The following is a 144,179-nucleotide window of genomic DNA, read 5'->3' as shown; positions in this document are numbered from 1 at the left end:
GATGCTCCTTTCCTTTGGACTTAGCATACACAAGAAATCACACAATTTAGATTCAAGCTCCTAGGATCTCCACTTGGCTTGTCTCTCTTAACTTGGTTACCCATGACAATGGTCCTCTTTTCACTATCTCCAGATGGAACCCCTATCACACAAGAACAAACATCAAAAAGTTCACAACATGATAAGGGGGAATGTGCAAAGAATAGGTTTAGATGAGAAGTCCTTTAGAGTCAACTTAAAATTTTAGCATTCTAAAGGCATGAGGCCTAGTTGCTATTCAACAAGTTTAACATTCTAAAGGCATGAGGCCTAGTTGCTCTTGAACTCCTTTAAGCATATGTATGTCCTAATTCTAAGTCCTTTCTCCTTTTGCATTTGGTTTACACAAAAACAAAGACAAAACAAACACAAGATAACCATATATTTATATACAATAATGAGTTCAAATGAGTAAAAGAAAAAATGGCATAAACATAAAATATGTGCTCAAGTGAGCAAAGTGAAAAATTAATATGAATAAATGAGCAAGAAATAAATGGTATTAAAAGTAAAAGGCAAGAAATTAAATGCTCAAATTAAAGTTAGTAATTAATGAAGTTATATTAGTTCGTCATAAGACAATGTAGCGCTATGTTAAGCAATCGTAAGTGGACTAATGTAGTACTCACACCTATCTGAGGTCGGTCAATAAAACTATAGGCAAATAAAATTCTCATAGGTCTAACATGGTCAAATAAACTTCGACAAATTTTCTCAACTATTTTTGAAATCAGAAACTATTTTAAAACAATTAAAAACAATAAAAAATAACACAATATGAATTAAAATCTCAAATAAATCCCAAATCAAATAAGAAATTGATGAGACTATTTTTCATTGAATTATCATGATCCATAGGTGTTAGGAAAATATTTTTGGATTTTTCAAATATCAGAAAGTATTTTAAAATGAATTAAAACTATTAAAAACCAAATAATTCACAAAAAACATTAAATGAAATCACAAAAATATTTAAAAATCAAAATATGAAACTAGATTTTTCAAGAAAATTTTTGGCATTGGTCTCATATTTTTGTGACTTCAAATAAAAATTTTATGAATTTTTGAAAATAAAAGGAATTAACTGAAATTAAAAGAAAATAGAAATAATAGAAAAAAGCGCAGCCATCAGATCACACTCATTAATTAACGTGGCAAGGAGAAACGGCTCAGATGTGAAGGCACATGGTGGACATAAGTCAAGCGCGCGACATGTTGAATTAAAATAAGTAAACATAAGGAGTGGTCCAGATTATAACATGCATGGCAATCGAAGGGCTGGGAAGGCAACCATGTGGTGATGGTGGTGGAAACCACCATCTTCTCCGGTGAGATACCAAATTCCGACCACCACTTGCCGAGAAAATTTTTGTAACAAAAATGAAAAACAAGGACATCAAAATGAAGCTCAGGTGATGTACATCACCACTGTATCCATGGATCTTCCTCACTCTTCCTATTTTGAGAGAAAGGTGAGATGGAAGATCATGGTGTCTCAACTATAAATGCATGAAATGAAGAATTGAGACCGCCACTGGCCTGCCTCAAGTGTGAGGACTTCAGAAAACCACACAAACCAAAGAAAACTGCATTGAATTGCAAGATCTAGATCCAAAAAGTTTGAAATTCTACCTCTAAAATGGAGCTCTTAAGGCCATAAATTCTCCGAGGTATTGATCTCTTTCTACTCTGGAGATGTAATGGAGATGAGAGGCTAAGAAATTGAGCTTTGAAAATCAACTAATGATGTTGAATTTCAAGCTTGAAAAAGAGAGAAAAATCTAAAAATTCCTTTGGTAATGGTTGGGATTTCAATGCTGCAACATTTCAGGTCTCCACAAGGTTTCGAAATGAATGAGATTGAGCTCTTATTTATAGCTGGAGAGGGTTGAGATCATGATTCCCTCGTGTGCATGGCAAATTTGAACTTTGGTGCATGGGCCTGTACAGGCGCATGTGAGGCCCAATGATGGGTGCTAATCCATGATGAGATCAATTGAAATGGAATTGGACGTGCAATTTTCATGGAAATAGATTGCACATGAAGTTTCAACATGAAATGCAAAACTGAACATAGAGAAAGAACTCTTCGAAACTCACACATGAGAAGTCAAAAAAAGTAATGTGAGTAATGGTTGGAAAGCCCTTGAAATAAGGAACAAAACATGTTGGGCAAAAATTCATTTGGCATTTGGAAATTAATGAAAACTGGCTGTGAAAGTTTGGGCACAAAACATGTCTAAGTCACCCTTTGAAAATTTTCACCAAAAGTAAGTCAATTCAAGCCCCTCGGTTTGCATGATGCAAGCTTAAAATGAAAACACCTCCAAAATAAAAGTTGGAGATATTTTCAAGACGGTCAATTTAGACTCAAATTTTGCATCATTTGGATTTTTCATGAAAACGTTATGGGCATTTGAAGTTGGGCACTTTTTCAAATTCAATGACTTAGGTCCAAGGTGACCTATAATGTTTTGTATTATCACATGTATTTATTTTAGGATTATGAAATTTTGTCCAACATAACATTTTAATTTGACATCATAAGATTTTCACTGAATTTGGTCTCACCTCAAAGTCATAAAAAATAAGGATGTTAGGTCCTTGGGAATTTGACCTAAAATTAGGGTTTCAGTCAAAATGACCTATAATGTTTTGAAATGATTAATGAGCTTCCAAGTTTCAAATGGATTACTGATGAACATGAAAGTTGTTCATATGGTTTGTAAGAACATGTTTTTTCTTGGGGTCATCTTCATTTGACAAACACATCAAAAGTTATATCTCAGTACTACTCAATTTAGTTAGATGACTTGACTAGTCAACTTTTCAAGGCCAAACTTCCAATCTTGATGAACAAATGATTGAGGGGCCTCACATAGGCTTATATATGCATAAAATAATGAATGAAAGAACTTACCTTGATTAAATTTGACCATAGGTTGAGGTTGTTTCATGAGCAGAGCACGGTCAAGGCACAGTTGAATTAAGGTTTCCTTGGGAAACAATCCTCAAGCCCTTTGGGTTATCTTGATCAAATTGACAATTTGAGATACTTGGGGGGCATATATGATGATTAGGAGCTTTGTGGACCATTGTCATGCTTTTCCTCATCTTCATTTGGCCATTTCATCGGGCTTAGGAGCCTCCTATGAGCATGGGAGCACATGATCACTTAAGCTTCAAAACAAAGAGTTAGTGACATATTTTTGTGCTTTTGGTTAGTAATCAAAATAAGTAACGTAATAATATACAATACAAGCATGCTTGGTGGTTTCAAACCACTCACACAAGTCCCACCCTAGGGTTAAGGAGCCAAACATGCTAGGATCCTTGAGGCAAGTGCATTGAGAAATGATATGATGCCATGAGGGATCTTAGGGTCAAAATTAGGGTCTTACAGATGCCCCTATTTAAGGTCATTCTAGCCGGAGATATGAAGGTTAAAGTCTTTGTCTCGACGAGGTAGAATGGGCTTAAATAATGACAAAGAGACGACTTTTGGTCCCTAAGAGACCTCATGATGCGAATGTATGTATGCAAAATAAAATCTTCATGGTGAATACTTGCCACGAAGGAAAAGAAATCAGGAGAAACTGACAAATTCATAGGAGTAACGCACTCACTAAGGAGACATAGACTTTGGGGAAAATAAGGTAAAAATGGGTGAGCAGGTCACGGCTTGAAGAATTGCTGGGAGACACGAAGGGATTCCACGAAAACAAATCGATGGAAAGACTCGAGCTAACGCAAGGATGCATGTATTAGGGAATGTGTCAATACAGCAAAACTATCCACAAAGGATACCTCAGATAAAAATCCGGACTCCGATGGGGAGATCCACAAAGGACTCAGCAGGGGAAGAAAAACGAGATATTACCTGCTACTGGGTAATAAACTCAAAGCGATACAAAAAGTCTGACTCCACAGGGGACAAAAAGTCATAATAGGGAGCAGAAGGAAGGAACACCAAGGATACCGGTTACTGGGCATATAATAGGTGACCAACCAGGCGTGAATTGGGAACATATCCAAGACACTCATCATCCGAAAGGAGGGATAAAAAGAAAACTCGACTTACAGGATGGACATTCTATTCCACGAGGAAATACGAATCTTACTCGACTGAGGAAGAAAAAAGACTTCAACTGAAGAGCGCATGAGATATATTATCTATTACCGTCATGACATAGATAACATACTCGCATGGAAGATTATCCACAACCGGTTACTGTGTTAATAAAGGATAAATCAACCGAAAAGAAAGGACATCGGGATACCGGTTACTAGGTATAAAATGATGACCAATCAAAAGGAGAAACAATCATCACCAAACAATGGTAAATGAAAGATGACTCGCTAGGGATACATTGCCTGACAAAAGCTATGATCCAAGATATATATCACCGGTTACTGGGTGGTATACTCAAATGCAAAAGGAATATCAATACCGGCTACTGGGCAAAGATAACCAACAAAGAGGGGATTACATCTACCGATTACTGGTTACCGAGCAATCGAACAACTAAACCAGAGGGGAAAGCAATGGATAACAAGAAAGGAAAGTCCATCCAGGAAGACACAATCAAACAAGACTCAACCTGATGAGGATATAACTCAGGGGAGTAATTCCATCCCAATACATACTTGGGGAGGAAACTGAAACAATAACCATCCACGAGGACATAACTCAGTGGGGAATAAAGAAGGAAAGATAAACACTTTATGCTTATGGGGATGACTCTATATGGAGATATCAGACACGACCATCTGCTTGGGGAAGAATATTTCACCAATAGCAGGAGATAACAAGCAAAGACAAAAGACAAAGAATGCAATCATGAATATCTGAATGCTATGATTATGTATGTATATACATGATTTGTGTATGACTAATGCTGACAGACAGACATATTTAACACAAACAGGTCCAAAAATTATGAACGAATATCCGGCATAACACCCCAACAAGAAAGGGCAAATCCTACAGGAGAACTCAGCTCTAGTGGGGATGAACAAACACAGGAAGACATCAATCACAACTGGAGACAGGAAGAGTCACAGCTTCCAATTTCAAGAAACAAAATTCTACACAAGAGTAATCTTCCAATGGGCCAACAATCCTGACAAAAGGAAGGTGCATAAGAAACTATCGGGGACCTTCCATCAGTTCTCGGGAACAGTTGGCTAAAAATCAATAAGATCCATCGTAGATGAAACTCTACTGGGGAACTTATCGAGGAATGATGTGAAATTCGGTAGGGAACAAACACCAACGAGATACACATCAATCAAAACAACTCCCTTCTAACTACTGGAGAGGAAAACTCTGCCAAGGGAAGAAAGAACAATTACTCCCCTGGGAATAAACTGCAAGCATTCTCCAAGGACCTGCCTTGGCTAAGGGAATCGGAAATGAATCCTTTATCAACACGTGACATGCTGGGGATGAAAAGGGAAACAGACCCATCATCGATCGCCTTAGGCAACTTCCTGCTGAGGAGACAACTATCTGGAAATATAGCCCTGCAGGGAACACGTGTTTACTCCGCTGAGAGCTTCTACTCATGTCGGGGAAAGACAAAGTCTTCGTGAGTAGAATAGCATATCAACTTTTATCAATCTATAAGGGATTTTAAGTCAGTCCACATAAGGGGTGATAACCATATAATTGATAAAACACAAATGCTAGTGCCTGATATAAACGGATACATGTCTCTAACAGATCAAGGCTGTAAGACCCCAATTTTGACCCTAAGATCCCTCATGGCATCATAACATTGCATTTGCATTGCCTCAAGGATCTTTAGCATCTTGGTTCCCTTTGCCTTTGAGTGGGACTCCTTGTGATTGGTTTGAGATCACCAAGCATGCTTGAATTATACATCATTGTTTCTCTTACTTTTGTTTACTAACCAAAAGCACAAAAATGTGTCACTAACATCTTTTGTTTGAAGCTTGAGTATCATCCACTTTGTGGGTTCTATTTAGATGATCAGTCAACACAAGGGAATGGCTTGAGATACTTCCAACAGGTTCAAATGGGGTCTATTCGTCAGTCAAAACGTTAATCTTGAAGGAGCAAAAATTTGTTCATGAGCTGTCATGCTCGTTAGGCGAGCATAATGGGTCGCCTAGCGAGTCCCAAGAAAAGCCACCAGAATCACCTACGCTCAGAGGAATTTCTTGAACTGTCATGCTCGCTAGGCGAAGCCCACGTGTTTAAAAAAAAAATGAAAAACGAAAAAAAAAAAACAAAAAACAAAAACAAAAAACAAAAAAAAATAAATAAATAAATAAATAAAATATAACAGAAAATTTTTGGACTTGGGCCTTTCTCATTTGAGCCCACAGATCCACAAAAATCAAGTTATAAATTCAGAATTTCAGTGAAACAAAAGGTGATTCTATTCCTATTACCCTGGCAGGGAAAAAGATAGTGAGAGAAGAGCTAACAGAGTTCAGAGCAACCTCCAGAGACTGAAGGGAACTCATCTGCAAAGAACCAGTTCCATCTAATATAAACCCTCAGATTGCTTTGCAAACCCAACCGGGCAATTCAATTTCATTCGATCTCTCTAGTCAGGTTTGCCTTATTCCCATTACTTTATGCTTTTAATTTGAATGCTCTGAATGTATGAGGTATTATGGGTGAATTTGATACCCTTTTGATGCATGTGTTTGACAAGATGTTTAGGCCTCCTACCCTTGGTTGCTTTTTGTGAGATTTTTATGAATTTTAATGGCATGATTCATGTGGTTACATTTTGATTTGGGGGTAACTCTTGATTACCCTATCTTGTGTCTCTAACCTGTTTGTTGAGTTTTGTTTTGTGAGGGCTCATATGACTCTTGCAGAGATGGCTTGCCTGGTGTTCCACTTTATTTGTGGGGTACCACCAGGAGGTCTATTCCGATTACTTGTACTGACTCGCTTTCTTTGATGGTGTTTAGCTTGGAAGAGTCTTTGGGTTTCTTATTTATCTAATTGTTGTTACTTCGGATCTTTATCTGTACGGTAGATCTCTCGATCCCTTTACTTTTCCCGCATGTTACCAATTTCTTAGGTTTCGTATAGCCTCTCGTGGCATGTCATTTAAGGTAGCGCGGTTCCTTCATCTAGGACTGCCTTTTTGCATGAGCATCCCTAAACACCCCAAACTCATTGATTTTTCTTCTCCTAAGAACACGTTATCTCCTTCTACTACAGGCGAGTAAGTCTCCAAAGGTCGAGCATCCGGTAGATTGCGTAGTAACGTCGTTCACCCCAAAACACAACCCTTACCCCATAGGTGGTCGAACTACGTTTTGCTCTGATTTTCATCCCAGATGAGATACGTAGGCATAAGACGCGAGGTCTTAGCGAGCACACTCCTCTTTAACCCATAGGTAGCCGAGCTACAGAGACTCTGATTCTCAGATTCAGATGAGATACGTATGCAGTGGATGCGACGTCCGTGCGAGTCATTTTCTTTTGACCCTTCTTTTAGTAAGTAGTACATTAGATAAACATACACGCTTTTCTCATCCCTTCAATCATGTTTGCACAAATAAATTTTCACAAAAAATAACAACCTTTGCAACAAATGTGAAAAGGGCTCCCTAGGAGTACCTAGGATGCTTTGGGTGCCTAATACCTTCCCATTGCATAACCAACCCCCTTACCCAGATCTCTGACATTTTTACTAGTTTTTTATTCGATAAAACTTTTAGGTTTTTGTTCGCTTTCTAACCATTCCTTTGGATAAATAGAAGTGCGGTGGCGACTCGACTTGTATGATTTACCTTGGATTTAGTCAATATCTCTAATGGTAACGAATACCCCGCTACAGAAAAGTGGCGACTCTGCTGGGGAAGATGATTTTGCCTAGTGGGTTTTGCCTACTTTTCATATTTGTTGTATTGTATTGTATATTTTGTTGTAAAATATTTTTGTGCAATTTGGGATTACTGTATTGTATGTAATGATTGAATTGTTTGAATATTAATTCCTTGTATGCTTGGTGATCTTTGTGAGATGAGTTCTATACCCGAACTCGAGTGCACTTAGGATAGGAGAATGGCATAGTCTTGTCGACTTGTGTGGAGTTATTCCTTAGCAAGTTGACTTGCAAGCCCATTCACTTGGGGGAGGTTATGTTGGGATCAATAATGTCACACAAGTAAGTTGTGGTTAGACATTACTCTTTCCAATATAGACCTTAGAAGCCAAGAACCTTAGTTTACCAAACTCATCTTGGCCTATTCTTAGGATGTAGTGCGAAAGTCGTTCAAGTGTAAGATTTGATACGATTTTTACGCGATACTACACTCATAAGAGTCTCTCTTGAGAATATTTTTGGAATGCGAGTAGTCGTTTCTCCGATAATATCCAAAAGATGGGATGATGACTATGGGAACCTTTTGTAGAACATGTTTGGCAGGTTTAAACCTTAGTACACTTCCTTTGGGTGGTTCTTAACCGAGACTCCATGCTCGTGACTTACAACAAACCCTTGATTCATGGTTGATCCGTTCATGTATCCTTAATATCAATGGAACTGGGATGTTGATAAGGTGTAAACCATAATCCACCAAAATGGATGGTTGACATTAAGGATAACATGATCCATCCCATGACCTTTGTTTGGTGTGCTTTGCTTGATCCTTGAGTGTGATTGTTGCATTCATGCATTCATGCACCCATTTGCATTCATATCATCTAAATAATAAGAAAATTTTCAAGGAACTTAAGAGGTCTATTTGCAAAATTTTCAGACATGGAAAGACAAAGAAGGAATACAAAGAAGTACAGCTTCAGACAACCAGACTTGAAAGAGCTAAGGAATTTGACATCTTATGTATTAGATCCCTTGGGTTTCAAGGCTCGTTTCGGGAAGCTTCTTCCCCTTCTGACCACTCAAGTGGATGAAGGGTTGATGAGTGTACTGGTGCAGTTTTATGATCCTTTGTACTGTTGCTTCACGTTTCCGGATTTTCAGCTTTTGCCTACACTTGAGGAGTATGCTTATCTTGTGGGTATACCTGTTCTGGATCAGTTGCCATTCAGTGGCTTGGAAAGGGTTCCTACTTCTCAAGAGATAGCAGACATGTTACACATAGATGAATCTCTGGTTAGTGCTCATATGACTACCAAAGGTGGAATTCAAGGTCTCCCTTCTGAGTTCCTCACTGCTCAAGCTACTATATATGGGAAGGCCATGAGTGAGGACGCCTTTGAGGCCATATTTGTACTTCTCATCTATGGATTGGTATTGTTCCCCAACATCCACAAGTTTGTGGATGTGAACTCTATTAGCATCTTCTCTACTCTTAATCCCGTTCCGACTCTGTTGGGCGATACCTACTTCTCTTTGCATATGAGGAATGCAAAGGGTGGTGGCGCCATTGTGTGTTGTTTGCCTCTGTTGTATAAGTGGTTTATTTCTCACTTACCTCAGACAATCGCTTTCAAGGAGAATAAGGAATGTCTACGGTGGTCCACGAGACTTATGTCTCTCGCTAATGATGATATCTCTTGGTATAACCGTGTGTATGATGGTGTGCAGATTATTGACTCTTGTGGCGAATTCTCCAATGTACCTCTTCTTGGTACATGTGGTGGGATTAACTACAATCCTGTTTTGGCACGTCGGCAGCTTGGGTTCCCCTTAAAGGATAAACCCAATAACATTCTGTTAGAGGGTGTATTCTTTCAGGATGGTAAAGATCCCCAAGGCTTGAAAGCTAGGATGGTCCGCGCTTGGCGCAAGATTCATAGGAAAGGAAAGAAAGAGTTGGGTCCTAAGAATTGCATCGCTTTGGAGCCTTACACTATTTGGGTTAGGAAGAGAGCGTCTGAGTATCTCATGCCTTACGAGTATCCGAGACCTACACCTATGATTATGGCTGGGCCTTCAACCCTCGCTAATCAAGGAGCAGAGGAGTTGAGAGACGAAGACCGTTCACGTGCCTGGATCCGTGAACGTGAAGAGTTGCTTCAGCAGATTAAGGAGAAGGATGCGTTGATTGAGTTTCTTGAGCATCAGGTTATTGATGACCCTGATGATTTATGGACTTCTCTACTTCCTCAGTCTTCTATGTTCTGGAAGAGGAGGTATGATTGACTCGCCAAAGAGAAGGTCGATATGGAGGCAGCCTACGAGAGGGAGGTGAAGAGGCTTCGCGCATCTTATCTTCCTGTGTCCCGAGCTTTGGATGATTGTTTCTAGGGATCCATAGGATGATTATTTTCCTTTTCTCTTGTATATGATTGACGATGCTGCACTTCTTTTCCCTGATATTATTTGATGAGATATTTCCATATGTGATAAAATGCTTAATATTTCCCGAATTTGCAAATAAAACTCTAAAGTTCCTTTGAAATAAAAAAAAACAAAACATATGCACAAGCATTGCATGCATCATATGCATAAGCAGGTTTTGTTTTCGGTCCCTTGCCCTGTGGTCTAACTCTGTGTCCTTCATTTATTTTGAAGACAAGCTGACTCACCGGTACTACACTAGAGCCAACATTTCAAGACTGATGGATCACTTAGAGCAAGAGAACCGCGAGCTGAAAGAGGAAGTGGCCAGATTGACTTCCCTAATGGAGTGATTCATGGCTGCCCAGAGCCAGTCTTCTCCGACACCTTCAACTCCTCCCCAGAGGACAGTTATCTCCGAGATTGTCTCCTCTACTGTGCCCGCTGCCAGTGCACACTTTGTTCCAACAGCCATGCCAATCGGGTTCCCGTGGGGGATGCCTCCTAATTTCATGCCCGAGGGTCCAGTTCCTACCTTTGCTTCTCTGCCGGCATCTATCCCGGTCCTTGCCGTTCCTCCTCCTGTCGTGCATACTTTGCCCAGGGTAGACGACACCATCTATCATTCTGAGCCGTCTGAGGGTCCAGATGTTTATGAGAAGATGGATGCTATGAACGATCAATTTCTTGAGCTTCGCAAGGAATTGAAAACTCTCAGAGGGAAGGATCTTTTCGGCAAGTCTGCTGCCGAACTCTGCTTGGTTCCAAATGTGAAGATCCCTGTGAAATTCAAGGTCCCTGATTTTGAAAAGTACAAAGGAAATACTTGTCCTCTCAACCACCTGGTCATGTATTCCAGGAAGATGTCGACTCAAACCGATAATGACCAACTACTCATCCACTACTTTCAGGACAGTCTGTCCGGTGCCGCTTTGCGTTGGTACATGGGTTTAGACAGTGCGAACATTCGATCCTTCAATGGTCTCGGCGAAGCCTTCGTCAAGCAGTACAAGTACAACATGGATATGGCTCCCGATAGAGATCAATTGAGAGCCATGTCCCAGAAGGATAAAGAAACATTTAAGGAGTACGCCCTGAGGTGGCGAGAGGTGGCAGCACAGATCGTGCCTCCGCTAGAAGAGAAAGAGATGACTAAGATCTTTTTGAAGACTTTAAGTTCTTTTTATTATAAGCGGATGATTGCTAGCGCTCCTTCTGACTTCACCGAGATGGTGAATATGGGGATGCGTCTAGAAGAAGGGGTCCGTGAAGGATGGTTAACCAGAGAAGAAGGCTCTTCTGCCAAACGTTATGGGGCATTTGCAAAGAAGAAAGATGGAGAGGCACATGCTGTGACCTCCCATGAGAAACCAAGAAGACCCTCTGTGAGGAGGAAGACTGTGCGTCCCGCCAATAACCAGCACCAGGTGGCTCATATAGCACCTGTTTTAAGAGACAATCAACAGTATCAGCAACATAGTAACAATCAGCAACCACATCCGCAATATCAGCAACAATAGCACCGACCGCAGCAGCAGGCCTACCAGCCTCGAAACAGTAATCAAACCAGCACGAGTTACGAGAGGAAAAGGGTCACCTTCGATCCTATTCCTATGACGTATGCAGAGTTATATCCTCTTTGATAGAAAGGAAGCTGATTACTCCGAGAGACCCACCGGCTATACCTTCTAACCCCCAGTGGTGGTATAAGCCTGAGTTACATTGTGTTTACCATTCTGGTGCTCCCGGCCACAACGTGGAGAATTGTTACCCTTTGAAGACCAAGGTTCAAGACCTTGTGAGGTGTGGTATTTTATGTTTTGAGGACGTAGGCCCTAATGTGAAGAAGAACCCATTGCCCAAACATGGGAAATCTGTCAACATGGTCCAGGGTTGCCCTGGAAAATACAAGGTCAAATATGTCAGTCATATTCAACAGTCTCTGGTCCAGATGCATCGTTTGATGGGTGACTACAGTCATTATGAGCATGACCATGATAGATGCCGAGTCTGCTCTGTTAACCGATTGGGTTGTTGCCAGGTGCGCAAGGATGTTCAGGAAATGTTGGACGAAGGAGTCATTGAGATCCTTCAAAACAAGAATGTTGATGAAAATGAGCCTGAGGTCAATATGATCTCCCTAGTGTTCCGGATACCCGAGCCTGTTATCATCAAGTACAATGGTAGCAAGCAGAAGGCTTCTCCCGCTCTGATCATTAAGCCTGCTGGTCCTGTGCCTTACTCTTCTGAAAAGGCAGTTCCCTATCGCTACAACGCCGTAGCAGTAGAGAATGGGAAAGAGGTGTCCTTGCCCTCTTCTTCTGTTGTGAATATTGCCGATGTTAGCAGTTTGACCCGTAGTGGCCGTGTATTTTCAGCACCGCCGAAGCCTCAAATTAATGCTGATTTTGTTGAACGCCCGATCGGGAACGCTGTGAATTCTCCGAATCCGGCACTTGCTGTTAAGCCCTCCTCCGTACTGAAAACTCCGACTTCTGCTGGCCCGAGTGGAAATGTGAAAGAAGACTATGATGAGATGCTGAGACTCATCAAAAGGAGCGAGTACAATGTTGTAGACCAACTTTTACAAACGCCATCCAAAATATCTGTGTTATCCTTACTCTTAAATTCAGAACCACACCGAGAGGCTCTGCAGAAGGTGTTGGATGTGGCATATGTGGATCACGATGTCATTTTGGAGCAATTCGATAACATTGTTGCAAACATTACTGCTTGCAACAACCTGAGCTTTTGTGACTCTGATCTCCCTGAGGAGGGAAGAGACCACAACTTGGCTTTACACATATCTATGAATTGCAAAGACGACGCCATGTCCAATGTGCTGGTGGAAACCGGATCATCATTGAACATATTGCCAAAGTCCACTCTCTTAAAGCTATCATATCAAGGGCCTCCCATGAGGCTGAGTGGAGTAGTTGTGAAGGCTTTCGATGGGTCTCGTAAGACCGTGATTGGGGAAGTTGATCTCCCAGTCAAGATCGGACCAAGTGATTTCCAAATTACCTTCCAGGTTATGGACATTCACCCATCGTACAACTGTCTCTTAGGTAGACCATGGATTCACGAGGTAGGCGCCGTGACGTCCACCCTACACCAGAAATTGAAATTCGTGAAAAACAAGAAGCTGGTGGTGGTAGGGGGAGAAAGGGCTCTCCTGGTTAGCCATTTGTCTTCCTTCTCTTATATAGATGCTGAGGTTGAAATTGGAACTCCTTTCCAAGCTTTATCTATAGCTGAGCCTATTGAGAAGAGAACTCCTTCATTTGCTTCCTACAAAGATGCAAAGTTGGCCATTGAGCGTGGTGCAACCACTGGTTTGGGAAAAATGATTGAGTTAGAAGACAACGAGTCCTGGGCTGGCATAGGTTTTTCTTCTGGTACTTTCAACAAGCAAGGGTTATTCAAGAGTGGAGGTTTCATCCACACTGGCCTAGATGAGGAGGCTGCTGCCGTTTTAGAAGAAGATACAAAGGATTCTGGCAATTTCATCATCCCTGGAGGGGTCTGCAACAATTGGGTCGCTGTGGATATTCCAACAGTTGTCCATAAGTCAACGTAATAATCACTTTGTTTGAAAACCCTTCTCCCATGCCAAAAGGAGGAGTGATGACATTGTTGGCACTAATACAATGATATTTTCATTCAATAGATTCATGTTAAATGTTTGTTTTTCCATTCATTTTCCCTTTTCGCTTTTTGCATGAAATTGGTGATCACATAAAACCCTAAAAAAATAGAATAAAATCGATCTTTTTCATATGCATAATGATTTGCCTTGTTTGAATTCTAAAGCTTTTCATATCCAAAATCATTATGCAGATTGATTTCTAGACCCATTGAGCATAATGACCCAACACCATCTCCCAATTTTGAATTCCCTGTATTTGAGGCAGAGGAAGATAAGGTTGAAGAGATTCTTGATGAGATCACCCGGCTACTTGAGCATGAAGAGAAGATCATTCAGTCGCATCTTGAGAATCTGGAAACAGTCAACTTGGGGTCTGAAGATTGTGTGCGAGAGGTAATGATTGGGGAACTTCTGGAAGAATCTGTTAAGAAGGGGTTGATTGAATTGCTACGAGAATATGTGGACGTCTTTGCCTGGTCATATGAAGACATGCCTGGTCTAGATACTGATATTGTGCAACATTTCCTACCTTTAAAACCTGAGTGCGTGCCTGTAAAGCAGAAGCTCAGAAGAACTCATCCTGATATGGCAGTGAAGATCAAAGAGGAAGTTCAGAAGCAAATTGATGCGGGATTCCTGGTGACTTCTATATATCCTCAATGGGTGTAGACTATAGAGACTTGAATAAAGCTAGTCCGAAAGATGATTTCCCTCTACCACATATTGATATGTTGGTAGACAATACAGCTAAATTCAAAGTCTTCTCGTTTATGGATGGATTTTCCGGATATAATCAGATTAAGATGGCACCCGAGGATATGGAGAAGACAACATTCATCACACCTTGGGGAACATTCTGTTATCGAGTGATGCCCTTCGATTTGAAGAACGCCGGAGCCATGTATCAAAGAGCTATGACCACCTTGTTTCATGATATGATGCACAAGGAGATCGAGGTATATGTGGATGATATGATTGCTAAGTCAAAAACGGAAGTTGAACATGTAGAGCACTCGTTGAAGCTTTTTCAGCGTTTGAGGAAGTACAAGCTTCGTCTGAATCCCAACAAATGTACATTTGGAGTCCGTTCTGGCAAGTTATTGGGTTTCATTGTTAGTGAAAGAGGTATTGAGGTTGATCCTGCAAAGGTCAAAGCAATACAAGAGATGCCTGCGCCCAAAACTGAGAAGCAAGTCCGAGGTTTTCTTGGCCGCTTGAATTATATCTCCAGATTTATATCCCACATGACTGCCACATGTGCGCCTATATTCAAGCTCCTCCGGAAAGATCAGTCCCATGATTGGACCGAGGATTGCCAAAAAGCTTTCGACAGTATTAAAGAATATCTGTCTGAGCCTCTGATTCTGTCTCCGCCTGTAGAGGGAAGACCTTTGATCATGTATCTGACTGTTCTTGAAGACTCGATGGGTTGTGTCCTTGGTCAGCAAGACGAATCAGGGAAGAAGGAGTATGCTATTTACTACCTGAGTAAGAAGTTCACTGATTGTGAGTCTCGATACTCAATGCTTGAAAAGACATGATGTGCTTTGGCTTGGGCTGCTAAGCGCCTACGCCAGTATATGATAAATCATACGACTTGGTTGATATCCAGAATGGATCCAATCAAGTACATCTTCGAGAAGCCTGCTTTAACAGGGAGAATTTCCCGTTGGCAGATGTTGTTATCTGAGTATGATATTGAGTATCGAGCTCAGAAGGCTATTAAAGGTAGTATCTTGGCTGACCATTTGGCACATCAGCCTATTGAAGATTATCAGTCAGTTCAGTATGACTTCCCGGATGAGGAAATTCTGTATTTGAAAGTGAAAGATTGTGATGAGCCTACACTTGATGAAGGGCCAAAGCCTGGTTCCAGATGGAATATGGTGTTTGATGGCGTTGTAAATCAGTATGGAAATGGTATTGGGGTCGTGATTATCATCCTCAGGGCGCGCATATTCCTTTTACAGAAAGGCTAACTTTCAAATGCACGAATAATATGGCTGAGTATGAGGCCTGTATTATGGGATTGGAGGAATGTATTGATCTAAGGATCAAGCATCTTGATGTATATGGTGATTCGGCCCTCATTGTTAATCAGATTAAGGGTGAGTGGGGAAACAAATCAGCCTGGCCTCATTCCATACAGAGATTATGCGAGGAGGATTTCAACGTTCTTTACTGAGGTTGACTTCTATCATATTTCTCGAGATGAGAATCGGATGGCAGATGCCCTTGCTACACTTGCTTCAATGATTATGGTCAGACTTTGGAATGAAGTCCCCAATATCACCGTGATGCGCTTGGACAGACCAGCTCATGTATTTGTAGTAGAAGAAGTAAAAGATGATAAGCCGTGGTATTATGATATCAAGTGTTTCCTTCAGAGCCAGATTTACCCGCCTAGGGCATCTGTAAAAGATAGGAAGACTTTGAGGAGATTGTCAGGCAATTTCTACCTCAATGGCGAAGTGTTTTACAAAAGAAACTTTGACATGGTTCTGCTCAGATGCGTGGATAGACACGACGCAGACCTGTTGATGACTGAGGTCCATGAGGGTTCATTTGGTACTCATTCCAATGGACATGCCATGGCTAGAAAGATGTTGAGAGCAGGCTACTATTGGCTGACAATGGAGTCTGACTGCTGCAAATTTGTGAAGAAATGCCACAAGTGTTAGATTTATGCTGATAAGATTCATATTCCCCCGACACTTTTGAATGTGATCTCATCACCATGGCCTTTCTCCATGTGGAGAATTGACATGATTGGCATGATAGAGCCGAAAGCGTCCAATGGACACAGATTTATTCTCGTAGCAATTGATTACTTCACCAAGTGGGTTGAAGCGGCGTCGTATGCAAATGTGATCAGGCAGGTGGTCGTGAAGTTTATCAAGAATCAACTCATATGCTAATATGGTGTGCCAGATAAGATCATCACTGATAATGGATCTAACTTGAATAACAAGATGATGAAAGAGCTGTGTAGTGAATGCAAGATTGCACATCATAATTCTTCTCCGTACAGACCCAAGATGAATGGGGTTGTTGAAGCTGCTAACAAGAATATCAAGAAAATTATCCAGAAGATGGTTGTTACGTACAAAGATTGGCATGAGATGCTACCATTCGCTTTGCATGGCTATCGTACATCTGACCGCACTTCAATAGGGGCAACCCCTTTCTCTCTTGTTTATGGCATGGAGGTTGTACTCCTAGTAGAGGTGGAGATCCCATCAATGAGAGTCTTGATGGAGGCCAAGTTGACTGATGCCGAATGGGTTCAAGGTCGTTATGACCAACTGAATTTGATAGAAGAAAAAAGATTGACTGCCATGTGCCATGGTCAGTTATATCAGCAGAGGATGAAGAAAGCTTTTGATAAGAAGGTCAAGCCTCGTGTGTTCCGAGAAGGTGACCTTGTGCTCAAGAAAGTTTTGTCTTTCGCGCCCGATTCCAAGGGCAAGTGGACTCCGAACTATGAGGGTCCGTATGTTGTTAAGAGAGCCTTTTCAGGCGGTGCTTTGATGCTTACAACTATTGATAGGGAGGATTTCACTCAGATGCAGTCAAGAAATACTTCGCCTAAAAAATAAAAACTAAATAGCTCGCTAAGTTGAAAACCCGAAAGGGCGGCTTAGGCAAAAATGAGCGTCTCGGTGGATTGAAAACCCGCAAGGGCGATCCAGGAAAAAGTTAGAGACACAAAAAATATATATAATAATGATATATGTATCCCGCTAGATTGAGTACCTCATCCTGGGGCAATCTAGGCAAAAATTAGGGATTTGGCAAGTAACTGCATCCTGACAAGACCTTGTTCTACGACTGTCGTCCGTGAGAGATCCTTGCTCATTATCAGCCAAAGCTTCAAATACATCGGATTCAGAATTGGTGGAGAAATGGTCATTATGTTCAATGTAGCCTTTTTCCAATATATATCACCAATTTCAAATTTGTAAAGATCTATGGAGTCTTGTCATTCGCAGACTACCATTCTATCAAATAAATTTGAGTCTTTTATCCAATTATTGGCACTCTTATCTGTTTCTATTCAACAAATGTTTTGCATGTTTTAATTAAGAAAATATCATTGTTTTAAACGATCAAATTTTTTATAATTTGTTTTTAAACAAAGTGAACATTCACAATGACGAAAGGATACTTAGGAGATCCTCAGTGCTCTCCCAAGGGTGGTACGATCCCCAACAGGGTAAGATTTTTGTCCATATTCCTGGCATGACTGTATCTCCTCTCTCCGGAACCTTTTGTGGTTTATCCTACCAAGTGGATTGCTTGTTGAGAGTCACCTCTCTTCCCTTCAGTAGAGTAGCAATCTTTCTTCCTCAACAGCTTGGATCTCTTTGGGCAAGAGCGGTATTTGGTGGTCGATCCCGATAAATCCTTTATCTCATCGGATAAATTCCCCAGTAGAGTTGTTGGTGTGGTGGACCTTGTCTGTGATAACTCTCGTCCCCAGCTGGAATGATTGATGATTCATCCCTTGCAGAGTTCTTTGCTTCCTGGTATCTCTGATCCCCAGCAGATTGGATACTCCCCGGTGAACTTGGCTTTCTCTCTTGAGATGTAGTACCGGGTGGTTGATTCCTGGACCTGGTTGTGTTACATATGTCTGTCTGTCAGCATACATCATACATAAACCACGCATATTCATGCATAATTATAACATTCAGATACTCATGTTGCATTCTTTGCCATATATCGTTGTTTTCCGTCTCCTTCTATTTGGTGATATACTTCCCCGAGCAGATGTGTGTGTCTGATCTCTCCATATAGAGTCAGCTCCATAAGCAGAAAGCGTTTATCCTTTCTTCCATATTCCCCACCGGGTTATATCCTCGTGGATGTTGATTGTTTTTGTTCCTTCCCAACACATATACTGGGATGGTTTTCCCCATTGAGTTATATTCTCACAGGGACAAGTCTTGATTTGGTGTGCCTGTCTAGTTTGATCCTAGATCGGTCTCTTGAGACTCTTTTCCTGTTTCCCCGTGGTAAATAAATAATTGCTCAATAATTAGTAATTATTATCCTCGGCGGAGTCTGTGGTTCTCTACCCTCATACCGGTAGTTGTAAACCCTATTTCTTCCCTTTTTGCAGAGTAACTATTTTTGCTCATCTTTAATTGGTGATAGTTATCTTCATCCAATATTCGGTGATGATATCCCCTCATCTGCTTGGATAATTGCCCTGATTACGCAATTTATCCCCAGCGGGTCATCTCTCGTCTACCTTGTTGTTGTTGGTAACGATTATTCCTCCCCTGAATTGGTCATCATTATATACCTAGTTTCGGTATCTCAATGCCTTTTCTTTTCGGTCGATTTATCCTTTATTAACCCAGTAACCGGTTGTGGATAATCGTCCATGCGAGTATATTATCTACGTTCTGACGGTAATAGATAGTATATCTCATGCACTCTCGGGTCTGAAGCCTTTTGTTCTTCCCCAGTTGAGTAAGATTCGTATCCCCTTTGTGGAGTCGAATATCCATCCTGTAATCAAGTTTGCTTTTAGCCCTCTTTTGAATGATGAGTGTTTTAGGAATATTCCCCAATTCACGCCTTGTTTCGTCACCTATTATATGCCCAGTAACCGGTATCCCTGGTGTTCCTTCCTCTCTGCTCCCTATTATGACTTTTTATCCCCTGTGTGTAGCACCTCAAATTCGCACCTATCATTGTACATACATTTTCATATTAGGTCATAGCATATCATGGTCCACTGCATAGCATTGCATTGTCTTTTGCCTCAAGTGCAAGCCAATCAGAAGAATTAGGTCAAACTGATCAGGAGATCAGTCAGTCAAGCAAGCAAGCACAATTCTCATTGAGCCAAGGCCCTAGGGTTGGTCCAACATGTTCACATGACTTGGGGATCCATTTGAAGTGTTAAAGTCAAGGGTTGAAGACTCAGAGGTCATCAGTCAATGCACAATCAGGCAGAAACCCTAAAAGTCAACTGTTGGTCAACTGTCCATTTAATCAGTGATTTGATGATTGGATTTGGTTTGAGAGAGAGCTCATTCATGTCCAAATAGGCCTCATACATCATGTCAAACACCATCATGGAAGAATTTGAAGCCAGATCAAAAATTTCCAAAAATGGAAACTGGGCCTGTAACTGAAACCTGCCATAAATGGAAAGTCTTGATCCTCAAACTTACATCATGATACAAGCTTCAAATGAATTTTTGCCCAACATGAAAGTTGAAGATCTTGTTCTCCCATTTCCAAAAAGTCCAAGAACTCTTAATTCCCATGTGTGGTTGGCAAGTTATGATCGAATCGATTTCAGAAAATCTTGAACTTCAAAGGGCCATATCTCTCAAACCGTTTGGCCAATTTTGGTGGGGTTTTTTCCTACAAGTCACATTTAATCCCCTCTTTCCAAAAATATAAATTTCATGAGCCAAAACTTCACCAATCAAAATGGCATTTTTTGACCTATCTCATTTAAATGCAAGTTTGACCAATGTTTGACTTTTTGAAATACACATTTTTCTAACATTTGGCCAATTGGAACAGCTCAGAAAAGTCATTTAAAACATGTTTGCAAGCTCAATTATGCAGTACATGAAGCCATTCTTTAACTTGCTTGAAATTTGGATAAAAGTACAAGTTTCACTATGCTACTCCATACTCCCATGAACCTTGCCATGCTTGGTACTTCTAGCAGCATTCTTAATCATTTTTCTGTCAATTTGAAGCCTCAATTTGCGGCCAAAAAACCAGCAAACAGAAGCCATGCCTTAGTTGCTTGAATTTTGGAAAGAAGGTACATTGTCACCATGCTACCATATCCCACAATCATGCCTTGTACTGTCCAAGAACAGACTTAAGCACCATTCTCTGTCATATTGCAAACATTAGGAGCAACAACCAAGGACATTGCAGCAAAAAAATCACTTATCCACCTTGCTTTGGCATTGGAGGAAGGTCTGTCAAAATTCAAAACCATGCCATGCCTTATACCAAGCAGCAGACTTATGATGGATTTTTCTGTCAATGAAGGACAGTAGCAGCAACTGCAACCAAAACCACCCAAAATCCTAACTCACCTTACTTGGCACTTTAGAATTTTCTTCTGGTCAAAAGCTTCCAAATAACAAAAACCCTGCCTTGCCAATCAACAGCAGTCTTGTTCATCAATTGTTCATCATTTGGATAACCTGCACACAACCAACAAACACAAAAACCAACATAACAAAAATGGACATTCTCTCAAGCATCACAGTGGCCAGGCCTTGTACTGTCACATGAAACAGCCACAAACCAACTCACTCATGCTGAATCTCTCTTACTTGCATCTCAAGAGAGCTGTCAAAAACTCCAAACCACAAGGCAACTTCTAACAGCAGATTTTTGTACCTCATTTTTCTGTCATAAGAAACATATAGCAGTCACCAAGCCTAGCCTTGCTTTGCTTTTCCTCCATCATTCATCATTTTGAACCCTAATGGCAAAAGGCAGTTCAAAAACAACATAGCAAAACCTCAAGACCATTTTCTGTCAAAAGCTTCAAAAGAAAAAGAACCTAGCCTTGCATTGTGTTTTCAACATCCATTCTATCATTTTCTGTCATTTAACAAGCCTTGCTAGCAACCATCCAACTGCAGCAAGAAGACCCTTGGCTACCATTCTCTCAAAAACACATCTTGCACTGTTCTTGCAGCCACCATTCCATGACAGTCAAGCATTGAACTCCATTCCAAGCATCCACAAGTCAAAGGACCTTCACCATTCGTCATCAGGAGGGCTCTAGGACAACTGTTTCACTTCAAAACCATCAAAAAGCATCTGTACACAACTGTCCTTCAATTTTTGGTATGGATTCGACCTCCCTGTTTTGTCAAATTGATACATGATTTTAAAATGTCTTTCAATACTGAGTTTAGTGATGTCCTTATTTTTGAAAATGGTTAAGTATGTGTGGAGTTATGCTGTTTGGAAGTTTGATGATGCTTATTTACTTTGCTCGATTCTTGGCTTGTATGTTGTTTTAATGGAAATCAATAGTGGATTCATGTTTGTCATTGCTTGCTGGTCATTTGGGTATAATCGATTTTGATTTTTGGGAAAGTTTGTAAAATTCGATTTGGAAGAGGGATGAATGTGGGAACTGTTCATGAAAACCCTAACTTGTATTTTCCCAGAATTTTCTTCACGTGAGCTGCTTGCTTTTACACTATTGCATGGCCAACAACCAATCAATTCATTTCCTCTGTATCCCCTAAACGCGGCGTTTCATTTATTTTTCCAGGGAATTACAAATTTGCCACAGCGTGCCCACATGACTCATTAAAACATATTATTTTTTCCATTTGTGATCCTCACCTTTCAAAAATCATAACTTGTTCATTTTGGATCCAAATTTAATGGGATTTTTTGTGTTGTGTTCATCATGGTCTCTACTTTTTTATCATTATTTTTCCAGAATTTTGTGATCAATGGATTTTAATTTATATGAGGGTTTGTGACATGTGACCAAATTTTGTACACTTTGCCAAATCAATTGTGAAATGATGAGAATGTATCCAATGGCTCCCAAATTTTTTGTGCTTAAACTAGACACATTCATGGTGATTTTGGTGTAGAGTTTGTGAATTTATCATTTGTGGTTTGTGAGTTATGATTTTTTGAATTAGGGTGTGACAATTTGTGTCACACCATTGATGTCCAACTTCATGATTTTCATAGCCATGTTTCTTGACCTCCAATAGACTTGATTTTTTAAATGAACCTACTCTTGTATGTCTAGTTTACATGTTAATTTTCTTGGAATTATTTGTGGCATTTCCTAATTGTTTGAGATTTTCTCCCCTGCCTAGTCAATTGTTGACTTTGTGTGACACATGTTCCCATTTCATTTGTGAAATTCTCATACTTTATTAGATGGACATGATATTTGACATGAGATAACTAGACATCCTCATCTTTGCCATGGTTTTAGTCCCATTCATTTATCATACACCATCTCTGATTTATGATTTTTCTAAGTTGATGCATGTTTGGTTGACTTTCTGATTTTCATTGACTGCCTTCCACTTGTCCAAATGAGATGAAATTTGACATGCTTACCATGCTATGGGTTGTGATTGATCATGATTTATTTGGTGATTTTTGGAAATGTTTAAGATTGCTTTTGAGTTAAGTCTTGCTGTTGACTTCTATGAGCTTCTAAATGCCATGCTCTGACCTAATTTGTTCATGAAATGATGATGATGATTGATATGAACATGAACCCAATTGGTTGTGTTTCTTGAATGTTTAAATTTGACTTTGATTGGATATCCTTTGCTGTTTTGACTTTCTCATTCACTTTTGACCCTAGGCTTGCCCTAGTGGTCCTGTTACTCACCTTTGAGCTTGTGTTTTCAGGTTGACCATCAAGTGGCCATTAAGACCAATTCCTTTTGATTGAGCTCACTCAAATATCATTGACTAACTTGTGTGTTTTGTAGGTGGCTTGGCTCACATGCCTTAAGCCTTGTGCCTTGCACATCCATGTGCCTCTAATTGACTGTTGGTGTCTGTTTCTGTTTATGTTGTTTGAAGTTGCATACTAACATCTGCTTGACTGTTTCAGGTGCTTTAGTTGCTTAGTTCCTTGTGAACTTTTTGCTTTGCTTTGCTTGTATAAGCAATTTGCATTGAGGTATGTCTCTTTTACTTCATGTAGTCTGGAAGACCTGGCCTGTTACTTGGCCAGGCAACTGTCTGAAGTCCTCCTTAAGAGGCAATGTTTGTGATTGTTTACTTTTGTCCTTGCATAGAGTCAAAGTCCTCCTAAGTGAAGAGGCAATTGGTGGAAGGTAGGGATATGCAATCTATCCCCCACTATTCAGTGTGTCTTCTGTTTTGCTCACACCACTGTGTTGATGCATTGCAGATACAAACCCAAGATCTTGTACAACTGTACAGTTGAGTCAGTCTTAAATGTGTAGAAGGGTTCCCACTTTCTGAACCCACACATTCTTGTCTTGAGCTGTCCCAGGCCAGGGATAAGAGCTGTGAAGTCTTATCTTCACTCACCTTTCATCTGCTTCACCTTAGTCTCTCAATGGCAAGGTTAAGAGCAACATTCACCCAGTTCCAGAGGTTTGTTTGTTGAGGTTGATATGACCCCTCGACTAAAACCTAACCCTTGTTTGAGCCACTTGCTTGTGTATAGTGTGTGCTATCTGTGCTTGTAGGATTGTTTGACTTGCTTCCTGTGCAAGTTAGGATTGTTTGACTTGCTTCCTGTGCAAGTTAGGATTAGTTTAGACTTGCTTCCTGTGCAAGTAGGTTTTGCTTGGCTTGCTTCCTGTGCAAGTTAAGTGTGTGTGTGGCTTGCTTCCTGTGTGAGCCATGCTTAGGATAGGTTGGCCCTTGTGCCATTTAGCTAGAAACCTTAACTTAGGGTTGATTTTGCATGACAACATCTAGGCTCGAGTCGTAGTCTCCCTAGAGTTGTGTCTCCCTCTGTTATCTGGTTAGGCTAGTCCTTTATCCCTCTGTAGGGGAACTACATCGCCCTGATCTTCATACCAAATGAAGTATGTAGGCAGGAGATTGAGCTGATCTCTCCGGGCGCCCTTTTTCTTTTTTGTGTGTGTTGTTTGACAGTTGATAGGCTCGAGTCCCCGACTCCCTATTAACTTGTTATGTTGTTGTGTGCTTGGAAGCTGATGTAAGTCCATCGAGTGGCAGTTAGGTTCCAGTGTGCGTGTGTTTTGGTTCGGATGCTGACATAAGTCCAGTGATTGGCAGTCGGGCTCCACGTTTGCCTTTGCCTGTGTTTGTTTGTGTGCGTGTCAGCCGAGCTACGAATGCTCTGATTCTTCTCTCGTCCGAAAAGATACGTATGCATAGGATGCGATATCCTAGCGAGCATGTGTCGTTTCCCCAGTCCGAACTACTTCGACTCTGATGTCTATGCCTGATAGACTAAGTAGGCCCAGGATGCGATATCCTGCCGAGTCAGCTTCAGTCAGTTTCTTGTGTCTCTTTCAGCCAGTGTGTGTGTGTTTATGAGCAGTGTTTAGCAACCAATATTCCTTCCTTTTGTGCGTGGATCCCGTAGAGTACTACGGATGCGTAGGGGTGCTAATACCTTCCCTTCGCATAACCGACTCCCGAACCCATTCTCTTTGGTCGCGAGACCATGTCTTTTCCAGGTTTACTCTGAGCGTTTCCTTTCCCTCTTTTGGGATAAATAACGCACGGTGGAGGCTCTGTTGTTCTTGTTTTCCCGCCGGTTTTTCGCGCGATGCGACAGCTGGCGACTCTGCTGGGGATATAGAGAAGTTGACCTGTGCTGGTCCATCTTCCCTAAGCGAGTCTCTCCTAGCGCTCTCTAGGTTAGGGCTTTGGTTGCTTTGTGCTGTTCTATTTTATTGCATTCTTTGTATATATTTGCATTTACTGTTTGCATTTATTATTTGCATCAATGTTTGCATTCATTCATATTCATCTGTTCATCTGGCTGTGTTTCTCTGTTTGGGGTGGGAGTTACTCGAGGTAAAAGGCCCAATACCCAGGCTATGAGTGAAATCTAGGAAACCTAGGAATAGAGTGATTCATGGGAAGCGGGTGGTATGGCGCCACTTAGCGGAACATTGATATCACGAGCAGTTCAGACCCTGGTGGGATATTATCGGTGCATACATCGGGTGTGCACAGGATGATATCCTGCGAAAGGTTATTTATGATGCGTTTCTCTCGACCTTACCCTGGCCTAGATGACACCCGTGAGCGGGGCGGGATTGATCATTTTAACAGGTACAGTTGGTGACTCCTGGTACTGATGGTGACTACGAGTTATATTTCTGGACGCCGGAGGTTTGACCCTGGTTTTGATCAGAGGGTTCCGTTTATTTCGGATCCCTGGGCTGAATTTGAGGGTACTCGCTCAGATGGTGACTCAGTTCTTCAGAATGGGTTCAGATGCCGGCTCCTCAGATGAATTTGGGGTTTCAGATGGTTCCTCAGATGCCAGTTCCTGCCAGTCTTGGCTCCATCATTTGCATCATAGCATATTTATTTTCAAAAAAATAGTAATGCATGAAAAAAGTAACTCGCATACGCATATCCTTTTCAGGATCATTCATGATAAGATAGCATCCGCATCCGCATCATGCATATCATACACATCCTTGCATTGCAGACATGTTTGGAAAGACTCCTCGCTTTGGTTCCCGACTGAGACAGGATTGTTGATCACCGTCCGCACCGCGACCGGACTCAACCATCAGAGAAGTATGGATCAGGTTCAGACTGAGTTGGCTGAGATGAGGGCAAACATGGCCCAGTTCATGACAAAGATGCAAGGAGTTGTTCAGGGGCAAGAGGAGCTGCGTGCCTTAGCCCAGAGACTGGAAGCCGTGATTCCACCGGTCCACCGTGCTCCACCAGTGGATGTACCCGTTCATGAGAATGCTGCTGTCACTATTCTCGTCAATGATTATGCCTTGGGCGATGAATTGAGGGGGATCAGAATCAGTGAACAACCACTTACTGCAGAGACTGTTGATGTCAGAGCAACCTGTGCTCCGTTTCGCCATCCTGGCTCTTCAAGTTCTTCCAGTTCTAAGAAGACACACTCTGGGGCACCCAAAAGGGGAGAGATTGAAACAAATGTTGTGCACCGTCGGAGGAGTGTGAACAGAGGACAGTATCGTCAGGCTGCTGCTGTGACTGTTCCAGCCACTCAAACTCAACAACAGCAGAGAAAACCAACTCGGCAGTATCAGCCTCCACAACATCGTCCTCAGCAGCAGGCTTACCAGCCTCCCATTGATAATCAAGCTGGTACAAGTAATGAGAGGAAGAAGATCATTTTTGATCCAATCCCCATGTCCTACGCCGAACTGTATCCCTCTCTGTTAGAGCGGAACTTGATTACTCCCAGAGACCCGCCGCCCATACCCGTCAACCCTCGGTGGTGGTATAGGCCTGAACAACATTGTGTGTATCACTCGGGAGCTCCTGGTCATGATGTGGATAGTTGTTTCCAGCTGAAGATGAAGGTTCAAGACCTCGTGAAGTCAGGTATTCCGAACTGTGGAGACTTGGGTCCCCGTGATAATCAAGCTTGAAGATAACAAGTCCTGGGCTGGCGCCGACTTTTTCTTCAGAAGGGTTGTTCAGAAAACAGAAGCTGCTGATGCAAAGGATACTGACAGTTGTCATCCTCGGTGGGATCTATCACAATTGGGTCACTGTGGGCTTTCCAACGGTTGTTCATAAGTCAGAGTAATAATCACTTTGTTTAAAAAACCCTTCTCCCATGCCAAAAGGAGAAGTGATGACATTGTTGGCAACATTTTGTGCAATGATATTTTCATTCAAATAATTCATGTTAAAACTTTTGTTTTTCCATTTGTTTTCCCTTTTCGCTTTTTGCATGAAATTGGTGATCACAAAAAAACCTTAAAAAACAAGAATAAAATCAATCTTTTCATCTGCATAACGATTGTCTTGTTTGTTTTTCAAAGAGCTTTTCATATCAAAATCTTTATGCAGGTTGTTTCTCAAACCCATTGAACATAGTGATCGGACGTCATCTCCCAATTTTGAATTCCCTGTATTCGAAGCAGACGAAGATGATGTTGAAGGGATTCCTGACGAGATTTCCCGACCTCTTGAGCAAGAAAAGAAGATCACTCAGCTGCATCTCGAGAATCAGCAGAACAGCCAACTGGGGCATTATCAAAAAAAAAGAGGAAAAAAGAAAAAAGAAAAAAGAAAGAGGAGGGTGCAAAACCAAATCAAAAGAAAGAAAAAGAAAGAAACAAAGAAAATAGCACCCTCAAAGTCCCAAGTTGACTGATGCTGAATTCGATCGGAAGGAAGAGATCAACTACCATGTGTCATGGTCAGTCATATCAGCAGAGAGTGAAAAAGCATTCGACAAGAATATCAAGCCTCGTGTGTTCCGAGGAACCTTGTGCTCAAGAAAGTCTTGTCTTTTGTACCCGATTCCAGGGGCAAGTGAACCCCCAAGCTATGAATGTCCATATGTTGTCAAAAGAGCCTCTTCAGGCAGTGTTCTGACACTTACTACAATGGATGAAGAAGTTCACTCGTCCTGTGAATCCTGGTGCAGTCAAGAAATACTTCGCCTAAACAAAAAGAAAAAAATCAAACAGCTCGCTAAGTTGAACACCCCAAAGGGCGACTTAGGCAAAAAGGAGCGTCTCGGTGGATTGAAAACCCGAAAGGGCGATCCAGGCAAAAGTTAGAGACATTGAAAAAAAAAGAATTTGCATCCCGCTAGATTGAACACCTCACACTGGGGCAATCTAGGCAAAAATTAGGGATTCGGCAAGTAACTGCACCTTGACAAGACTGTGCTCTATATATGTCATCCGTCAGGAATTCTCGATTCGTCGTCGACTGAAGCTCTGAATACATCGAAAATTCAGAATGGTAGAGGAAAGGTCATTATGTTCAATGTAGACCTCTCCAATATATATCACCGATTTCAAACTTGTACAGATCTATGGAGTCTCGCCCTTTGCAGACTACCATTCCATCACATCAATTTGAGCTTTTATCCAATTATTTGCATTCTTATTTGTTTCAACTCAACAAATGTTTTGCATGTTTTAATTGATAAAGTATCATTGTTTTCAAAATAAACAAAATTTTCAAAAAAATTGTTCTTAAACAAAGTGAACATTCACGATGATGGAAGGATACTTAGGAGATCCGCAGTGCTCTCCCGGGGGTGGTATGATTACCAACAGGTAAGACAATTGTTCGTATCTCGAGCATGACTGTATCTTTGTCCTGCAGAACCTCGTATGGTCTCTCCTCAGTGAAGTTGCCCGATGCAGTGTTGTTTGAAGTTGTTCATCTTCATGTTCCCGGCAGTACAGATTCTTCCTCCAAATCCCCGTTAGCACTTATTGTGGGGCATCCCCAGTAGAGTGCTGTTTGAGCCCTATCGTGGGGCATCCCCAGCAAGTTTGCTGTTTCGGACATTATTGTGGGGCAGCTCCCCTAGCAGAGTGTTTACTGAAGACTTCAACTTTCGCCTCTCCAGCAGAGCAGTCTTCCTCTCTCCCCCAACGTGGGTGTTTTTCTTTGAAGATTCAGTATTTGGTAGATCAACATCCCAGTACTATAGCATTCCCTCAGATAGATCCCTCAGCGGAGTGGTTCGCGTAAGGAGCTTTATCAACGCTTTTGTACTTCTCATCAGAGATCTGGTCGCTTCTCGGTATCTCTGATTTTCAGCACAAGTTGTTGTGGCGCATCCGCCTGTATGTTGAACTTTGTTCTCCGGTTGCGACTGACGATCCCTCCGGAAGCCTCTTGTGGCTCTTCCTCCCATACAGAATGAGGACTTTGGTTTTCTCTCCGGATGGTTGATTCCCGGACCGTTGGTTGGAGCATGTCTGTTTGTCAGCATTCATCATACGTTTTAGGTAGAATGCATACATGCATAATCATAGCATTTGGATACTCATGTTGCAGCTGTCGCCGGGTATCTGTTGATGATTGCCTCCTGCTATTTGGTAATACAAATCTCTCCAGTAGATCCTCCCTAGCGGATTTGGGTGTGTCTGATCTCTCCATGTAGAGTCTACCCCTTAAGCAGAAAGTGTCAATCTTTTCCTGCCATTTCCCCACTGAGATACGTCCTCGTGGATGACGGTTGCTTCCGTTCCCTCCCAACACACATTGGGAGGGGTTTTCCCTATTGAGTTCTTTCCTCATTAGGATGAGTCTTGTTTCAGTCTGCCTTTTTGGATCGATCCTAAATTGGCTTCCTGTTGGCTGTCTCCTGTACTTCCCTAGGGCATAAATGAATAGTCGCTCACTAACCGACACTCATTCATCTTATCCTCAGCGGAATTTGTTTGGCCTCTACCACCAAACCGGTAGCTGTAAGTCCTATCTTTGTGGTTTTCTACCCACAAGCTGGTAGTTGTAAAATCCCACTTTCATCCCCTTGGTGGAGTTAACCCCTTGTGCTCATCCCGATGATGACTGGTTACTTTTCCATTGGCCTCTACCTACAACCCGGTAGTTGTAAGTCCTGTCTTTGTGGTTTTCTACCTACTAGCTGGTAGTTGTAAAATCCCACTTTCATCCCCTTGTTGGAGTTAACCCTTTGTGCTCATCCTATCGATGACTGGCTACTTTTCCGTGGTTTTTTACCTACTAACCGGTAGATGTAATCCCCTCTTTGCAGTTATCAGTATCCGGTTCGTGATATTGACATTCTTTCCCCTCTGGATACTTGCCTTGATCAAGCAGTATTGTCCCCGTTGGGTCTTCCCCTTCTTTTTGGATACTTGCTCCGAGTAAGCAGCTTTATCCCCTTTTGATTGGTCATCTTTTGCATACCTAGTCTGGTACCCAGGTGCCTTTCTTTTCGGTCGATTATTCATTTAACAACCTACAACCCGGTTATGGATAATCTTCCATGCGAGTGTATTATCTACGTTTTGGCGGCTATAGATAATATGTACTTATGATTTTCCGGTATTTAGACCGAAGGAGTTTCCGACGATCAGGTCGATGTACTCATGGCACAAGGCCAATTTTCCGGTGTTCAGACCGAAGGAGTTTCCGACGATCAGGTCGATGTACTCATGGCACAAGGCCAATTTTCCGGTGTTCAGACCGAAGGAGTTTCCGACGATCAGGTCGATGTACTCATGGCACAAGGCCAATTTTCCGGTATTCAGACCGAAGGAGTTTCCGACGATCAGGTCGATGTACTCAGGGCACAAGGCCAATTTTCCGGTATTCAGACCGAAGAAGTATCCTCCTCTCCATTGGTGTCGATAAACGTCGAGTTTTTCCCGATCATCCGTTGATGATTTGGTTGTGTCCTCCTTCCCAAGTGAAGTATCCTCCTCTCCGTTGGTGTCGATAAACGTCGAGTTTTTCCCGATCATCCGTTGATGATTTGGTTGTGTCCTCCTTCCCAAGTGAAGTACACTCCTCTCCGTTGGTGTCGATAAACGTCGAGTTTTTCCTAGTCATCCGGTGATGTCTAGTTGTACCCTCCCCATGTGGATTTACCTCTCCGTTGGTTTCGATAAACGACGAGTTTTTCCCAGTCGTCCGTTGACGTCTGGTTGTGTTTCTCTTATTCCCATTCATCTGTAAATGTCTGGTCGATCTTTTTTTTTGGTGTCTGTAAACATCATCTTTCGATGTCTGTAAACGTCGAGTTTTCCCATTCATCTGTAAATGTCTGGTCGATTTTTTTGGTGTCTGTAAACATCATCTTTCGATGTCTGTAAACGTCGAGTCTTCCCATTCATCTGTAAATGTCTGGTCGATCTTTTTTTTTGGTGTCTGTAAACATCATCTTTCGATGTCTGTAAACGTCGAGTATTCCCATTCATCAGTAAATGTCTGGTCGATCTTTTGATGTCGGTAAACATCATCTTTCGATGTCGGTAAACATCGAGTCTCATCCCCAGTCATCGGTAAATGTCTGGTCATTCTTTGGATGTCGGTAAACATCATCTTTCGATGTCGGTAAACATCGAGTCTCATCCCAGTCATCGGTAAATGTCTGGTCATGCCTTGTTTCCTTGTTAACAAAATCAAGATCCCCAGAAGTCGTCGGTAAACGTCTTGTCTGATTACACCACAAAGATTTTGTTCCTCCCCAAGTGGAGATGCCATCGGTAAATGGCCCAGTTTTCTTCGATATCGGTAAATATCGGATCCCCAGTTGCAGTAGCCATCGGTAAATGGTCGAGTTGAAGTTGATATCGGTAAATGTCAAGTTTCTTTGAAGCCACCATCGGTAAATGGTCTTGCTTCCTTTTACATCAGATTTGTTTCCCAACAGCCATCGGTAAATGGTCTTGCTGAAGTTGATATCGGTAAATATCAAGTTTCCAGTTCCCAACCATCGGTAAACGGTTTTGTTTTTCTGAAGCTGTCATGCAGTTGTCATCGGTAAATGACGTGGTTCTTTTTGTATCATATCCAGCTGTGCAAATTCTACGGTTCTTTGGTATTCAATCCCTGTTTACCCTGAAAGTCTGACAGCCGTTGCTCTCATCCATTCGGGTTCCCAGCTGATTGAATAGGGGCAGCTGTAGCACCTCAAATTTGCACCTATCATTGTACATACATTTTCATATTAGGTCATAGCATATCATGGTCCACTGCATAGCATTGCATTGTCTTTTGCCTCAAGTGCAAGCCAATCAGAAGAATTAGGTCAAACTGATCAGGAGATCAGTCAGTCAAGCAAGCAAGCACAATTCTCATTGAGCCAAGGCCCTAGGGTTGGTCCAACATGTTCACATGACTTGGGGATCCATTTGAAGTGTTAAAGTCAAGGGTTGAAGACTCAGAGGTCATCAGTCAATGCACAATCAGGCAGAAACCCTAAAAGTCAACTGTTGGTCAACTGTCCATTTAATCAGTGATTTGATGATTGGATTTGGTTTGAGAGAGAGCTCATTCATGTCCAAATAGGCCTCATACATCATGTCAAACACCATCATGGAAGAATTTGAAGCCAGATAAAAAATTTCCAAAAATGGAAACTGGGCCTGTAACTGAAACCTGCCATAAATGGAAAGTCTTGATCCTCAAACTTACATCATGATACAAGCTTCAAATGAATTTTTGCCCAACATGAAAGTTGAAGATCTTGTTCTTCCATTTCCAAAAAGTCCAAGAACTCTTAATTCCCATGTGTGGTTGGCAAGTTATGATCGAATCGATTTCAGAAAATCTTGAACTTCAAAGGGCCATATCTCTCAAACCGTTTGGCCAATTTTGGTGGGGTTTTTTCCTACAAGTCACATTTAATCCCCTCTTTCCAAAAATATAAATTTCATGAGCCAAAACTTCACCAATCAAAATGGCATTTTTTGACCTATCTCATTTAAATGCAAGTTTGACCAATGTTTGACTTTTTGAAATACACATTTTTCTAACATTTGGCCAATTGGAACAGCTCAGAAAAGTCATTTAAAACATGTTTGCAAGCTCAATTATGCAGTACATGAAGCCATTCTTTAACTTGCTTGAAATTTGGATAAAAGTAAAAGTTTCACTATGCTACTCCATACTCCCATGAACCTTGCCATGCTTGGTACTTCTAGCAGCATTCTTAATCATTTTTCTGTCAATTTGAAGCCTCAATTTGCGGCCAAAAAACCAGCAAACAGAAGCCATGCCTTAGTTGCTTGAATTTTGGAAAGAAGGTACATTGTCACCATGCTACCATATCCCACAATCATGCCTTGTACTGTCCAAGAACAGACTTAAGCACCATTCTCTGTCATATTGCAAACATTAGGAGCAACAACCAAGGACATTGCAGCAAAAAAATCACTTATCCACCTTGCTTTGGCATTGGAGGAAGGTCTGTCAAAATTCAAAACCATGCCATGCCTTATACCAAGCAGCAGACTTATGATGGATTTTTCTGTCAATGAAGGACAGTAGCAGCAACTGCAACCAAAACCACCCAAAATCCTAACTCACCTTACTTGGCACTTTAGAATTTTCTTCTGGTCAAAAGCTTCCAAATAACAAAAACCCTGCCTTGCCAATCAACAGCAGTCTTGTTCATCAATTGTTCATCATTTGGATAACCTGCACACAACCAACAAACACAAAAACCAACATAACAAAAATGGACATTCTCTCAAGCATCACAGTGGCCAGGCCTTGTACTGTCACATGAAACAGCCACAAACCAACTCACTCATGCTGAATCTCTCTTACTTGCATCTCAAGAGAGCTGTCAAAAACTCCAAACCACAAGGCAACTTCTAACAGCAGATTTTTGTACCTCATTTTTCTGTCATAAGAAACATATAGCAGTCACCAAGCCTAGCCTTGCTTTGCTTTTCCTCCATCATTCATCATTTTGAACCCTAATGGCAAAAGGCAGTTCAAAAACAACATAGCAAAACCTCAAGACCATTTTCTGTCAAAAGCTTCAAAAGAAAAAGAACCTAGCCTTGCATTGTGTTTTCAACATCCATTCTATCATTTTCTGTCATTTAACAAGCCTTGCTAGCAACCATCCAACTGCAGCAAGAAGACCCTTGGCTACCATTCTCTCAAAAACACATCTTGCACTGTTCTTGCAGCCACCATTCCATGACAGTCAAGCATTGAACTCCATTCCAAGCATCCACAAGTCAAAGGACCGTCACCATTCGTCATCAGGAGGGCTCTAGGACAACTGTTTCACTTCAAAACCATCAAAAAGCATCTGTACACAACTGTCCTTCAATTTTTGGTATGGATTCGACCTCCCTGTTTTGTCAAATTGATACATGATTTTAAAAGGTCTTTCAATACTGAGTTTAGTGATGTCCTTATTTTTGAAAATGGTTAAGTATGTGTGGAGTTATGCTGTTTGGAAGTTTGATGATGCTTATTTACTTTGCTCGATTCTTGGCTTGTATGTTGTTTTATTGGAAATCAATAGTGGATTCATGTTTGTCATTGCTTGCTGGTCATTTGGGTATAATCGATTTTGATTTTTGGGAAAGTTTGTAAAATTCGATTTGGAAGAGGGATGAATGTGGGAACTGTTCATGAAAACCCTAACTTGTATTTTCCCAGAATTTTCTTCACGTGAGCTGCTTGCTTTTACACTATTGCATGGCCAACAACCAATCAATTCATTTCCTCTGTATCCCCTAAACGCGGCGTTTCATTTATTTTTCCAGGGAATTACAAATTTGCCACAGCGTGCCCACATGACTCATTAAAACATATTATTTTTTCCATTTGTGATCCTCACCTTTCAAAAATCATAACTTGTTCATTTTGGATCCAAATTTAATGGGATTTTTTGTGTTGTGTTCATCATGGTCTCTACTTTTTTATCATTATTTTTCCAGAATTTTGTGATCAATGGATTTTAATTTATATGAGGGTTTGTGACATGTGACCAAATTTTGTACACTTTGCCAAATCAATTGTGAAATGATGAGAATGTATCCAATGGCTCCCAAATTTTTTGTGCTTAAACTAGACACATTCATGGTGATTTTGGTGTAGAGTTTGTGAATTTATCATTTGTGGTTTGTGAGTTATGATTTTTTGAATTAGGGTGTGACAATTTGTGTCACACCATTGATGTCCAACTTCATGATTTTCATAGCCATGTTTCTTGACCTCCAATTGACTTGATTTTTTGCATGAACCTACTCTTCTATGTCTAGTTTACATGTTAATTTTCTTCGAATTATTTGTGGCATTTCCTAATTGTTTGAGATTTTCTCCCCTGCCTAGTCAATTGTTGACTTTGTGTGACACATGTTCCCATTTCATTTGTGAAATTCTCATACTTTATTAGATGGACATGAAATTTGACATGAGATAACTAGACATCCTCATCTTTGCCATGGTTTTAGTCCCATTCATTTATCATACACCATCTCTGATTTATGATTTTTCTAAGTTGATGCATGTTTGGTTGACTTCTTTGAGCATGTTCAAAATTGCTTTGACTTTCTGATTTTCATTGACTGCCTTCCACTTGTCCAAATGAGATGAAATTTGACATGCTTACCATGCTATGGGTTGTGATTGATCATGATTTATTTGGTGATTTTTGGAAATGTTTAAGATTGCTTTTGAGTTAAGTCTTGCTGTTGACTTCTATGAGCTTCTAAATGCCATGCTCTGACCTAATTTGTTCATGAAATGATGATGATGATTGATATGAACATGAACCCAATTGGTTGTGTTTCTTGAATGTTTAAATTTGACTTTGATTGGATATCCTTTGTTGTTTTGACTTTCTCATTCACTTTTGACCCTAGGCTTGCCCTAGTGGTCCTGTTACTCACCTTTGAGCTTGTGTTTTCAGGTTGACCATCAAGTGGCCATTAAGACCAATTCCTTTTGATTGAGCTCACTCAAATATCATTGACTAACTTGTGTGTTTTGTAGGTGGCTTGGCTCACATGCCTTAAGCCTTGTGCCTTGCACATCCATGTGCCTCTAATTGACTGTTGGTGTCTGTTTCTGTTTATGTTGTTTGAAGTTGCATACTAACATCTGCTTGACTGTTTCAGGTGCTTTAGTTGCTTAGTTCCTTGTGAACTTTTTGCTTTGCTTTGCTTGTATAAGCAATTTGCATTGAGGTATGTCTCTTTTACTTCATGTAGTCTGGAAGACCTGGCCTGTTACTTGGCCAGGCAACTGTCTGAAGTCCTCCTTAAGAGGCAATGTTTGTGATTGTTTACTTTTGTCCTTGCATAGAGTCAAAGTCCTCCTAAGTGAAGAGGCAATTGGTGGAAGGTAGGGATATGCAATCTATCCCCCACTATTCAGTGTGTCTTCTGTTTTGCTCACACCACTGTGTTGATGCATTGCAGATACAACCCAAGATCTTGTACAACTGTACAGTTGAGTCAGTCTTAAATGTGTAGAAGGGTTCCCACTTTCTGAACCCACACATTCTTGTCTTGAGCTGTCCCAGGCCAGGGATAAGAGCTGTGAAGTCTTATCTTCACTCACCTTTCATCTGCTTCACCTTAGTCTCTCAATGGCAAGGTTAAGAGCAACATTCACCCAGTTCCAGAGGTTTGTTTGTTGAGGTTGATATGACCCCTCGACTAAAACCTAACCCTTGTTTGAGCCACTTGCTTGTGTATAGTGTGTGCTATCTGTGCTTGTAGGATTGTTTGACTTGCTTCCTGTGCAAGTTAGGATTGTTTGACTTGCTTCCTGTGCAAGTTAGGATTAGTTTAGACTTGCTTCCTGTGCAAGTAGGTTTTGCTTGGCTTGCTTCCTGTGCAAGTTAAGTGTGTGTGTGGCTTGCTTCCTGTGTGAGCCATGCTTAGGATAGGTTGGCCCTTGTGCCATTTAGCTAGAAACCTTAACTTAGGGTTGATTTTGCATGACAACATCTAGGCTCGAGTCGTAGTCTCCCTAGAGTTGTGTCTCCCTCTGTTATCTGGTTAGGCTAGTCCTTTATCCCTCTGTAGGGGAACTACATCGCCCTGATCTTCATACCAGATGAAGTATGTAGGCAGGAGATTGAGCTGATCTCTCCGGGCGCCCTTTTTCTTTTTTGTGTGTGTTGTTTGACAGTTGATAGGCTCGAGTCCCCGACTCCCTATTAACTTGTTATGTTGTTGTGTGCTTGGAAGCTGATGTAAGTCCATCGAGTGGCAGTTAGGTTCCAGTGTGCGTGTGTTTTGGTTCGGATGCTGACATAAGTCCAGTGATTGGCAGTCGGGCTCCACGTTTGCCTTTGCCTGTGTTTGTTTGTGTGCGTGTCAGCCGAGCTACGAATGCTCTGATTCTTCTCTCGTCCGAAAAGATACGTATGCATAGGATGCGATATCCTAGCGAGCATGTGTCGTTTCCCCAGCCCGAACTACTTCGACTCTGATGTCTATGCCTGATAGACTAAGTAGGCCCAGGATGCGATATCCTGCCGAGTCAGTTTCAGTCAGTTTCTTGTGTCTCTTTCAGCCAGTGTGTGTGTGTTTATGAGCAGTGTTTAGCAACCAATATTCCTTCCTTTTGTGCGTGGATCCCGTAGAGTACTACGGATGCGTAGGGGTGCTAATACCTTCCCTTCGCATAACCGACTCCCGAACCCATTCTCTTTGGTCGCGAGACCATGTCTTTTCCAGGTTTACTCTGAGCGTTTCCTTTCCCTCTTTTGGGATAAATAACGCACGGTGGCGGCTCTGTTGTTCTTGTTTTCCCGCCGGTTTTTCGCGCGATGCGACACTGTGGAGTCAGAATCCCTGAGTTGAAGTATACCTTTTAGGTTTTCCTCAGACGTTTTGAAGTTTTGATATCTCTCACCCTTATACCGATCTTGGATATTCATCTCTTCCTGAGCATGTTGTATCTCTCACCCTCATACCTGGCATTCAGATCACATGTCTCCTTGAGCTTATTACCCAGTAACCGGTAATACCTCGTCCAGCTGCTTCCCCAGGAGTGTCCTTGTGGACATCCCCACCGAAGTCCCTTAGTGGATTGTTTTCATCCGGATTTTATCCGAAGTATCCGCTGTGGATAGTTTTTTGCTGTATTGGCATATTCCCCAATACATGCATCTTCGAGTCAGCTCGAGTCTTTCCATTGGATCTTTTCCCTTTGGAATTCTGTTCCCCACGCTTTGAGTCGTGACCTGCTCGCGCATTTTTATCCCTTTTCTATCCCCAGGAGAGTCCCCAGGATCTTGGTCCCATGGAGTGAATTGCTCATATGGATTATCAGTGGCTTCTGATTTCTTTGCTTTTGTGGACACATATCTCCACAGAGTGCTACCATTTTTCATACCTACATTTGCATCATGAGGTCTCTTAGGGACCAAAATTCGTCTCTTTGTTATTATTTAAGCCCATTCTACCCCGTCGAGACGAAGATTTTAACCTTCACTTCTCCGGCTAGAATGACCTTAAATAGGGGCATCTGTAAGACCCCAATTTTGACCCTAAGATCCCTCATGGTATCATTACATTGCATCTGCATTGCCTCAAGGATCTTTAGCATCTTGGTTCCCTTTGCCTTTGGGTGGGACTCCTTGTGATTGGTTTGAGATCACCAAGCATGCTTGAATTATACATCATTGTTTCTCTTACTTTTGTTTACTAACCAAAAGCACAAAAATGTGTCACTAACATCTTTTGTTTGAAGCTTGAGTATCATCCAAGACACTTTGTGGGTTCTATTTAGATGATCAGTCAACACAAGGGAATGGCTTGAGATACTTCCAACAGGTTCAAATGGGGTCTATTCGTCAGTCAAAACGTTAATCTTGAAGGAGCAAAAGTTTGTTCATGAGTTGTCATGCTCGTTAGGCGAGCAGAATGGGTCGCCTAGCGAGTCCCAAGAAAAGCCACCAGAATCACCTACGCTCAGAGGAATTTCTTGAACTGTCATGTTCGATAGGCGAAGCCCACGTGTTTAAAAAAAAACAAAAAAAAACAAAAAAAAAAGAACGAAAAACGAAAAAAAAAAGAACGAAAAATGAAAAAAAAAACAAAAATAAATAAATAAAATATAACAGAAAAAATTTGGACTTGGGCCTTTCTCATTTGAGCCACGGGTCCACAAAAATCAGGTTATAAATTCAGAGTTTCAGTGAAACAAAAGGTGATTCTATTCCTATTACCCTGGCAGGGAAAAAGATAGTGAGAGAAGAGCTAACAGAGTTCAAAGCAACCTCCAGAGACTGAAGGGAACTCATCTGCAAAGAACCAGTTCCATCTCATATAAACCCTCAGATTGCTTTGCAAACCCAACCGGGCAATTCAATTTCATTCGATCTCTCTAGTCAGGTTTTCCTTATTCCCATTACTTTATGCTTTTAATTTGAATGCTCTGAATGTATGAGGTATTATGGGTGAATTTGATACCCTTTTGATGCATGTGTTTGACAAGAGGTTTAGGCCTCCTACCCTTGGTTGCTTTTTGTGAGCTTTTTGTGAATTTTAATGGCATGATTCATGTGGTTACATTTTGATTTGGGGGTAACTCTTGATTACCCTATCTTGTTTCTCTAACCTGTTTGTTGAGTTTTGTTTTGTGAGGGCTCATATGACTCTTGCAGAGATGGCTTGCCTGGTGTTCCACTTTATTTGTGGGGTACCACCTGGAGGTCTATTCCGATTACCTGTACTGACTCGCTTTCTTTGATGGTGTTTAGCTTGGAAGAGTCTTTGGGTTTCTTATTTATCTAATTGTTGTTACTTCGAATCTTTATCTGTACGGTAGATCTCTCGATCCCTTTACTTTTCCCGCATGTTACCGATTTCTTAGGTTTCGTATAGCCTCTCGTGGCATGTCATTTAAGGTAGCGCGGTTCCTTCATCTAGGACTGCCTTTTTGCATGAGCATCCCTAAACACCCCAAACTCATTGATTTTTCTTCTCCTAAGAACACATTATCTCCTTCTACTACAGGCGAGTAAGTCTTTAAAGGTCGAACATCCGGTAGATTGCGTAGTAACGTTGTTCACCCCAAAACACAACCCTTACCCCATAGGTGGTCGAACTACGTTTTGCTCTGATTTTCATCCCATATGAGATACGTAGGCATAAGACGCGATGTATTAGCGAGCACACTCCTCTTTAACCCATAGGTAGCCGAGCTACGAAGACTCTGATTCTCAAATTCAGATGAGATACGTATGCAGTGGATGCGACGTCCGTGTGAGTCATTTTCTTTTGACCCTTCTTTTAGTAAGTAGTACATTAGATAAACATACACGCTTTTCTCATCCCTTCAATCATGTTTGCACAAATAAATTTTCACAAAAAACAACAACCTTTGCAACAAATGTGAAAAGGGCTCCCTAGGAGTACCTAGGATGCTTTGGGTGCCTAATACCTTCCCATTGCATAACCAACCCCCTTACCCAGATCTATGACATTTTTACTAGTTTTTGATTCGATAAAACTTTTAGGTTTTTGTTCGCTTTCTAACCATTCCTTTGGATAAATAAAAGTGCGGTGGCGACTCGACTTGTATGATTTACCTTGGATTTAGTCAATATCTCTAATGGTAACGAATACCCCGCTACAAAGGCAACAACTGGTACAAAAGGGATCATCCACAGATCCACCAACCATGGATCGCAAAGAATCCGCAGGGGAAGCAAGCATGTATGCACAAGCAAAACTATTCGGGAACGTGTGGGTGAACATCCAAAGATTCTACTAGGAGGAAGCAATCCAACAAGATAGAACAAACTACTGCCATCAGAGAAGACTTCTCATATCATAGTTTCTGAGGAATTGATGACCTTTTCAGCGCTCGACGGGGGGACAACTGAAAGCTGATGAAGAGGATATAATCATGCCAAAATATGAACAAATGTCTTACCGTTTTGTGATCATATTATCCTTGGGAAAGCATTGAGGACGTTCCATTTATCCTTTTAGTCTTTGTGAATGTTCATTTTGTTTAAAACAGTTTATAAAAACTTTATTTGTTTTAAAACAATGATATTCATCAATTAAAACATGCAAACATTTGTTAAACATAAATAAGTAAGAGTGCAAGGAATTGGATAAAGGCCCAAATTTATTTAATGGAATGGTTGTCCGCAAATGGCGAGACTCCATGGATCTTTACAAATTTGAAATTGGTGATATACATGGAAACAGGACTACATTAAACATAATGACCGTTTATCCACCAACTCTGAATCCACTGTATTTGAAACTTCAGTTGACGATGATTGAGTGAGAATCCTCGACAGATGATAGTTGTAGAACAAATTCTTGTCAGGATGCAGTTACTTGCCAAATCCCTAACTTTTGCCTAGATTGCCCCAGGGTTTTCAATCCACCGAGACGCTCATTTATGCCTAAGCCGCCCTTTCGGGTTTTCAACTTAGCGAGCTATTCTATTTATTCTTAGGCGAAGTATTTCTTGACTGCATCTGAATTCACAGGACGAGTGAAATCCTCCCCATCCATAGTTGTAAGCAACAAAGCACCGCCTGAAAAGGCTCTCTTAACAATGTATGGACCTTCATAGTTTGGAGTCCACTTGCCCCTGGAATCAGGCGCAGAACACATGAGGCTTGACCTTTTTCTCAAAAGCTTTCTTCATTCTTTGCTGATACAACTGACCGTGGCACATGACAGTTAATCTCTTCTCTTCAATCAAATTCAGTTGGTCATAACGACTTTGAACCCATTCAGCCTCAATCAACTTGGCTTCCATCAAGACTCTCATTGATGGGATCTCAACCTCTATGGGGAGCACAGTCTCCATTCCATATACAATAGAGAAAGGGGTTGCCCCTGTTGAAGTGCGAACCGATGTACGATAGCCATCCAAAGCAAATGGCAATATCTCATGCCAATCTTTATATGTAACAACCATCTTCTGAATAATCTTCTTGATGTTCTTGTTAGCAGCTTCAACAGCCCCATTCATCTTGGGTCTATAGGGAGAAGAATTATGATTTGTAATCTTGAACTCGCTACACAGCTCTTTCATCATCTTGTTTTTCAAGTTAGATCCATTATCAGTAATGATCTTGTCTGGCACACCATATCGGCATATGAGTTGGTTCTTGATAAACCTCACAACCACCTGCCTGGTTACATTCGCATACAATGCCGCTTCAACCCACTTGGTGAAGTAATCAATGGCTACGAGAATAAAACGGTGACCGTTCGAAGCCTTAGGTTCAATCATGCCAATCATGTCAATTCCCCACATGGAGAAAGGCCATGGTGAGGAAATAATATTCAAAAGTGTCGGGGGAACATGAATGTTGTCCGCATAAATCTGACACTTGTAGCATTTCTTCACATACTTGCAGCAGTCAGACTCCATTGTCTGCCAATAGTAGCCTACTCTCAACATCTTCTTTGCCATAGCATGTCCATTGGAATGAGTACCAAATGAACCGTCATGGACTTTAGTCATTAACAGGTCTGCTTCATGTCTATCCACACATCTGAGCAAAACCATGTCAAAATTCCTCTTGTAAAGCACATCACCATTAAGGTAGAAACTGCTAGATAATCGCCTCAAACCTTCTTATCTTTAACAAATGCCCCAGGCGGGTAGGTCTGACTTTGAAGGAGACACTTGATATCATAATACCATGGCTTATCGTCTTTCACCTCCTCAACTGCAAACACATGAGCCGGTCTATCCAAGCGCATCACAGTAATATTGGGGACTTCATTCCAATACTTCACTACTATCATCAAAGCAAGCGTAGCGAGAGCATCCTCCATCCGATTCTCGCCTCGAGGAATATGATGGAAGTCAACCTTGGTAAAGAAAGTTGAAATCCTCCTCGCATAATCTCTATATGGGATAAGGCCAGGCTGATTCATCTCTCATTCACCCTTAATCTGATTAACAACAAGGGCCGAATCACCATAAACATCAAGATGTTTGATCCTAAGATTAATACATTCTTCCAATCCCAAAATACCGGCCTCATACTCTGCCATATTATTCGTGCATTTGAAATTTATCCTTGCTGTAAAAGGAAAATGTGTGCCTTGAGGATTAATAATCACTGCCCCAATACCATTTTCATACTGATTAACAGCACCATCAAACACCATACCCCATCGGGAACCAGGCTCTGGCCCTTCATCGAGCATAGGCTCATCGCAATCTTTCATCTTCAAATACAGAATCTCCTCATCAGGGAAGACGTATTGCACAGATTGATAATCTTCAATTGGTTTATGCGCCAAATGGTCAGCCAAGATACTACCTTTAATAGCTTTTTGAGGTCGATACTCAATATCATATTCGGATAACAACATCTGCGAACAGGCAATTCTCCCAGTTAAAGCAGGCTTCTCAAAGGTATACTTGATTGGGTCCATTTTGGATATCAACCAAGTCGTATGATTCAACATATACTGGCGTAAACGCTTAGCAGCCCAAGCCAAAGCACAACATGTCTTCTCAAGCATTGAATACCGAGACTCACAGTCGGTGAACTTCTTACTCAAGTAGTATATTGCATATTCTTTCTTTCCTGATTCGTCTTGCTGACCAAGGACACAACCCATGGAATCATCAAGCACAATCAAGTACATAATCAACGGTCTCCCTTCAACAGGCGGAGTCAGAATCGGAGGCTCGGACAGATACTCTTTGATACTGTCAAAGGCCTTTTGGAAATCCTCGGTCCAATCATGACACTAATCTTTCTGGAGGAGCTTGAATATAGGCGCACATGTGGCAGTCATGTGGGATATAAATCTCGAAATGTAATTCAAGCGGCCAAGAAAACCTTGGACTTGCTTCTCTGTTTTGGGTGCAGGTATCTCTTGTATTACTTTGACCTTGGCAGGATCAACTTCAATACCTCTCTCGCTAACAATAAAACCCAATAACTTGCCGGAACGGACTCCAAATGTACACTTGTTCGGATTCAGGCGAAGTTTGTACTTCCTCAAATGCTGGAAAAGCTTCAACAAGTGTTCTACATGTTCAACTTCCATTTTTGAATTTGCAATCATATCATCCACATACACCTCAATTTCTTTGTGCATCATGTCATGAAACAAGGTAGTCATAACGTGTTGATACGTGGCTCCGGCGTTCTTCAGACCAAAGGGCATCACTCGATAACAAAATATTCCCCAAGGTGTGATGAATGTTGTCTTCTCCATATCCTCGGGTGCCATTTTAATCTGATTATAACCGGAAAATCCGTCCATAAATGAAAAGACATTGAATTTAGCCATATTGTCTACCAACATATCAATGTGCGGTAGGGGAAAATCATCTTTTGGACTAGCTTTATTCAAGTCACGGTAATCCACACACATTCGGACTTTTCCATCTTTCTTAGGCACAGGCACAATATTGGCCACCCATTGAGGATATGTAGAAGTCACTAGAAACCCCGCATCAATTTGCTTCTGAACTTCTTCTTTAATCTTCACTGCCATATCAGGATGAGTTCTTCTGAGCTTTTGCATCACAGGCACACACTCAAGCTTCAATGGCAAGAAATGTTGCACGATATCAGTATCTAGACCCAGCATGTCTTCATATGACCAGGCAAAGACGTCGACATATTCTCGTAGCAACTTAATCAACCCCTTCTTAACAAACTCTTGAAGGAGTGCCTCAATCCTCACTTCACGAATGCAATCTTCAGACCCCAAGTTGACTGTTACCAGATTCTTAAGATGTGGCTGAATGATCTTCTCCTCGTGCTCAAGCAGATGGGTAATCTCATCAGGAATCTCTTTAACATCATCTTATTCTGCCTCAAATACAGGGAGCTCAAAGTTGGGAGATGGTGTTGGATCATTATGTTAAATGGGTTTGATTAACCTGCATAATAATTTTAAGTATCAAAGAGATTTCAGAATTCAAAAAGGCAAATCATTATGCAGATGAAAAGATTAATTTGAAAAAACAACATTTAACATGCGATTATTGAATGAATATCATTGTATTAATCAATTATGCAAACAATGTCTTCACTTCTCCTTTTGGCATGACAGAAGGCTTTTTTAATCAAAATGAACACATTACGTTGACTTATGGATAACTGTTGGAACATCAACAGCGACCCAATTATTGCAGATTCCTCCGGGTATGACAAAGTTGCCAAGGTCTTCCTCTTCATCATCTTCAACAATGGCAGCAACTTCCTGATCTTCAACAGTGTGGATGAAACCTCCACTCTAGAACAACCCAAGATCATTGGAAACACCAGAAGAGTACCCTATGCCAGCTCAGGACTTGTTATCTTCCAACTTGATCATTTTCCCCAAACCAAGAGTTGCACTATGCTCAATGGCCAACTTCGCATCATTATAGGAGACAAATGAAGAAAGTCCTTTCCTCGAAGGCTCAGCAATAGATAAGGCTTGGAACGGAGTCCCAACCTCATCCTCAACATCAATATAGGAGAAGGAAGATAAATGGCTAACCAAGAGAGCCTTCTCCCCCCCTACCACCACCAACTTCTTGTTCTTCACGAGCTTCAACTTTTGGTGCAGGGTGGATGTCACGGCACCTGCCTCGTGAATCCATGGTCTGCCAAGAAAACAACTATAAGACGGATGAATATCCATGACCTGGAAAGAGATCTTGAAAAAATCACTAGCTCCAATCTTGATCGGGAGCTCTAATTCGCCGATCATGGTTTTGCACGATCCATCGAAAGCCTTCACTACCACTCCACTCTGCCTCATGGGAGGCCCCTGATACGAAAGTTTAGCAAGAGTAGATTTTGGAAATACATTGGGTGATGATCTTGTGTCCACCAACACATTGGACAAGGCATCATATTTACAGTTCATAGATATATTTAAAGCCAAATTGTGGTCTTTTCCCTTCTCGGGAAGATCAGCATCACAGAAGCTCAAATTGTTGCAGGCAGTTATATTTGCAACAATGCTATCAAACTGCTCAATTGTGACATCATGGTCCACGTATGCCACGTCTAACACCCTCTGTAGAGCTTTGCGGTGTGGCTCAAAATTTATCAATAAAGATAAGACAAATATCTTTGATGGAGTTTGATGCAATTGATCAACATTATATTCACTCCTCTTAATGAGCCTCAGCATCTCATCACTATCCTCTTTCAGAATGCCAGACTGGCTAACCAGAATAGGAGTATTATTATTTTTAACAGCAACAGGGTCAACACCCTTCTCAACAGGAACAAAAGTATTCGAAGAAGAAGTCCCCACGGGACTAGCAGGATTAACAGCAGTTCTCCTTATGACGTCTTCGTGGGATTTCGGCTGAGCCAAAAAAACACGATCAGTACGGGTCACTCCACTGACATTTGGGAATAGCTTTGTCTGATACATAAGGGACAGGGCCCGCTGGCTTAATCACAAAAGCTGGAGATACTTTCTTCTTGCTGCCATCATATTTGATAACAACAGGCTCAAGAAATTTAAACATGGGAGTGATAACATCGACTTCGTCCTCATTACGATTCGGTAGTATCTCAATCATCCCTTAATCCAACATCTCTTGGATGTCCTTTCTCACTTGACGACATCCTCTCTCATTGATAGTGCGTACCTGGCACCTATCATGGTCATGCTCATAATGGTTATGTTCACACAATAGCTTATGCATCTCAACTGAGGATTACCTTATGTCATTCACATAAAGGACTTTATACTTGCCAGGGCATCCCTGAACCATGTTAACAGCTGCCTTCCCATGCTCGGGCAATGGGTTTTTCTTCACATTAGGACCTACGTCCTCAAAAAACAGTATCCCACTTCTCACAAGGTCTTGCACCTTGGTCTTCAATGGATAACAATTCTCAACATCATGTCCGGGAGCACCGGAATGATATACACAATGAAGTTCAAGCTTGTACCACCATTAAGGATTGGTTGGTACAGCAGGAGGATGACGTGGAATTATCAGCTTCCTATCGATCAAGGAAGGATAAAGCTCAGCATATGTCATCGGAATCGGGTCAAAAGTTACCCTCTTCCTCTCGTAGTTGCTGGTGCTGGTGTTATTATTGTTGCGAGGCTGGTAAGCCTGTTGTTGTTGACGATGTTGTTGTTGTTGTGGTTGTTGTTGATGAACTTCTCTAAAAGCATGTGCTATATGAGCCACCTGGTGTTGGTTGACAGTTGGACATACATCCTTCCTCCTCATAGAGGGCCTTATTTTAACATTGGAGGATATAACATGAGTCTCTCCCTCCTTTTTCCTAGCAAAGCCTCCATACTTCTTTGCCGAAGAACTGTCATCTCGAGATAAACGTCCTTCATTGACCCCTTCCGCTAGCCTCATTCCCATATTCACCATTTCGGTGAAGTCCGAGGGAGCACTAGAAATCATCCTTTCATAATAGAAAGAGCTCAAAGTCTTCAGGAAAATCTTTGTCATCTCCTTCTCCTCCAGTGGTGGCACTATCTGAGCTGCCAGTTCTCGCCATCTTTGGGCGTATTCCTTGAAGGTCTCCTTATCCTTCTGGGACATTTCCCTCAACTGGTCCCTGTCTGGAGCCATGTCCATATTATATTTGTACTGCTTCACAAAGGCCTCTCCTAGATCGTTGAAAGTGCGGATGCTTGCACTCTCCAGCCCCATGTACCACCGGAGTGTAGCACCTATCAGACTATCCTGAAAGTAGTGAATCAGTAGTTAGTCGTTATCGGTCTGTGTTGACATCTTGCGAGCATACATCACAAGATGGCTGAGTGGACATGTATTTCCCTTATACTTCTCAAAGTCAGGCACTTTGAATTTAATAGGGATTTTAACATTGGGCACCAAGCACAACTCAGCAACACTTTTCCCAAAGAGGTCCTTACCCCTCAAAGTCTTCAGTTCCTTGCGCAGCTCAAGGAATTGATCTTTCATTTCATCCATTTTCTCATATATGTCCGGGCCCTCAGATGGCTCAGAATGATAAATGGTGTCTTCTACACGGGGAAGAGTGTGCACAACGAGAGGTGGCACAGACAGGACCGGGCTAGATGTCGGTATAGAAGCGAGAGTAGGAGCAAAACCCTCTGGCATGAAATTAGAAGGCATTCCCCAAGGGAACCCGGCTGGCATAGTTGGAGCGAAGTGGGCTGTTGCAGCAAGCACAGTTGAAGTAGATACCTCAGATATGACCGTCCTCGCGGGAGGAGTTGCAAGAGTTGATGAAGCTTGACTTTGTGCAGCCAGAACTGACTCCATCATGGCAATCAGCCTATCAATCTCTTCCTTCAAGTCCCTGTTCTCTTGCTCGAGATGTTCCATTATCTTCGAATGATTTGCTCTGGTATTATACTGGTGTGTTAGCTTGTCTTCAAAATAAATAAAGAGCAAAGAGTTACACCATTGATCAAGAGCTTGGAACATAACCTGCTTATGCATATGATGCATGCTATGTTTATGCATATGATTTGTTTTTTTAATCAGAGGAACTTTTTAGAGATCTATTTGCCAATATTTGGAAAATATTGAACTTTTAAGACATATATGAAATACTCATAGCAATAATATTTGGAAACTTTTTACACCAAAGAAGTAGTACAGTTTTGGTAACCAAATACAATAAGAGAAAAGGAGAATAAACATCCTATGGAGCCCTAGAAGCAATCGTCCAAAGCCTTCGAGATCGGAAGATAAATTGCACAAAGCCTCTTTACCTCTCTCTCATAAGCTGCTTCCATATCGACCTTCTCCTTGGCGAGCTGATCATACTTCCTCTTCCAAAACCTAGATGAGTGAGGAAGCAGAGAAGTAACCAAATCATCGGGCTCATCTATAACCTGATGCTCTAGAAATTCTATCACTGCATCCTTATCTTTGATTTGCTCAAGAAGTTCCTCACGCTCACGAACCCATGCACGCGACCGGTCCTCGTCTCTCAACTCCTCTACTCCTTGATTAGGGAGGGTTGAAGGCCCAACCATAACCATAGGGGTAAGTCTCGGATACTCGTACGTCATACGGTACTCAAGAGCTCTCTTCCTTACCCAAGAGGTGTAAGGTTCCAAAGCAACACAGTTCTTCGGACCAAACTCATTCCTCCCTTTCCTATGAACCTTGCGCCAGGTGCGGACCATCCTATCCTTCAAGTTTTGGGGATCTTTACACTTTTGAAAGAATAAGCCTTCCAACAAAATGTTGTTAGGTTTATCCTTTAAGGGGAACCCAAGCTGACGACGAGCCAAAGCAGGGTTGTAGTTAATTCCACCACATGTACCAAGAAGAGGCACATTGGAGAATTCACCACAAGAGTCAATAATATGAACGCCGTCATAAACACGATTATACCAAGAGATATCATCATTAGTGAGAGACATAAGTCTCGCAGACCATCGTAGACATCCCTTGTTCTCCTTAAAGGCAAGCGTCTGAGGCAAGTGCGAAATAAACCACTTGTACAACAGAGGCAGACAACACACAATGGAACCATCGCCCTTTGCATTCCTCATATGCAAAGAGAAATAAGTGTCACCCAACAGAGTCGGAACGGGATTAAGAGAAGAGAAAATCCTAATAGCATTCACATCCACGAAGTTGTCGATGTTGGCAAATAACACTAGCCCATAGATGAGGAGTACAAATATGGCTTCAAAAGCTTCCTTACTCATGGCCTTCCCAAACAAAGTAGCCTTGGCAATCAGGAAATCAGACGGGAGACCTTGAATTCCACCTTTGGAAGTCATATTGGCACTAATATCAGATAATATCCATGTCTGAAAATTTGCAAATAGACCTCTTAAGTTCCTTGAAAACTTTATTGTTGATGATATGGATGCGAATGAATGCATGAATGCATGGATGCAACAATCACACTCAAGGATCAAGCAAGTCACACCACACAAAGGTCACAGGATGGCTTAGCCATCGTCAATATCAATCATCCATTTTGGTGGATTTATTGTTTACACCTTATCAACACCCAAGTTCCATTGATATTGAGGATATACGAGAACAGATCAACCGCGAATTAAGGATTTGTTGAGAGTCACGAGCATGGAGTCACGGTTAAGAACCACCCAATGGGAGTGTACTATGGTTAAACCTGACGATCATGTTCTAAAAAGGTTCCCATAGTCATCATCTCATCTTTCGGATATTATCGGATAAAACGACTACTCGTTTTCCAAACATATTCTCAAGAGGGACTCTTATGAGTGTAGTATCGCGTAACAATCGCCTCAACTCTTACACTTGAACGACCTTCGCACTACGTCCTAAAATAGGCCAAGATGGGTTAGGTATCTAAGGTCCTTGGCTTCTAAGGTTTATATTGGAAAGAGTAATGCCTAACCACGACTACTCGTGTGACATTATTGATCCCAACAAGACCTCCACCAAGTGAATAGGCTTGCAAGTTAACTTGCTAAGGAATAACTCCACACAAGTCAACAAGACTATGTCATTCTCCTATCATAAGTGCACTCGAGTTCGGGTATAAAACTCATCTCACAAGAAACCACCAAGCATACAAGCAATTAATATATCAAGCAATTCATACATTACAAACAATACAATCATCCCAAATTTGCACAAAAATATGCCACAAATAAACATACAACACACGTAAGCAAAAAGTAGGCTAAACCCACTAGGAAAATTTGTCGTCTCCCCAGCAGATTCGCCACTTTTCTGTAGCGGCGTTTTTGTTACCTTTAGGTTTATTGATTAAACCAAAAGTCAACATACAATTTGAGTCGCCAACGCACTTTTATTTGTCCAAAGGAAAGGCTAAAAAGCGAACAAAAGCCAAGGTAAGAAGTTTTATCAAATCAAAAACTAATAAAAATGTCAGAGATCTGGGTAAGGGGATTGGTTATGAAATGGGAAGGTTTTACGCACCCAAAACATCCTTAGTACTCTAAGGGAACCCTTTTTGCAAACATGTGTTGTAGGTTGGTATTTGTGAAAAGATTTGTGTAAAATATTGGAGGGATGAGGAGAGAATAGATTATATTTGCAAATATGTTGTTTGAATGGATGAACCCATTACCTACGTACCATCACAAAGGAGGATCAAAACCTCGTAGTTCGGGGTAAAAAATCTCAAAAAAATTGGTGAATTAATTTGACCAAAAGCCTTAAGGTCTTTTGTTATCAAAGGGAGAAAATTCAAACTAAACCAACAATCCACTATGTGAGGAGGGCTTCAACATACTAGTGAGGGGTTAACCCTATAATAAGCGTGGAAGACTTATAATCCAATCACTAAGGATGAGGTGAGATTTACATCAACCACTATGATAACTCAAACCTATGAATAATGTTTTATGAAAAAGTTTTAACAAAGGTGGCCATTGGAACCACAAAAACAACTTGAAGTGAGTTATATTTACAAGTTAGATTTATTTACCAAAATTAAGTCAAAGTAAGGATTAAGATTTATTCATAAAGAGTATTAAAAAAATATGGTTTTGAAAAGTCAAAGGCATAAGGCCTAGGTTTCTAATTTGAAACAAAGTCAAAGTTTAAAGAAAAGATTTTTGGCTTGGGTTAGAGTGGGGAGAAGAAGAGAAGGGCTAGTCCTAAAGCATACAAAGATAAGAGGGAGAAGATAAACCCTTGAAGTTCCTTTTCTTGAAATCATAGAGATCATTCAAGATGCTCCTTTCCTTTGGACTTAGCATACACAAGCAATCACACAATTTAGATTCAAGCTCCTAGGATCTCCACTTGGATTCTCTCTCTTAACTTGGCTACTCATGACAATGGTCCTCTTTTCACTATCTCAAGATGGAACCCCTATCACACAAGAATAAACATCAAAAAGTTCACAACATAATAAGGGGGAATGTACAAAGAATAGGTTTAGATGAGAAGTTCTTTAGAGTCAACTTAAAATTTTAGCATTCGAAAGGCATGAGGCCTAGTTACTCTTCAACAAGTTTAGCATTCTAAAGGCATGAGGCCTAGTTACTCTTCAACAAGTTTAGCATTCTAAAGGCATGAGGCCTAGTTTCTCTTGAACTCCTTTAAGCATAGGTTTGTCCTAATTCTAAGTCCTTTCTCCTTTTGCATTTGGTTTACACAAAAACAAAGACAAAGCAAACACAAGATAACCATATATTTATATACAATAATGAGCTCAAATGAGCAAAAGAAAAAAAAATGGCATAAACATAAAATATGTGCTCAAGTGAGCAAAGTGAAAAATTAATATGAATAAATGAGCAAGAAATAAGTGGCATTAAAAGTAAAGGGCACGAAATTAAATGCTTAAATTAAAGTTATTAATTGGTGAAGTTATATTAGTTTGTCATAAGATAATGTAGCTCTATGTTAAGCAATCGTAAGTGGACTAATATAGTAGTCACACCTATCTGAGGTCGGTCAATAAAACTATAGGCAAATAAACACAAGTTAGAGATCATTACTAGTAAGCCAAGCTCCACAAACTTGCCATGCCAAAACAAAAGGGGAATGGCCTTGTATGGACTTAAGTTTTTTGCTTGACCAAGAAGCAACCCATCTTGGACACAAAACAACTCACTTGATCTTGGATCAAGTTGAGTTTGGTTTGGATCAAAGAAGGTTAAACCTCTTATTTGTCAACACCAACCATAAGACATTAACTCATTGGCCAAATGATGAAAGGAATGGGATGAAGATGAAATGGAGGGAAAGAGAATTCAAGTATCAAATTCAATTGATCAAATATGAACCAAGTCATCATCAATCAATTCCAAACAGAAAAGAAATGAAGTTTACAAGTCAACAAGTCAACCATATTTTTTTGGTATTTTTGAATTAAAATAAAATGAAAAATAAAAATAATCAAAATATGGTCAAACCTCAAATTTAATTCAAATCAACTTCAACAAGTCCAATTAAATTCTCAAAGGTCTAACATGGTCAAATCCTAAATCAAATAAGAAATTGATGAGACTATTTTTCATTGACTTATAATGATCCATAGGTGTTAGGAAAATATTTTTGGATTTTTCAAATATCAGAAAGTATTTTAAAATGAATTAAAACTATTAAAAACCAAATAATTCATAAAAAATATTGAATGAAATCACAAAAATATTTAAAAATCAAAATATGAAACTAGATTTTTCAAGAAAATTTTTGGCATTGGTCTCATATTTTTGTGACTTCAAATAAATTTTTTATGAATTTTTGAAAATAAAAGGAATTAACTGAAATTAAAAGAAAATAGAAATAATAGAAAAAAATGCAGCCACAAGATCAAACTCATTAATTGACGTGGCAAGGAGAAACGACTCAAATGTGAAGGCGCATGGTGGACATAAGTCAAGCGCGCGACATGTTGAATTAAAAGAAGTAAACATAAGGAGTGGTCCAAATTATAACGTGGCATGGCAATCCAAGGGCTAGGAAGGCAACCACGTGGTGATGGTGGTGGAAACCACCATCTTCTCCAGTGAGATACCAGATTTCGGCCACCACTTGTAGAGAAAATTTTTGTAACGAAAATGAAAAACAAGGACATCAAAATGAAGCTCAGGTGATGTACATCAGCACTGTATCCATGGATCTTCCTCACTCTTCCTATTTTGAGAGAAAGGTGAGATGGAAGATCATGGTATGTCAACTGTAAATGCATGAACTGAAGAATTGAGACCACCACTGGCCTGCCTCAAGTGTGAGGACTTCAGAAAACCATATAAACCAAAGAAAACTACATTGAATTGCAAGATCTAGATCCAAAAAGTTTGGAGTTCTACCTCTGAAATGGAGCTCTTAAGGCCACGAATTCTCCAAGATATTAATCTCTTTCTACTCTGGAGATGTAATGGAGATGAGAGGCTATGGAATTGAGCTTTGAAAATCAACTAATGATGTTGAATTTCAAGCTTGAAAAAGAGAGAAAAATCTTAAAATTCCTTTAGTAATGGTTGGGATTCCAGTGCTGCAGCATTTCAGGTCTCCACAAGGTTGCTAAATTAATGAGATTGAGCTCTTATTTATAGCTGAAGAGGGCTGAGATCATGATTCCCTCGTGTGCATGGCAAATTTGAACTTTCGTGCATGGGCCTGTACAGATGCATGTGAGGCCCAATGATGGGTGCTGATCCATGTTGAGATCAATTGAAATGGAACTAGACGTGCAATTTTGATGAAAATAGAGATTGCACATGAAGTTTCAACATGAAATGCAAAAATGAACATAGAGAAAGAACTCTTCGAAACCTACACATGGGAAGTCAAAAAAATTAATGTTAGTAATGGTTGGAAAGCCCTTGAAATAAGGAACAAAAGTCATGTTGGGCAAAAATTCATTTGGCATTTGGAAATTAATGAAAACTGGCTGTGAAAGTTTGGGCACAAAACATGTCTAAGTCACCCTTTGAAAATTTTCACCAAAAGTAAGCCAATTCAAGCCCCTCAGTGTGCGTGATGCAAGCTTCAAATGAAAAAACCTACAACACCAAAGTTGTATATATTTTCAAGATGATCAATTTAGACTCAAATTTTGCATCATTTGGATTTTTCATGAAAAAGTTATGAGCATTTGAAGTTGGGCACTTTTTCAAATTCAATGACTTAGGTCCAAGGTGACCTATAATGTTTTGTATTATCACATGTATTTATTTTTGAATATTGAAATTTTGTCCAAAATAACATTTGAATTAGACATCTTAAGCTTTCCAATGCATTTGGTCTCACCTCATAATCATAAAAAATAAGGATGTTATGTCCTTGGGAAGTTGACCCAAAATTAGGGTTTCAGTCAAAATGTCCTATAATGTTTTGAAATGATTGATGACCTTACAAGTTTCAAATTGATTTTTTATGAACATGAAAGTTGTTCATATGGTTCTTAAGAACATTTTGGCTCTTGGAATCATCTTCATATGACAAACACATCAAAATGTATATCTCAGTGATACACAGTTTAGTCATATGACCTGACTGGTCAACTTTTCAAGGCCAAACTTCCAATCTTGATGAACAAATGATTAAGGGGCCTCACATAGGATCATATATTCATAAAATGATGAATGAAAGAACTTACCTTGATTAAATTTGATCATATGTTGAGGTTGCTTCATGAGCAAAGCACAGTCAAGGCACGGTTGAATTAAGGTTTCGTTGGGAAACAATCCTCAAGCCCTTTGGGTTATCTTTATCAAATTGACAAATTGAGATACTTGGGGGGCATATATGATGATTAGGAGCTTTGTGGACCATTGTCATGCTTTTCCTCAGCTTCATTTGGCCATTTCATTGGGCTTAGGAGCCTCCTAGGAGCATGGGAGCACATGATCACTTGAGCTTCAAAACAAAAAGAGTTAGTGACATATTTTTGATCTTTTGGTTAGTAATCAAAATAAGAAAATCAATAATATACAATACAAGCATGCTTGGTGGTTTCAAACCACCCACACAAGTCCCACCCTAGGGTTAAGGAGCCAAACATGCTATGATCCTTGAGGCAAGTGCATTGAGAAATGATACGATGCCATGAGGGATCTTAGGGTCAAAATTAGTGTCTTACATGTAGCTCCGGTCTTCTTCTCCGATGGACCTCACCGGACTGGTCCACCATTAACCATTACCAAAATTAAAAACAAGGACATGATTTCAAAGTAAAAATGGCACTGAGCTCGAATCTGGCCTCAATTCATTCTAACTCCAAGTATAACGAGAGATACATGGAGTTTAAATTTGAGGTACATGAACTGAGTTGCTTTGATTTGGCCTCAAAGCAACTCAATCTTCTTGCCTACATTGGTAGGACTTCAGACAACCAAAGAATCAATAGAATTGAGCAAGAATTTGAGAGAAACGGAGAGATCAAAATTTTTGGAAAATACCTTCAATGGAGGTCTGGACTCAACTGATCTTAATCTTGCTTGTGCTTGATCTCACTCAACTTGCTTGCAGAAGAAGGATTGGATGCTTACAAGGTTGTGGATTTCTGGAGATTTGAATTTCAAAACAGTGGAAATTCAACCTCAAATTCAAATGAATTTCTCAAGTTTATCCTTTGCAAAATGAGGGTTTGAGATGGGGGAGCAAAGCTGGTGCGATTGTGTGTTGATTGCTGAGCATATGAGGCTCTATTTATAGCTGAAACCATTGATATTTGCACACTTGAAATCACTTTCCAAATTTGGTCATTGATGATGCATGGGTGCATCGGTGCGTATAGGACCATCAAATCATTGCAATAAGTCCACAAATGAATGTTAGATAGTCTGAATTCAGCTTGGATTGCAAGGCAAGTGTGCATTTGGATTTGAAGTTTGATCCTTGCCAAGTGATGACACCATGTTCATGCCATGTGTAAGCTATGCATTCCTTGTCCAAAATGAATGAATTTGAGCTATTTGGAAAGGTGAGATCAAGAGGAACAACTTTCATGTTCAACACTTCTTCATTTGGAGCTTAGAACTTGGAGAAATTCGAGGTGGAAGTTTTGAAATTTTTGACATATCAAATTTTTTCTAAGTGTCAAGCCATATGTCTCAATATTCCACCTTGCTTAACTTTTTATATGAGCTTCAAATGAGAAAAGTGTATTTATCAAAGTTGTACCTCTCTCGAAGCCCTTCAAAATGGTCACCAACTTTATGTCATTTGGATTTGAAATGATAGATTTATGCATTTTTGAAGTTTGGAAAAATCACTTGGTCAATGGTATAGGTCAAAAGTGACCTATAATGTAGCCTCATATCACATGCTCAAAAAAATTGAATCAGCCTCCACTCCAAACATCAAAGTTGAATTAGACACATTGAATTTGATTGTGCAACTTGTAAATATTTCATCTCATAAAAATTGAGCAAGTTATGGCCTTGGGAAGTTGACTTTCAAATTAGGGTTTAGACAAAATCACCTATAATGTTTCAACATAGAAAATGATTTTCCAAGAAAAACTAGCTCTAGGTCTCAACATGAAAGTTGTTTGGAATGTCATTTAGAGTAAGTTTTATCTTGGAATCATTTTCATATGGTGAAAATTATAGGATATAGGGTGTAGGGAGACCCAGTTTTGATTAGATGAATCCATCTGGCCAACCAGCATCAACCAATTTGCTAACTTCCAATCTTCTTGACTTTCTTGGCTCATGGTAGATCATATATTCATAATATGATGAATTTATAAGTGTCCCTTAAGAAATTTGATCAATTGGTGAGATAGCTTGTTGGAGAAGTTACTCAAGATACCCAGTCAAACTAGGGTTTCCAAGGCAAATCACCCTCGAACTCTTGAAGAAAACTTGATCAATATAACATGTAGAGAACATTGGTACTCATATATGATGTTCATAACCATTCTTGAATCAATTCTTGTTTATGCTCTTTGTTCATGAGGGTCTCAAACCCTAGATGTGAACTTGATGAATCAATGGAATCATGCCCTTCCTACAAAAGAGTTAGACAAATGCAAATACATATTTTTGGTATTTTGGTTAGTGAAATGATAAAATACAAGTATGATACAATCACAAAGTGCTTGGTGATCTCTCCCAAAACAAACCCAATGAAGGAGGGGTGAGGAGGATGCCAAGGTATGATCCCAACGCTAGTGCTTATGATGGATTTACATGAGGGATCTTAGGGTCAAAATTGGGGTCTTACAGCTACCCCTATTTAAGGACATTCTAACTGAGGAGGTGAAGGTTTAAATCTTCGGCTCGACTCAGTAGAATGGGCTTAAATAACAACATAGAGAAACAAATTTTGGTCCCTAAGAGACCTCATGATGCATATGACGTGAATGCAAAAGTTAATGCTCAGTGGGAAATATTGCCACAAAGGAAAAAGAAATTAGAGAGACCGAAAATCCGCAGGAGCATAATGCATTCCATACTGAAAACTCGCTGGGGAGACAGAGACTCTGGGGAAAAATGAGTTATGCGTAGGCCAGGCTACAACTTAAAACGACTGGGGGATTAGAGGAATTCCATACGAAATGGAAAGACTCAGCCGGGGAAATAACAACATCTACAGGGCATACGAGTAAGTCAAGACAAAACTGAAATGCCAGACTCATGCAGGAAAAGTGATTTCACTAAGGAAATGCGCACTCAACTCAACTAGGGAAGATAAACTTCAACGCAGGAGGAGCAGGAATCTGTTATCTACTACCTGTTACTGGATAAGGAGATAATAAAGATCTGACAGAGAGAACATCCGTCATCGGTTAGGGTGAACATATCAAGGATGACTCACTGAGGACCACCATGAGGGAGTATTCATTACCGGTTACTTGGTAAGAATAGCCTTGCTGGGAAAAACTGCAGAAAATATAGGATTTACAACTACCAGTTACTGGGCAGAAGACCAAGGGTGAGAGTATCTGTCATCGGTTAGGATGAACATATCAAGGATAAACTCAACAGGGAAGAAAATCTGTCACCGGTTAAGATGAACATATCAAGGATAGACTTGCATGGAAATGCAAAGGAGGATACCCGTCATCGGTTAGGATGAACATATCAAGGATATACCAACTGAATAGAAAGGGTAGGAATTCCATCTATCGAAAGCTGGATAGACAACCTTCAGAGAGAAAATCCATCACCGGTTAGGATGAACATATCAAGGATAGACTCTGAAAAGAGGATAAAGTAGGATTTACAACTACCAGTTACTGGGTAGAAAACCACAAAGAGAAGAAACCTCATCATCGGTTAAGATGAACATATCAAGGATTAACTCTCTGAGGAACAAAATAGGGATTACAACTACCTTTTTACTGGGTAGAATACCAAAACTGAGAATATTCGTCACTGGTTAAAGTGAACATATCAAGGATAGACTCAGGCAGGGGCAAGAAAGATATCCGTCACCTGTTAGGATGAACATATCAAGGATATACTTCCTGGGGACTCTACTGAGGAGAAAAAAAGGTACTTTTGTCGGGTATTGGACAAGAAGTAACAAACTACAAACTAAGATGAATATTACCAGTTACTGGGTAATAGACTCTTAGGGGACCAAAGCATCTATCTAGGTAAGAGCTAGAAAGAAACAATCAATCAAGACTCAACCCAATGAGGACATAACTCAAGGGGAGTAATTCCATCCAGAAAATCTACTAGGGAGGAAACTGAAATAAAAACCATCTACGAGGAAATAAACTCAGTGGGGAAACGACGAAAGGTTAATGTCTTTCTGCTTAAGGGGTTGATACTCTACAATTGAAGGAGGACAAACACCAGATTTGGTATGGGGATAAAATACCGCCATAAGAATCTCAAACAAATCAAATATGAATATGCGAGATATGAAAATTATGAAATTATACAAATGTACAGGTATATGTATATATGATGATTATGCTGACAAAACGATCACAAAGGATACAGAGGTGTCACAAAGAAATTCAACCACCGGTACAATCCTCAGTCAATCCACAAAATATGGAGACAACTGCTGGAGAACAGAGAGATTAACATCCCAAAGGCTCAAACCTAACTTGGGAAGAAGGAGATCTACTGAGGATAGAACATCCAATCTGTGAGGAATTCTAGGTCAACACCATGAAAAAGGGAGACAACCCTACAGAGAATAATCATAACGAAAGCTGCTCAGAAACCAGGAGGAAGCTCTGACTGGGAGCAAGATGAATAGCGATTGGTGGGGACACCAAAGCGATCCACTGGGGAAGATCAACCATCTTTGAAGATCAACCCTGCTGAGGAAATACGAATTTCGTTGGGGAAGGCAGAAACTCTGTCGGGGAAAACAACACGCCGCAGGGTATCTGAATCAACCAAATCAGCTGGGGACAAAGAAATTCCATTGAGGATCAAACACTCCATCGAGGAACTGAATCAACACTAATGTCTAGGGATACCCAAAAGGTTAACTGCTTGGGGAACCTCCGATGCTTCACACTTAAGGACTTGTTATTCATTGAAATGTTGTTGATATTCCTTTTACTTGCTTTGGAGAAAATCATTGCTTTTATATTAAAGAAAACTTGATTTTGATTTAAAAATTTAATTTCAAAATGTTCATAATAAAATTTAAAACTATTGGCTGAAGTAAATAAGAGTAGAAACAATTTGGATAAAAGCTCAACTTTATTTAATAGAATGTTAGTTTGTAAATGACAAGACTCCATAGATTTTACAAAGTTGAAAATGGTAATTTACATGGAAAGGGGTTACATTGAATACAAATGATCCTTAATCCCTCTACCAACTCTTGATATCCACTATGCTCTTTACCGTTGCTGGGGGGATGAATTGATGTCAACCCCTTGTGCTCAAACAAACCTTCAAAACACTAAGATCAGCAGAATGCAGTTACTTGCCATAATCCCTAATTTTTTCATAAGTTGCCCCAAGGTGGGGTACTCAACTTATCGGGAAATTCTTTCTGTTTTATGTCTCTAATTTTTGCCTGGATCACCCTTTCGGGTTTTCAATCCACTGAGACGCTCATTTTTGCCTAAGCCGCCCTTTCGAATTTTCAACTTAGCTAGCTGTTATTTTCTTTTTAGGCGAAGTATTTCTTGACTGCATCTACGTTCACAGGACGAGTGAACTCTTCACCATCCATTGTTGTAAGAATCAATACGCTGCCTGAAAAGGCTCTCTTAACAACATATGTGCCTTCATAATTAGGAGTCCATTTTCCCCTAGAATCTGGCTTGAACATCAAAATCTTCTTAAGCACAAGGTCACCTTCTCTAAATACACGAGGTCTGACCTTCTTATCAAAAGCTTTCTTCATTCTCTGCTGATATAACTGACCATGACACATGGTAGTTAATCTCTTCTCTTCAATCAAATTCAACTGGTCAAACCTGGTCTGACACCATTCAGCTTCAGTCAACTTTGCTTCCATGAGCACACGCAATGAAGGAACGCAACCTCTATGGGGAGGACTGCTTCCATACTATATACAAGAGAGAAAGGGGTTGCCCCTGTTGAAGTGCGGATGGATGTACGATACCCATGCAAAGCATATAGGAGCATCTCATGCCAATCCTTATACGTGACAACCATCTTCTGGATAATCTTCTTAATGTTCTTATTCGCAGCTTCAACGGCCCCATTCATCTTGGGTCTATAGAGAGAAGAATTATGATGTGCAATCTTGAAGTCTTTGCAAAGGGCTTCCACCATATTGTTATTCAAGTTCGATCCTTTATCAGTAATGGTCTTACTTGGCACACCATAACGGCATATAATCTGATTCTTGATAAACCTTACAACAACTTGCTTGGTCACGTTTGCATACGATGCCGCTTCAACCCATTTTGTGAAGTAGTCAATTGCCACCAAAATGAAACGATGTCCATTCGAAGCTTTGGGCTCAATCATCCCAATCATATCAATCCCCCACATGGATAAGGTCCATGGGGAAGAGATAACATTCAATAGTGTTAGAGGAACATGAATCTTATCAGCATAAATTTGACACTTGTGGCACTTCTTCACAAATTTGCAACAGTCAGATTCTAGTGTCAACCAATAGTAACCTGCTCGCAACATCTTCTTCGCCATTGCATGTCCATTAGAATGAGTACCAAAGGAACCTTCGTGGACTTCGGTCATCAACAAGTCTGCTTCGTGTCTATCCACGCATCTGAGCAAAACCATGTCGAAATTTCTATTGTACATTACATTACCATTCAAGTAGAAATTACCGGCTAATCTTCTCAAAGTCTTCTTATATTTCAAAGATGCCCCAAGCGGGTAGATCTGACTTCGGAGGAAACATCTGATGTCGTAATACCATGGCTTCTCGTCTTTAATCTCTTCAACAACAAACACATGAGCTGGCCTATCAAGACGCATCATAGATAAATTGGGACTTCATTCAAATACTCCACTACAATCATTGATGTCAACGTTGCAAGAGCATCTTCCATCCGGTTCTCATCTTGAGGGATATGATGAAATTCAACCTTTGTAAAGAAAGTTGAAATCCTTTACGCATAATCTCTATATGGTACTAAACCGGGATAATTTGTCTCCCATTCTCCTTTGATCTTATTCACAACCAAAGTCGAATCACCGAAGACATCCAAATACTTGATTCTGAGATTCATGGCCTCTTCAAGCCCCATAATTCAAGCTTCATATTCTACCATGTTGTTTGTACACTTGAAAGTCAATCTAGCTTTAAATGGTAGATGCATGCCATGAGGAGTAATAATCACTACCCCAATGCCATTTCCATATTGATTAACACCTCCATCAAATACCATGCCCCAACGGGAACCAAGCTCTGGCCCTTCTTCAAGAAATGGTTCATCATAATCTTTCATTTTCAAGTACAAAATCTCTTCATCAGGAAAGTTATAATGTACTGTCTGGTAATCTTCAATTGGTTGGTGAGCCAAATGGTCAGCCAAGATACTACCTTTGATCGCTTTCTGAGATCGGTATTCAATATTATACTCTGATAACAACATCTGCCAACGGGCAATTCTCCCAGTTAAAGCAGGCTTCTCAAAAATATATTTGATTGTATCCATTTTAGATATCAACCAAGTGGTATGATTCAACATATACTAGCGCAGACGCTTAGCAGCCCAAGCCAATGCGCAACAAGTTTTCTCAAGCATAGAATATCGAGTCTCACAGTCGGTGAACTTCTTACTGAGGTAGTAAATTGCAAATTCTTTCTTTCCAGTCTCATCTTGGTGACCAAAACCACCACCCATACTATCTTCTAGCACAGTCAAATACATGATCAACGGTCTTCCTTCAATAGGTGGAGACAAAATAGGAGGTTCAAGCAAATATTCTTTGATACTGTCAAAAGCTTTCTGGCAGTCTTCGGTCCAATCACAAGACTGATCTTTCCGAAGAAGCTTGAATATAGGTGCACATGTGGCAGTCATGTGGGAAATGAATCTGGAAATATAATTCAAGCGGCCGAGAAAACCTCTGACTTTCTTCTCAGTTTTGGGCACAGGCATCTCTTTTACTGCTTTGACCTTGGCAGGATCAAATTCAATACCTTTCTCGCTGACAATAAAGCCCAACAACTTACCAGAACGAACACCAAAAGTACACTTATTGGGATTCAAGCAGAGTTTATACTTCCTCAAACGCTGGAATAGCTTCAACAAATTCTCAACATGTTCCTCTTCATCAATTGATTTGACAATCATGTCATCGACGTATACTTCAATCTCTTTATGCATCATATCATGAAAAAGAGTAGTCATTGCTCTCTGGTAAGTTTCACCAGCATTCTTTAAACCGAAAGGCATCACTCTATAACCAAATGTTCCCCAGGGTGTAATGAATGTTGTCTTCTCCATATCTTTGGGTGCCATTTTTATCTAATTATATCCGGAAAATCTATCCATAAACGAAAAAACTTTGAATTTAGCATTATTGTCTACCAACATATCAATGTGTGGCAGAGGGAAATCATCTTTCAGACTAGCTTTATTCAAATCTCTATAGTCAACACACATGCGGACTTTTCTATCTTCCTTCGACATCGGCACAATATTGGCCACCCATTGCGGAGACTCAGCGGTCATAAGGAAACCGGCATCAATCTGCTTTTTCACTTCATCTTTCATCTTCGCAACCATATCAGGATGCGTTCTTCTCAACTTCTGCTTGACTGGCAGGCATTCTGTCTTCAATGGCAATCTATGCTCCACAATCTCAGAATCCAAACCAGGCATGTCTTGATAGGACCAAGAAAACACATCTGAATACTCTCGAAGAAGATCAATCAACTCCTTCTTAGCATCTGGACACAGTCGAGACCCAATCTTGACTTCCTTCACATCATCTTTGGCACCCAAGTTGACTAGCTCAATCTGCTCTTCAAACGGCTGAATAATCTTTTCATCTTGCTTAAGAAGATGATTCAATTCATCACTCACTTCTACATCACTTTCCTCCTCGGCCTCAAACACAGGGAATTCAAAATTTGGAGAAGGAGAAGGATCATTGTATTCAATGGGATTAGGAACCAACCTGCATAATGATTTGATATTTTGATTTTAGAGAAGTGAATTTGTGACCAAATGTTCCATGATTTTCTGATGATTGGCTCGGGTATTGTACCGGTGAGTCAGCTTGGCTAAAGCACAGCAGAAACACCAATCAGACATCTGGCGAAAACCTACTTATGCAAATGATGCATGAAATGCAATGCTTGATTATTTTTATTTTCAAGGAATTTACTATATAATTTACAAATATATAATATTTAAATGGAAATTGCAACAATTTGATATGACCAAAAATCTCTTTTTATTTATATAAATTGGAAGGATTACACTGAGTACAATTTCAGAAGCCAAATAAAAAGTACAAGAGAAAAGGAGACTAGTCATCCTAAGGATCCCTAACAAAAATGTCAGAAGATCTGGATGGAGGCGCATACTTCCTTCGAATGTGACGGATCTCGGTCTCAAAAGAAGTCGTCATCTGAGTCTTTTCGAGGACAAACTGATCAACGATCTTCTTCCAAGCAACGGAAGGCTGAGGCATGCTAGCAAGTGAAACCTCTGGCTCTCTCGGTCTCTTCGTCACTCGGTCTTCAAGTAGCTCGATAAGTGCATCTTTGTCCTTAGACTCCAACTGCAACTCTTCATGCTTCTTGCTCAAAGCACGGAAACGCTCTTGCCACATATCCTTCTCTTGCTTCATCCTGACGAGCGCGTCTTCCAACTCCTCTACATCTTGGTTAGGGAGAGTTAATTGCTCAACCACAACCATAGACATAGGTCTTTCACAAGGATAAGGCATCTTCAACTCCATAGGTCTCTTTTGCACCCAGAGAGTGTAAGCTTCCAAAGTTACACAATTGCACGAACCAAGCTCGGATCTTCCTTTCCTAAGCACATTATGCCAAGCATGCACAATTTTCTGCTTCAAATGTTGGGAATCTTTACCCTCTTGATAGAAAAGACCTTCTAACAACATGTTATTAGGTTTGTCTCTCAAGGAGAACCCAAGTTGACGACGAGCCAAAGCAGGGTTGTAGTTAATTCTTCCTTCTGTACCAATGAGAGGCACATTAGAGAATTCACCACAAGTATCAATAATCTCCAAACTTCTCAAAGATGGGTCATACCATACTATATCATCATTATTGAGAGACATAAGTCTCTGAGACCACCTTAGACATTGTTTGTTCTCCACAAAAGCAGGTGTCTGAGGCAAGTGCGAAATAAACCACTTGTGGAGAAGAGGGATACAACAGACAATTGTTCCACCACCTTTAGAATACCTTAGTTGCAAAGAGAAATACATATCACCCAACAAAGTAGGCACAGGATTCCCAATCAAGAAAAGTCTAATGGCGTTAACATCAACAAAATTGTCAATGTTAGGGAACAAAGCTAATCCATGGATGAGCAACACAAAGATAGCTTCAAAAGCGTCCACACTACCAGCTTGAGCAAAAGTAGTAGCTTCCTTGATGAGGAAAACAGATGGCAACCCAAATAATCCTCCCTTCTTCACCCAATGAGCCTCTATCTCAGACTTCTTTAAGTGAAGAGCTTCAGCAAAAATACTAGATCGGGGAATCTCCTCCAATCGACTAAAAGGCACTCTACTAGAAACAGGTATCCCCAAAAGATGAGAATACTCCTCCAACGTAGGCACAAGCTGAAAATCTGGGAAAGTGAAACAATGGTAGAGAGGATCATAGAACTGCACTAGCACACTCAAAAGTCCTTCAACCACATCAGCAGACAAGATAGACAAAAGCTTCCCATGACGTTGTTTAAAGTCCAAGGGATCTAATACAAAAGATGCTAGCTTCCTTAACTCTTTCAAGTCGGGACATCTGAAACTGTACTTCTTAGTGTTCCTTCGTCCAAAGGTGGCCATCAATCCCTTTTAGGTTCCGAATGAGCTTTTCTTGAAACCTTCTCTTCTGGAGCATTCTTTCTTCAGCTTGGGACATTCGTTTTTGTAATGACCTGTTTCCTTGCATTCATAGCATGTTATTTCTTTGTTTATCTTACCTTTGGAAGTTGATTATGAGCGATCTCCCTTGGGTTTTGGTCTTCTGAAGTTATTATTCCTTTTTCTCCATAGTTGTTTTACTCTTTTGGTAAAAAGGGATAACTCTTCTTCATCGTCAGAGTCTTCCTTTTCAGAGTCGTTAGTGTCTTCCTCTTTGGCTTGGAAGGATTTGTTTCTTTCTGGTTTGCATCTTTCAGATCTGGACTTTAGTGCTACCGACTTGATCTTCTTCTGAGGCTCATCTTCCTCAAGTTCTATCTAATGACTTCTGAGAGAACTGATGAGTTCCTCAAGGCTGATATTGTTCAGATCTTTTGATAGCTTTAAAGCTGTGACCATTGGTCTCCACTTCTTTGGCAAGCATTTGACTATCTTTTTTACATGATTTGCAGTTGTGTATCCCTTGTCCAGAACTTTGAGTCCTGCAATTAAAGTTTGAAATCTAGAAAATATTACCTCTACAGCTTCTTCATTATCCATCTTGAATGCTTCATGCTTCTGAATTAGAGTCAGAGCCTTTGTCTCTTTGACTTGAGATTTTCCTTCGTGAGTCATCCTCAGGGAGTCAAGTATTTCTTTAGTTGTTTACCTGTTGGTGATCTTTTCATATTCATTGTAGGAAATGGCATTCAGCAGTATCGTTCTGGCTTTGTGTTGGTTATTGAAGTCATGCTTCTGATCATCTGTCATTTTGCTTCTGATCATCTGTCCCATAGATCAGCATCATTGCCCAGAGAGAAACTTTCAATTCTATCTTTCCAATAATCATTTTTTTCTCCATCAAAGACTGGAGGTTTAGCATTGTAAGTATCTCTTTCATTGGTGTTGGCCATAGTGTTTTTCTCACGCTGGATCTCTCTACACTGTTAAGTGTTTGATTAGAAAATCAATAACAGAGTCGAAGCTCTGATACCAATTGAAGGAGAGAAAAACAAGAAAGGGGGGTTTGAATTGTTTGGAAAATAAAAAAAAATTCAATAACATAGACACATGCAGAATAAAACGTTTGACACAGAATTTTATACTGGTTCGCTTGAAATTCAAAGCTACTCCAGTCCACCCGGCAAAGGTGATTTCGCCTTCAAAAAGGTCTTAATCCACTAATCTTAAAAGATTACACAAATAACCGTCTAAGATAATTAATCCCTTAGCCCTCTCAAGTATTCAGACTACACAGAGTCACTTGAGGAAGTAACATAGTAATGAGAGGATTGGTAATGCACAGTGCTTCTAACAATAAGCAAATATTATAGAAATATAAGAACAATAATTTTTCACGTAAGAGAAGCAGCTCGTGAAATAGTGAAAGAGGATGATTGAGAGATTTGTATTCTTGTGTGTCTCTGGTGTGTTTTCTTGTGCGACATTCCATCCCTTATATAGGAGTTTGAGAGGAGCGTTGGGTGATGATATAATCTTGGACATTGAAGAATGATTAATGTCATTACTCTCCTTGTTTCTTTCCAAAGCCATTTTGGGTGCGTCATAATTTCCTACTAGACATAGTTTCTTTCTAAATTCAGATTTATTCATGGTTACGCTTTCCGAGTCAGCGAATCCTATATTCAGAGTCTTGTTTTGCAATGTTCGTCTTCAGAGGGTACTTGTATCTGAGTGTATCAGAGTTCTCTTTAATCTTGACTTCTTCAGATCGTGTGTCTTCAGAGTCTGGATTTATTCTTCTCTTTTAGAGTTTCTGACTTCTTTCGTTTTGCTAGCGCTTGTGTTAGAGTCAGAACCTTCTGGTCACGTATCCTCTGAGTAGCATCTAACGCTGGATTCTTTATCTGATGATTTATCTATCTGATTGTTTGATTAGAGTCCTGCACACTTAAGAAAAATTTCGTTAGGGTACCATTTTTGTTTCACCCTTTGTTATCATCAAAATCTTAGAGATACATTGTAGAACCAACTTTGTTCTTATAGCTACTGCCTCGATCCATTTTTATATGTAATCAACTCCAACGAGTATTTATTTGTTACCAAAATAAAATGGGAAATGACCCATGAAATCTATACCCTAGACATCAAAGACTTCTAATTCTAAGATACCTCTTAGTGGCATCTCATCGCGTCTAGAGATATTGCCAATGTGTTGGCACCGATCGCAACTTTTAATCGTGATGTGGACATCTTTCCATAGATTAGGCCAAAAGAGGCCATATTGTAAGATATTCGCACAAGTCTTTGAGGTGCTTGCGTGCCCTCCATAGGATGCAAAGTGGAAGTGATATATGATATCATTTACGACCGATTCAGGGACACATCAAAAAAAAATAGCAATGGCGCCTCTTTTGAAAAGTAGTGGTTCATCCCAATAATAATGTTTAAGATCATGGAAGAATTTCTTCTTTTGCTGGTATGTTAAGTTTGGTGGAAGCACTTTAGCGGCTAAGTAGTTAACAAAGTCAGGATACCATGGCAGGATAGTATTGGTGCAAATATATTCCATAACTTCATTAGTTTCTATGTCATTATGCATCAAAGAGAATTCGATCCTCTCGCTCTCGTTCTCTAACTGGGATACAAGTCGATCGTAAGGAAAATCGTCATTGATGGACACTTTTTCGGGTTCTAGATCCTCAATCCTATAGAGATGATTTACTACCACGTTCTCGGTGCCTTTCTTATCTTTAATCTCTAGATCGTATTCTTGTAAAAGTAGAATCCATCTTAAAAGTCTCGGTTTAGCATCCTTCTTACTTAAAAGGTACCTAATTACAGCGTGGTCGGTATAGACAATTATTTTTTCTCCTACTAAGTAGGAATAAAATTTATCTAAAGCGAACACAACAACTAGAAGTTATTTTTATGTGGTGGCTTAGTTCATCTACGCATTGTCTAGGGTTCTACTTACAAGATAAATAGCATGAAGCTTTTTATCTTGTCTTTGTCCTAAGACAGCGCCAATGGCATAATCACTAGCGTCATACATTATCTCAAATGGCTTACTCCAATCAAGTTGTTCCATAATGTGTGCGATAATAAGAGCATTTTTTCTGATGTTCAAACTCTTTTAAGCATTCTTCGTCGAATATTAATTAAGCATCTTCATTAATAGGCTCGTTAGTGGTTTAGTTATTTTAGAGAAATATTTAATGAATCGTCGATAGAAACCGGCGTGTCCTAAGAAACTACGAATTTCTCTAACGGTTCTTGGAGGTTTAAGATGTTCTATAATTTCGATTTTTGCTTTATCCACTTCAATCCCTCGATCGGATACGAAATTGCCAAGTACAATTCTTCGTCGGATCATGAAATGGCATTTTCCCCAATTTAATACGAGATTGACATTAACACATATCTTAAGTACTATTTCTGGGTTTAAAAGACATCCTTCAAAGCTTTTCCCATAAACAGAGAATTCATCCATAAATACTTCCATTATGTTGTCTATAAAATCAACAAAGATCGACAGCATGCATCTATGAAATGTTTCAGGGTATTACACAGCCCAAACAGCATACGTCGATAGGCAAATGTACCATAAGGACATGTCAAAGTAGTATTTTCTTGGTCATCAGGATGGATAGGAATTTAAAAGAATCCTGAGTACCCGTCTAAATAGTAGAAGTGAGAATGTTTAGCCAGTCGTTCAAGCATTTGATCAATGAAAGGTAATAAAAATGATCTTTACAAGTGGCTTTATTTAATTTTCTATAGTCTATGCACATTCTCCATCCAGTTTGAGTTCTTTTTGCTACAGATTTTCCCTTCTCATTACTAACAACGGTAACACCTCCCTTCTTTGGAACGACATGTATCGGGCTGACCCAGTTACTGTCGGATATCAGGTATATAATCCTTGCTTCTAATAGCTTTGTACCTCCTTTTTTACTATATTACTCAAGATAGGATATATTCTTCTCTGATGTTCTCTAGAAGTTTTACAGTCCTTCTCTAGCATAATGTGATGCATACATATAGAGGTACTTATTCCTTTTAATTCGGAAATGTTATAGCCTAGAGTTGTTGGATGTTTTCTTAAGACATGGAGTAACTTTTCGGTTTCTATGTGTCCTAAGTCAGCGTTGACTATAATTGGTCTTTCAAGCTGGGTATCTAGGAATTCATACCTTAGATATTTAGGTAGTGTTTTGAGTTCTATTGAAGGTTTCTTTGGGCATGGCATTGGATTTGGTGTTAGTGCTAGACATTCTCTCAGATTGTCATCTACGTATGGCTCACGCAAATTATCGTCTTCGAATATAGGAGGCGTTGGAATCTTAAGTACTTTAGTATACTTAGATGGTTCCTTCTTCATTTCTTTCACACATTTGTTGATGACGTCTAAAAAACAACATGAGTTGTCTATAGTCGGTGCTTGTAGGAATTTAGCTAAGAGAAATTCAACTTTTTCTTCTCCAACATCGAATGTTAGCCTTCCTTTTTTAACATCTATGATGGCTCCAGTTGTGGCTAAAAAGGGTCTTCCTAAAATAATATGGATGTGGGAATCCTCCTTTATATCCATTATTACAAAGTCGGTGGGAATATAGAATTATCCTATACGAACGCGAACGTTCTCTAGCATACCTATTGGAAATTTAACAGAACGGTCAGCTAGTTGTAGAGACCTCTTTGTTGGTCTTAATTCTCCTAGATTGAGTTTTTTGCATGTGGATAAGGGCATTAAAATAACACTAGTTCCTAAATCGCATAGAGCTTTGTCTATGATAAACTTTCCAATTACACATGGTATGGAAAAACTACCTGGGTCTTTCAGTTTAGGAGGCATGTTGTTTTGAATAATAGCGGTACACTCGGCAGTAAGCATAACAGTTTAGGAGGCATTTTCTGAATGATCTTCTTAATGTTCTTGTTTGCAGCTTCAACAACCCCATTCATCTTAGTTCTGTAGGGAGAAGAATTATGATGTGCAATCTTGAAGTCTTTGCAAAGAGCTTCCACCATATTATTGTTCAAGTTCGATCCATTATCAGTAATGATCTTACTTGGCACACCATACTGGTATATAATCTAAAACTTGTTAAACCTCACAACAACTTGCTTGGTTACATTCACATATGATGTCGCTTCAACCCACTTTGGGAAGTAGTCAATAGCCACCAGAATAAAACGATGTCCGTTTGAAGCTTTAGGCTCAATCATACCAATCATATCAATTTCCCACATGGAGAAGGGCCATGGGGAGGAAATGACATTCAATAGTGTTAGAGGGATATGAATCTCATCTGCATAAATTTGACACTTGTGGCATTTCTTCACAAACTTGCAACAATCAGATTCCATTGTCAGCCAATAGTAACATGCTCTCAATATCTTCTTAGCCATAGCATTCCCATTGGAATGAGTACCAAAGGAACCTTCACCGACTTCAGTTATCAATATGTATGCTTCGTGTCTATCCATGCATCTGAGTAGAATCATATCGAAATTTCTCTTGTACAACACATCACCATTCATGTAGAAGTTGCCAGCGAATCTCCTCAAAGTCTTCTTATCTTTCAGAGATGCCCAGGCGGGTAAATCTGACTTTGGAGAAAACATTTAATATCAAAATACCACGGTTTTTCATCTTTAATCTCTTCAACAGCAAACACATGAGTTGGCCTATCAAGGCGCATCATAGTCAAATTAGGAACTTCATTCCAAAACTTCACCACAATCATTGAAGCCAATGTTGCAAGAGCATTTGCCATCCGGTTTTCATCTCGAGGGATATGATGAAAGTCAACCTTTGTAAAGAAAGTTGAAATCATCCTCGCATAATCTCTATATGGTATCAAACCGGGTTGATTCATCTCCCATTCTCCTTTGATTTGATTCATAACCAAAGATGAATCTCCATAGACGTCAAGATATTTGATTCTGACATCAATGGCCTCTTCAAGCCCCATAATGCAGGCTTCATATTCAGCCATATTATTCATACACTTGAAAGTCAATCTAGCTATAAACGGAAAATGTGTTCCTTGAGGAGTAATAATCATTGCCACAATGCCACTACCATACTGATTAACAGCTCCATCAAATACCATGCCCCAATGGGAATCATGTTCTGGCCTTTCTTCAAGCAATGGTTCATCACAATCTTTTATCTTTAGGTACAAGATCTCTTCATCAGGGAAATCATACTCTACTGACTGATAATCTTCAATCGGTTGGTGAGCCAAATGGTCAGCCAACGGGCAATTCTTCCAGTTAAAGAAGGCTTCTCAAAAATATACTTGATTGGATCCATTTTGGATATCAACCAAGTGGTATGATTCAACATATACTGACGCAGATGCTTATCATCCCAAGCCAATGCGCAATAAGTCTTCTCAAGCATAGAATACCGAGTCTCACAGTCGGTGAATTTTTTACTGAGGTAGTAAATAACATATTCTTTCTTTCCAGTTTTGTCATGCTGACCTAGAAAACAACCCATACTTTCTTCAAGCACAGTCAAATACATGATCAACGACTTTCTTTCAACAGGCGGAGACAGAATCAGAGGCTCAAGCAGATACTCTTTGATACTGTCAAAAGCTTTCAGGAAATCTTCGGTCCAATCACAAGATTGTCTTTCTGAAGAAGCTTGAATATAGGTGCACACGTGGAAGTTATATGCGAAATGAATCTTGAGATATATTTCAAGCGGCCGAGAAAACCTCTGACTGGCTTCTCAGTTTTGAGTGCAGGCATCTCTTGTATTGCTTTGACCTTAGCAGGATCAACTTCAATACCCTTCTCACTGACAATAAAGCCCAACAACTTATTAGAGCGAACACCAAATGTACACTTATTGGGATTCAAGTGGAGTTTGTACTTCCTCAAACGCTGGAATAGTTTCAACAGATGCTCAACATGTTCTTCTTCATTTCTTGATTTAGCAATCATATCATCAACATAGACTTCGATCTCTTTATGCAGCATATCATGAAAAAGAGAGGTCATAGCTCTCTGGTATGTTGCACCAGCATTCTTTAAACTGAAAGGCATCACTCTATAACAGAATGTTCCCTAGGGTTTCATGAATGTGGTCTTCTCCATATCTTCGGGTGCCATCTTGATCTGATTATAATCGGAAAATCTGTCTATAAACAAAAAGACTTTGAATTTAGTTGTATTATCTACCAACATATCAATGTGTGGCAGAGGAAAATCATCTTTCGGAATAACTTTGTTCAAATCTCTATAGTCAACACACATACGGACTTTTCCATCTTTCTTTGGAACAGGCACAATGTTGGCCACCCACTGCGGATACTCAGTAATAACAAGGAAACCGTCATCAACCTGCTTTTTCACTTCTCCTTTGATCTTCACTACCATATAAAGGTGAGTCCTTCTCAACTTCTGCTTGACTGGCGGGCATTCTGGCTTCAATGGCAATCTATGCTCCACAATCTCAGAATCCAAACCAGGCATGTCTTGATAGGACCAAGCAAACACATCTGAATACTCTCGAAGAAGATCAATCAACCCCTTCTTAACCTCCGGACACAGTTAAGACCCAATCTTGACTTCCTTCACATCATCTTCGGAACCCAAGTTGACTAACTCAATCTGCTCTTCGAATGGTTGAGTGGGTTTTTCCTCGTGCTCAAGTAGGCGAGATAATTCATCAAACACTTCTTTACCAATCTCTTCCTCAGCCTCAAACACAGGGAATTCAAAGTTTGGAGAAGGAGTAGGATCATTGTATTCAATGGGTTTAGAAAGCAACCTGCATAATGATTTGATATTTTGATTTTAGAGAAGTGAATTGTGACCAAATATTATGCAGATGGACAATTATTTATTTATTTATTTATGTTTTTTGTGATTACCATTTTCAAAAAAGCAAAAAGTAAAAATAAAACATCATAGATGTGGATGAATATAATTATATTTTATTGATGATTAATTTGAAATATGCCTAACAATCTTCACTTCTTCCTTAGGCATAGGAGAAGGATTTTTCTAAAATGATAAAAACAAATTACTTAGAGTGATGGACGATAATAGGAACATCAACAACGATCCAATTATTGCAAGTCTTTCCATGTGTCACGAAATTGGTGCAATCTTCATCTTCATCACCCTCGATTACAACAGCTGAGTGTTGTTCATCACTATGGATGAACCCTCCGCTACAAAAACTCGGTTGCATATATTCAATTTTGACATTAGACATCCCTCGCTGGAATCCCAAACCAGCTCTACTCTTGTTCTCGGCGACCTCTACCATGCGGCCCCACTGATCTGAATTAGCATCTTCGACAATTTTGTGAGCGTCTTTGAAAAAGGACATGGGTGCCCCAGTTTTCTTCACTTCAGTAATAGATAAAGCTTGGAACGGAGTTCCAACCTCATCCTCAGCTTCCACATACGTGAAGGACGACATGTGACTTACCAACAACGCTTTCTCTCTACCAACAATAATAAGATTGCCATTCTTCACAAATTTTAACTTCTGGTGCAGAGCGGATGTCACAGCTCCAGATTCATGTATCCATGGCCTTCCTAACAAGCAGCTATAGGCTGGACCTATCTTTACTGGAAGGTCCACCTCACCGATAAAAGTCTTACGAGAACCATCAAATGCTTTTACAATCACGCCATTGTACCTCATAGGGGCGCCTTGATACGTTAACTTTAACAGAGTTTACTTGGGGAGTACATTCAACGAAGAACCGGTATCAACCAACACATTTGACAATGCATCTTCCTTGCAATTCATTGATATATGTAGTGCCAGATTGTGATTTCTGCCTTCCTCATGAAGCTCTTCATCACCAAAACTCAGATTGTTGTAGGAAGTGATGTTAGCCACAATATGGTCAAAATGATCCACAGTCACATCATGATCCACATAGGCTTGATCAATCACTCTTTGTAGTGCTTCTCTATGCGCTTCAGAATTCATAAGCAGAGACAACACTGAAATCTTCGAAGGAGTTTGGAGCAGCTGCTCCACCATATTGAATTCACTCTTCTTGATCAATCTTAGTACCTCATCATCATCACTAGGCTTCAAATTGCTGGATTCACCAGACTGACACTTTGGAGCACTATCCAGATTTGCTATAGGTACATCAACCTTCTTACCAATAGACACATCTTCTATCACCTCTTTTGGAAAGACAGGTCCAAAAACATGAACGCTACGGGTCACCTTTGCTATTTCGGCAATGTTTAAAACATAATTGGTCGTAGGCAACAGAACCTCTTGACCATTCTCCAACATGGTAGCATTATACTGATATGGAACAACTCTATCGGATGCATACCGCACGGGGCCTGCTAACCGTATTGATAATGGCAATACGATCTATTGACGTTATTATTGTTGCTGCTCAGGGGTTTTAAACACTAGAATAGTTACATTGACATAATCTATATCCCTCGACTATTGAATCTGGATTACATTCTTATCTATCAACTTCTGGATTCTCTCTTGACAATTGGACACCCACGGGGGTTTACACTGCAAAAATTGCATAATCGTCATGGTCGTTCTCACAATCATTGATGGTACACAGAGTCTTATGCATCTCTACCAAGGACCGACGAATATGTTGCACGTCGAACAGTCGGAAACTTCTTGGACAACCATCTACCATATTAACAAAGGAATTACCATGAGCAGGCAAAGGGTTAGCTTTCACATTTGGCGTGCGGTCCTCAAAGGACACCATCCCACTCTTTACTAGCTTATGGACCTCATACTTCAAAGGGTAGCAATTCTCAATATCATGGCCCGGAGCTCCTTGATGAAAGGCACAACGGAGTTCTGGCTTATACCACTATGGAAGTGGTTCTGGAATTTGTGGTGGATTCCTTGGTTGGAGAAGGTTCTTCAGAACCAAAGACGGATAAAGTTATGCGTATGACATAGGAATAGGGTCAAAAAAGACCTTCTTCCTCTCGAAGTTTGCCTCTTGTTGATTATTATTGTTGTTGTAGTTGTTTATTCTTTGTTGCGACTGTTGTTGACGTTGTCGTAGAACTGGCATTGATTGATTGTTGGAAAATACTGGAATAACAGATGAAACATGATGATGATGTTGACGTGGTTGCGGATTTCTTTTGACATGAGGCCTCCTCTTCCTCCCTACTGATACTACATTCGTTTCCTCTTCATTCTTTCTGGAAAAACCACTTCCATACTTCTTACTAGATGACACTTCTTCTTTAGAAAAACGTCCCTCACGGACACCTTCTTCTAACCTCATCCCCATGTTTACCATTTCGGTAAAATCACTGGGGGCACTAGCAATCATACGTTCGCAATAAAACGAACTCAGGGTCTTAAGGAAAATCTTGGTCATCTCTTTCTCTTCCAACAGAGGATTGATCTGAGCAGCAAGCTCTCTCCACCTCTGGGTATACTCTTTGAATGTCTCTTTGTCCTTCTGAGACATCGACCTTAGCTGGTCTCTATCAGGCGCCATGTCCACGTTGTACTTATACTGCTTCACAAAGGCTTCACCTAAATTGTTGAACATGCAAACACTTACACTATCTAACCCCATATACCACCTCAGAGTGGCACCAGTCTGATTGTCTTGGATGTAGTGAATCAATAAATGATCATTATCAATTTGTGTTGACATTTTCCTGACCTACATGACGAGATGGCTGAGTGGACAAGTATTTTCCTTATACTTTTCAAAGTCAGGGACTTTGAACTTCATCGGGATTTTAACATTCGGCACTAAGCAAAGTTCAGCAGCACTCTTACCGAACAGATCTTTTCCTCTCAAAGTCTTCAATTCCTTTCTCAACTCAAGGAACTGATCCTTCATCTCATCCATCTTCTCATAAACATCAGGGTCCTAAGACGGCTCGAAATGGTAGATGGTGTCCTCAACACAAGGCAAAATGTGAAAGATTGGAGGCGGAACAGACATGACTGGGCTAGATGCCAACATGGAAGCAAAAGTAAGCGCAAACCCTTCAGGCACAAAGTTCGGTGGCATTCCCCCATGGGAATTCGGCAGGCATAGTTGGACCAGGTTGAGTAGCAGGCACAGTTGAGGTAGCAACCTCTGAGATGATAGTCCTCTGAGGAGGAGGAGTTGCAGGCGTTAGAGAAGACTGATTATGAGGAGCTAAAACAGACTCCATCATGGCAGTCAAACGAGCAATCATTAGTGAGAGACATTAGTGAATTCACCACAACTATCAATAATATCCAAGCTACCCAATGCAGAATCATACCAAACAATATCATCATTAGTGAGAGACATAAGTCTCTGAGACCACCATAGACATTTCTTGTTCTCCATAAAAGCAGGCATCTGAGGCAAGTGCGAAATAAACCACTTGTACAGAAGAGGAACACAACACACAATAGTTCCACTACCTTTAGAATTCCTCAAATGCAAAGAGAAGTACATATCACCTAACAAAGTAGGCATATGATTCCCAATCAAGAAGATTCTAATAGCGTTAACATCAACAAAATCGTCAATGTTAGGGAACAAAGCCAGACCATAGATGAGCAACACATAGATGGCTTCAAAAGCGTCCATACTACCGGCTTGAGCAAAAGCAGTAGCTTTCCGTATGAGAAACTCAGAAGCCAACCCAAATATTCCTCTTTTCTTCACCCAATGAGCCTCAATCTTAGACTTCTTCAGATGAAGAGCTTCAGCAATGATATGAGATCTGGGAATCTCCTCCAATCCACTAAAAGGCATTCTATCAGAAACAGGTATTCCCAAGAGATGGGCATACTCCTCCAACATATGCGTAAGCTGATAATCGGGAAAAGTGAAGCAATGGTAGAGAGGATCATAAAACAAAACCAACACACTCAAGAGTCCTTCAACTACATCAATAGACAACACAGATAAAAGCTTCCCATGACATTGCTTGAAGTCCAAGGGATCTAATACAAAAGATGATAACTTCCATAACTCTTTAAAGTAGGGACATCTGAAACTGTACTTCTTAGTGTTCCTTCGTCCACAATCCATGATCTGAAAATATTTGCAAATAAAACCTCAGTTCCTTGAAGTTATTTTTCGTGTGATTAATGCCATGATGTGCATGAATGCATGAATGCAATAATCACAAGTAAGGGATCACACATAAGGCAAATAAAGTTCAAGGGATGAATCATCCATTTTGGTGGATCCATTTTGGTGGATTATGGTTTTCACCTCATCAACACCCAAGTTCCATTGATATTAACAAGACTTGATTGGATCAACCAAGAATCAAGGGTTTGTTGTGTGTCACGAGCATGGAGTCAAGTTAAGAACCATCCCAAAGGAGTGTGCTAAGGATAAAACCTGTAGATCATGTTCTAAAAAGTTCCCAGCGTCTTAATTCCATCTATCGGATATTATAGGTTAGGATGACTGACTCATTAACCCATAATATTCTCAAGAGAAACTCGTCTGAGTGTAGTATTGTGTAACAACTGTTATCAAGTCTACACTTGAACAGTCTCCGCACTATGTCCTAAATAGGCCAAGTTGGGTTAAATGTTCTACGGTCCACAGCTTCTTGGACTCCAAATCAGAGAAAGTAATGCCTAACCACAAATAACTTGTGTGACAGTCATGACTCCAAAAGGGTCTCCGTTGAGTTGATGGGTCTCAAGCCAACTTGTTAAGGACTACTCCACACAAGTCGAACATGACTATACCATCCTCCTATCTTAATTGCACTAAAGTTCGGGTTAGAACTTATCTCACCACTCAGAGATCACCAAGCACAACAAGCAGATTATATCACACAAAGAAAATATACAACCATCAAATACACAAATATATACACATAAAAGAGTAGGCTAAACCCGCCGAGGACTACTCCCCAATAGAGTCGCCACTTAATTTCTGTAGCGGTAAATTCATGATCGTTAAGCTATGGATAAACTTAACGTCAATAAAACCAGAGTCGCCACCGCGCTTTTATTGTTTCCAAAGGAAAAGGGAAAAGTATGAACAAAACCCAAAGATAAGAAGTTTTCAAATCAAAACTAATAAAATGCCAGAGATTACAGGTAAGGGGGTTGGTTACACAGAGGGAAGGTGTTAGCACCCAAAGTGTCCTAAGTACTCTTAGGGAGCCCTTTTTTATGTGTGTATGTGTTTTTGGTATAAAATGATGTTTGTGATTTATAGAGTGTGGGGATGAGAAAAGAATTCATTAATTATATTTTGTGTTTGACAAGACCGTCGGACTTTTGCCTATGTACCAACATAAAATGAGGGATCAAAACCTCGTAGTTCGTGGTATCAATTTCAAAGTCAGTTAATTGCTTTTTAACAAAATTTTAAGTTTGAAAGAGGCAAAAAAGGCCTAAAAGATTTTGAATGAGTGTTAGTTATTTTTTTCTTTTGAAATATTAAGTCTAATATGGTTAGATTCATTTACAAGTTTGATTAAGAAAAAGAGTTTGAAAAATGCAATGGCATAAGGCCAAAGTTTCTAATTTGCAATAAAGTCTAAGTTTAGAAAGCACAAGAAAAGAAGATTTTAAAAAGGGGGAGAGATTTGAATTTTAAGAAGTGGGAGGAGATGATAAGACTAATCCTAAGCAAGAATTAAAAGTTAAGAGTTGAAAAGATCTGACCAATGGGATGCAATCCAATAGACAAGAATGTCATATAGAAACCCACTTTTCCTTTGGACTTTAAAATCAAGCAATATCAACAAGCAAGCAACATGAAGAACAAGGCATCAAATAAATATAGCCACATCCAAGCTAGCAACTTCAAGTCTTCTTCATAATCTTCCCCATGTATCAGATGACATACTTCACTAATGGCTCAGAATAAGGCATTAGACACAGGTTCCAAATAACATTTGCATCAAGACAATGTAGCAAATGAACTCAAGTGGATCTCAATACTTGAATCAAATGAAAAATTCAAATCACAAGAACTTGGTTTCAGAAATGTTGGCATTGGCCAAGTCCATTTGCATAGGGAATGTTGCCTAATTATAAGTCCAAAGCTCAGATCAAATCCAATAGTCCACACAAATATTTTTAGGGGTTTTTGTTGTTTATTAGGTATTTCAAGGTCCTAAGACCACAAGCACAAACAAAATATACAAACACATATATACAACCATAATATGTGATTCAAGTGAGCAAAGGGAAAATGACATTAAAATAAACAAGTTAAATGATATATATAATGGCAAATGATAAATGGCTTGAATTTTAAGTGCATAAAGTAAATGACTTGAAATTAAAAGTTAGTCAAATGTTAGTTGATTAGATGTTAGTGGAGTTTTACTTAGTAATTGTGTAAGTCATTCTTTGGAGAACACTCAACCCTCTATTCACAAGCATGGATCCTTGAACCAAGACATCTTCCAAAGGAAGGAAAACAGGCCAAGTTTCCACACAATACCATGAAAGGCGGGAGACTTACAATCTCACTTACTAGAATGTTATGCTTTTTGGTCAAAATTTAGCACTATGTTAAGCAATCGTAATTGGACTTATGTAGAAGTCACAACTATCTGAGGTCGGGCAATAAAAATGTTGGTGTTAATGCATGTTAGAGATATGGTATAATGAACCATACTTCTAAAACATACCACACACAAAAAGAAAATGATCAAAGGATGGACATAATCTCATCCATACTTGTATTGGTTCATATAACACAAAGTCATTGATGAACCAATTAGCCTTAGGATATTGAGATGTCTTTGGTAAATGAGAGGGATGGGATAGAATGTAATTAAGATGAAGAGGGGGGGGGGGGGGGGGGGGAATGAGACAAACTCAAATTGGTCATGGGAGGAATTTTATCAAATTAAAATCAATCATTCATTTTGGGAGATGATATGTACATTTCATCAATCCCCTAAATCCAATGATTTTAATCCAACAAAAGTCAAATCAACCTTGATCAAGGCCCAAATACATAGTCAAACTTCACAAGTCAGTAAAAATGGCTCAACATAATTTTTACACCATTAAACAATAAAAAATCAAATTAAAAATGAATTAAATTAAACTATGTTTGATAAAAAAACCTAAAACCTCTTCAAAATACCAAATAAATGGCCAATAGATTTATCATAGGTCAAACAAGGTCAAAGGACCTTAGAGAAAAAAATTTGATTATTTTTGAAAAGTCAGAAGTATTTTTAAACAATTAAAAATATGCACAAAAACAATTAAATCATGAAAAATATCAATATTGATCCAAAAAATAATTTTAATTCAGAAAATCAAAGAGAAAAATATTTGAAATTTTTTGGTGAAAGTCCCGTATTTTTTTGGATCAATAAAGAAATTAATATGAATTAATTAAAAATAAGCAATTAAAAGAAAAATTCAAAAATTCAAAAAAATGTGGACCATCTGATCTCCCTCATTAATTGAGGTGGCAGATCAGATGGTGATCAACGCGCATTCCACATATGCCTTGGTCAATTGAGGCACACACATGATAATCAAAACCAACGCATGAGATTAAAATATTTTAAAAGGATCCTATGTTTGAGATACTTCCAACACATCGCCAGAGCAAAAGCTCCGGTTTTCTTCTCCGGTGGACCTCACCGGACTAGTCAACCTTCAACCATCACCAAAATGAAAAGGCAAGACATGAATTTAAAGAAAAAAAGCTTAGGAGCTCGAATCTGGCCTCAATTTTGTCTAATTCCAAGTATATAAAAAGATACAGGGATTTGAATTTTGAGGATCATGAACTGAGTTGCTTCGATTTGACCTCAAAGCAACTCAATCTTGTTGCCTAAATTGGTAGGACTTCAGCAAACCAAAATTCAACAAGAATATTGGAGAATTAAGAGAGAATCAAAGAGAAGAAGTTTCTGAAAAATCACCTTCGAGTTGATCTAATTCCACTTGATCTTGATATGGATTTGATTGCTTTCTCCTCATCTTGCTTGCAGAAACCAAATGAGATGCAAAGGAAAGTGAATTTCAAGAGTTTGAAATTCCAAACAGAAGATGAAGTTCAAGCTCGACATCAAGAGAAATCTCAGAAAATTCTATGGCAATGAGGGTTTGAATTGGTCTAACAATGCTTGGGCAAGGTGTTGATGATGAATCTGAAGCCTTAAGTTTGCTTAAATAGGCAATGCACTTGATATTTGCACCACTTGAAAATTGGATGAATTTGAAAACCTTCTTGCATGGGTGCATGGGAAATGGTTTGGGCCTTGAGAATGATGCAATCCACTTCCCATTCATGTGTAAAGAGTACTGAATGCATCATGTGTAAGCATGAAAAAGAATTTGATCATTTGAAATCCAATATTGCCAAAACACTTTCCATAATGAATCCATGCGCAAGTCCCTCAATTTTAATCCAAATAAGATGATCATGGATGTTTTGGAAATGTGAGATCAAGGGGAACAACTTTCATGTTGATCACTTTTTCATTTAAAGCTTAGATCATGATGAATTTTAAGGTTGAAGTTTGGGAAATTAAACATATTTGAAAATTTTCTAAGTCCCAAGTAAAATGTTCACTTCTTCCACCTTGAATAACTTTTTCTATGGACTTCAAATGAAAAAAGTTACTGCATTAAAGTTGTAGCTCTTACAAACCTCTTCAACTTTGTCACAAATTTGATCTCATTTGGATTTGGAATGAAGGAGTTATTCATTTTAGAAGTTGAGGAAAAGCACTTGTTCAATGGTATTTGCCCAAAATGACCTATAGTGTTTTCACTTGGCAAATGCATTTGCAAGTTGAATTTGCACTTCCTCCAAACATCAGAGTTGAAGTAGACATATTGAATTTGATCATTAAATTTGAAGGGATTTCATCTCATAAAAATGAGCAAGTTATGGTCTTGGGAAGTTTACCTCCAAACTAGGGTTTAGACAAAATGACCTATAATCTTTCACCATAAAAAGTGACTTTCTAAGAAAATTTATATCTATAACTCAACATGAAAGTTGTTTGGAATTTCATTCAGAGTAATGTTTCTCTTGGAATAATTTTCATATGACAAAAATTGTAGGAGATAGGGTCTAGGGAACCCCAGTTTTGACCAGATGACTTTCTCTGGTCAACCACCATGAACCAACTTGCTAACTTGACATTCTCTAGACTTTTGAGACTCATGGAGGATCATATATGCATAAGATGATATAATGTGAAGTATCCCTTGAAATATTTTATCAATTGTTGAAGAAACTTGTTGAAGAAGTTACACAAGATACCCCGATGAATTAGGGTTTCCAAGGCAAACAAACTCCAAACTTTTGATGATTTCTTGATCAAAATAACATTCGAAGATGATGCAGATTCATATATGATACTTAGAGCCATATAAAATCACTTCTTTATTGAGCTTCTTCAATTGAAGGTCTCAAACCCTAGATATGAGCTTAATAGAGCATAGGTGAGCATGTACACTACCTACAAAAACAATAAACTATACATTGACATATTTTTGGTAATTGGTTAGTAAAAATAAAGAAAAATGAAGTATGATACAATCAAAAGTGCTTGGTGATCTCTCCCAATACAAACCCAATAAATGATGGATGAGGAGGATGCCAAGTTGTGATCCCAATGCTAATGCATATGATGAGATAGCATGAGGGATCTTAGGGTCAAAATTGGGGTCTTACACTAAAGGATCTTATGGAGAATTTGGAACAAGAGAATAGAGAACTGAAGGATGAGATTGCTCGGCTGACTGCCATGATGGAGTTTGTTCTTGCTGCGCAGAATCAGTCTTCACCAACTCCCGCAACTCCTCCCCAGAGGATTGTCATCTTCGAGGTTGCTACTTCGACCATTCCTGTTGCTGCTACTCAATCCGGTCCAACTATACCTGTTGGATTCCTTTGTGGGATGCCACAAAATTTCATGCCTGAAGGGTTTGCACCCACATTTTCTTCTATGCCAGCATCTAGCCTGGTCATGTCTGTGCCACCTCTAGTTGTTCATACCTTGCCTCGTGTTAAGGACACCATTTACCATTCTGAGCCGTCTGAGGACCCAAATGTCTATGAGAAAATGGATGAATTGAAGGACCAGTTCCTTGAGTTGCGCAAGGAGTTGAAAACATTGAGAGGAAAAAACATGTTTGGCAAAAGTGCTGCTGAACTCTGCTTAGTGTCGAATGTGAAGATCCCGATGAAATTCAAAGTCCCTGACTTTGAAAAGCATAAGGGAAATACTTGTCTACTTAGCTACCTTGTTATGTATTCCATTAAAATGTCAACTCAAACTGATAATGATTAGTTATTGATTCACTACTTCCAAGACATATTGACTGGTGCTGCTCTGAAATGGTATATGGGGCTAGACAGTGCAAGTGTTCGCACGTTCAACAATTTGGGTGAGGCTTTTGTGAAACAGTATAAGTATAATATGGATATAGTGCCTGATAGAGACCAGCTGAGGTCTATGTCTCATAAGGATAAGGAGACGTTTAAAGAATACGCTCAAAGATGGAGTGAACTTACTGCTCAGATTAATCCCCCATTGGAAGAGAAGGAGATGACGAAGATTTTCCTGAAGACCCTGAGTTTTTTTTATTACGAGCGCATGATTTCCAGTGTCCCCGGTGACTTTACCGAGATGGTAAACATGGGGGTGAGGTTAGAAGAAGGAGTCAATGAGGGACGTTTGTCTAAGGAAGAGGTGTCGTCCAGTAAGAAGTATGGAAGTGATTTTGCTAGAAAGAAGGAAGGGGAAACCAACTCAGTATCTGTGGGGAGGCAAAGGAGGCCTCATGTCGGAAGAAACCCTCAACCGCGTCAGCATCAACATCAAGTTTCATCAGTAATTCCAATATTTTCAAACAATTCCAACAACCAATCAGTTCCAATTCAGCAACAACAACATTAACCACAACCGCAACAAAGAACCAACTACAACAACAACAATATTAATCAACAACAAAACTTCGAGAGGAATAAGGTCTCTTTTGACCCTATTTCTATGTCATACGCCCAACTTTACCCATATTTGGTTCTCAAGAACCTACTTCAACCAAGAAATCCACCTCAAATTCCCAAGCCATTTCCATGGTGGTATAAGCCTGAACTCCATTGTGCCTTTCATCAAGGAGCTCCCGTCCATGATATTGAGAACTGTTACCCGTTGAAGTAGGAGGTACATAAACTTGTGAAGAGTGGGATGGTTTCCTTTGAGGATCATGCGCCGAATGTAAAATCCAATCTGTTTCCCGCCCATGGTAACTCTTCTATCAACATGGTAGGTGGTCGTCCTGGAGAATATAAGGTTTATGATGTTCTCCATATCAGACAGTCTTTGGTTGCAATTCTTAGAGATATATGTTTGGTCAGTGATTGTGAACATGACCATGATGGTTGTATGGTATGAAGTGTGAACCCTCGAGGATGTGTTATTGTCAAGAGGGACATTCGGAGATTGATGGAGACGAAGACTACCCCAACTTTGTGACACATGGCCAGACTTGCAACAATTGGGTTGCTGTTGACATTCCTGTTTTTGTCCATTGCTCTAAGTAATTTGGTTTTCATGTTTTAAGAAGAATCCTTCTCCAAAAATTCTATCACAACATCCTTATCTTTGAGCTGTTGAAGAAGTTCTTCTCGCTCACGAACCCAAGCGTGCGACCGGTTTTCATCTCTCAACTCCTCTACTCCTTGGTTAGAGAGGGTTGAAGGCCCAACCATAACCATAGGGGTAGGTCTCGGATAATCATATGGCATGCGGTACTCAAAAGCTCTCTTCCTTACCCAAGCGGTGTAGGGTTCCAAAGCAATACAATTCTTTGGACCAAGCTCCTTCCTTCCCTTCCTATGAACTTTGTGCCAGGCGCGGACCATCCTCTCCTTCAAATTCTAGGGATCTTTACCCTATTGAAAGAACACACCTTCCAACAGAATGTTGTTAGGTTTATCCTTTAAGGGGAACCCAAGCTGACGGCGAGCTAAAACAGGGTTGTAGTTAATTCCACCACATGTACCAAGAAGAGGCACATTGAAGAATTCACCACAAGAATCAATAATTTGGACGCCATCATACACAGGGTTGTACCAAAAGATATCATCATTAGTGAGAGACATAAGTCTCGTAGACCACCGCAGACATCCCTTGTTCTTCTTGAAGGCAAGCGTCTGAGGCAATTGCGAAATAAACCACTCCTACAACAGAGGTAGACAGCACATAATGGATCCACCACCCTTTGCATTCCTCATATGGAAAGAGAAATAAGTGTCACCCGACAGAGTCGGAACGGGATTAAGAGTAGAGAAAATCCTAATCGCGTTCACATCCACAAAATTGTCGATGTTGGGGAATAACACTAGTCCATAGATGAGAAGTACAAATACGGCTTCAAAGGCGTCCTCACTCATAGATTTCCCAAATAGAGTAGCTTAGGCAATGAGAAAATCAAATGGGAGACCTTGAATTCCACCTTTGGTAGTCATATGAGCAACAATCTTAGATACATCTATATGAAGCATGTCAGCAATCTTTTGGGAAGAAGGAACCCTCTCCAAACCACTGAACGGTATCTGATCTGGAATAGGTATACCCACAAGATAGGCATATTCCTCAAGTATAGGCAATAGCTGGAAATCCGAAAAAGTGAAGCATCGATACAGAGGATCATAGAATTGCACTAGCACACTCATCAAACCCTCATCCACCTGAGTAGAAAGAATAGACAAAAGCATCCCATGGCGAGCTTTGAACTCCAAAGGCTCTAATACATAAGATGTCAAACTCCTTAACTCTTTCAAGTCGGGTTGTCTGAAACTGTACTTCTTCGTATTCCTTCTTTTCTTATCCATGTTTGAAAATTTGCAAATAGACCTCTTAAGTTCCTTGAAAATTTTCTTTGTTGATGATATGGATGTTTATTAATGCATGAATGCATGGATGCAACAATCACACTCAAGGATCAAGCAAGTCACACCACACAAAGGTCACGGGATGGCTCACGTCATCATCAATATTAATCATCTATTTTGGTGGATTATGGTTTACACCTCATCAACACCCAAGTTCCATTGATATTGAGGATATACGAGAACGGATCAACCGCGAATCAAGGGTTTGTTGCAAGTCACGAGCATGGAGTCTCGGTTAAGAACCACCCAAAGGGAGTGTACTATGGTTACACCTGACAATCATGTTCTAAAAAAGGTCCCCATAGTCATTAACTCATCTTTCGGATATTATGGGATAAACGACTACTCGTATTCCAAAAATATTCTCAAGAGAGACTCTTATGAGTGTAGTATCACGTAACAATCGTATCAAATCTTACACTTGAACGATCTTCGCACTACGTCCTAAAATAGGCCAAGATGGGCTAGGTAATCTAAGGTCCTTGGCTTCTAAGGTTTATATTGGAAAGAGTAATGCCTAAGTCAACTTGCTAAGGAATGACTCCACACAAGTCAACAAGACTATGCCATTCTCCTATCATAAGTGCACTCGAGTTCGGGTATAGAAATCATCTCACAAGAGACCACCAAGCACACAAGTAATTAGTATATCAAACAATTCATACATTACAACCAATACAGTCATCCCAAATTTGCACAAAAATATGTCACAAATAAATATAAACATACAATACAACAAGCAAAAAGTAGGCTAAACCCGCTAGGAAACAGTGGTCCCCAGCAGAGTCGCCACTTTTCTGTAGCGGGGTATTCGTTACCTTATGGTTTATTGACTAAACCAAAAGTAAGCATACAATTCGAGTCTCCACCGCACTTTTATTTGTCCAAAGGAAAGGCTAAAAAGCGAACAAAAGGCAAGTAAGAAGTTTTATCAAATCAAAAACTAATAAAAATGTCAGAGATCTAGGAAAGGGGGTTGGTTATGAAATGGGAAGGTTTTAAGCACCCAAAACATCCTTAGTACTCTAAGGGAGCCCTTTTTGCAAATGTGTATTGTAGGTTGGTATTTGTGAAAATATGTGCAAAAGATTGGGGGGATGAGAAGAGAATATTTATATTTACAATTTTGTTGTTTTAATGGATGAACCCATTGCCTACGTACCATCACAAAGGTAGGATCGAAACCTCGTAGTTCGGGGTAAAAATCTCAAAAGATTGGTGAATTGATTTGATCAAAAGCCTTAAGGTCTTTTGTTATCAAAGGGAGAAAACTCAACCTAAACCAACAATCCACCATCTGAGGAGAGCTTCAACATACTAGTGAAGGGGTAACCCTATAATAAGTATGATAACTCAAACCTATGACTAATGTTTATGAAAAAAAGTTTTAACAAAGGTGGTCATTGGAACCACAAAATCAACTTGAAGTGAGTGATATTTACAAGTTAGATTTATTTACAAAATGAAGTCAAAGTTGAATTAAGGTTTATTCACAATGAGTATTAATGAAAAGATTTTGAAAAGTCAAAGGCATAAGGCCTAGGTTTCTAATTTGAAAACAATGTCAAAGTTTGCATAAAAAAAGAGTTTGGCTTGGGTTAGAGTGGAGAGAAGAAGAGAAGGGCTAGTCCTAAACATGCAAAGATAGGAAAAGAGATAAAACCCTTGGAGTTCTTTTTCTTGAGGTCATAGAGATGATTCAAGATGCTCTTTTCCTTTGGACTTAGCAAGCAACAAGCAATCAAAACAAATTAGGATCAAGCTCCTAGGATCTCCATTTGGCTTGTCTCTCTTAGCTTGGCTACTCATGACAATGGTCCTTCTTACTATCTCAAGATGGAATCCCTATCACACAAGAGCAAATATCAAAAAGTTCACAACACGATAAGAGGAATGCACAAAGAATGAGCTTAGATTAGGGGTCCTTTGAAGTCAACTTTAAGATTTAGCATTCTAAAGGCATGGGGCCTAGTTGCTCTTCAACAAATTTAGCATTCTAAAGGCGTGAGACCTAGTTGCTCTTGAACTCCTTTAAGCATAGGTAAGGTCCTAATTCTAAGTTCTTTCTCCTTTTTGCATTGGGTTCACACAAACAAAAACAAAACAGACACAAAGCAACAATATATTTATATACAATAACGAGCTCAAATGAGCAAAAGGAAAATGACATAAACATAAAATATGAGCTCAAGTGAGAAAAGGGAAAAGAAATATGAATAAATGAGCAAGAAAGTAAATTGCATTAAAGTAAATTGCAAGAAATTAAATGCTTGAATTTAAAGTTAGTAGTTAATGGTCATGTTAGTGTGTCATAAGACAATTTAGCGCTATGTTAAGCAATCGTAAGTGGACTAATGTAGTAGTCACACCTATCTGAGGTCGGCCAATAAAACTATAGGCAAATAAACACAAGTTAGAGATCATGACTAGTAAGCCAAACTCCTAAAACTTGTCATGCCAAAAGAAAAGAAGAAAGGCCTTGTATGGACTTTAGGTTTTTTGCTTGCCAATAAGCAACCTATCTTGGACACAAAGCAACTCACTTGATCTTGGATCAAGTTGAGTTTAATTTGGATCAAAGAAGGTTAAGCCTCTCATATGTCAAGACCAACCACAAATCATTAACTCATTGGCCAAAATAAAAAGAAGAAGTGAGATGAAGATGAAATGGATAAAAGGAGAATTCAAATGAAATATCAAAACACAATGATCAAATGTGAATCAAATCATTATCAACCAATGGTAAACAGAAGAGAAATGAAGATTAGAAGTCAACAAGTCAAATATATTTTTTTGGTATTTTCGGAATTAAAATAAATGCAAAATTAAAATGGACAAAATATGGTCAAACCAAAAATTCAATTCCAATCAACTTGAATAAGTCCAATTGAATTCACATAGGTCTAACATGGTCAAACAAGGTTTGACAAAAAATTTCAACAATTTTTGAAATCAAAAACTATTTAAAATCAATTAAAAACAATGAAAAATAACACAAATGAGTTAAAATCTCAAATAAATCTCAAATCAATTAAGAAATTGATGAGACTATTTTTCATAGACTTATCATGAACCATATGTGTTAAGAAAATATTTTTGGAATTTTCAGATATCAAAAAGTAATTAAAATGAATTAAAAACTATTAAAAACAAAATAATTCACAAAAAATATTAAATGAAGTCACAAAAATAATTAAAAATCAAAATATGAAACTAGATTTTTCAAGAAAATTTTTGCCATTGGTCTCATATTTTTGTGACTTCAAATAAAATAGTTATGAATTTTTGAAATTAAAAGGAATTAAAAGAAATTAAAATAGAAAAATAGAAAATAGGAAAACCAGGAGCACTTGGATGAGCCTCATTAATTGACGTGGCATCATCCAAGGGCTAAGAGGCGTTGATGCACCATGTTCCAAAGTCAAGTGCGCAACATAAGCATTTAAAACAAGTCAACAAGAATAATGGCCAGTATTATAACATTTCAAACAGATCCAAGGGCGCTGGAAGCATCCACGTGGGGATGGTGGTGGAAACCACCATCTTCTCCGGCCAGAGAACAAACTCCGGCCACCACGCACAGGTTTTTCAACCTCAATTAAAATGAACAAGTCAGGTACCAAAATGAAGTTGGGGTGATGTACATCACCCCTGTAATCTTGGATTTTCTTCAAAGTTTTTATTGAATGAGAAATCTGAGCTTGAAAATCAAGGTGTACAAACTGAAATGTATCAAATCATGAAATTAAGACCACCATTGGCCTGCCTCTTGCTCGAGGACTTCAGAAAATAGTTCAAATGCAAGCAATTCACATTGTAGAACAAGATCTAGATCAAAACAGTTGAGCGATATACCTTTGAAGTGCAGCTTTAAACAACACGATCTCTTCAAGCTTTTGATTCCAATTTGATCTTGAGGCAATGAGGATGCAAGGCTAAGGAATTAAGACTTGAAATTCAACTAAGGATGTAGAAATTCAAGCTTGAAATTGAAAAATGAAAATCTGAAATTCCTTTGAGTGAGGTTGGGTTTCCAATTCTGCAGGGTTTCAGATCACCTTGAGGTTGAAATTTGAATGAGCAAGGCCCTCTATTTATAGCTGGAGATGAAGCAATGAGGTGATTTGCTCGTGTGCATGAACTTTGGATCCTCCATGCATGGGCCTGTACAGGCGCATGTAAGGCCCAAAAGGGAATGGAATTGCAAGCTGGTATCATTTGCAGATGGTTTGGACGTGCACAAGGCCTGGTATTTGCTTGCACATCAAGTTACAAAGTGAATTGCATAATTGATCATAAACATTGAGCTCTTCGAAAATCCCACATGGAAAATCCAAACATGGCCATGTGAGTAATGGTTGGAAAGCTCTTGACATAAGGAACAAAATCTATGTTGGACAAAAATTCATTTGGAGTTTGGAAAATTATGAAAACTGGCTTTGAAGTTTGAGGTACAAAACATGTCTAGGATCCCTTTGAAATTTTTTACCAAAAGTGATCAACTTCAAGCCCTTATATTTCAACGATTAAAGCCTCAAATGGAAATACCTAAAACATCAAAGTCGTAGATATTTTCAAGATGATCATTTTAGACTTAAAGTTTGTATCATTTGGATTTTTTATGAGAAAGTTATGGGCATTTTAAGTTGGACATTTTTCAATTTCAATGGTTTTGGTCCAAAGTGACCTATAATCTTTTGTATTATCACATGTGTTTCTTTTAGTAATATGAGATTTTGTCCAACATAACATTTGAAGTAGACATCTTAATATTTCTAATGATATTTGGTATCACCTCAAAATCATAAAAAATGAAGAAGTTAGGTCCTTGGGAAGTTGACCCAAAATTAGGGTTTCAGTCAAAATGACCTATAATGTTTTGAAATTTATGATGACCTTACAGGTTTCAAATGGATTTTTGATGAACATGAAAGTTGTTCATATGGTTCTTAAGAACATTTGTTCTCTTAGGGTCATCTTCATTTAACAAACACATCAAAAGTTGTATCTCAGTGATCCTCAGTTTAATCAGATGACTTGACTGGTCAACTTCTCAAGGCCAAACTTCAAATATTGATGAATGAATGATTGAGGATACTCACATAGGATCATATATGCATAAGATAATGAATGAAAGAACTTAACTTGATTTCATTTGATCATAGGTTGAGGTTGCTTCATGAGCAAGGCACAGTCAATGCACAATTGAATTAGGGTTTCCTTGGGAAACAATCCTCAAGCCCTTTGATTTATCTTGATCAAATTGGAAAATTGAGATCCTTGGGAGACATATATGATGATTGGGAACTTTGTGGACCATTTTCATGCTTGTTCTCATCTCCATTTAGCCACTTCATTGAGCATAGGATCCTCCTAGGAGTATGGGATCACATGATCACTTGAGCTTCAGAACAAAAGAAGTTAGTGACATATTTTTGTGCTTTTGGTTAGTAATCAAAATAATAAAAGCAATAACATAAAATACAAGCATGCTTGGTGGTCTCAAACCAACTCACACAAGTCCCACCTTAGGGTTAAGGAGCCAAACATGCCATGATCCTTGAGGAAATGCAATGAGCAATTGATATGATGCAATGAGGGATCTTAGGGTCAAAATTAGGGTCTTACAGTTGGTTCCTAAACTCATTGAATATAATGATCCTACTCCCTCTCCAATCTTTGATTATCCTGTGTTAAAGGTTGAGGAAGATACAGATGATGAAGAAGTATCTGATGAATTATCCCGTCTACTTAAGCATGAGGAAAAAGCCATTAAGTCGTTTGAAGAGAAGATTGAATTAGTCCACTTGGGTTCTATAGATGATGTGAAAGAAGTCAAGATTGGGTCTCAACTGTGTCCATAAGCTAGGAAGGGGTTGATTGATCTTCTTCAAGAATATTCAGATGTGTTTGCTTGGTCCTATCAAGACATGTCTGGTCTGGATTCTGAGATTGTGGAGCATAGATTGCCGTTGAAGCCAGAATTCTCGCCGATCAAGCAGAAGTTGAGGAGGACTCATCCTGATATAGTAGTGAAGATCAAAGAAGAAGTGCAAAAGTAGATTGATATCGGTTTTCTTGTTACCGTTGAATATCCGTAGTGGGTGGCCAATATTGTGCATAGAGGCCAATACTTTTGGTACTTGTATCGAATTATTTATTACTAATAAAAAGGTTTTTTTCTTTATTATGTTTGTTTAATAAAGTCTCTAGAATAGCTAGTCTGTTTAATGTATCAAGTATGACTTAATCATGAGATCACATTAAACATAAGGACATTATTTTTAAAGTATCTGTAGTCGAGCTTTATTGTGAAGTGGGATAACATTAAAGCATTAAGACTATTATGTATATAGACTGATGATCACATCTCATGGATCATGGATAAGAAGTTATCAAGTCTTAAACATAGGTATGAATATTAAGAGTAATATTTATACTGGATTGACCCGCTATAAGAATACTATATAGAATGTTATGCAAAGTGTCATAAGTTATTCTCATGGTGATAATGGTGTATACCACCCTTCGACCTGAAACCACTATGGACCCTAGATGTATAGTCGAGTGCCTTATTGCTGATCAAACATTGTCCGTAACTGGATGACCATAAAGACAGTTGATGGGTACTCCACGAAGCATGCCTAGGGACATGAGTGATCTAGATGGAATTCGCCCATCCTGCGTAACAGGATAAATGTCTATGGGCCTAATATTAAACTGGACAAGGATGACACGGTCTATGCCTTGTGTTCAATATAGACATAAGGGAAAAAGGGTAATTGTACACATAAGTATTATCACAAAAGGATTTGTTAGATCATATGACATTTTCGTGTCTTGGGTAGCAGTGATGTGTTGCTAGATACCGCTCACTGTTTATTATGTTAAATATGTGATTTAATATAATTGCCAATACCGCGAAAACCTACAGGGTCACACACAAAAGAACGGATTGATGAGAGATAGAGTAACTAAGGAACACCGTAAGGTACGGTGCACTTAAGTGAATTGTAGAACATCGTAAGGTACGATATACTTAAGTAGAATACGAAATATGGTAAGGTACCACGCACTTAAGTGATTTTGGCATATTATAAGATATAGGCCACATACACTTAAGTGGGACTTTTAGCTTGCAACCCACACAAGTGGTTCTATAAATAAAACCCTTGTGCAGAAGCATTTGTGCAGTTGCAATTTCGTTTCTCTCTCTCTCTCTCTCTCACTCAAAGCCTTCATTCATAGGAGCTAGGACTAAGATTGAAGGAATCCGTTTGTGTGGACTAAGTAGAGGCATTGTCACCGTTCAACGTTCGTGATCGCTCCGTAGATCTGCATCAAAGGTTTCAATCGCCACAAGAGGTAACGATTTTATCACTGATCATGCTCATTCGTAAGGATCACAAAAGGAGTTTTTTTTAAATTCCACTGCATTTTGGATCGTCCTTCTCCTTCATTTTTTCCCATGTAATTTTGGGAGACATGAGAGTATTTCTTCTAGACTTGAGATTTGTCTCGATACGAGGCGCCGACATCAATATTCACAACTTTCCAATTGACCCCACCGATTTCTGGCTTCCGAGCAGGGCATAGCCATTCTCTAGGATATGTATTTGAAGTAGGGACATAAGTAATACCCTAGAAATTTGTTGGGACTTTCCCTTTTATGAAGAAAGGTTCCTTGGGTTTGTCCTATCAGAAAGACTTCTTGGGTTTGTAGGGATGGTCCCTCTCTAGCTCTTTAGAAGCTTCCTTGTCAAACACAGAGTTGCACCTGGGACACAACATTACCTCTGAATCTTTCAACTTGCATTGATTAAGGAAATTGACTTGCTCCTCTTCAGCTTTAGGATAGGCATTCATTGTTTGATCCTCATCATTTGGTTTGCTTCCTTCGGCCCTAACACTCGTGACAGTGTCGAATACCATAATGTCCACTAGTTCGACAAAGATAGCACCAGTTTTTGTTTCATTCTCCTCCTCCGGGTGTGGCTTCTGTTTGTCAGCAAACTTAAGTTTGCCATCCTTTAGAGCCTTTTTGCACTAGGTCCCAGAAAAGTACACATTGAGAATTATTATGAACCAAAAAAATATGGAATTTACAAAACCATATTTCTTTCTCTGTTCTAACGGAAAGACTTTAGTCCCTTTTGGAACAACGATTTGTCCATCAGCCGCCAACATATCAAAAATTTTGTCACAGTTAGTAACGTCAAATGTATATGTTTTAGCAACAAATTTTTGGTTTTTAGGCTCTACGAAATTCTTACAGTTTGAAGGTTTTAGTAGCTTGCATGTATAGGGAGGCCCTGGCTTCATTTCGGACACATTGACCACGTTTCCCTCTACATACTCATAATCTGAGTTGAATGAGTTTCTTATGTTGTCGACTTCGACATAAGCTACTTTCTTTTTGCCGAACTTTGAAGTTCTTAATTTTTCAACTTTCAACCGTTCGACTTGTCGAACTCTTTTGGCTAACTGGGTCATGTCTCTTAAGTATCGGGTGTCTAACTTCTTCCTAATGGAGTAGTCAAGACCCCTGTAGCGGTAAATTTATGACCATTAAGCTATGGATAATCTTAACATCAATAAAACCAGAGTCTCCACCACGCTTTTATTATTTCTAAAGGAAATGGGAAAAGTACGAACAAAACTCAAAGATAAGAAGTTTTCAAATCAAAATTAATAAAATGCCAGAGATTACAAGGGGGTTGGTTACACAGAAGGAAGGTGTTAGCGCCCCAGTTTTGACCAGTTGATTTTCTCTGATCAACCATCATGAACCAACTTGCTAGCTTGACATTCTCTTGACTTTTGCGACTCATGGAGGATCATATATGCATAAGATGATGTAATATGAAGTATCCCTTGAAATATTTGATCAATTATTGAAGAAACTTGCTAAAGAAGTCACACAAGATACCCAGAAGAACTAGGGTTTCCAAGGCAAACAAACTCCAAACTCTTGATGATTTCTTGATCAAAATGACATGTGAAGATCATGGGGATCCCTATATGATACTTAGATCCAATGTGAACCAAATATTGATTGAGCTCCTTGCGTTGAGGGTCTCCAACCCTAGATATGAGCTTGATAGAGCATAGTTGAGCATACACACTACCTACAAAAGCAACAAACTATACATTGACATATTTATGGTATTTTGCTTAGTAAATAAGGAAAAAACAAAGTATGATACAATAAAAAGTGCTTGGTGATCTCTCTCAATGCAAACTCAATGAATGAGAAGAGAGGAGGATGTCAAGTTGTGATCCCAATGCTAATGCATATGATGAGATATCATGAGGGATCTTAGGGTCAAAATTAGGGTCTTACAGCTTCCCCTATTTAAGGATGCTCTAGCTGAGGAGGTGAAGGTTAAAATCTTTGTATCGACTCATTAGAACGGACTTAAATAAAACAATAGAAACAAATTTTTGTCCCTAAGAGACCTCATGATGCATATGATATGAAATGCTAAAAATAATCTTTGTGGGGAAGATGTTGCCACAAAGGAAAAGAATTCGGAGAGACTGAGAGTCCGCAGGAGCATAATTCATTCCATAAGCAACACTCACTGGGAAGACAGAGACTCTGGGGGATAAAAAGGTTGTGTGTAGGCTAGGCTACGACTTAAAACTGTTGGGGGACAGGAGGGATTCCATGAAGATAAATCAATGGAAAGACTCAGTCGGAGATAAAGGGAAAAATCTACAAGGGAAACGGCTAAATAATGACAAAGCTGAAATGCCTGAACCAAACAAGAAATGGCAATTTCACTGAGGAAATATGCACTCAAACTCAACTGGGGAAGAAAAGAACTTCAACACAGGAGTATCAGAAGTATATTATCTACTATCGGTTACTGGGTAAGGAGATAACAGAATCTGTCAAAGAGAATATCCGTTACCGGTTAGGGTAAACATATCAAGGATGACTCACTGAGGGCAACATGAGGTGGATTCATTACTAGTTACTGGGTAACAATAACCTGATGGGGAAAAACCAAATCGGATTTACAACTACCGGTGAATAGGCAGAAGACCAAGGATAGCATATCCCTCACTTGTTAAAGTGAACATATTAAGGATATACTCAAATAGAAGACTATCCGTCATCGGTTAAGATGAACATATCAAGGATAGACTGCCGGGAAACGTAGCAATTACATCTATCGGTTAGTGAGTAGAATACCAAAGGAGAGAATATCTGTCACCAGTTAGGATGAACATATCGAGGATAGACTCTGAGGGGAGAAATAGGAATTATATCTATCGGTTACTGGATAGAATACCAAATAAGGGAATATTCCTCACTATTTAAAGTGAACATATCAATGATAGACTCCGCAAGGGGAAACAAGATTTACAACTACCGGCTATCGGGAAGAAGACCAAAAAGAGGGGGAAACCCGTCATCGGATAGGATGAACATATCAAGGATCAACCTTCTAGGGAAAATAGGGATTACAACTACCTTTTTACTGGGTAGATTACCAAAATAGAGAATATCCGTCACCGGTTAGGATGAACATATCAAAGATAAACTCAAAGCAGGGGAAGAAAATATCTGTCATCTGTTAAGATGAGCATATGAAGGATAGACTTTCGTGGGAAACGTGAAAACGAATCCGCTGGGGGAAAAAGAGGAAATAGATTACTTTTACCGGGTATTGGGCAAAAGTAAAGTACTCACAAATCGAGAAGGATATTACCGGTTACTGGGTAATAGACTCTCAGGGGACCCAAAAGCATCTATCTTGGCAAGATCTAGAAAGATAAGGTCAATCAAAGACTCATCCCAGTGAGGGTATAACTCAGGGGGGGTGGTTCCATCCAGATAATCAACTGGGGAGGAAGCTGAAATAATAATCATCCACGAGGAAATAGCTCAGTGGGGAATGAGAAAGGTTAAATTCTTTCTGCTAAAAGGGGTTGACACTCTACAATTGAAATATGACAGACACACCGAAACTATGCGGGGGAAAGATACCACCATAGAAGAGAATCATAGAAACAATGAATCACAAAATCTAATAATGTAATAACGGATACATATGTATATGTATCTGTATACGTATATATGATCATTGTGCTGACAAAACAATCACGAAGGATACAAATTCACCGATTTGTATCATCAATATAACAACTCAGCCAATCTCAACAGGAGGGAAACAACTGGAGAAAGGGAGGTAAAGGATGAACGCGAATTATCCATCTCAAAGGTTCAACCCTAGATGGGGAAAAAGGGAAGGTCTGTCGAGGATATGCACCATCAACTCTGCGGGGAATTTTAGGTCAACAACATATCAAATGGGAGACAACCTTGCAGAGGATCAGACATATTCCTCAAGAATCAGTTTTGAACTGGAATCTGCTGGAGACAGAATCTTGGGTTGGGTCTATGCAAACTTCTAAGGAAACGCACTACAACTCAAAGGAGGCAAATGCAAACTTGGCTGGGGAAATCAACGAGATTCGGTTGGAGATGTTGAAATGTTGTTGGCGAGGAAATGGAAATCACACCAACTGCTCATGGAAAACCAACAATGTTTCGCATTTTAGGGCTCACCTGTTCTCAGACCGCTGTTGATATTCTTTAAATGAAATCAATTGCTCTTAAAAGTAATTGCTTTTATTATTTTAAGAAAACATGATTTTGATTAAAAATTCAATTTGAAAATGATCATCATAAAATTTTGATTCTATTTGGCTGAAAGATAAATAAGAGTAGAGACAATTGGATAAAAAGCTCAACTTTATTTACTGGGATGGTAGTCTATAAATGACAAGACTCCATAGATCTTTTACAAAAGTTGAAAAATGGTAATTTACATGGAAAAGGAATACATTGAATATAATGATCACGAATACTTCTACCAACTTCAATATCCACTACACTCTTTGCTTCGGTTGAGAGTGACGAATCAGAACCAACTGACATACTCAAGAATGTCTTCAAGACTGAAGATCAGCCGAATGCAGTTACTTGCCATAATCACTAATTTTTGCATAAATTGCCCCAAGGTGGGGTACTCAATTTATCGGGATAAACTTTTCTGTTTTATGTATCTAATTTTTACGTCGATCTCCCATTTGGGTTTTCAATCCACTGAGACGTTCATTTTTGCCTAAGCCGCCCTTTCGGGTTTTCAACTGAGCGAGTTATTCTTTTCTTTTTAGGAGAAGTATTTCTTGACTGCATCGGCGTTCACAGGACGCGTGAACTTTTCACCATCCATAGTTGTAAGAGTCAAAGCACCGCCTGAAAAGGCTCTCTTAACAACATATGGGCCTTCATAAGTAGGAGTCTACTTGCCCATAGAATCTGGTTTGAAAGATAGAATCTTCTTGAGCACAAGGTCACCTTCTCTGAACACACGAGGCCTGACCTTCTTATCAAAAGCTTTCTTCATTCTCTGCTGATATAACTGACCATGACACATGGCAGTTAACCTCTTCTCTTCAATTAAGTTCAACTGATCATACCTGGTCTGACACCATTCAGCTTCAGTCAACTTGAGGACTACTCCCCAGCAGAGTCGCCACTTAATTTCTGTAGCGATAAATTCATGACCATTAAGCTATGGATAAACTTAACGTCAATAAAACCAGAGTCGCCACCTCGCTTTTATTGTTTCCAAAGGAAAAGGGAAAAATATGAACAAAACCCAAATATAAGAAGTTTTCAAATCAAAAATAATAAAATGCCCGAGATTACAGGTAAGGGGGTTTGTTACACTGAGGGAAGGAGTTAGCACCCAAAGTGTCCTAGGTACTCCTAGGGAGCCATTTTTTATGTGTGTATGTGTTTTGGTATTAAAGATGTTTGCAATAAATAGAGTGTGGGGGTGAGAAAATAATTCATTAATTATATTTTTGTGTTTGACAAGACCTTCAGAATTTGCCTACGTGCCAACATAAAATGAGGGATCAAAACCTCGTAGTTCGTGGTATCAATTTCAAAGTGAGTGAATTGCTTTTAACAAAAATTTAAGTTTAAAAGAGGCACAAAAGGCCCAAAAGAGTTTGAATGAGTGTTAGTTCTTTTTGTCTTTTGAAATTCTAAGTCCAATGTGGTTATATTCATTTACAAGTTTGACTAAGAAAAAGAGTTTGAAAGATGCAATGGCATAAGGCCAAAGTTTTTATATTGCAATAAGGTCTAAGTTTGAAATCACAAGCAAAGATATTTTTGAAAAGGGGGAGAGGTTTGAAATTTAAGAAATGGGAAGAGATGAAGAGACTAATCCTACGCAAAAACTTACAAGTTAAGAGTTGAAAAGATCTTACGAATGGGATGCAATCCAATAGACAAGAATGTCATGTAGAAACCCATTTTTTCTTTGGACTTTAAATTAAGCAATATTAGTAAGCAAGTAGCACAATGAAGAGCAAGGCATAAAATAAAGATAGTCACATCCAAGCTAGCAGCTTCATAGTCTTCTTCATAATCTTCCCCGTGTATCAGATGACATAATCCATGAATGGCTCAGAATAAGGAATTAGACACAGGTTCAAAGTAACATTTCCATCAAGACCATGTAGCAGATGAACTCAAGTGGATCTCAATACTTGCCTCAAATGAAAATTCAAATCACAATCATATTCGGGTTCGGGAGTCGATTACGATGAAGGAATAGGAAAATATCGATAAAACCTTTGAAAATGGAATAATGAAGGAATAGGAAAATATCGATAAAACCTTTGAAAATGGAATAATGGTCGTCGCATTCATATTCGGGTTCGGGAGCCGATTACGCAAGGGGAAGGTATTAGCACCCCTCATGTCCGTTGTACTCAACGGGAACCTTTTAGTTCTAATTTGCGATTTGAATGTTACATGAATGTTGTTTGTTTTCTTCGATTGAATAAAGGATTAAAAATAGAGATGGATGGAAACCTCAGAAGGGGGAAAAGGGAGGTTTTTTACTAGTGTGCTCGCGAAGATATAGAAATCTTCTGCCTACGTATTCTTATAGTGCAATAAGGAAATTAGAGCATTCGTAGTTCGGGGAACTACGGTTGGTTGGTGTCTTTTAGTGAACAACTGTTTAGATCGCGCTTTAAAGGATAAAGGTTGGCTTGTTTACTCTTGGCGGAGGGTTAAGCACTAGTTTGTTGTGCGCATTAAAAGGAATTAAATAGTGTTCTTTCTGAAAAGAGTTTTGATCACACGGAGGTGACATGTTGAGTTAATATGTTGGATGTTTTGTTTGATTTGGTTTCGATCGTACGGGGCCGAAGAAAGATAGACTTGATGTGTTGAGATATTTTTGTTGGATGACGATTACTCGGATAGTTGAGTAAGTCAACTCGTATCCTAATAGTCGAGGAGAGGAATTGAAGGCTCTAGACCATCTCCTTTTTCATCCTTAATTGTAAAAGTCTTAGATAACAGTTAAGGTGTTTTAAGTGGATGACGAACACTCGGATAGTCGAGTAAGACGACTCGTATCCTAATAGTCGATGAGAGGAATCGAAGGCTCTAGACCATCTCCCTTTTCATCCTTAATTGTAAAAGAATTTAATAATAGTTAAGGTATTTTGAAGGGATGACGAATACTCTGATGGTCTAGTAAGGAAACTCGTATCCAAGTATTCGGGAAAGGGAATAGAAGGCTCTAGACCACTTTCTTTTTCATCTAAGTGATTGAGAAAACATATTTTGTGTATGGTTGATGTATTTTATATAAACGACAAATACTTGAATGACTGGGTAAGGAAACTCATATCCAAGTATTTGAAGAGAGGAATTGAAGACTCAAGACCATCTCCCATTTCGTTTAGTTTATTATAAGAATGTTCGATTCAATTGAGTTAAAAATTTGTAAAGAAATGACGATTGTCTAACTGACCGAGTGAGAAAACTCGTATTTAAACAATCGAGGAGAGGAGTTAAAGGCTTAAAACCATCCCCCTTTTCATCTCATTATTATGAAAATAATTTGATTTAATTGAGTTAGAGGTTTGTAGAGAAATGACAATTGTTTGACTAACTGAGTAAGAGAACTCGTATTCAAACAATCGAGGAGAGGAGTTGAAGGCTCAAAACCATCCCCCTTTTCATTCTTAAACGGAATAGTATTTAATTGTGATTTAAGTATTTTAATTGATTTGAATAAAAACACTCGATGTTGGATCGAAGTTTTAAATTTGCGTTTACGAATGAATTGGATTTTATTTAGTGAATAAATCAACTAATCGATTATTGGATAACCGAATAGGTCTCATTGTAAGAAAGCCCAAGAGTAAGCTATGTGAGGTTGATGGCGATGCACAAAAGCAATTGACTTACAAGGGTATGGAAATGGGCTCGATATTGAGTCGAGAGTTATGTGATTTTTATGGTTTATCGTGGTTTTGAATTGACGATGGAATTGAGTTTGTATAAATCAGTCAATATTTAATTGACCAAATTAATTAATTAAAGTTTGATTGAATCGATTAATTAAATTAATTAAAATTTAATTATCAAAATTATTTATTTAAGCTAAATAATCATGTTAATTAAAATTACTTAATAGTAATTACCTAATTAAAAAAATCAATTGATTAATTAATTTAATTAAAAGAGTGAAAATATGTGATAATGTTGATTTACAAGATTGAATTGAATCGGTCACAAAATATGCTCATAAACCGGTTTGCGCGTGTTGACAACATGATTAATGTCATACGTAAGATCATAATGCGGTGGAAAATATTTATTGATTTTTTGAAATTTGGCGACATATCGACATGAAATTGCCAAATCCGTGGACGAATAATCCAATTTAAAAGCGGAATGAAATTTAGATAGTAACAACCCAAACATTATTTACAACATTTATATGTTACCACAATCAATCATTAACACCACAAAATAATTGGGTTGAAACTTATTATACACCAGAACATTCAACAAGTAATTAATATAATAACAATTTCTCCATCATTTAACAATATTAACATATAAGTATGATCAACACTTAAACACCTGCTACTTAGTTAGAACAAGTAAAGTAACAATTAATAAATAATAATAATAATAATAATAATAATATAAAAAAAATTCAGAAGTTGAAAAAATACAATGAACTTGACTTTGATATTTCAGAACAGTAGCAACCTATTATGTACAAACCCAATACATTATCAGAGATCAAATGACAAAGAATAAAATAATAAATAACCTTTTTAAATCAAATTGAAGTCATACGTCGGAACAGTAATCAACATAGTCAAGAAAATTGAATGTTACCGTTACCGACTCAAGATGTTGATTTTGTTGAACTCAGACCAACTGACTCGAACCAAAGCAACATAAATGAAAATTCCGATGAATAATTTATTGAGATGGATTATGTTGTTGTCGTAAATTTTGAATACGCCGAAATTAAACCAAAAACACGATGGAGCGAATGTTTTTACTCTTCCACCTTAAATGCTGACAATGTCGGTACCTAACAAACAGGAAATACACACAACAATTCAAAATTAACATAGTGGTGATCTTGTGAGTCGTCGGATCCATGGAGGCCACCGATCATTCACGCGGTGGTGGTGTTTGGAGGTTGAATGTGTGGATTTGGAAGATGGTGACTGAAGTATTGTGTGTCTTGTCAAAGCATGGAAAAGATGAAGGGTGTCGGACACGGTTGAAAGGGTGGTTTCATTTGCCGGCGTGGGAGGAGTGAAAGTCGGAGGGTTAACGGCAACGTCGGCTTGGACGGAGGGTAGGGCGAACGTGGAAGATTTATTGGAAGAGCATCGTGGAGGCCGGAGGGAGTAGATCGTAGGATGGATAAAGGTGTCGAAGGGAGTTCGCGGAGGGTTTCGCGGTGGTGGTCTGGTGACGGCGTTGAAGTGTGGACAGAGGTGGAAGAAGATGGAGAGGGAGGGTTTGTATGGAGAATCGATGACGCGAGTGAAGGAAGGTCATTGTTGTCTTGTGGAGGAGATTTGGTGTGAAGGTTTAGGAAGATGACGGAAGCAAGCGACATTGTGGTGTGGTGAGGGGAATCGTCGACGATGGTTGAGGGAGAAGATGTTGTCGTTGAGTTGTTTTATGAGGAAGAAGATGGTTCAGAAGTTTTTTGTGCTTTATCATTGGAGAATCGTTTTCTGTTTGAAGAAAAGGCCTTTTCCTCCTTTTTTATTTCCTTTTTTGTTGTCCTCTTTCATTTAAGGGAGAGTCTCCTCTTTTTACTAGTGGTCAGAGAGACTTATTGGAGAGAGGTGTGAGGTCGTTGGAGAAAAATATGTCCTCCCCCTCTTGTCCTTTTGCCAACACTAAGAAAAAGATAAGAGGGCGCGTGGATCACACCAATGGGTGGATAAGAACGGACACGTGTGGCGACTAGTAATAGGAGGAAGAGAAACATTTTATTAATTTTTCTGATTTAATTTACTAAATAATTCAATTTAATTCCTAAATTCTAATTGGATAATAAAATGCATGTGGATTGTAAAGTTAAACTTTTAATTAATTTGAATCAATGATCATGATTATCTCCAAGAAGCACACAAACAAACACATTTTGTGAGATAATTTAAAATGCCTAAAATACCCATTCTAGATGATTTGATTAATTTAAAACGATTTAAACCAATTAAATCAAATAAAAATTGTATCTTCTAAAATAAATATGATAAAAATAAATTAAAAACATGAATATCCCTATTTAAATTTTCTGAATATTTTGACGAAAGAATAAAAATAAAATCACTGAAAATGAATAAAAGTCGGGCACGAATATGCTCGAAAAATTAAATTGAATACGTTAAAATAATCAGTGTGAAATAAACTTATTGGAAAAATACAGTGTTTCTTTTAATTCTAAAATAAATTTTGATCGGTTAAAAGGCTCAAGCGGATCAAAATGCAACTGAAAAAGTCGCCGAAAAATATAACGAGCACACCAGGTTAAACTACACGAATCGTAGATTAATAATACTGACATCTGCAAGCTTGATTTCGAAACTTTTTACCTGCTGATTTTGCACGTGCTTGAGGGATGATTTAACCAATTTGTCTGTATTTTTGAGAGCTTAGTCCGACTGATATTTTAGGTATTATTCATGATGAAATGAGTGCCATGCTATATAGTTGATGCAAACTGAAAATAAAATTGAATTTATGAAATTTTTAAAATGCCCAGACAAAATTGGGGTGTGACAGGTAGATTCAGCTTCAGACCCTTTTGAAGGCAATATAGGATGCACTTCTGATCAGTGTTGATGTAATCTGAAGAGTTTGACGTTGGACGGTGGTGGATGGTACCCAGAAAAATCTTCAACCAGACCCTCATATTTTGGTGAAGTTCCTTGTTCTTGGATGCTTTCCCTTCTGTGTTCTATTTGAATATCATGGGAACTATCTCCTGGGATATGTACTTTGCCCTAGGAATTATGTTATAAATCGTTCTGCCCCCAGTTTTATCCATATCCAGAAGCTTGGCTATTGACTCTCAGGACATAGGATAATATGTAATGGTCGTCGCAGTCTGCAAATATCCAGAACTCTTTAACGAGGAAAGTGTAGATAGGACCGTAGAGACTCTGGAAGTAATTTTCCTAGCCTTGTTTCTTCAGATCTCCAGTGAGATCAACTCCGTTTCGCTTCAAGTTTTCAAAGTCCAACAGTGAATGACATAGAACCTCCAACTTTTCAAAAGGCGTGGCAAGGTTTATGTGAGGAGGATGATCAAGGACGTGGGATTCCTTATAAGAAGTTGTTGAGGTTGTAGCAGTTTGAGTAGTGGTTTATTGTGGAGTTTGAGCTATTTGTTCATTTTCTTCCATTTGCTGAGAGTAGTTGTAAACATGTTTATTCGTTCATGATTCAGAGGGATTCTAATTCAGATAACATCTAACTGGTAGAAGTATCAGAACCAGAACCAGATGACCAACAATGATTAAGTCTGAGCCTATTTTAACAAGTCAGAAGAGAAACACTAGTTCAGATTCATTTTGGGCAATCTGCCATGTTTAAATGTTTCAGAATGAAAGAGAGTCTATCTTCAGCTAAGGGTTTTATGAAGCTATCAGTAAATTGATGGTCTGTATCTATGAATTTTAAAATTATTACCCCTTTTTGAACATAGTCTCTGATAAAATGAATTTCAATTTCTATGTGTTTCTCTCAAGAATGCAAAATAGGATTCTTACTTAAACATATGGCAGCAGTATTGTCACAAAAGATAGGGATGTTACTCTCATATATCTGAAAGTCCTCTAGCTGATTCTTCATCCAGAGCATCTGTGTGCTGCATAGTGAAGCTAAAATGTATTCTGCTTCTGCAGTTGATAGTGCGATGGTTGATTGTCTTTTGCTAGCCCATGAGATGAGGTTTCCTCCAAGAAACTGACAGTTTCCAGATGTGCTTTTACGCTCCAGTCTGTCTCTAGCGTAATCTACATCACAATACCCAGAAATCATATACTGTGATGTTTTCTTATACATCAGGCCCATGCTAGGTGTTCCATTCAGATACCTGAGGATTCTCTTAGTAGTAGTTAAATGAGATTCCCTTGGATCTGACTGGAATCTAGCACAGAGACATATGCTGAATAATATATCTAGACATATAGCAGTCAGATAGAGAAGAGAACCTATCATACGACGATAGAGTTTCTGACGAACCTTTTGACTTACCTCTTCTTCCTCCAGCATGCAAGTGGGGTGCATATGAGTCTTTGTTGGTTTTCTTTCTGACATTTCAAACTTCTTCAAAATGTATTTTATGTATTTGCTTTGATATACATAAGTAGCATCTTATGTTTGATTCATTTGAATTCTCAGAAAGAACTTTAATTCTTGCATCAAACTCATTTCGAATTCAGCGTGCATTAGCTCAAAAAATTCTTGACAGACAGAGGGATTAGCAGAACCAAAAATTATGTCATCAACATATATCTGAGATATCATAAGTTCGTTCTGATGTTCTTAAAGAATGGAGTGGAATCGACTTTGCCTCTGATAAAATCATGTTACAGAAGAAAAGAACTTAGTCTTTCATACAAAGCTCTGGGAGCTTGTTTCAGACCATAAAAGGATTCTTTCAGTTTAAAAACATGTTCTGGACATTTTGAGTTTTCAAAGCCAGGAGGCTGATAAACATACACCTCTTCTGGAATATATCCATTCAGAAACGCACCATTAACATCCATCTGATATAGTTTGATGAAGTAATTTACAACAAACAATACAAGTAAACAGATAGATTCTAACCTAGCGACTAGAGCAAAGGTTTCATTGTAGTCAATACCTTCTTGTTGACTGTAACTTTGTGCCACCAGTCGTGCTTTGTTTCTGACCACTTCACCCTTTTCATTGAGTTTGTTTCTGTATACCCATTTGGTTCCAATCATATGGGTTCCATTGGGTTTTGATACAAGATCCCAGACATCGTTCTTTGCAAATTGATCAAGTTCTTCTTCCATTTCTAGAATCCATTCTTTGTCTTGAAGTGCTTCTTCGCAGGATGGTGGCTCTATTTGAGATACGAGTCCCCTAAGTGTTTCTTCAGAACCTTTGAATGTTGATCATGTTCTGACAGGTTCGTTTTTATTTCCCAGAATCAATTCTTCAAACACGTTTTGTCTATTTCTTGATCTTTTCTGACCGATTGAGACTACAGGTGCTTCTGAGGTTTCCCTTTCTGCTTCTTTTGATTCTTTGGTCTTTTCATCAGAGCCTACAAGAGTTATCTCCAAATATTCAAAACTCTCAACTAGCTTTGACTTTTCAGAGTCAAGCTTACCATCAAATCTGACATGTATTGATTCTTCCACAATTTGTGTTTCTGTATTATATACCCTACAACCTTTAGAGCGTTTTGAGTATCCCAACATAATACATTTTTGTGCTTTAGAGTAAAACTTGTTCAAATTATCTTTAGTGTTTAGAATAAAATAACGACATCCAAAAGGATGAAAAATAGGAAATTTTGGGTTTTCTTCCCTTACACAATTCATAAGGAGTCTTCTCTAGAATAGGTCTAATAGAGATTCTATTATGAATATAAAACGATGTATTCATAGCTTTAGCCCAGAAGTGCTTAGCTACGTTTGTTTCATTGATCATGGTTCTGGCCATTTCTTGGAGAGTCATATTCTTCATTTCTACAACTCCGTTTTGTTGTGGAGTTCTAGGACAGGAGAAATCATGGGATATTCCATTAGAATCAAAAAGCTCTTCAAAGAGTTTGTTTTCAAATTCGCCACCATGATCACTTCTGACTCTGATGATTTTAGAGTCAAATTCATTTTGCAATTTTAAGCAGAATCTAGTGAACACAGAATGTGATTCATTCTTGTGTCTTAAGAATTTTACCCATGTCCAACGACTATAATCATCAACAATGACAAGTCTATACTTCTTACCATTGACTGACGTTGTCTTAACAGGTCCAAACAAGTCAATGTGTAGAAGTTCTAGTTGCTTATTGGTAGAAACAACATTTTTATTTTTGAAAGTTGTTTTAGAAAATTTTTCGTTCTAACATGCCTCACAAAGAGCATCTGAAGAAAATTTCAGCTTAGGTAGGCCTCTGACTAACTCAATTTTATTTAGCTGAGAAATCCTTCTCATGCTAATATGACCCAAGCGTCTATGCCACACCCATTTCTCTTCATTTACAGGCATTAAAAATTTTACATTTTGATACTTTAAATTTGAAAGTTTAATTTTGTAGATGTTGTTCTTCCTCTAACTAGTGAAAAGGATTGTGCCATTTTTCTGATTTACAGCTTTGCACGTTTTTTGATTAAAGATTATATCATAACCGTTATCACTTAATTGACAGATGGATAGCAGGTTATGCATTAATCCTTCAACATAAAGAACATCAGAGATAGAAGAAAGAGATTCATTACGAACCGTTCCAAATCATCTAATTCTTCCTTTTTGATTTCCTCCAAGGCCTACGAAGCCAACATCTTTAAGTTTCAGGCATTGAAACATATGCTTTTTTCCCGTCATGTGTCGTGAGCATCCAGAGTCCAGGTACCATGATTGGTGTTTTAACTCTACTGCACAAGATATCAACAACATATACTATTTTATCTTTTGGTACCCATAATCTTTTGGGTCCTTTATGATTAGTTCTCCCAGAGTTTTTGGAAACTTTGGATTTTCTGGCATTATTAAATCTTTGTGTTTGTGCATGTGTGTAATGATAAGAAAAAGGAGATTTAGGTTTGTCTTCTGCAGAAGGTATTTGCTCATCTTCTTCAGATTCAAATCCAATTCCTCTTTTCTTATTGTGACTAACACCATAAACCATAGAAGCCATTTTGCTTCTTTCAAGCCCATTTTTCAGAAATTTCTGAAAAGCTTTTTCATATTTTTATATGATGGTGTCAAAAGTTGGTGGATCTTTGGAGAGAGTTTCTTCAAGTTTTAAACATTTTTTGGTTGAAAATTCATTTTCTTTTTCAAGGACAAAAATGTTTCCTTTAAGTTATGAAACTTCTTTCTTAAGCTTATCACACTCTTCAACAATTTCTTCATGGACCCTTTTTAGGATCTTGATTTTTTATCGAAGCTTCTGATAAGAGCTTAGAGATTCTGATAAGCAGGCTTCCAGATCAGAACGAGAGAAATGAAAAAATACCTCTTCAGAGTCAGATTCATTTTCGGATGTGGTAGCCATGAATGCAACATTTGCATGTTCCTCTTTAGAGTCTGATTATGAAGCATCAGATTCAGAGTCATCCCAGGATACCATGAGCCCCTTCTTAGTTTTGAAGGAGTTTTTCTTGAATCCTTCTTTTCTGGAACTATCTTTCTTGAGCTTTGGGCATTCATTTTTGTAGTGTCCAGGTTCTTTACTTACATAGCAGGTTACCTGTTTGTGTTGGTCTGCCTCTGGAAGTTGACTCTGGACTATCTCCCCTTTGTCTGGGTTTCTTGAAGTTGTTATTCCTTTTTCTCTAGAGTTGTTTGACTCTTCTGGATAAAAGAGATAACTTTTCTTCACCGTCAGAATCTTCCTTTTCAGAGTCATTGTCTTCTTCTTCATCTTGAAGGGCTTTGTTCCTTTATGGCTTTCTTCTTTCTGATCTAGACTTCAGAGCCACTGATTTTCTTTTCTTTTTAGGTTCATCTTCCTTTAGATCTATCTCATGACTCCTAAGGGAACTGATGAGTTCTTCAAGGCATATGTTGTTCAGATCCTTGGATAGTTTTAAGGCAGTAACCATAGGTCTCCATTTCTTTGGAAGACTCCTGATTATCTTTTTAACATGATCTGCAGTTGTGTATCCCTTGTCCATAACCTTGAGACCTGCAACTAAAGTTTGGAATCTGGAAAACATTACCTCAACTGCTTCATCCTCTTCCATTCTGAAGGCTTCATATATGTGGATTAAGGTCATAGCCTTAGTCTCTTTGACTTGATTATTACCTTCGTGAGTCATCCTTAAGGAATCAATGATCTCTTTCATTGTTTCCCTGTTGGTGATTTTTTTCGTATTCATTGTAGGATATAGCATTCAACATAATAGTTTTGGGTTTGTGGTGATTCATGAAATCATGCTTCTGATCATCTGTCATTTTACTTCTGGTAATGAAAATACTAGCATCAGATACAGGTGGTTCATAACCATTTGTAACTATGTCCCATATGCCAGCGTCATAGCCTAGGAAGAAACTTTCAATTATGTCCTTCCAATAGTCGAATTTCTCTCCATCGAACACTGGAGGTTTAGCGTTGTAACTATTTCTTTCATTTGTACTAGCCATGATGTTTTTCTCACACTGGATCTCTCTACACTGTTAGGTGTTGGATTCAAACATCAATAATAGAGCCGAAGCTCTGATACTAATTAAAGGTAGAGAAAAACAAGAAAGGGGGGTTTGAATTGTTTTCACGGATAATAAAAACTTTTAGCAACGCTACACACAGAGATAATAACAAATAACACAGAAGTTTATCCTGGTTCACTTGAAAATCAAAGCTACTCCAGTCCACCCGATCAAGGTGATTTCGCCTTTAATAAGGACTTAATCTAATAATCTAGAAATATTATAACAAACGTCTAAGAGTACAATGATCTCTCAGCCTTGTCACGTCTACAGACTTCACAAGTCACTTGAGAAATTTTCAACAACTATTTTACAATTACAAGAATGTGTTTGGTGCTTCTAAATAAGCTATATGAACACAATAAGAATAATGGTCAATGATCACACTTAGAGCAGCAACTCGTGTTTGATGACTTAAAACAAGAATTTAGTATATGACTTAATTTGGATGTGCATAATTCTTGTGTAATGGCTTCGTATTTGGTATGATGACAGTGAGACCTTTTTATAATGCTTAAAGATGATACCGTTGGGGAGAGCATTGATGCTAATATCTTGCCAATTATGGGACTTAATGATATTAAGTTTCTTGTCTCTTTCCGTAGCAGTCTTGGAGAGTATTCAATATTATCCATATAGAGATTCATACCGTATTTGGAATACTTGTTTGTTAAGTTAATGATTCTGATTTGTTGGGTGTGATTCAAAGTGCACGGAATTCATATTCTTTTATCAGATCTTGTATTCTTCAGATAGTTGTTTGTTGTGTCTTCTTCAGAAGTTCTTTTGACCGTTCTTCAGATAGAAAGTCTTCTGATATAAGGATCCTCAGAGTTTTTATATGTGTGATCTTCAAATGTCTTTAGATGACAGATTATGTAAGTGATTCTTTTGGCCATGCTTATCTTCAGCATCAGATAGAATAATTAACACTTATGGACTTGGTGTGATGTCAGATGTTGGTTCATCAAATTCATTTTTCGTTAAAGTCCTGCACACTTAGAAAAATTTATTAGGGTACCAAAATGTTTCACTCTTTGTTATTATAAAAACTTAAAGATAAATTGCATAACCAAAATCTTGTTCTAACAGGGGTTTGGTTTTTTCTAGACATTATCGGAAATACGATTACCACTCCTCAAGTGCATACTACATAGAAAACCACAAAACGTAAGACACAAAGACAAAGCGTAAGACACTACTTTTCTAAAAAAATACCCACACAAAAGGGTCTCGTTGGGCGTGCCAATTTGTTTATCGGTGTTTTTGGTAAACAATCACGAGTTTGAAAGTCTGTGAGATTAACTCAAAAAATCTCCAAAGCAATATGTGCAAATAACTTGTGTGGACACACGTGCATGTGAACTAAATATAGTGTGACAAAAGACTTTAAACGAATTCAAGTTGTAATAAATGAAATAAATAAAATTAAATAAAGAAAAATAAAAAATATATGTTCCGTTTGAGGAGACAAAAAGATTAAAAAAAGGGTGGACGCATACGAATGCATGTTTCTCGCTCAATTGCTTCGCTCTATGACTCATGTACTCTAGCGGTGTGGAGAGTATGTATGGAATTTTATAACCTTTGATCCAATGTATGAGTATGTTCTTTATTCTATTTACAAGATAACAAATGACGATGGTTATGATCACTGAGGAGTTCGTTGCATTTTCTCCATGTCAAGTTCTTCAGGTTCCTAGTAGTACGCTTACGTGTCTTCCAAGGCATTATCATCTTGTAACCCACATTTAATGGTAATTGGTTTTCCATTTCTTCACGATCTCTTGACGATAACCTCTCCAACGTGCTGCCGACGATGCTTCTAAAAGCCCTGAGACTTATAAAATTACCAAGTCTTTCATACCATGTTGTTTGGTCGACCGGTCACTTTGATGGAATGAGAGCTCCTGTCGATTGTCCCTCTCGAGATTCTGGACATATTTCTGTCGACTGTCCTTTTCGAGATTCTGAACGTATTTCCATAGAATCTGGGTTCTTAGGGAGTTTACCCCTGAATGTCTTCCAAACCATATCTCGTTGTGTCGATGGCTCGGTCGATCATTCGTCGTTGGTTTGTCAATGACTCCTCATTAATGCATCTCTTATAAACATTTCATTAATGTTTATTCAATAAATGTCTTTTCATTGACATTCTTTGTTGACTTTCTAATAGCTGAAAATCTAAGTGTAATAATATGATTGAATTTTCATCTAATCTTTTGCAGTGACATATATGATAATGCATAAAATGGATATGCAAATTTTTATGGCATTTCAAATAAGTTTCGATTTATTGTGATTTTTCGATCAATGCACATATAAATGTGTTTTTTTAAAGAGATGAAATGAGAAATTTAACCCTATTGGTTGTAAAAAGACTGACATACTTTAAAAATTGTCACGTTAGTGTATAAACTTATAAGGATCTCTCCAACAAAAAAATGAATTTTTTGACATGAGATGAATTAAATAAGAATTTTTTTAATTATCGATTTTCCATTAGACGGAAACAATGCGACATTGACATTTCAAACTTATAAGGATCTCTCCAACAAAGAATTTGAACTAATATTTTGCAAGGATTTACATTATAACACATAAATTATCTACAAAATTTCATGACATTTCGAATAAATATTGATTTAATTTGATTTTTTGATCAAAATACATATATGTATTTCGATCGAAAAATCAAAATAAATTGAGACTTATTTAAAATGCAATGATACTTTGAAGATACTTTATATGTGTTATGATATAAGTCCCTACAAAATAATAGCTCAAATTCAATCGTATGCTAACGTTTTGTTTATTTTCGTTTCATAGAAAATCAGCTCTTAAAAATATTCATATTTAATTCATCACAAGTAAAAAAGAAAAGTTAAATTTTAGTGAGACAAATCCTTATAAAGTGATAAAATTTCTTGCAAAAAAATATGAAAAACTACGAAGTCGAGGTCGTAAGAGTGATATGTTTAAATTAACTAGGGATTAACTACGAATTAGGTATGGATTATGGGTTTATGTATGATGTTCATATTAGCGATAAATTATTTGTCGCTATAAATTTAATTAATATGAATAATATAAAATGGGAATAAAATGTCATGTGACATCCATGTCATCTTTGTTAGGCTAACAATATCACGTGTCATACCTTGTCAACTTCCGTTAACAGACGTTAGAAGGAAGAACTAAAAGTGTGGATAGAAATATTATGAGGATCACTCTTTGTAGAAAAAAAAAATTAAAAACGAAAAGTAAAATTTGAGATATTTATAAGATATGTGCAATAAATAGATAAGCAAATCCACTCATTAATTAACATTGATAATCATGTCATTTATAATGGTTTTTACTTTTTATAATAGAAATAATTATTCTTTTAAATAATTATTAATATTATACTATTTTCAAAGTATTATTTTACTCTACCCATATATAATAAGATTAGTTTAGTAAAAGTCTCTTATTTTTCTTTTCTTTTTTTTTAAATAAGTTATTTTTTTATTAATATCAACAACTTATTTATAATTCTTAAAGATTAACATTTATTCATTAAGAGAGATGATGAATGACTCAGAGAATGAGCAAGATGTTGTTGCTTTGGTTTATATAATGATTTTCTTGTATTATAGATTGATTTGTTGATTCTACGTAGTATGAGTGATTCACTCTCATATAACTTGAACTCTACAAGTTAGTTACAACTTCTAACTTGAAGTTAATTAGCTACATACACTAACCACTATAGCTACCTTCTAATTGCTTTTTAATTACCACAACTAACTTCTCAACTTGTATATGTGTAATGTATCCTCTAATAATAATAATAGAACATTACAAAAAAAATACAAAAGAAAGTTACCTGACACAAATTGAAATGTGGAAATTCTACTATTGTCGTCAAATTGTTTGCATAAATTTAATGAACATGTTCTCTTTTCACCATATGTATCATAAAAGCATTGCCGTAGTATTCTATATCAAATAGCTCTTTTCATGATCTAACAACCCATTGAGCTAAACTTCCCATTCAGAACTGAAGTAGTATTCTATATTAGAGTATTAAAAGGAATTTTTTTTTTTAATAACCAGATTTTTTAAAAAAATTTCAAAAATACCCATTTTTTCAAAAAAATTACAAAAATGGGCAATTTTTGCCCTAATTTTGTACGTAGGCGCCACTGGGAGTGGCGCCTACCCTTAAATTTTTTTTTTTTTTTTTTTTTTTAAAATATGTTTTTTTTTTTTTTTTTTAAAAAAAAAATATGTTTTTTTTTTTTTTTTTTTTTTTAAATATGTTTTTTTTTTAATTTTTTTTAGTTTATGAATTTATATTTTTTATAAATTATATTAATTTATATTAACATATATATATAAATAAAATTATTTACAAGATATATATTGTTAACTGTTGTAATTTCTTAGATTTTAATGGTTGTTTGTCATGTTGTTGTTGTATTTGTTATTGTTCTAGTACTTGTTCTTGTTTTAGTACTTGTTTTTGTTCCAGTATTTGTTTTTGTTTTAGTAATTGGTGTTGTAATGTTAGATGTTTGTGTTTGTTGTTCAAGTGTCATCTTCTATTTGGAATAAAAAGTAAACTTTAATGATAAATAACATTGGTACACAGATTTATGAATATGAAAACTAAGTTGTGGAACTAGATCCACGATATGGACATTTGTTCTTATTATGCCCTAGTTGTCTACATATGCTACACTTCCTCTGCATTTTCTCTGCGACGTCCATTTCAGTTCTAATGCGCCTGCTATTTGGGCGACCACTTTTATTCCGCCGCATCGATTCGTTGTGCCAAACAATTTCCCCGTCATACTCTGGCCAATACGCCTCCAATGCTACCACCGGAAAGGGATTGTCGTATACATTGAGCAATGTTGCAACTTTGTAGATCGGAGACACTAGCGATAATGCATCGAAGTGGCTGTGTGAACACGCTGCAATGACATGGGAACAAGGCATACGATAGGCCTGAAATTGACCACAGTCGCACCAACGGTCTGGTATTAGGACCCTATACTCTTGTCTGGGCAGCCCTTGGTTATGGTCAATTGTTTCCTTGACACTAAAAGTGTGGCCATGGCGGTCGAATTCGGTAACCCGATGGCTGCTGGCTTTGGCAGATTCCTGCCTCATAAACTTCATGCAGGCATCACTATATACTTGACTCGTCTGCAACACTTCATGCCAGCGCCTGCCTCTTGTTACGAACAACGTTGCCATCCGAAAATAGGTCGCACTCACCAATGCGGTTATCGGGAGGTTACGTATGCCCTTAAACACGCCGTTCATTGATTCCACAAGATTTGTTGTCATGTGGCCCCACCTTACCCCATCGTCGTATGATCTAGTCCACTTCGCTCTGTCGATATTATCGATCCACCTCCCTGCATCAGAATTTGCCAACACTATTTCCCGGCGGTAGTATTGGAATCCAGGTTGGTTTAATGCATACCCCGCGTTTATCAAATGTTGCTTCAAGAAGTTATCCTTGAACTCCCGCATAAAATTTTGAGCAATATGCCTGATGCAGTAGACATGGGTAGACGGGGGTCATGCCAACCATTTGCTGGATTATTATATGCACTGTCTATTGAAGCGTGCCTGTCAGAAATAACACAGATGCCAGCTTGTGGAGTCACGTGCGTTCGGAGATTCTTAAGGAAGAAACTCCAAGCAGCAGCCGTTTCTCCTTCTACCAATGCAAAGGCTATTGGGAAAATATTAGAATTTCCATCTTGTGCGACCGCCATCAGTAACGATCCTTTGTATTTCCCATACAGCCAAGTTCCATCGACTTGAACAAGTGGTTTGCAGAATGTGAAACCGATGATGCAGGGACGGAATGCCCAGAAAAGTCTATGGAATATTCCATTACCTTCTAGACGAGTTCCGTCAGGGGATTGTGCCGGCAAGGTCTCCATTATAGAAACCGTCCCAGGTGAATACAATCGTAGTGCAGCCAGGTAGCGTGGTAGTTGTTTGTATGATTCCTCCCAGTTACCGTATACCAGTTCAATTGCCTTGGTTTTCGCTAACCAAGCCTTTCTGTATGACGGTGTATATTTGAAAACAGCCACACAATGGGAGATAATTGTTTTGACCTTCAGTGACGGGTCAGCCTCAACTAGAGGTAATATGGAATGGCAGATCATATCATGGCTAAGTTTGCGATGATCCTGTGCCATGTTGGTGTTGACGCAAATGTGAGCTTGAGAAATGGACCCTATCACCCACGCATTATGTTTCTTCTTGTAGGATGCCATCAACCTATACCCACACTCCGGATTTTTGCATACAATAACGTATCTTTCCGGATTTGATTTGATAACATCGTAGTCAACACAGTTTTTCAAGTGCCAGTTCTTTATTGCTAACAGACACTCTTCCTTGGTCCGAAATTGGTCACCCTTCTTTAAGTCCTCATCAGACCTCATATATGGGTTGTAGAACATATCTGATGAGGGCTCATCCTCGCCCAAGTTAAGGGTTGTGAAGTGCGCAGGCGGTGAGTAGCGTTGCGCTATAGGTATTTGAACTTGGTCTTCGTCTTCAGAATCACGGTTCACCAAGTCATCAACCACGTCTTCAGCATCATCAACCACATCGTCTTCAACGTGGTGCTCAACATCTTGTTCGTCATCAATCACAGGATCAATAACCTGTGACTGAATATTCTGAGCTGGTTGAAATTGTTCCAACACAATGTACAACACTATGTATTCGTAACCAGAATACTCATGGTTACGAAACATGTATTTTGTCTCCATGTCATTTTGAATCAATGACTTATAAAACTTGACAGAGTTATTTTCTGAAAAAAAAGGTTGTTGATAAAAAATTTGGGACACGGGTTGTCTTAGTTTGGACTCAATCTTCCTTTTCAGATAAGAGAAGTCAGCTCCTCTATTTAGACAAAAACGAGTGCATTCGGTGTTTCTAAATAGGAAGCCAGACATATCACATTCATAAGTCTCACCATTGACGTGAGCTTTGATTTTGTATTGTGATGAAGATGCCATGTTTTGTGAAGGTTTTGTGAAGATATTGTGATGGTTTTGTGAAGATATTGTGAATACCTTTGTGAAAATGTGTGTGAATATTTATACTGCAAGATTCCGACACATCTTTGCATGCATGTCTTCAACCAAGTCTGAACTTAGTCTCAGAGATTCCCACGCATGCCTGTTCCTCAAAAGTATTCACCACCAAGTCTGCAAGATTCCCACGTCACACCTTTGAATGCAACACTCCCACCTAGTCTGTACCAATGCATGCCAACCTATCCACCTAGCCTCCACCTAGCCTGAACTTAGTCTCAGAGATTCCCACGCATGCCTTACAGTCTCGGCTTTAGCTTTGCTTGCACCAAAAACTTAAACTTCTTGAACTTCCAATACTGAATATCACACTTCCAATACTAAACTACCTCTTTTTTCCATTATGTGTTTAATCATATCTTTGTAATATTTGTCTTGTCTATTATTTAAATAAAAATATTTTCTGTTTATTATCTTTATATCTTTATCTTTATATATATATATATATATATATATATATATATATATATATATATATATATATATATATATATATATATATATATATATATATATATATATATATATTAATTTACATGTGTATAAATATTTATTTACACGTATATAAATTAATTTTTTTCCAAAAATTTATAAATAATATTAATTACTTATAAATTAAGTTAATATATATATAAATTAATATATATATATATATATATATATATATATATATATATATATATATATATATATCTTGTAAATAATTTTATTTATATATATGTGTTAATATAAATTAATATAATTTATAAAAAATATAAATTCATAAACTAAAAAAAATTTAAAAAAAATTTAAAAAAAAAAAAAAAAAAAACATATTTAAAAAAAAAAAAAAAAAAAAAAAAAAATTTAAGGGTAGGCGCCACTCCTAGTGGCGACTTGCCCTACCCTTTAAGGGTAGGCGCCAACTAGGGTGGCGCCTATGTGTATATTAGGGCAAAAATTGCCCATTTTTGTAATTTTTTTGAAAAAATGGGTATTTTTGAAATTTTTTTTAAAAATCTGATTATTAAAAAAAAAAATTCTATTAAAAGCACCGGTTAACTTTAACTAAAATATCATTTATGAACCGATATCCACCCGGCGACAACGTCGTACGTTGGACTGATCTGCAGATGCTTTATGAATGAAGGCATGCATACATAGTTGAGCACCGTAAGTGTTTTATGCATTTTTTTTGGGTATACAAGGAGCTTTATGCATTCAATCTAACTAGCCCTGTAAAGTTACTCAACTGTTGTTTCACAAATGGATGATTTCTGTACGTTTGAACTGATCTACAGATGTTTCATTAGTGAAGGCATGCCTGGTTGAATACCGTAGCTGAAGGAATGCATTGAAGCTAGCTATGCATACACGTAGGAATTTAGGTTTAAATTCAAATTGATTCAAATAAAAATATTACAAATCGATTAAAAAATAAAAAATAGGATAAAATTAAATAATATTAACGATTCTAAATGTTATTTCGTGTAAAATACTCAAATCTATTTGAATTTTAATATATATATATATATATATATATATATATATATATATATATATATATATATATATATATATATATATATATATATATATATATATATATATATATATATATATATATATATATATATCAGAATCAAATGTCATCAAGGTGTTAAGCTTTAGTAATATGCCACCTCCGATAATTCTTTACCGTATATCTGCAAAATAAAATTCATTCTTAGATTGAAAGATATTATCATATAGATCATCTCTATAAATTTTAACATCAATAAAAAATCATTTGATAAGTTAAAAATATGATCAAAATTAACGATTTTGTTAAGGTTTTGTAATACAATAATTTTTATATATCTCGTTCACATATCAAATGATTTTCGATTGATGTTAAATTTTATACAAATGATTTATATGATAATAGTTTTCAATTTAAATGTGGATTTTGTTATGCGCGTGTGTGGTGATAAGTTATCGGAGGTGCAATATTACTAAATTTGACACCTTAATATTTATTTGATTCTGAATATATATATATATATATATATATATATATATATATATATATATATATATATATATATATATATATAAAAGGATCAACTTACCTCAAGAGTAAGTTTTTTAAATTTACTCCAAATTATAATCATTGAATTGAATATAATCTAATGGTTGAATAAGTAAAAAAATAATTTAATCATTAGATTATATTATGCTCAAATATTATGATTTGGAATAAGTTAATTCAATAAATATATATATATATATATATATATATATATATATATATATATATATATATATATATATATATATATATATATATATATATATATATATATATATATTTGAATTAAGAGCATCCTAATATTAAAGAGAGATAAAACATCTTAACATGTCGACACTCTACTTCTCCTCCACAGATAGCTCATAAATATATAAATAGAAATGGAAAAATTACGTACAAGAGGACTATAACTTACACACGCACAAAAACTGAAAGAAAGAAAAATTATAAGAATATGTAACAAGGGACACAACTTATCCCTCAGGAACTGATCTATCATGAAAACAAGAATAATATCCCCCCACGTGGAAGATGTAATCGAATTACCATAGTTCGCTAGCTTGACACAAGAGTTACCTTCACAATATATATGGAAGTGAAAAAGATTTATCACAAACATCAAACAATTTTTCCACCTATTCAGAATATTTTAAGGTATTATATATAAGCCTCATGTTCAAATAAAGGAACTTCACAATGACATGTGAGACGAGACACCCTTTTAATGGTAAGGTTGACCGATACTTCTTCTTAATTTGGATTTTTTCTTTTTTTGTTACTTAGATACATATGATATTAAATCTTGCTCTTGTTTTACCATATATGTCCAACCTTGTCGGAGAATTTGAATTTCATTTTTTTACTCCAAAAGGAGTTCAATATTCTATGTATCTCTTCTTCACTACGAGGGATGTTAGGAATTACACCATCCTCTAAAATCTTGCTAGCATTAGATGGAGTCACCCCGAAAAGTTTCATTTAAATCTTCCATATGATTTCCAATATATGAAGTCTAACACCCCTTTTCTACCCATTGATACTTAACATATAATCAGAGTAAATAAGCACGCATATAAACAAAAGGGCGTCACATCGACGTTTTTCAAAAATTAAAAGCTTTCAAAAACCAAACATCATTCATCATCAATATACAATACACCTGGTCATTTAAAATAACACATTTCACTTATCATGAATATTCAAGAATATGCGTTCGCAGCGGAAAATAACGAATACTCATGCATTTCATCAAATGATCCATGTCCCATACCATGATCATCTCTCAATAATCTCTTCAAAATAAACTAAAACCATAATCAGAATATTTGACACTATGGCCTCTCAACAGAAATTGCAAATAAGCATGTTCACAAGTAATAACATAATACTTATCCAAATAGGATACGAGTTCAATACTAATAATCTACCCAGTGTTACATGACCAGAGCATTGACTCATTACCTAGTCTTCAAACTAAAATACGGAAACTCTCCGGCTAATCTCGAATAAGTTACCTTCCACTTACTTCAGCAATACTACTCCTGAGTATCTGCACGATACCCATGTAAAGGTAACATTCAAACAGAAAGGGTGAGAATTCAAATCATTATGAAGAATTATAATAAGGCACAATGATTAAATCAACAATTAAAGGAATTCATCACACTTCGTATAACCATGTAAATAATATTTTCATCAACATTTATTTCACATGTTTCAAACATCCATCAAAACTCAAGGAGTACAATATTAAAATCCAATATCATATTCCCAAAAATACACATAACGACAATTATCACATAATCACATATTTTGCCAAGTTATGTACTCAAACATCACCAAATTCAATTACCATATCTCATACACATATCACAATCACAACAATGCATACACTCAATTATCACATAACTCTAATGTGACTCAATGCAAGACATGTGACTCTATGCACGTGGTACCTCAATGTGAACCCAACGTTTCACCGCTTTCCGATTCAATATCTAGAATCCAAGCCACGCTTCCGATCCGAACAAGATCAAAGCCACTACGCCTATTTCCAATTAAGGATCAACGTCTATATGGACCCAACGTTCCACCGCTTTTCGATTCAATATCTAGAATCCAAGCCACTACGTCTATTTCCAATTAAGGATCAACGTCTACTACGCCTATTTCCAATTAAGGATCAACGTCTAATACCATGTGAACCCACAGTTTCACTGCTTCCACTATGAAGCCGACCATGCCATGAATGAATGTACAAATACCAATACATATGCAATTAAGATCATCTCTACCATCTTAACATTCCACATATCACCATAATTCAACTCTATGAATTATCCACCAATGGTACATATACACATTCATCACAATCCACTATTCACATATATAAACTAATTATCAAATACGCACAATTAGATTTCATCTCAAAATGATTACAACATTTAAAATCTCAATTTTTCATTTTTCAACAGTGTTAACCGGTTAACGCATTTGGTTAACCTGTTAACGCAAGACAAAATACAAATTTCTAAAAGATTTTCAACAGTGTTAACCTGTTAACGTGGTTAACCTGTTAACGCAAGACAGAATACAAATTTCTAACAGATTTTCAACAGTGTTAACCTGTTAATGCAAGACAGAATACAAATTTCTAACAGATTTTCAACAGTGTTAATCTGTTAACGCAAAACAGAATGCTATTCTTGCGTTAACAAAAAAACAGAATGCAGAATTTTCTGCGTTTTTCATCGTTGGAGGACTTTTGGACCTCCGATTTCAATTCCGTAAAAAGCCAAACATTCAGAAAATTATAACTCATACAATACTCTAAGAATATAACGTTAATTTTCAGTTTAACACAATCAAATCACCACAAATCAAGAATACTCATCAAAATCTAACAATTTCAAAAGTCATAAAAATTAGGGTTTCAGCCTAAACATATTTCTACCCATTGACCCAATCATACTAACCCATAATAGTAAGGATTCCCCCCTTACCTCTTCGATTTTCTGGAAACCCTAGCTCCTCTCTTGTTCTTCCCCTCTTCTCCTTACTTTTCCTCTTCTCTTTCTCTATTGTTGTCAAATGATCAAATGAATCCTAATTCTCACTCTCCTCACCTCTTATATACTAGTATTATATTTGGGCTTAAAGAGTGATACCTCTAGTTTAATTAATAGGCCCAATAAGACCTAATATTTAAATATCTCTAATTTAATTTAAATAAATTAAACCAACTCAATATACACCAAGTGAATTAATATAATTAATTATTCAATTATATCTCATATCAACTAAATAATTAATTAACACACCAAATCAATTAATATAATCAATTGTTATACTACCTAACAACCAATTAATTAATTAACACTCCAAATAAATAAAATAAAATATAGTAATAATAATATAAGAAATAATTACTAAAATTGGGTTGTTACAACTCTCCCCCACTTAAAAGATTTTCGGCCTCGAAAATACCTCAAATGAACAACTCCGGATATGATTCCTTCATCTTATCCTCGAGTTCCCAAGTAATATTGTCATTGGCGACTCCGCCCCATATCACTTTCACCAAAGCAATCTCCTTACCACGAAGCTTCTTCACTTCTCGATCTTCAATTCTCATAGGTGATGTATCAATCGTCAAATTATCCCGCACTTGAACATCATCTAATGGAACAACATGCGATGGATCCGCAATGTACCTCCTCAATTGAGACACATGGAACACATCATGAAGATTAGAAAGTGACGGTGGTAATGCAATCTGATATGCCACTTCACCTACTCTCTTGGAAATCTGATAAGGACCAATGAAACGCGACGTTAACTTACGCGACTTCAAAGCTCTACCAACACCCGTTATTGGCGTAACTCGAAGGAACACATGCTCATCTTTCTCAAACTCAAGAGCTTTCCTCCTCTTATCATGATAACTCTTTTGACGACTCTGAGAAGCCTTCATCTTCTCTTGAATCATCTTAATCTTATCTCTATTCTCTTGAATCAACTCGGGTCCAACCACAACACTCTCTCCCGATTCGTACCAACATTAAGGAGTTCTACACCTTCTACCATAAAGAGCCTCAAAAGGTGCCATTCCAATACTCGAATGGAAACTGTTGTTATACGTAAACTCGATCAAAGGTAAGAAACTATCCCAATTTCCTCCTTGTTCCAAAACACAAGACCTCAAAAGATCTTCAAGTGACTGAATAGTCCTCAAAAGATCTGACTTTCACTTTGATGATCAAGGCAAACATGGTTTTAGGTTATAAGTTCCAAAAGAATACACTTTTTTCTTATCCTCCGCAGAACTAAAACGAAATAAAAAAATCCCTTACTAACTGGGACAAGCGTCCAAGCTACAAAATTCTTCCAAATAGTCTTCATATTAACTAATAAATCTTTGGCTATCATTGACTTATTCCTTTCTCTCATGACCAATCGCATGTGAGGATGGTTCATGGAATCTTCGATACCCTTTTGATACTCTTCTTGTGGGGTTTTTATTCTGACCGGATCTCCTTTCAAAGTATGTTTTGGAAGTTGGCAGACAAACACCTCAGGCTTAGAACTTATCATTACCTGCACGTACGATTTCAGCGTACAAACAACATTCAGAGTAGTTGTGGCCAACATGCACATAATGGAAACTTGTGTGAATCTAGCTTGTACATGTATAATATATGTTATATAAGGTGGTTAAGCTTATAACGAGGTTGCAAGTTAACTAAGTAATTGTTTGATTTTGATTATGACACCACTTAATATTAAGTGATATCCCGTGAAGTCAAGTATCTGCTGAAGATGGCTCAAGCGATCAAAGATGCGCAAGATGGTTGATCAATCTATCCTCCCAAATCAATATATGATCTTAAAGATCAAAGAAGTTTATTTCAAGTCAACACTATGGTCAAACAAAATTCAAGTGAATACTTCTGATTCAAGCCGATGGTTTAACCTCTCAACTCTAAAATGATGGGAATCTATATTAAGATATCTCAAGCCTCGATAAGAATACTCAAGGCTATTTTATTAAGTCAAAGTTAATATTGATTCCAAGACATGAAGCTTCATAGTTGTGAAAGAGAGGAAGTGTTGTCAAACCAAACACTTTATTCCTTCTTTTTTGGACAAAACGCTTGTTTACTCTTTGGTTCAGAGTTTATTCCTTCATGGATCCAATATATCATTCTTCTTTGATTATAAATTGTTTGTTCCCTACAGTGATATATTGTTCCTTGTACCAAACAATACTTTTTGTGGGCCCTATATACACCCTTTTAGGATGATATAATCGGAGTCTACCTTGTGAACCAAAATATGTTTGTGTTGTCAAACCGAACACTTTATTCCTTTTTTCTTTTGCCAAAACGCCGGTTTACTCTTCGGTTCAAAGTTCATTTACCTTTATGGGTTCCCATACTACCATTTTTGGGTACAAGTTATACTTTTCATCACATCTCCTTCCTTTGTTCTCGTGGTTCCACGGACTACAAATGCTCTGACTTTATCATTGCACGATGAGAATACGTAGGCACGAGGATGCGAATCCTTGGCGAGCACATTCCTAATTATTCTTTTTGCCTTAGGGCACTATCCATTTCTTTCATAACCCATCATTTACCTTCAATCATGAACCATTCACCCCTAGTGACATACTGCCTCTTTGAAACCAAATACACTCCTTTGGAATTCCATATATACCCTTTTAGGATGCTTAATCAGAAGTCTGCGTGTGTACCAAGAGCTGTTTCTGTTGTCAAGCCAAACATTTTTTCCTTTTTTTTTGGCCAATCAGATTGTTTTCCTCTATGGTACAAATTTCATTCGTCTTATGGATTTCAATATAACCTTACTTTTGGTTTCAAACCATACCATTCAATCACTTTTACCAAATCCCCCAATTCTTTGACTTTAGTTATTTCTCTATCATTCCATTCATCTCCATGATGCATTCATAATTCTACCTTCATTCACTTCATGTGATACATTGTAATCTTTGATCTGAATACACTATCTCTTTGAGCTTCATCATGTGTCTGCTTGTGAACCAAGAGTTGTTTGTGTTGTCAAACCAAACACTTAATTCTCTTTGTTTTCGTTCGTAATATATAGTGGCGAATGTTCAGACTACCCACATATGGTTCATGCATGTTTTACTCTTGTGTTCAGATTTCACCCCCTTTTGGAGTCAAATAATATAATTCTTTTGTTCAGACCATTACCTTTATCACACTTCTTTTCACCTCCCACCAATAGGTCTATAAACTACGGAGCTCTGAATTCTTTATTGCACTATAAGGATACGTAAGCATGATGGCCCCAATCCTCACCGAGCACTTTATCTATTATTTTCTTTTTTCCCTTTTGCGAGTAATCTTCATATATCACACACATTCAATCAAGAATGATCAAAATGGTTCCCGATGAGTACAATGGATGTAAGGAATGTTAATACCTTCCCCTTGCATAATCGACTTCATTACCCAGATTTCTCTTTCCCCGGGTTTTGTTGATGTTTTCCCTTTCTTTCGAGAATAAATAAAGTTTGATGGTGACTCTGTTGTATGTTCAAGCATGCGATGCGTTCGGGTATACTTCCGCTAGCTTCAGTTATATATCTGTTTCTTTGGCTGATCATCTTAGGAGTAGATAAAAGCTCGTTAATTTGAGGAATCCATTAACAGGTGGACATCATGATAAATATGATTAAAAATAGTAGGATAAATAAGTTCACTATAATAACTATATTAGGCATAAAGAGCTACAAACATAGGGGAACTCAGATTAAACTATGACATGCATTAAAGTTTATGTGAGGCTTAGGGATTTGTCCCTAACTTTCTTGCATACGCATTAGTGTTAGAGGAATACGCCTTTAGATTACCTTATGACCTCATTTGTCATGACAGATCATATCATAAACTCACATTAGAAAAGATCTAATAAATGGATCATTTCCTAACATGCTTCTCATTATAACTTAAAACATTTTCTAAGCAACTTATTATCTTACATTCTAATTATAACTGAAATTGTGACAAACATCCATTAGTGTTAATTTTTTTCTCATGCCCATTCACAAAATTTACTAGTGCAAATAAATCTAAGTTATTACACTCCCTGTGGGAATGACACTCTTTCTTTTAATCACTTGTTGTTATGGACTGTGTATACTTGCACATTATATAGTTCTAAAATCCTACTAACAAAGAGTCAGTTTCTCATTTCTTGTAGGCATCTTCCCTTTTTTTACTGGTATTTCTTTTCTTTTTCTACATTTTGCAGAAAATAGTATCCATTATGAGTCAAGAATCAAAAGAAGATGTTCGTACTTTGTGGGTAGATTTTATTTATTCTTCAATTGTTTCTATCTTTTCCAATGAGGGTAATCTTGATGTGGCGTTTTTGGATGTTGGTCCATCTTCAGATTGGGGTGTCATGATCCCAGGAGGAAAAGAGCTGCCTCATTACATTGAAGTGATTGATGCTCCCTTTGAACTTACTTGACAATGTTCTCTTGTAAGGTTTAGCACATTAAATATCGCTTGCTACCTTGTTTGGTTGCTATATTTGTTCGTTGTAATTAGAGTCCACTGATTCATTATGGTTTTATTTGTTGTTTAACATTCAGTCATTTAGTGGGTGTTTGTTTTCCCTACGGTGGGGGCTTAGACCAGGTGACACGTGGTCATATCTTTGTGTTGTTCTATGCATCAGAGAGGACAGTTCCCCAACCAAAGATATGATCCTTATCCCTTTCCCAAAGGTATTATTGGATTTGAGGTGGACGTCTCCGGGATCCACCACCTAATTCCCTTGGATTGTCTAGATCCAAAGGGAGTGGGGTATGTCAACTATGTTGAGAAGATCTCTCCTTGGACGTGAAGCCTATCTTACAAGACTGGATCACACCATCATGCACTAAACATACAATATTCTTTGCGATTTTAGCATTTAACAATTAGCATATGAACTATCGAAATTGTGCAACAACTTTACATGGTATCTAATTAATAAAGTAGAGGTAAGGACACACTCTCCTTTTTTCTATCATATTTTATTTCTTCAGTTGTTTGGGGCTTCATGTTGGTGTAAGCCCTAGAGGCCAATACTTTTGGTACTTGTATCGAATTATTTATTAATAATAAAAGGTTTTTTGTTTATTACGTTTGTTTAATAAAGTCCCTAGAATAGCTAGTCTGTTTAATGTATCAAGTATGACTTAATCATGAGATCACATTAAACATAAGGACACTATTATTAAAGTATTCGTAGTCGAGCTTTATTGTGAAGTGGGATGACATTAAAGCATTAAGACTATTATGTATATAGACTGATGAACACATCTCATGGATCATGGATAAGGAGTTATCAAGTCTTAAACATAGGTATGAATATTAAGAGTAATATTTATACCGGATTGACCCGCTATGAGAATACTATATAGAAAGTTATGCAAAGTGTCATAAGTTATTCTCATGGTGATAATGGTGTATACCACTCTTCGACTTGAAACCACTATGGACCCTAGATGTAGAGTCGAGTGCTTTATTGCTGATCAAACGTTATCCGTAACTGGATAACCATAAAGACAGTTGATGGGTACTCCACGAAGCATGCTGAGGGACATGAGTGACCTAGATGGAATTTGTCCATCCTACATAACAGGATAAATGTCTATGGGCCCAATATTGAACTGGACAAGGATGACACGGTCTATGCCTTGTGTTCAATATAGACATAAGGGCAAAAGGGTAATTATACACATAAGTATTATCACAGAAGGAATTGTCAGATCACATGACATTTTCGTGTCTTGGGTCGTAGTGATGTGTTGCTAGATACCGCTCACTATTTATTATGTTAAATACATGATTTAATATAATTGCCAATGCCGCGAAAACCTACAGGGTCACACACAAAGGACAGATTGATGAGAGATAGAGTAACTAAGGAACACCGTAAGGTACGGTGCCCTTAAGTGAATTATAGAACATCGTAAAGGTACGGTGTACTTAAGTAGAATACGAAATATGGTAAGGTACCATGAGCTTAAGTGATTTTGGGCATATTATAAGATATGGGCCAAAATACACTTAAGTGGGCTTTTTAGCTTGAAGCCCACACAAGTGGTTCTATAAATAGAACCCTTGTGCAGAAGCATTCATTACGGTTGCATTAATTTCGTTTTCTCTCTCTCTCTCTCTCTCTCACACACACACACACACACACACTCAAAGCCTTCATTCGTACCAGCTAGCACTAAGATTGAAGGAATTCGTTCGTGTGGACTGAGTAGAGACGTTGTCATCGTTCAACGTCGTGATCGCTCCGTGGATCTGCATCAAAGGTTTTGATCGTCACAAGAGATCTGCACCAAAGGTTTCAATCGTCACAAGAGGTAAATATTCTATCACTGATCATGACCATTCGTAAGGATCTCTAAAGGAGAAAATTTTAATTTCCGCTGCGTTTTGGATCGCAATTCTCCTTCACTTCAGTGTAGTCGGTCTTATCTTCGGCTTCTTGACGGGGCAGTGGTGCGTTATGGATGCATCTGGGTCTTTGTAACTTATAGGCATTATACGATCGACTTTATTAAGGACATAGATTTTTAATGGCCATAGGTATCATGCATCCATGAGAATGTCTTTCCAAAATATTATGGCATAATACATTATGGCCAACAGGGCGGCAACATCTTCACTCCCTCTTACTATGGTGTTGATATTCTCCATGACCCATCGAGGTTTGACTGGAGGCTTTCATGTATGGGATGTGGGTGTTTGTTCTCTGACTCGCGATGGAATTCAACTAGGGCCAAGAGTATAGTCAAATGAAGGTAAGATTCCTTGCGATATTCCTCTTGCAGACCCTCGCGGATGAAGTTTGGCTCACTTGCTTCACCTAATAAGGAATTAAATATAAATGTCGGGCCAAGGTGCCTTTGGTGAATCTTTTCTTCCTCACAACCGCGGTCTAGGGTATCGTTTATCTTGCGTACTCAATGAGTTTCTATTGTCCCATTGGTACTGCTATGGGGATCTGGTAGCTTAGTTATGCCGACATAGGAATTGATGTTTAGAGGATGTTGCCAATGAGTTATCTCGTACGATCTCCTGCACCGGTGGAAAGTGTTATAACCGATAGGTGGCTTGTAACTGTAAATTTCTCAACATTCTCTTCCATCGGCCGTGTTTGCGTTCAAACATATTTATTTCTTGACATAGTGCTCAACAAGCATATGGAAGGGGAATCTTATCAGGAGGTCACCACTGAAAGCAATTGCGCTCCATCTCTAAGTGATGAGGATAAGGTGTAGTAGAGTCACAATCTTCACCATTGTACGTCATGGTGGTGTGTAACATTATCCACGATGACCACAACTTCAATCGTAAATAATTATGTTCTATAAGTCTGTTGCATTTTGCTATGACTATGTAGCTTTAGTCGCACTACGAGCTTCATCGTGATATATTAGATCTGACCTGAGGCAGTCTTCGTTCATTCATAGGTCCTTCGTTACATGGAAAAGGTGCTCCAGTAACGGTTTTGCGACAACCGTAGGTATGAACTCGATGTATCTTCGAAGTTTCCATGGTAAGTATCGCGCTAGAGATAGATAATTGAGGTAATACGAGATCAGGAGGTTGATTAGAGAAGTTCAGTATGATCTCAAAGGAAATAACTTTCACTCTTTGATAATTCTAGCATGGATCTGGATTTAGATCTTGGATCATTCTCTCTTGTACCTTACAGAGTTTTCGCAGGAATTAGAGATCCTAAAATTCGATGGATTGAAGTTGAAATGATTATCAACTGGATTGAACACGACATAGCCTAGCCTTCGATTATGATCTCTCTTAACTTGGCGATTCTCGAAGGTTACACATTGACGAATTGAAGACTGAACTTGATATTGTGGAAAACGCGTGAATTAGAAGTCAATTTCCATAGACGGCGCCATTATTCCATAATAGCACTAGAAATAGTTGAAATAGGTGGTGAGGATTCCTGAACTGGTGGCGCTGATCTTTGATGCAGCGACGCGGGGTGGACCTGTATGGTTAACACTTGAACACCCAAGTCAATTCAAGATTTAAGATGATTGTTGTGAAAAGTGAAGATCAGAAAAATGTACCTTACTTTCCGTGTGAACTGACTTTACATATTAGGTCAATTGGAGTGGATTTAAGGTAAACTAGGCCTTGAGCATTTGGGCTTTAGGTCGACCCATATATATTATTTGTGAAATAGTACAAGAGTGTGTGGTATCCATGCATGGGTAGGAGATAACCATAGGCCTTAGTAGTTAAGGGTGGTAAGAGCTTGCTTATGGTGGTTAGAGATCCTGTTTGATGGTATTTCTTGGTTATGGAGAGAGCGAGCTCACGTGAGGTGAGAAACTCTATATTATGCGTGTATATTAAAGGTAAATATGGCATGTCCTCTACCCCCTATGGTCAATGTATTAATAGAGGCTCTTGGGCCTGAAGTTTAGGAAATTCTAAGAGGTGGTAACTTCTCCTCCTTTACTTGGAGATACTAGTGACTACCTATTTTCTAAGGAGTCGTGATATTTCTTTGCTCATGTGGTTGGTCTATGGGTAACAGAATTGTACACGTCCTTCGTGAGGCCTATCCCTCAATGCAACACAAAGGTCACGCCCGAACGATGCTTCTCGAGGTGGGGATCAGTATGTTGCTCTTATTTTAAATTTTAACAAATATATCACTACACAGTCCCTCAATCATGAGGACTTGTAAATAACAGAGTATTTTTAGACTTCTATTGAGTTGAACTTCATAGTCGAAGGACTCTTTTAAAGGGAGAAAAAATTTCTAGCATATTTCCTAAAGAAATTTGAGAAAAAATATTGAGTAATATTCTGTACATTTTTCTCAAAACCAACCAAAATAAAGGAGGTTATTATTTCTTGCAAAAGTAAATAACTTACATATTGGAATTATATATTTTTCTATCTATTTCTTCTCCCTAATTGTACATATAAGAGTTAATTTCATTTTTACTTTATTTTTCTTTAATTTTGATTTTTATTTATCTTGAATATTTCAATGTCAATTGTCTTGTTTTCTATTTCTTTGTTTCCTTTTTTTTTTTGTAAGGGTGAATCATGAGTTAAAATTAAAAAAAAAATACTACTATATTTTAATTCAAGATATATGTATACTATTTTTCTCTCTTCCTATATATTTATATTCCATTTTCTCCTCTTTTCATTTTTTGTTTATTTTTTCTCCTTTAGTTATTGTTAGTGAAATGACAATGTCATTCATAGTAGGAAAATTATTTATAAACACACATGCATAAAATAAGAAGAAAAATGTTGGTATTTGGAGGTTTGCGAGAGTTAGATTACCATTTATCTGGTTTACCCAAGGCAAAGTTAAGAGGCCCCGTTTGATTTGTTGTTGGCACTTTTCAGCATTTTACCACGCATGAAAAATAAAATTATCCTCTTTACTGTAGAATCACGCAGCACAATGTTGTGTTCTGTTTGAAAGCATGTCTTAATTTAATGCAGAATAGGGTAAGATAACAACAGTGGTAATGATGAGATTAAATTTAATGTGGCTTGGACCGTTTCATTTGATAGACCATGATGCCATTGGTGCAGGAATTTCCATCATTCCATTTTTTCTTTACCTTCTGAAACTTCCATCATTAATATGACAGATAAAAAAACAAGAGACAAGAGAGAAAATCCTGAGAAAGTCTTGTTTCTATTCCTTTTGCCTTTCCCTTTTGTTGCCCCACAAGTCTACAGTTTCTGACATCTTTGCAGCGATTCATTCTCATTACCTATCCTTTCTTGCAAATTGTCAACTAGGTACTGCCTCAGACAGATTACTTTATAGTAAGAACAATCCGGTTAGATCAAAGATAACAAACAATGGTTAACTTAGTTTGAGACAACGGTTACAAAGAAAATTCTTTCGGGTTGTCCATGCTTTTTGCAAATTCATCTAAGATTAAAGAAATTTATTGGAGGTTAAGCATTTAAAGAATTAAGAATACACCACTTTAAATATTGTATATTTGCGATTGGTGACTATTTTCAACTCTTCATTTGCATTCATTTTAGCAAAAGTGAAGACGGAACCTCGTATAACTAATAAATGGGGATGTTTGTGAAATTCTAACACAGATCCATAAAGTCTAATGGTGTGTATTCCTGCTTAGGCTGACATACATAATTACAACAGAGCCTTGTAAGAGTATAGGCCCATGTTAAAGAAGAAGGATCAATTTGATCCAAAACATCAAGGGACGGTTTTTTTTTCTTCTGTTTATGTGCACAAATCTTCTTAGAATTAAATATGAGATTTTATATTGACTAATCACATATCAAAAGAGAGATTTTCAATTGAGATAATCTTAGAAGCAAATAGAGATTTTATACTTGATTGGACTTAGAAACCAAACAATATTTTTAAAGGATATACTCGATAACCAAATGAATGCTTTTGATGGATTGGGCTCACGAACTAAACAAAAAAATTCCGTAATTAATCTCAAGAATCAAACTAAAGGTTTAGTTCAAGAACCACACACCAACTTCTTTTAAAGATTTTACACAAGAGACAAATTTTATTGAGTAACTTAAAAAATTCCCACAATACGATAACAACAAAAGCCTAACTGATATTTTTCACTCTCAAAGCACTAAGACAATTTTGTGAAAAAGAAAGAAATAAAATTGAGAGAGTAGAAAGTGAGAAAGTATCCTAGAAATGTGTTTTTGGTGTATTTTGAAATGAGGAGAAACCCTCTTTTATAGGAGAAAACTTCGGCTCAAAAAATGAAAAAGATTCATGAGTCTTTTAATGATCTAATTGGTTAAAGTCACAATCGTCTTTGAGGGCACACAAGGTGAACTACCGCACAGTGCTCCAAAATTTTCAAGGTTAAGTTATAGCTAAAATAGATCTTCATAAAATATTTATCAGTTTAAATGATAATTAAATAGGACCTCTATTTATTTTTCTATGGCTAACCTACACAAGACCTCCAAAAACTTGAGACGACTCTGATTCAAACATATGGTTATTTGATTAGAAGCTTAAAAAAATACAATAAGCCTAATTTCAAAAATGAAACCCTACAATGGTTAGATGTTTCTTTTATAGGTTTAAGGTGTTTTTGCAAAAGAGAGAGGTTTAAAACTATTTTTGTGTGGTTGTATGGTTGTGTTGCCTTAGTAAGTTAAGAACTACTTTTATATATTTACAATACACTGATGACTCAAACACGGATCAGTCGATTTTTCACACTTCCTATCTTTCAAACTCTTTGAAACATCAAGAGTTTGCTTGACCAGATATTATCAGAGACTCTACCAGACACAACTTAACACTATGTTTTGTCTTTACAAAACATCCAGGTGTTGGTAGAAATATTTGATCATTATGTATTCTTCACAAATGAAGAATTCACAACATGTCATTTGATATAAATGTTGTGAATTCATATATAAATAAGGTTCTAAGGCCTCAAGAAATCCTAAAACCCAACTCTAAAAGGGTAGAAAATGTCAAATCAAGGTAAAAACTCTTATAACCTAAAATATGTTTGTTTTGTCTCGAACACTCACTGACTTGAGTATTAGAGTATTTACAGGTACTACCCCTCGACGTTGGACCAAGAACTAAATATTTCCTGGCTTTTTGAACTCGCTATATTATCTAGATAAACAAGTCTGACATCAACCATCCCAAGTCTACACAAAATCATTGGCACCACATATGGGAAACACTTTAAGTGGAGTTATCTTTTCTTCACCTTACACTAAGATCAGAGTATCAACTCCGAATAGCTTAGTGGAGCAGTTAACGTCAAAAATGAGATAGCAGGATATCAGATAGTGGGATGACCGCTATTTAATTATTTTTTTAAAAAATTATATAAATAACAACTATAAAAATAAATTAAACAAATAACTCAATATTACAACAATACCCATAAAAGATTCATAAATAAAACTATCAAAACACAAGGCTTAATAAAAAAACTCTTAATCAATTCAACATCAACTAGTTTTAAATTTAATCAGAATATCACATCTCAAAATTCAAACTTAGAGTACTATTATATTAAGAATTAATATTCAAACTATTCTTCTTATTCAAACAAAGTAACCTAGCATTAATTTAAAGAAACAGATGGTGACAATAAAATAGAGGAATATATTGGTTTAGATAAATGATTAGATGATTTATACAATAAAAAGGAGAAAAGCAGAATGGAGGAAGGAGAAGAATGGTGTAAAGACGACGATAATGGTTTTCCCTTCTAATCGAATCAAACACGAGATGGGAGAAGAAGTACAAACACGAATGCGAGAAAAGAGGAGAAGGATAAGGTCAAACTGAAAATAATAAAGGAGATAGATATTCGGGCAAATGACCAAAAAAATTTAAGGGTGTTTTGAGGATTATGCAAATAAAAAATATAAAACAGGTTGGACTAGGAAGCCACTCTGCTTCATGTTAAGATTATCTAGTTTAAACTCTTGTTTAATTTAATTTATTTATTAAGCTAATTAGTTAGTGATTGGTTGGTTAAGTTTTTTTGATAACAAACTTTCCCTCCAATTTTCGTTTTGAAATTTAGCTTAAATTTTCAGTTCCCTCAACTTTTGTAACACAAGCTTGAATAATGGATTTCTTCTTTTCTCCATGTTTAGTTCATTCAATCTTCATTTTTGTTCATTAATTACATAAAATAGTTTCATCTCAATATGGTATCAATCTCCATTAATATCATTCTTTTGTTGATTCAACATATGAAATTTTCTCTTTTGTTTCCCCATGGCTCTTCCTCGTGTTCCACCCCTCGATCTAGTTTTGGATCAAACCTTGCCATTTTTTGTCCATCCCAGTGATGGTCCTAGTTTTGTCAGATTCACTCAGAAGCTCATTGGTTCAAAATACCATTATTGGGCTCGATCCATGAAGAGAGCTCTTTGAGGTGAAATGAAGCTCAAGTTCATTGATGGAAGTCTTTTGGTTCCAGCTGATTCTTTTGATCCATCTGTTCATGCTTGGAATCGATACAATATGTTAGTACATTCTTGGATTATGAACTCAGTTTCTGAATCAATTTCTCAATCGATCGCCTTCATGGAAAATTTCGTTAATGTGTGGAAGGATTTGAAAGAACGATTCTCACAAGGCAATCTTATCTACATCTCTGAATTGCAGCAAGAAATCTACAACCTCAAACAAGAAACTAAATCGGTAATTGAATTTTTCTCTGATTTATAGATTCTTTGGAAAGAATTAGTTTTCTACATGCCTTTACTTATGTGTACTTAGCGTATTAAGTGTTCTTGCGAAGCCATACGTAGTGCTAGATCCAATCATAAATTGTTACATATCATTTGTTTCTTGACTGGATAAAATGATCAATTTGTTGTGGTAAAGTCTTAGATTTTGTTAATGGATCCTCTCCCCCCACTTAAGAAAAAAAATCTATGGTTATTCAACATGAGAGGCAAAATTAGCTGCATATTCCCACTGATGAATCACAATCTCTAATCAATGTTGTTGATTCTAAACGCTTTGGATCCAAATTTAATTCAGCCAAAAAAGGTGCTTGAGTGTGCACGTTTTATGGAAAAACTAATCACATTATGGATAATTTCTTTAAGAAGCATGGTACTCCACCTTACATGCAGAAATAATTCCCATTTGTAGCACACAATGCTACCTCTGATGGAAGTGAAAATGGATTGTTCTCAAACAACACTAATATGAAGGATGGCTCTTCACCTATGACTCAAGATCAGTTTGTTATTCTAATGAATCTTCTTCAGAAGTCTAGCCTTGACCAAATTGCAGGACATGCTTCTTCAAATCAGGTTGCTGCTAGTAATCCGTCAGCAAGTAATGCTTATTATTCTTTGCATAATTGTAGTCTTGGATCTTAGATCATTGATTCATGAGCTATTGATCACATGTGTGGGTATGTCAAGTGGTTTAACTCTTATAGTGAAATTATTCCTATTAATGTTAGGTTTCCAAATGGTCAAATTTTAGCTGCTAAGCATTCTGGTACAATCGACTTTTCTCCTAGATTTATTGTGTAAATTGTTTTGTTAATTCCTGAATTTTCCTTAAGTCTTTTATCTATTTCAAAATTATGTGAATTCTTAAATTGTAATGTTAGTTTTTTTGGTTCAAAATTGTCATTCAGGAAAAAACATCACTGAAGATGACTGGTTCTGCTGAAAGAAATTATGGATTTTATTACTTAACACTAGGAGATAAGAAATTACATATTGGTCTTGAGAACAATTATGTTTCAGTTTCCAATATTTCACTTCCTGGTAGAGCCCTATGGCATTTTAGACTAGGACACTTATCTCACTATCGCAGCTGGAAAAATCACAGAGTCGCCGTCATCCTTTATTTGTTCCTAAGGAACAAAGAAATAATGATAAAACCTAATAACTAAGGGTGAGAGATTATGTTCGGGAGTCAGATAAGTGAGAGGAAGGTACTAGACACCTCTCACCTCCATTGTACTCAATGAGATCCTCCTCTAACTTCTGAGGATAGTCATGCTAACTTAAGGATATCTACTTTATTACTATTATTGGTTAATTATTTATTTATTTACAAAAATGATTTATTATTGAGAAAAGGACATTGACTAATTAATAAAAGGGGATCAAAAATGTCTTTTTTATTTGTACTCGCTAGAGTTTACAACTTTATGCCTACATACCATCATATTAGATGAAGGATCAGAGTATCGTAGTTCTTGTAAAAACTGTTGGCTTATTTGTTGTTTTTATTCCTTGAAAAGTTCTTACACATCGTAGGCAGGGAAGTAAATGAGTTTGGAGAAATGTCTTAATGCACTAGGGCAAATGACTTATAGTTTGAGGTGTGTTAGACCGATTTTATCTCATTTAATGGATTGGAAAAATATAATACTTAGTTTAGTTAAGAAAATAAATTAATATATATACTTATATGACATATCCCTTATCCCGATTTCTATCCCCGATTTATCCCTTGTTTTTATCCCTTACAACCCTAGGATTTTATCTCATATTTATCCCCACAAAATTCTTGTTAAATTAACCCTAATTCCTCATTTTATTAATCCTTAATTAATTAAATATGTGTTATTTTTTATAATTATTAAATTATTATAATAATAAAATCAAACTATAAAAATAAATAATTATTGAATCATTGAAAATCCTAATTATTAACTTAATTAAACTAATTTAATTGTTAATTAATTTAATAAACAAACTTAATAATTAATTAAATAAAACTATATATAAATTAATTAAAAAATAGGGGATGCATTATTGTACCTAGTAAGCAATTGGGCTAAGATTGAAGGTGTGAAAAGCATTGAGAGAGACTCCAGAAGCTCTCCAAGGCCCACGTGGGAAGAAAGGTTCATGGAGAGAGAGTCAAAGTTTGACTTTCTCTTGGCCTCTCGATCTGAATCACACGAAAATGATGGGATCAGATCGTAACCTTCAATCTGGATTACCAGTCAAAGTATACGGGATGAAGGTTTCAGATCTAAAGTCAATAAGGGAACACGACACACATGCGCGCGTGAGATCATCATTTGACTGGTATAGTCAACTGATTCGTACCTCTTTAGAGTGCCACTTAGCACGCATATGAGGGAACACGAAGGGAGCATATAATCAAACTTCATTCAATCCATTTATTTTTCTTCTTTCTTTCTCTCTATACTCTCCCAATCCCTCTTTCTGCTCTCTTATCTCTCTCTACCTTTGTTTTTATGACCACCTTTTCTTCCACCCTAAACCACCACCTTCAACCATGTTCTTCATGTTCATCATGAACATGAAGAACATCTAACCTAGAAACTGATCACCACCATCCCCCTCCCTGGAACCACCGTAACCTCTAGATATTTGTTTGAAGTTCAATCGGGATCTTCAACTGGTGTTCATCCGGATGATAAACACCTACCCAAAACCCTTTAAACCTAAGAACCCTAACCTTAAAGAAGATGAATCTTTATGTTATTCCTTCATCCCAACCTCAACCTTACCCATATTAAACCCTAAGCTACCCAGAATCAACCCAAACCTTCACCAAACCACAAATCTCAAACCCCTGGATCTCAATCAAACATCAAACAAGAATTTTAATCTAAACAGATCACAAACCAAAAAATCAATTTATTCAAACCCTATTCCCTTTTAATACCAAAATTTTAACCCGAATCATCATACACATACAAAAAAGAAATCCTCAAACAACAACAAAAATAAGCACGAGTCAGAGTTCTACCATCCTACAGAGAATATGTTATCTCCAGCTAGAAGGTAATAGTGTTTAACTTGCTTATACTCTTTCTGTGTTTACCTTCTTTCTTATCTAACTTCTTTTTTTTCTTCGTGCAAGGTACTGTTGGATTAGGATGGTGGCTAAGCTCATAACAATTATGGTTTCAATGTAAAATCCTAATCTTTATTTGATTCGAGCTTTAGTGAGGGATCGAAGTTGCAACAACAATATATTATTTTATGGTTTTTCCTTTTTTTCCTCCTTTGTTCAGAATTAACATAGGGTTTATATAGATTAATTTTTAGGTTTCAAATTCAATTATATTGGTCTGAATTTAGGATTTTTTCATTTGATTTTTATTAGGTTTGGTTGTAATTGAGATTCGAAGGGATTTGATTGAAATATCAATTGAGTTTTGATTTTGTTTAGAAATAGATTTAGGTTTGAGATTGCAACATATTTGGTTCAAAATCATCTGTAAATCATAATTTTGTATCCATGTTGTAATGAAAATGGAAAGATTTGACTTTAGTGCATTTGATCCATTTCCAATTTCTGATTATGAGAATTAAGGTTTTTTCGAATGGGGCTGCTGGAGTTGTTAGGGATGAACACAGGTTGCATTTTCGCCGGTTCAGATAATGAGGACGGGTCTTACTTTACCCAATGCACTTGGGGCTTGAGTCACTTGTTGGACCCAAATGAAATGGGCCTGGATTGATCTCCCCACTTACTATTATACGAATAATCATAAATTCAACTACTTAATCAAACCCCCACTTATTTAATTTATTTAATTAATTTAATTAACCTCCCACTATAGCGGTAAAAGTTTTGAGATTAAGCTATTGATTAACTTAACTCATAAATCAAGAGTCGCCACTGCACTTTTATTATTTACAAAGGAAAAGGGAAAAAAGTATGAACAAAACCCGAAGAAGTTTTAAAGAAAAACTAATACAAAGAGAACAAGGGCCTATGGGGTTAGTTATGCAAAGGGAAGGTATTAGCACCCTAAACATCCATGGTACTCCATGGGAACCTCTTTGAAAATATGTACCTTTTAGTTTGAAAAAGTTGTTGTTTGTAAAAGATTGCAGAAATAGGAAAAGAAATGTTTTTTTTTATAATTTTTGGTGTTTACCAAGACCTTTTGAAGTCTCATGCATACATACCAACAAAGTGAAATGGAGGATCAAAACCTCGTAGTTCATGGTAAAAATAACAAAAGTGTTTGTTTTGACTTTTTTTATGAAAAGACATTTTGTCATTTTAAGGAGAATACTCAACTAGTCACCCATAAGTATGAGAACTTTGCATCATCATGAGAAGGACTTCAACTTCGATAAGGATCAACAAGTATGCCACTAGCTCTCTTGGATAGAAAATAATTGTCATCAATACTATGGAGATAGGAGAATTATATCTCAACTATGTGTCATACCCCACTTTTGTCTGGGCATTTTAAAATTTTCATAAATTTTGAAATTCTGGTGTAGTCAGAATTCAGATGTTATCCACCACGACATGACATCTGATCTAACATTGTAACTAATACAGCAAGATAGTTATTAACCACTGTACTAATATGCACAGGTTCACAGATGTCACGACATCTCATTCTATGTCGCCCTAGAATGTATGAACCCCTGGTTCTGTGCTTCAGGAAGAAAGACTCAACAGAAGTCAAACCTAGCACTCACTTCAGTTGTTTTCTTCCATAGTTATCAGCATGATGTCTTACTGTTGATTTGAACATCATCTGTTACAGCATTACAGGTTTACCTTATTTTATAACTGGCACAATTATAACATGCAAAAGGTAAAAACACAAGTAATTGTTAACCCAGTTCAGTCCAACATGACCTACATCTGGGGGCTACCAAGCCAGGAAGAAGATCCACTATTAGTAGTATCAATTCAGAGTTAAACTCCCCCGTTTACAACTCATCACTTAATCCCTACCCAATGTAATCTATACCTAGGAACTCCTAGATAGAAACCTCCAGTTTCCATTCCTATCACTACAAATACAATGTAATGTGCAAACACCTTGAACTTGCTTCACAGCTTCATTCAAGAACATAATCACTCTTGCCTACAGGCTTTGAGTGACAAACACTCTCAGGTTTACCACTGAGAGACACATGGTAACCTTCCCACATATTGGGAGGTTTACCTTACACACACCCCTAAAAATTCATTCTAAGAGGCTTACAAAGACTAGATTACAATCAGCTATTTATAACCTAATCACCCAAGTGGATTTGGGCCTTCAGAAATCGCAGCAAACTTCTCCTTTGCTGTTACAACATCAGCAGAAACTTTCTGCTACAAACAAGGTCTTCAATCTTTTAGTTCCTAAAATATCTCCAAATTTAGTTCCTAAAATATCTCCATATTTAGTTCCTAAAATATCTCCACATTTAGTTCCTAAAATATCTCAAGACCTCCACAAAATAATGCCACATAGGATTCTAACTAATTTCCACATATTAGTGTGCTAACAAATAGGCTATTTGTTAGGTTCCTTAATTGTAGCTTGGTTGTTGGTTTCCTGGATTTTCTCTAAGCTGTTGACTTCCTGAAGAATAGCCCAAGAAAAAGCTGAAACAGAAAACTGCACAACCTACAATTTAGCATATGCTGTCAGGCATGAATGTCACGACATTCAGCTTGACATCAAGGTCCATATGCTGAGTCTGTTTTTCCAGAAAACAGACTGTACAATTTTGCTGACCTGCACAGGATCAAAATGACCATACTACAGTAGCAGCTTACATTAATAAATGTCAAAGTGTCCAACTTAACATTTACACATTTGGCCTTAAGTTAGTTCTGTTATTCTCTTGAAGAACAAACTAAGTTACATGCTGAAGTATAGCAGAACACCACTCTGCCTAATCTTCAGTAGCTGCTGTCAATGATGAATGTCACAACATCCAGTTTGACATTCAGTCAGTAGGCCTTATGCCAGGTCTGGTTCTTCCTTGATAACCAGACTGCAAATGCATACTAAGTTCTAACAGAACTTCTGTTCCTTAGTATCTGTTGACAGGTATGAATGTCACAGCATTCAATAATCCTGTGTTAGTTAGTCCTGCAGTAACTACAATGTAGTCACATATACATGTCATGACATCAGTCAAGACATTAGTGTTTTACCATATAATGCAGCCAATTAAACACCTACAAACTCCCCCTTTGGCAAATTTTTGGCTAAAACACTTTGATCCCCATAACAGAGTTCATAGCAGCGGAATAATACTAGCTAATACACTCAGAGTGGCAGCACACTCACACACATGGAAGTTAAATGAAAACTTCACATAGCAGCACACACATGTTAGAAGTTGCACCTAAACTTCAACATCAGCTGCAGGGGGGAATCTTCAGATCTGTCATGAGAGTCTGTTGTAGAGACCCACTCTGTTTGTCAGGGGTATTGGTGGTTATTACTCCCCCTTTTTGTCAAAAATGTTGCCAAAGCCAGCAACATAGCCAGAGCAAACTGACAGAGTTCCAGACTTGGTTTTACTTCACAGTTTCAACCAAGTTCACATCCACTTGATCTTGCTTCACAGCTTCGATCAAGTAATCACCCACTTTTGCTTTACAGTAGGTACAGCCATATCAGATTCCAAGACTTTGAGTCTGACATCTTGATCCACTCCTGCATGAACACTTTCTTGAACTCCAGCAGGCACATAAGATATCTTATGTTAAGACATCTTGTGAATACTCTGTCCTTTTTGTTAACAAGGCAAACTATCAGCAGTTTAAACCACATAATAGTAGTTTAGTCAGCAGCAGGAGCAAAAACAATTACTAGTTATGGCTACTAGTAATACACACATGCACAAGGGTACTTCTTCTCCCCCTAAATCTGTGCATTCATCAAATAACAGCTGCTGTAACTCCAGCACCTGTACCAGCCAGAATGTCCTACTGGCATATGCTTCCATATTGTCATGACATCCGGTCAGACATTCTTCTGCTCACTCAGCCTTGACACATACCAACTTTATCCCACTATCTAACAGGTTTCCAAACCTTGTTATCTGAGAACACATAGACCACAAGCTTGATGATTACTTGCAGTGCAAGGACAGAACTCCCCCTGTCATGAACAACCCATTCTCCTCTTGAAGCTTGGAGATCACACATGGGCATATCCAACATCCCAAAGTTGGACCTTCACATACTTCCTGATTCAAAGAGACTCCAGACCACTTGATGAATGGAAAACATAAGACGCATCTTCATGTCTTCAAGAGCACACCCTCTGTTCAACCCTCTTAGCTGAACACATTCACACTCTGTGTCAATCTCTCTTCTAACCAGAACAGAAGACCACTTCACAAGATGTTCTAACATCAGCTGGGACATCCTTCATAACAGGACAAGGCACACCATCTGATAGTCTTCAGATATCACTGAGTCACCGGGTTGATCAAGAAGAACCCAGACATACATTGGGACATATACACTTTCATCCCATTACAAGAGATAATCTTCCATAGATAGCTCAGAACTCCTACCACAAGCTCCAAGGGATGAATAGAAAACACCTCCTTTAGTCTTCAACTTACTACTTTTCTGCTCAAAAGTAATTTGTCTCAGACTTTCCTCAAGAATAATCAGCTGCCATATGGATTATCTTGATTCTTCGAACTCACTCCTGAGATAGACCAAATGCCACTGGTTGATTACCTCCTTCATGAATCCTCATATGACAAGGTCAAATGCTGCTTTTTGACCTCCCCAAGTTTATCAGACTTCTCCCAAAGATATTCTGACCTTCCAAGTGAGACTTGAACTTCAAGCTTTTTGAAGTATCCAATCTACAACCCTGTAGACCTTTCTATCTCAAGTTGATGTGCCACTTCACCAACTAAGAATCTGATGTTGAACCAAATGTCACAACATTGTGTTTTGACATCCAGTTGTTGAATTCAGCTCCTTCTTCTGCCACTTGAAAGAACTTCCTCCCTTCACAGAACAAGAGTTCAATGTTCTCATAGACTTGATTGTGGAACCAAGTTTGAGTAAACAACCTCCATCCTGCAGGTTTGCAGTTAAGTCATCCAAGCTCACACCTTGATGAATCCCTGCTTCTTCTCCAAAGACATCAGACACTCTGATGTATGAGTCTTCAGAAGGACCAGTTAGAAACTAACCCTTCAGCTCTACCAAGGATTCCACATCCTAAGGCAAGGCTATTTCCATGATGTCAAGATTGCTGCCACTTGTTCTTGACTTCACAGTGTGCATAAGCTAATGCACTTCCTTACCTAGATCAGAAATAAACTGATCCAAGTAACCACCATCAAGACTATGATGTCTTCTTCT

The sequence above is a fragment of the Lathyrus oleraceus genome, chromosome 6 (assembly GCF_024323335.1).
Source record: "Lathyrus oleraceus cultivar Zhongwan6 chromosome 6, CAAS_Psat_ZW6_1.0, whole genome shotgun sequence".
NCBI lineage: Eukaryota > Viridiplantae > Streptophyta > Magnoliopsida > Fabales > Fabaceae > Lathyrus > Lathyrus oleraceus.
This window is presented reverse-complemented; position numbering follows the sequence as displayed.